This window comes from Halichoerus grypus, chromosome 6 (assembly GCF_964656455.1).
Source record: "Halichoerus grypus chromosome 6, mHalGry1.hap1.1, whole genome shotgun sequence".
Classification (NCBI taxonomy): domain Eukaryota; kingdom Metazoa; phylum Chordata; class Mammalia; order Carnivora; family Phocidae; genus Halichoerus; species Halichoerus grypus.
In genome coordinates, this window is record NC_135717.1 from 10,184,636 (window position 1) to 10,324,164 (window position 139,529).

General features: G+C 56.7%; 1 protein-coding gene and 1 long non-coding RNA gene across 9 annotated transcripts; one reads left to right on the plus strand and one right to left on the minus strand.

The window, feature by feature from the left end:
• Positions 1–448: 448 nt before the first annotated feature.
• LOC118548647 (uncharacterized) lies at positions 449–7,915 on the minus strand. 3 transcript variants are annotated; one of them, XR_013448732.1, is made up of 5 exons: positions 7,807–7,915; positions 5,873–6,015; positions 5,407–5,607; positions 2,640–2,830; positions 449–762 (listed from the first exon to the last, which is right to left on the minus strand). It is a non-coding gene; the product is annotated as an uncharacterized LOC118548647 (long non-coding RNA). The 3 variants fall into 3 exon arrangements; XR_004923691.2 differs by having other exon boundaries at positions 454–762; positions 5,518–5,607; XR_013448733.1 differs by lacking the exon at positions 5,407–5,607 and having other exon boundaries at positions 457–762.
• GTF2IRD1 (GTF2I repeat domain containing 1) lies at positions 7,620–111,968 on the plus strand. 6 transcript variants are annotated; one of them, XM_078074496.1, is made up of 27 exons: positions 7,620–7,778; positions 42,574–42,702; positions 45,263–45,404; positions 47,873–48,028; positions 49,756–49,939; positions 50,397–50,707; positions 51,700–51,789; positions 53,378–53,461; positions 58,063–58,246; positions 61,893–61,918; positions 62,795–62,903; positions 63,804–63,841; positions 64,369–64,449; positions 65,089–65,178; positions 71,916–71,963; positions 72,886–72,951; positions 73,969–74,152; positions 79,904–79,953; positions 80,178–80,234; positions 81,486–81,569; positions 84,816–84,999; positions 85,514–85,542; positions 104,110–104,187; positions 105,781–105,973; positions 108,179–108,216; positions 110,437–110,573; positions 111,743–111,968. In XM_078074496.1, exons 2-27 carry the CDS (start codon positions 42,580–42,582, stop codon positions 111,809–111,811), a joined length of 2,835 nt encoding a protein of 944 aa, XP_077930622.1. In that variant the 5' UTR covers positions 7,620–7,778; positions 42,574–42,579; the 3' UTR covers positions 111,812–111,968. The 6 variants fall into 6 exon arrangements, with proteins under 6 accessions (XP_077930622.1, XP_035968495.1, XP_035968497.1 ...); XM_036112602.2 differs by lacking the exon at positions 7,620–7,778 and adding an exon at positions 8,468–8,597; XM_036112604.2 differs by lacking the exons at positions 7,620–7,778; positions 71,916–71,963 and adding an exon at positions 8,468–8,597.
• The last annotated feature ends 27,561 nt before the right edge of the window (positions 111,969–139,529 follow it).

Below are 139,529 nucleotides of genomic sequence, written 5' to 3' on the forward strand. Positions count from 1 at the left end.
TTCGTTACTTAGAACGACATTAAGTAGCAAATTGTTAAGAAACCGGCATCTGTTGGAAGACGGTGGAAGAAAGAAAAAAGTTTATTTCAATACCTTTAAAGACACATTTTTTCCTGCTTTTTTGAACAATGTGCACCCTGTTTTCATTCTGCAATTACAGAGCTGGTCCGGGCCCTGGGTGTGAACTATTCAGCGGCCAGGCAGGAAGAGAAGTGCGTCTTGTGCGGTTCTCTTTATTCCTTTATTTTTTTTATAAAGATTTTATTTATTTATTTGAATGAGAGAGAGAGAGAGAGAACAAGCGGAGGGGGAGGGTCAGAGGGAGAGGGAGAAACAGATTCCCCGCTGAGCGGGGAGCCCCGTATGGGGTTCGATCCCAGGACCCTGGGGACAATGACCTGGGCCGAAGGCAGACGCTCAACCGACTGAGCCGCCCACCACGCCTCTGGAACTTGCACTCTTTTTTTAAGATTTTTTTTTTAAAGATTTTATTTATTTATTTGACAGAGACAGTGAGAGCAGGAACACAATCAGGGGGAGTGGGAGAGGGAGAAGCAGGCTTACCGCTGAGCAGAAAGCCCGATGTGGGACTCGATCCCAGGACTCTGGGATCATGACCTGAGCCGAAGGCAGCCGCTTAACGACTGAGCCACCCAGGCGCCCTGGAACTTGCACTCTTAACCACTAGGCTGAACAGCCTCTTTCTCTTGATTGCTTGGTTCTCTTTGGTTCTGGCTCAGATGGCCACCATTTAGGATGAAGCTGAGGGGAATTCATTAGGATGTTAGAGAACTCCTCTCATTTAAAAATGAAAAAGCAGAAGCCCAGAGAGGGGAAGAGACTTGCCTGTGGTCACGCAGCAACTCCTGACTCCCTGCGCTGGAGTGAAGAGTCTCCTAGGGGAGCAAACAGTCCCCACCCTGTCACCTGAAGGACACTTCCCTTCTGAGATCTCAAGGGGTCCCGGGCGGCAGCCTCGGGGGACCCTGCAGGCAAGGCCTCGGTGATGAATTGGCGGTTGGTCCCAAGGGGACAGATGGGGGCTGCAGTCTGGCCCGCACTCGGCTGGCCCACCTCGTGGGTCTCGGGCCTGCCATTCAGGGGCCCCGGTTGAGGGGACAGAAATAGGCCATCTATGAGTGTTCCCAGGGCTCCGCTGAGCCCGGCCCACCGCCTCCAAGTGCGCGGGCATTCTCTGCTGATTTATTTTCCAGAGCAGGAAAGTGGATTTGAAACGCTTCTCCTGAATGTTTACCCCTGGGGGAATGTCGGGCTTATGAATAATGCAGCAAGTCAGGGGCTGGGGGGCCCGTAGGCTCGGTCCTGTCCCAGAAGTCGCCACCCGTGGGCCCGGGGCAGATGTCGCCCTGCCACTTGCGACTCTGTGAGCTTGGGGGGGACTCTCTGCACCTCAGAGCCCCCAGCTACCGATGGGGGTGCTGAGCCTCTCCTCGCCACGGGCGGCCCATGGATGCTGTCCTGTCCTTGCCACCTCGGCCTTCCCCTTGGGCATTGCTGTTCTTGCTCACAGCCTTCAACTAGCTCTCAGCGCCACCAGCCCTTCCTGGACGTGCACTTGAGCACATTGACACGGACCAGAGCAGGGACTGAGGCTGGAGGGCGCAGGCCGAGGGAGGGCCTGGTTCCACGGAGATGCAGCCAGGCCACCTCTCACCCCTGTCCCTGGGTTATCTTGGTGGGCTCTCTCGAAGGGGCCATTTTTTACGTCTGAGGCAGGCTGTCATCCCTGTTCCTACCCCGGGCTCTAGACTCACTTCTCCTGAGCAGAAAGGAAGGCCTCTGGGTGCTAGAAATGTCCCCTGTCCCCCAGGAACTCTGTGCCCTGCCCCTTAGCCCCCCGCCAAGACCCCCAGGCCACCTCTGAGTTCCTGTGGGACTGAGTCACCAGTCACACCAGCTTGGGTGTGGAAGGATCATCCTCGGGCCACCTCACCTCCCAGGTGGAAGTCATGCCACAACCTTGGAGTGCCCTCTGTTGGTGGGGCGACAGATGGTATCCCCCACACCCCCCAGGCTTCTAAGTGCTTGCGGCTGAGCCTAAAGCAGGAGTGATTTCAGTTAGATTTCAGCAGGGAGGGTTGTTGGGTGAATGGGTGAGCGAGTTCTCTGGAGAGGGTGGGTGGGCTTGGCCGGGGCGGGGGAGGGACCACGCCACCCCTCCTGGCACTCCCATCCCCCGCCCCATCCCTCAAGCTCTGGGAGGCAGTGACCCCACGCTACTCTCTATCATAATATTTACCAACAGCGCTGCAATTGAGCCCGGCAGCTCAGCAATTATAATCACGTTATCATTATTGCTGATAATTCCGATCATAAGCATAAATTATAAACAGGAGCAGGCCACAGAGGGTAGGAGCAGGGGGCAGGGCCACCTCTGGGAGGCGTGTGTGTGTGAGGGGTGAGACCCGCTCCCCCCGCCCTCGCCTCCCCCCCCCCCCCCCCCCCCGGCTTCCACTCCCCTCCTGTTTCTGGCCAAGGCCAAGTCCCCTCCAGAGCCTGGCCCAGGGCTCCTGAGGGCCTCCGGGTGGCCTTTTCCTGCCAGGGTCCTGGGGTTGTCCTGACCACCATGCACCAAGCCCCACTCTGCCTCACAGAAACTATTAAGGCGCAATTATTACCGAGCTAGTCTTTCCAAATTGATCTTTCAGTTACTCCACGGCTGCAGCCATGGAGACGGCCCCGACTCAATTACATGCCTCTCTCTGTTCTTGACAGATTCCAGCGGAGGAGAGTCAGAGGAGGAGGCACCAGAGAGGAGGCTCGAGGCAGGGAGGCGCACAGAGCAAGGGGTCCTGCTCAAGAGAGCTCCCTGCAAAGGCGGCGACCGACAGACGGAGGGAAACAGAGAGAGAGAAAACGGAGATCAGCAACGCAGCTGGCAGCAGACAGAGGAGGCCCGTGTCCGTTCATTCATTCCTTCATTCCGCAAACGTTTGTTCTGTGCGCTAGCCTGGGTGCCAGGGACGTGGAGGAGGGTGAGGATAATGGGTGAGTCAAACGGGGATCAAATCATCACCCACCCAATGTAAAATCAACCGGCCAGTACTCACGAGTGCCTAAGGGCTCTGGGAGCCTTGCTCAGGCCAGTGAGGTGGGGAGGGCTGAGACCAAGAGGATGAGGGGCTGGCCTGGCGGGGGGCAGGCAGGGCACTGGGTTCAGGACACCGTGCAAAGGCCGGCTTTCCTTCCATGATGCAAAAGCAAAGCTCTGACTCCAAGACCTGGGCAGATCCCTCCTTGCGGGGGCGGGGGGGGGGGGTATGGCAGGCTGGTAGGGGTAAAGGGGGACTCTTCCGCTGCAGATGAGGGGCTGCAACAGGGCCCTGGGATCCCAGAAAATCCCAGGGCAGGAGAGAAATATTTTAGGAAGCGCTGAGGCCCTGGCCCAGTGGGCCTGTGGCATGGAGGCCAGAGGGGGCTGTCCAGTGGGTTCGCCATTCCCCATGGGGCCAGGGGCATGGCCTCAGCTCAGGTGGATACCCCTCTGGCTCACTCCTGATACGCCACCGCGGCTGGCCCAGAGCCCCAGGTTCCGGCGCTGGGTCTGCGTGATACCCAGGACAGACATGGTACTTTGGTGTGGACCCTGGGCCCTCCCATCTCAGGGACAGGGCAACCAGCATTGTGGCACAAGGGGCGAGGCAGTGGGCCAATCCTGCGTGGCTGGGTTTGGTCAAATCACAGATACCAGTGCTTGAACGGCACTCCCTCAACTTGAGTGTGTATCAGAAGAGCTAGGGACTGTGTTCTGTAGGGCCAAGTCCCAGGCCTCCCTCCCAGCCCTCCAGGGTCTAAGCCAACACATCTCCGGGAAGGGCCTGGGCCTGGGCCTTTAACAAGCACACAAGATGAGGAAACTGAGCCCCGGGCTCCCCAAAGTCAGCAGTGAGCTGACCTCTCACATGACCCTTAGCCACTAGCCATGTATGAAAGTCTGTCTCGGCCGAACTGAGAGGTGTTCTAAGGGTAATACAGACACTGGATAGCAAAGACTTCGTCTAAGGCAAAGACCTATAAAACATCTCCATTTTTCAAGATATTATTACCTGTTGAAATGCATACCATTTGGACTGCATACATCGACTACAAGGCTGCATTGAATAACATTTATTGTTGAAATTCATTTCACCTGTTTCTTCTTCACTTTTTAAAATTATTATTATTATTTTTTAAAGATTTTATTGGGGCGCCTGGGTGGCTCAGTCGTTAGGCGTCTGCCTTCGGCTCAGGTCATGATCCCGGGGTCCTGGGATCGAGCCCCGCATCGGGCTCCCTGCTCCGTGGGAAGCCTGCTTCTCCTTCTCCTGCTCCCCCTGCTTGTGTTCCCTCTCTCGCTGTGTCTCTCTCTGTCAGATAAATAAATAAAATCTTTTTTAAAGATTTTTTTTTTTAATTTATGGAGGCTGGAGGGGGCTGTCCAGTGGGTTTGCCATTCCCCATGGGGCCAGGGGCATGGCCTCAGCTCAGGTGGATACCCCGGGATCATGACCTGAGCCGAAGGCAGACGCCTAACAACTGAGCCACCCAGGCACCCCCACTTTTTTTTTTTTCAATGCAGCTACTAGGAAATTTAAAATTTCCTCTGTGGCACGCATTTGTGGCCCACATCCTATCTCTGTTGGCCAGACTACTCGACAGGGCCAAACCCTGGGGCCTGGGGGGCTGAGGCTGAAGGTCTGCCCATGCCCCGGTGGCAGACTTCCTAGCTTCCGGCCTTGGCTGGCCTGAAATCCCAAAGCGAGGGCTTTATTTTGTTGGGTCCAGAAGGCTGGGAGGACTCTAAGAGGTTCCTCTGCTGATCAGACACCCCAGTGAAAGAAATGAGTTTTGTCCTTAGCAGCCATGGACAGATTTGGGAATGAAAGGAGTTGCTGGTGGCCTGGGGGATGGCCCGTCTGTGGGTGGGGAGGGGGGAGGGGGGAGCTGGGTCACAGACTCAGGAGCCACCCCCACACCCCCACCCCCGAGCAAGCCCATCACCTACTCTCGGGTGCTTTGTGGCCCCCATATTGCCTGAGCGCCCCAGCTAGGCTCCTGAGTCTACACCCGTCTTGTCCGCCCTTGTTGTGTGGACCCTGCCCGCTGCCTTCAAAGCCCATTTCCATACACTGAATCTTATTTTCCCTTTGATTTCCATGATGGAGCAGGAGATATCCTCTGAAGAGAAAAGGGAGTAGCTGGTTCCAGAAGCTGTTCAAGTCTTATTTTTAAAGGATGAATACTAATTATCAGAGAAAATCATTTCCTGAAAAGCCAAGGAAACCCATGGAGATGGTACAAAGGAGTGGCAGGTTGGGGATCGGGAGTCCTGAGGTCCACCCCCCGACACCCACCGCGGGGCTGCTGTGAGCCGGTCCTTCCCTCTCTGTAATGCGGGCTGCTTACCTGTAAGATGAAAGTGCTTGGGTTCACTGTCCTCACCTTTGGCCCCCGTGGTCATGGCTAGGATAGCATAGTCCCAGGCTCCCCAGAGGCTTGCCCCATGCTAAGGGTTACCTTGTTGGGGGCAGCGGGGCTGTCCCTCTATCTGTTCCCTGATCCCCCGGAGTCTTAATCTCCAAGGAGCCAGGAGAAGTGGTCCAGAATCTTGGGAAAGGAAATGATGCACGCAGGAGGTCAGGGACCCAGGACTGGGGCACGGGGGCTGAGTCCCTGTGGGCAGCTCTCCCTGCTGTCCGTCTGCTGGTCGGAGACCCTGGAGCACATGAACTGGGTCAGGAGGGATAGACCAGCTCCTGACAGGGAGTCCCTGGATGGACGGGGATACAGGACACCCCGGGGACATGCTCACTTCCACAAATGCCCTGGCATCTTGCATCCCCATCTGGGAAATGGGGATTGACAGGCCCACCTGCTGGGAGGGTCCTCGGGAAGATGACAAGCATGGAAGAGGCTTTGTGATGGAGGGAGTCCTATGGCTTCGAGGTTGATAAGGGGAAGGCAGTGAGTGGAGCCTGTTTCCAGGTCTGTGCAGTACGGGGGATGCGGCCAGGCCTGAGGAAAGATGAGGTATGGCCAGTGCAAATGTGCACGCACCAGTCTCTACCCCAAGCATTCTTCCCTTGTCGTATGTCCTTCAGTCCTCATAGCCATCGTACAGAGAAAGGACTATCTTGTCTCCATATTATGGATGAGGAAGCTCAGGCCCAGAGAGGTCAATCGACTCGGCCCAGAAGACACAGTTAGCGAACGTGAAGCCTGGATGTCACACATAGTGGAGCGAGAGACCTAGACATGCAGGGCCTTAACCAAGGCCTTCTGCTGTACCACACTGCCCCCAGTCTGCCTGGGCAAGGTGGGGCTCACGCTGGCTGTTCTGGACTAGAAGAGCAGCCCGGAGCCTGGAAGAGAGTGCGGACCCCCAGCACTCCACTCGCATTATTGCTGCTCTGGATTCTGCCTGCAGAGGGCAGTACTGAGCACACACTGGTGCTCCCTCCCCAGCCAGGGCTCAGCTCCCCGGGGAAGGAGGGGGTGGTGGCCCTGGGCTGTAGAGGCTTCTGGTTCTCTGCTCCAGGACTTGGGGTCTGGAAAGCATTCTCCCTAGAAACCAACAGCCCAACCAGCCGGCCCTTCCGGGGACCGGCGTGCCCCAGCTGGGCCCACGGAGGCCACGCCTTACCTCCCACACCTCATGGGCTGCTGCAGGTGGGATGGAGGGACCGTAGGCTAGTGGGATGAACCAGGGCTACCGAGACAGAGCCAGTCACGCCATGCACATGCTGTATGTCCCTAAGCAAGTCACTTCCCTTCATCGTAAAAGGAGGCCAACACAAGACACCCCCAAGCCTTAGTGATGCTTAAAAAAGAGTGCCCATCATCACTGTCATCCACCATGGGGCCACACTTCAGTTTACTGAGAGGCTGCAAAAAAGGGGGGAATGGAGGTGCAGGGAGGTGAAGTGTCTTGCCCAAGGTCACCTGGTGCTAAGAGGAAGAGCCAGGATTTGTACCCACACAGTCTCTAGGTCTTAGCTCTTCCCCTCGGTGATGTTGCCACACCTGGGCCAGCAGAGGGCAGGTGGGGATGTGGGTCTAAGGGGGGGCCACACAACAGGGTGTCAAGGTGTCTCCAGGCCTCCTGGTGATGGCGGGGATAGGGAGATACCCCCAAGAAGGTAAAGGGCAGTGCGGGATGGAGGCATCGTGGCCTCATTCTCAGTCCCCACTCCTCTGGCCAACGCTGTGGGCAAGGCATTCAGTGGGCACCCGGGGCCCCTCTGGGCTTGGCTTTGGGCTGTGCACTGTGGACCTGCCCTGCCCAGGAGGAGTTCTGTCTGATGGACTTGTGGGCTAGAGCTGGTCGGCCAAGTTGATCCTTTGCCAAGTGCCCGCTCTGTGCCCAGCAGGGTCGCAGGAGGCTGGGCAAAGACCTCGTGGGCTTTGCTGGGATCTGGAAGATTCTCAATCTCTATTTGGCTCTCTCCATCTAGGCCAGGAGCTCCGTGGGGTTGGGGCCTGCCTGGCTTCTGTCCCTCCCAGGAGTGCCCAGCATAGCAAGGGCCTAGCACAGGACTCGGGGCAGCACTCCTTGTGCTGAATTAAGATGCGTGGCTCTGGACAGGATGGGAAGTGTGCTCCTTGGTTCCATGGGACGGCTGGTACGGTAGGGGAAGCGGGCGGCAAAAGCCCGAGTCCGGGGACCAGAAGGAGGGCTGCCCAGACAAAACGGGCCTTGGAGCCTCCGGTTGGATCTGCTGCGACCTTGGGCATACCACTGCCTTCCTTCACACCCCCGGGGACAAAGGCTGAAAGAGGTACCTGGACCAGCCACCGGAAGCTAACCTGGGCAAGGTGGGAGTGACCCGCCAGCCGACTTCAGTTCTCCAGCCGCCGCCGCGCCCGCGCCCAGGCGCTGGCCTCTGCTCCCGGGTGCCTCCCCGCGCCCGCCGAGTGACCTTGACCCCGCGCCCGGCACCCCCCTTCCCCCCCCTCCGCGCCCCGGCTTCCTAATCCGCCCCCGACAGGGCGCTGGGGAGGCGGAGGGGCGTCGCCGGGCAGCCAGGGGGCGCCGAGGCCGCGGGCGCCCCTCCCGCAGGCCCCCCTGGCGGCGGGCGCTGGGGCGGCGCGCGCTCGGGGCGCCGGGGGCGGGGCGGGGGGCGCGGCGCTCCCCCCGCGGTGCCCAGGCCGGGGCGCGGGGCGGGTCGGGCGGGCTAATCCCGTATGTAAATGGCAGCCAATGGAGGGTGGTGTTGCGCGGGGCTGGGATTAGGGCCGGGGCGAATGGCTGGCAATCTTACTGGGATTACAGAACAAAGAGCCTCCCTGCGCTCCCGCTCTCGGCTCCGCTCCCCGCGCCGCGCCCCGCCCTCCGCCGCAGCCCGCGCCGGGGGTGGGGGCCGCCGAGCGCCAGCCCCCCGGCCGGCCCGAGAGCCCCCGCCGCGGCCCCTCCCCGGCCGGCGCCCCGCGCCCCGCGCCCCCCGCCCCCCCGTCGCGCCGCGCCGCGCCGCGCCTCCCTCCGCCGCGCCTTCCCCCATTCTCCCGGATTAATTAAGGAGGCAGCGGCAGGAGGCTGAGTCCTGGCCGCGGGCCGGGGCCGGGGCGACGCTGGCAGGAGCGCTTGGGGATCCTCCAAGGTAGGAGAAACTTTTGCGGGGGGCGGGCGCCGAGGCCCTTCTCCCCTTCTCCTCCCACCCCCGTGGCCCCCGCCCCTCCCCCTCAAGGTGTTCCAGAATCCGGGTCCGGCTTTTGGGTGCCTGGGGAGGCACGTGACTGGGATTATAATTCGGGCCGGGGGGGGGCGGCGGAGGGGAGGGCCGGCCGCCCCCACCTGCCGGGAGGGGGGTGGGAGCCGGGAGCTGTCACCCCCGGCCCTCGCGGAGGTGGGGGGCGCCCCGGGGCGGGCGACGGGCGCCCGCAGGCTGCTGCAGTTGGCGAATGAGGTCAGTCGTGCTGCCCGCGGCGGCGGGCGCCAGTGTGGGAGCAGAGGGGGCTGGGAAGGCCGCGGGTCCCCGCCCCCCCACCTCTGCCTTCTTCGGGCTGGGCCATCTCCTGGCCCGTGCCCCCCACTCGCAGGCTGAGTCCAACACAGCCAGGACTGCCCCGGCACAGTGGTTCCTGTCGGGGTCCCCCGGGAGGGGGCCGGCCTGAGTGGTGGCAGCTGAACCTCTGGAGGAGGGCGGGGAAGAGTCTCAGAGGTTGGCAGTGGGGGCCACCAAGCTTCCGGGAGAGCAGGTTGGGGGTGCCGCGCATGTGGGTGGTCTCTGAGTTCCTGCACATGGGCAGGGAGGCCTGTGGAGCGCCACAGGGTGCTTGATGCCCACCCCCCCATTCTGAGTCCCTGGAAATGATGGGCTTGATGCCTCTCCTGGGCTCCAGCCCCGGCCTGTGGCCAGGGAGAGGGACGATGCCCTGGCCTGGGCCCAGGGCAGAGGGGGGAACCTTGCAGCTGAGAGTTCTGCCCTCCTGGCGGTGCTGGAGCCCTGGACGTCTGGCCATGTGACCCAGTCCCCCAGGACCAGAGCTGGGGTGGGAGGCTCCTGTGTCCCCGTCGCAGCCCAAGTGAGGGGCTCTCCATGCCAGGCCCGCGGGGGGAAGCGCCGGCCTTGGATGGAGTGTGGTACTGGTGATGTGGGGCGTGGGCCTGCCCTGGGCCCAGGAGCTGGAGTGAGGGGCAGGCGAGGACAGTTAGAGGAGTGGGCGTTTGCGCCCAGTGGGAGGAAGGGGTGGCCAGAAGCCGCTCTGACCTCCTCTGGCGGGATTTGGTTGCCCCATGCCTGGGACTGTTTGCTCCTCGGCACTGCCCGGGTCTTTGGGGCTTGGGAGGTGCCTTTCCAAGCAGCCATTTATTTCAGCAGCGTCATTCCCAAAGGGAAAGGGCACGGGCATTGATGGTTTATTCGGGGCAAGAGGTGGCAGTGACTGGGAGGCTGGTGGCTGTTGGTGGGGAAGGTCTGGGCGCAGGGGTGGCAGCGATGGGGGTGGTCCGGTGCCCATCACGAGCCACCCACAGTGGGAAGGAGCCCAGGAGGCTGCGAGATAGACTCTGACCTCTTCTGAACAGGGACCGCTGGACCAAGGGACAGACCTGGCTCCAAGGTGACAGGATGTCGGAATCCCCGACCTGCTTTGGGGATGCGAGAGGCTTAAGACCACACCCCATTCCGTAGCCTGCTCTGTGAGTGACCTAGAAAGTTGAGGCTCTGACTCAGAGGGTCCCAGTGCACCCCAGCAGAGGAACCAAGCAAAGGTGGGAACTCTGCGGCCACTCGCTGCCCACACATTTAAAATGTGGGAGACCTGGGGCCGAAGGTTGCAAAACCGGGTCTCGAAGACAGCGTTGTAGGGGCATGCTTGACCTACTTAAGGGCACTGTTCTCTAGGTGCTGGAGGAAGGGTCATTTACGTGCAGCGTGTTAATCACAAATACTTTTTATCTGTTCTTTGGAGGCAGTCTCCCAGAGCCAGGCTAGCCTTCCAGCGCAGCGGTCGGTGCTTGGAACTAGTTGGCAAGGCAGACATAATGATAGGGGTCTCGGAGGCAGTTGTTCCAGAAGCCTGTCTCCAGCAGCCAGGGCCTGCACAGTTGGGTGGCAGCCGGCTTGTCAGAAACCCCAGATGAGGATCTCAGGGTGATGTGGTGGGTGACGCCTCAGGGCGTTCGCATCCTCAGTGGGACCTTGGAGGCACAGGCCGCGTCTCCTGGGCCCTCCCCGTTCTGGGTTTGGGTTCGGGTTCATCCGCGCCGGCTGTCCTCTGTCCACCCACGGCCTCCTCAACTGGCTCTGGCTCGTTGAATGCCGCAGTTTTCCTGAATGGCCTTTGCACGGGCTGTTCCTTTTCCCTGGAAGGTTCTTCCCATCTTTCCCCCTAGGGAATGGGAGACTTCCTCCGATGGCCCGACCTGGCTAGCATGAGGGGTAAGGGTGGCAGGACTTGCCCCTCTCGTCTCCTTTCTTTGAAGACTCCACCGGCTGTCGTGTCCTCGGGCTGGAATCCCAGGGCCGGCCAAGGTGTACCCCCATGATGTCCTGTCCTTCCTCTGTCCCAGTGTTGATCTCACTCAAAAGTTCCACATCTGTCTCCCCAAGTGCACTAGGGACAGGGCAGGGACCGAGGCTTGCTTTGGATTCCCTAGTGCCCCGGGGCTAGTACCCGAATCCTCGTCGAATGGCTACTTTAGGGAATGAATGAAGTGGTCCACATTGCTAAGCAGCTCCTCCCCTTATTCCTGAATCCCCATCTCTGGGGAAGGGCCCCCACACAATGGGGAGAATCCCAGGGTCTTCCCCTGAGCTTCCTGCTCCCCATCCTCCCATTACCGCAGCTGTCTTCCCCTCACACCCGAGCCTGGGGCTCTGCTCCCTGGATGTCCTCTGTCCTGCTTCTCTCAGTCCTCCGACTCTTGGCCGTTTGGGGGTTTCTCTGTGATGGCTCACAGCCGGGTTCTGTGGGACAAGCAGGAAAGTGTGCCCAGCTCTGTGGGCCTGCGGAGGGACTGTAGGGTTAATTCACAAACACTGGGGAGCGGAGCGGGACTCGGGGCCAGGGGCTCGGAACCTTCTGGGAGGGTGTGGGGCCCAGGAGACGTGGACCCTTGGGGCGACTGCGAGGGAAATCCCAGCAGGAACTCCTCTAAGCGGGGGCGGAGTGGTGGAAGGATTGTTTTCTGTGGGAGAGCTGGAGGAGATGAAAATGGTTATAAGGCAATGAGATGCTCCCCATCCTGCTGCAGGGTGACAATGGAGACTTCTGTGTGTAGGTGGTGGGGTGTCCAGGCGGGGCCCGAGGGGAGCCAGCTCCCTTACTTGGCTCCCAGGTCCCTCGTTGGCAGGCGTGTCTGGCTGGGATTCTGTGATCCTCATGCTCACCAGGGTAGATGCTCTGTCATTTCAGGCTCAGGGCTATGGGGTTATGGCTGATGACAACCAAGGGGCACAGAGCCCCGGGGGAGGGGGTGCGAGGGGGCTGAGCCCTCGTTCACTTTGTGGGGAGTTACATTTGCTGAACGAGCTGAGTGAGGCTGTACTTTGTCCCTACCTGGGCTTGGGATGACTGGTGGGGGTGTCTCAGGCAGAACTCTTGCTCCTGAACCCCTTCCTCTTGGTCTGGAGCTGGGCCTGGCCAACCCAGAGCTATTTGTGCCCCCACCTGTCTCCCTCCTTCAGGACCACCTGCTTCTGGTTGCCAGATCTGGCTAATAAAAATAGGGATCCCCAGTTAAATTTGGATTTCAGATAAGCCACGGATAATGCAGGATTGAGGACGTAACTTATACTAAAGACTTACTTGTTTGTTTCTCTGAAGCTGAACTAGGGTCTTGTATTTTTTTTTTTTTTTAAAGATTTTATTTATTTATTTGACAGAGAGAGACAGCGAGAGAGGGAACATAAGCAGGGGGAGCGGGAGATGGAGAAGCAGGCTTCCCGCCGAGCAGGGAGCCTGATGCGGGGCTCGATCCCAGAACCCTGGGATCATGACCTGAGCCGAAGGCAGACGCTTAATGACTGAGCCACCCAGGCGCCCCTAGGGTCTTGTATTTTATCTGGCAACCCTACAGCTATGACCTCTGGGTGACGGGACTGTTGGGGACTGGGGAGAGGCTCAACCTAAAGCTCCAGGGATGATCTGGGTGAGTTCGAATCAGGTAGCGCTGAATCCAGTTTCCTTGGTCCGGCTTTCTCTAGTCCGGATCCCCTGTTAGGCTTGGGTGGTGTGGGGGACTCAGGGATCCGCAGTCTGGGAAGCCCTGGTTTTCAGAGATTTCTGTGCCACTGTGGCAGGAGGGGGAGGGGAACGGGAGTTGTGGGGTACACTGGAGCAGACGCCCAAGTTAGGATTTGCAGTCAAGGTGTGCAGAGCCAGGCCTGAGCACTGGGAGGCCGTCGGTCTGATGTCCTCCCCTGCAAGGCTTGGAGATCCCGCCTCGGGGGCTGGGGGGGGGCTGGTAGGGGAGGGTGTTCTCTGGGTTGGGTCACAGGCGTGAGGGGCAGTCCCCGTGGAGGGATGCCTGGTGCGTGTAGCTCCACTGCATACAGCCATCCGAGGTAGCCCCCAGCCCCTGTGCTGAGCTGAGACCCCAGGAATGTGGACTGGCTACAGCCGGGATAGCCCCCAAGTCCAGGCTGTGTGCTCACCTGTGGAATGCAGAGGATACCCCCCATCCTGCCTGAGCCTCAGGTGCTGTGATTGGGGCGGGGGGATGATTCTAGAGCGTGGATATGTGGGTCACCCCAGTGCAGGCCTAGAGTGGAGACAGTGTGGGAAGCCAGAGGTGAGTGGTCCTGGCTCAGGGGCTTGGGGTCCCGGGCAGCCTGCAGGTGCCCAGCAAGGCTGTGTAGTTGGGGATGGAGAGCCTGAGCCTGTAGCTGGAGGCGGGTAGCTGGAGGTATAGCCCTCAGGTGGCTTCTCTCCTGCAGGCTTGGACGGGGCCAGACCTGTTTGCCGATTGGGGTATGGGGGGGGGGGCAGGTTTCAAGGTACATTTTCTGGCTTCTGGCAGAACCACCATAGAGGGGAGTCTATATCTGTCCATCAGTCTGTCAGTCCACCAGCCAGTAAGAAACTTACAGATATCACCCCCTTCCCCCTGCCCTGGGTCTGCGGGGTCTCAGGCCCTGGCGTCCGGCCCCAGGCCTGCACGTAGGAGGGGCTCACCCCACACGTTGGTCTATGTTTTGTCAAGGGATGAGGGATATCCAGTGAAAAGCTCAAGTTTTAATAAGTGTGCTTTCCAAGGGGTTTGACCATTGTACACATTCACGCAGCCCAGCCCCTGTCAAGACATGGAACATTCCATCACCCCTGAAAGCTCCCTCAAGCTCATTTGCCGCCAGCCTCTTACCCTCCCCCAGCCCCTGGCAACCACTGTGTGTTTTCTGTTTTCTTTTTCTTTTCTTTCTCTCTCTTTCTCTCTTTTTTTTTTTTTTTTTTTGTTATTTATTTATTTGAGAGAGAGAGCATGAGCACAAGTGGCAGGAGAGAAGCAGAGGGAGAGGGAGAAGCAGGCTCCCCGCGGAGCAGGGAGCCTGATGCGGGGCTCCATCCCAGGACCCTGGGATCATGACCTGAGCCGAAGGCAGACGCTTAACGACTGAGCCACCCAGGCGCCCCTCTTTCTCTCTTTTTTTTAACCACTGTGTGTTTTCCGTGTCTGTAGTTTCGCATTTTCCAGAATGTCACATAAATGACATTTATGTGAGAATGCAGCCTGAGTGTGGCTTCTTCGACCTTGGGGTAGCTGAGGAGCGTTCCATCGTCTGGCATGCCACATAGCTCCACCCGCTCTGTGGTCAGGGACGCCGGGTTTGCAGAGCCCCGCTTGGGACCAGCCCAGAGGAAGGGGTACCTTTTGCTCATGTTCACAGAAGCACTGCCTGCGCCCCGTCCCCACCCCCACTGAGAGCTCACCGTGAGCCGAGAGAGGTGCACACCTCTGTCCGCAGAGCTAGAATTTCATCCTCTGGTTCTGGTGACTCACCCGGCCGGCGAGCCCCCGATGAAATTACACCTGCCTGCAGCCGCCCTCACACCCACACAGCCCTCCGCTGTGCAGGTGGGCTCCTGGCACAATGATGCTCTGAGGCCAGGACAGCTGGGGCGGGCGAGGGCAGCCGCATGTGCCCGGTGGTGCTCACCCATCTCTGGGCGCCCCGCTGCCCCGGAGTCTGCGGGTCCCTGGCCGTGTCCCCGGTCTCCCCTCCTGCAGCCTTTTAGCTTAGGGTAGAACTTCTCTGTTTTCCTTGTTCGGGGAGGGGAGGTGGGTAGGAAAGGACATTGAGGCCGGCGTAACAGTCGGGAGCGTGATTTAGGGTCCCATAGAAGGGGGCTGTGTGACCTCAGGCAAGTGACTTCTGATCTCTGTGCTCGGGTTTGGTCATCTGTAAATGGGAGAACAGGGCCAGTGAGGGACTCAGCTGTGGTCACACAAGCGGGTGGGCCTCCACGGAGCCCTATGGGGCAGGGGGGTGCTGCCGACGGGGAGGAGGGGGAGACATGCAGACCTCCGGTTCCCTGTGTCCCCCTTGGAGCCAGAGCAGGGCCGCTTTTATCCACGTTACCTGTTAGGGTCCTAAATAAAAACGTTTGCCATCTACCTCTGCTCGTGGTCCGCGCTGCACGGACAGTGGCTGTTCTGGACATTTCTGTGGGCATCACTGAGATTTCGGCTGGTCACGGAGGCTTCTAGTCAGACCGATTCCAGCTCGGCTGCGGGCCCGCTGCGTGAGTTGGACAGCTCCCAAGTCGGCTGAGCCTCAGTTTGCCCATCTGAGAAGGGAGACAGCACTACCTTGCAAGGTTGTGGGTGGGCGGCGTGAACGGTGGCGTCTGAGTGAAGGGAGGCCCAACAGGACCTTGGCGGCCCCCCAGGGCATGTGCGCCCCGTATGAGAGGGAGCTCCTGGGGTGCTAACGTGACCTGCATTGGGTGTCTTGAGAGATTGGTGGGGTTTTAACTTTGTTTTTGGTAAACAAGTCATTTATTCTTCTTGGTGAGCCCGGCAGCCCCCAGCACCCCTCCCCCTCCCCCGGCCCCCCTGACTCCCCTGGCCCGGTCTCAAAGCCTGCACCCCTCAGTCCGACCCTTGGGCTGTACCTGGTGGGAAGTCTGGGAGGACTGGAGCAGGCGAGGCCCATACTCGGGTGCTCCTGGGTGGCTCCCTGGAGCAGACAGGACCACTGCCTGCCCGCCCACCCAGCTCCAAGGTGGTCCTGGCGGGCTCCAGGGGGGTCTTATGACTGGGCCAGCCTGGTGTCTCTCTCGTGTTTATCCAGGAGCTGGTTTTTCAGGTGTGCCGGCTTTCAGCAGGGAGGCCCAGGTTGGGAGAGCTAGGGAAGGGGGGTGATTGCCCTGTTCCCCATGTGCACCCTGGCTTCCAGCTGGGGGTGCAGCCCTCTGGGCGGGTAAGCTGACCGCATCCTCCCTCCGGTCCTCGCCCATCGCCCTGCATATCCAAGGGAGAGATGCTCTTCCTCGCCCTGGGTCAGAGGCCAGTGCCCCTCCTTGGGGCTCCTTTACCTGCCTCAGGCCTTCCCTACTTGCCAGCAGGGGCACCGTGGAACCAGCAGGGCCTTTGAAGCCAGACAGACACGGGTTCAAGTCCCAGTGCTAACTGCCGACGTGCTGTGTGGTCTCAGGCAGGTGACTTTACCTCTCCGAGCCTCATCTGAACAAATGAGGGTGCTTCTCCCTACACTGCAGTGTTCTTGGGACGATCAGCACGTTCGGTTGGGGGAAGCTGGTTGCTCTTCCAGTTGAGTGTTTTCTCACCTTGTCACATGATGACCCCAGAGTCTCGCTTTCTGGGGGCCCCAGTCCTGCCCAGAGAAGAACTGGATGCCATCCTTCCCTGCTGCGCTCTTACCTCCTCTGCCCGTGGAGCCTGGAGCCTGCCGTGCCTCAGTTTCTGTTTCTGTGAGCTGGGAAAACCCCAGGGGTGGACCTGGTTAGTCCCCTGGGGCTGGGGCTACTTGGGGCAGTGGCCCTGTGGTGGGGTTTTGGAGAGCCCTCTTTTCCCATAGGGATATGCCTGAGGGCAGCTTGTAGGAGGTGACTTTTCATTGGCCCCTGGAGGATGGGTGGGGTTTGGACCAGGAGTAGTCTCGGGTGGGCATTGCAAGTGCGGGGGTGGGGGGAGGGAGCGGGGAGTTTGGGGGGGGCGGCGCGACAGTCTAAGGGTCCAGAGACAGTGATCAGTGACTGCGCGTGTGGCCAGGTGAGCATTTCCCCAGCAGGGCCCAGCTCGGGGCATTGTATTGGGTCCAGGTGAAGGCCTTCCTCTAGTTGCCTCACTCCCAGACTGGGCATGGCCAGGCCCTGCCTGTTTCTGTGCCAGCCCAGGGAGCTTCCCTGGGTTTCTAGAACATACTGTGCTTCTGTCTGGCTTCCCCGTGTGGTGTTGCTTCTCCCTGGAAAGTACTTAATGCGCCCTGTCCATTTCATCGGGCTGATTTCTACTCGCAGGTCGCAGCTTGGATGGCCCTTCTCTCTGGAAGCCTTCCCTGTGCCCCCTTCCAAGGCTGTGTTAGATGCCCCTCCTCTGTGTTCCTACAACCCCTGAACGTCCCCCAGCACAGCCCTCATCATGTCCTGTGTTCTGACCGCCCTTGGACTTGTCTGTCACCCTCTGTTGGGTCCGGGCCTTGGTGCCTTGTCCCTCCACCCCCCTGCCCCCAGCACCGTGCCTGGCAAAGAGTGAGCATCCAGTACAAACTTGCTAAGTGAATTAGAAGCCGGCTAGGTGTCAGGGCACTCGGGGTGGGGCCTTGGAAGGTCAGGGGCCTTCTCCACCCTTCGGTACTGATTCCCATTGGCTCACCCCCATCCTCCCCCGGTTGTTGGTCCGACTGTGGCTCTCAGGGGCGTCTGGCGGGTGGTGGGTGAAGGGGGTGGCCGGGGGGGGGACGACGACACTGTGTCTCCCAGGGCTGGGTGCAGCCCAGTTTGGGGGGGTTTCCCCTCCGTGAAGGGCAGCTGGTGTGTGTGGAGAGAGCACAAGTGTGGAGCGTCAGGACAGTTAATCCCCTGGGTTATTTAGACACACGCTTGTGTGCGTGCACGTGTGTGTGTGTGTGTGTGTGTGTGTGAGCGTGCGTGTGTGGCATTCCGGGGGCTACCGGTGGTCACTGGGATAACCTGACGTTCCGCTGAATCCCGACCACCAGCCTACTACAGGTGCCGCCCCATGTCCAGAGCCCCCTCGAGTCCTGGCAGGGGGCCCAGGGGGACCAGGCTGTTGGTCAGGACTGTTTGGCTCCAGGTAATCGAAAGCCTCAACTTGAACAGCTTGGACAAGGAGAAGTCCTTGGCGAGGCAGCCGGAGGCTGGGATGGGGGCTCAGCGATGCCGTCGGGGGCTCGGTTCTTTTCCTCCCTTAGCTTGTTAGATTGTTTTAAGTTCCTTTAAAAATTACTTTCTTGGAAGCATACGCTAAAGTGTGCTTTCATACATTCACGGAGTTGTGCGGTGTTCACCGCTCATTTCAGAGCATTTCATCACCCGGAAAAGAAATCCTGACCCAGGAAGTAGTCAGCCCTCTGCTCCCCCCAACCCTGGCAACCACTGACTCACGTTCTGTCCCTACAGATTTGCCTATTCTGGACGTTTCATGTCAGTGGAATACTATAATACGTGGCCTCGGCGTCCAGCTTCTTTTGCTCCACATCACGTTTTCGAGGTTCATCCATGTTGTGGCAGGTGTCAGAGGTCTGTTCCTTTTTATGGCTGAATAATATTCCCTTGTGTGGATGGACCACCTCTTGCTTATCCGTCCATTCATCGGTTGAGGGACATTTGGGTCATTTCCCTTTCTGGCTGTTGTGAATAGCACTGCTGTGAACGGTTGTATATGAACTTTTGTGTGAACTGTCCTGTCTGTTCTCTTGCCTAACACCTGTGAGTGGAGGTCATAGTGGGTCATAATGGCAGTTTCGCGGTTAACATACTGAGGAACTGCCTGACTGCTTTCCACAGTGGCTGTGCCATTTTACCCTCCTACCAGTAGTGTATGCAGGTTCCAGTTTCTCCACATCGTTGCCAACACTTGGTATTGTCTTTTTGAGTATAGCCATCCTAGAAAGGGTGAAGTGCTACCTCATGTGACGTTGATTTAGCTTGTTGGATTTTGTCTTCACGCTTATGCCTCATGGTCACAGAATAGCTGCAGCCCCTCCAGTCCTCACAGCCATGGTCCAGATGGAGAGAAGGAGTGAGGGCAGAATGCTTCTACTCTCAGAGCTTTGCCTTCATGCATGCTCTCCTTGGGCGCTTCTCCAGTTTCACACAGGTCAGACTTTGGTCCTATGGTGCCCCCTAACTACAAGGGAACTGGGAAGATAGAGGCATGCCTATTGGGGAAGAAGGGGATTGGGAATGCTAATGGGCAGGCTTTGCCCTTCTTTGCCCCTCGTGGCCCAGACCAGTGTGGACATCTTCATTTTTCCAGGAGCAAGAAGAGGGATATGGAACACCCCCCAACAGATAGGGTGGGGACTTAGATCATGGGTGCCTGGCTCTTATGCGGCGCAGAGTTACCACTGCCCATCTGGGGCCTTAGGGTATCCCACTTTGTGAAGGGCAGTGCCAGTCACCTGTCATGCCTCCCTTACCCCCCTCCCCATCCAGAGACCTCCTTTCTGCTCAGCCTCGGAGACCTGTAGCCCAGGGCTCACTCAATCCTGCCTCAGGGCCTTTGCTTCTCCCTTCCCGGCAACCAGCTATGGAACGTCTTGCCTTTAAAACTGGCCTGGGCTAGGGGCGCCTGGGTGGCTCAGTCGTTAAGCGTCTGCCTTCGGCTCAGGTCGTGGTCCCAGGGTCCTGGGATCGAGCCCCACATCGGGCTCCCTGCTCCCCGGGAAGTCTGCTTCTTCCTCCCCCGCTCCCCCTGCTTGTGTTTCTTCTCTCGCTGTGTCTCTCTCAAATACGTAACATCTTTAAAAAACAACAACAACAAAAAAACTGGCCTGGGCTAAACCTCAGACACGGCTGGTGGGAGCATAAAGTGGTATGGCCATTTTTGGAAAACAGTTTATTTATTATTTTCGTGGACATATCATCACATCATAAAATTCACCATTTTAAAGTATTCTGCTCGGTGGTTTTTAGTATAGTCACAAGGTAGTACAGCTGTCACCACTGTCTCATTCCAGAAGAATTTTTATCACCCCCAAAAGAAACTCCATACCCATTAGCAGTCCCTCCCCATTCCCCCCCACTCCCAGCCCCCTAGCAACCACTAATGGTGTCTCTGTGGATTTGGGGGCAGCTTTTTGCAAAGTTAAAACATATGCTCGCCGTATGACCCGGCAGTTCTGTTCCTCAGTATTTACCCAAGGGAAACGAAAACTTAGGTTTACATAAGAACCTGAAGAAGAGAAATATCTGGAGTGGCTTTCTTCATCGTTGCCCCACACCGGAAACAATCTGAGTGTCCGGCCGGTGGTGCACAGAGAAGCAAACCCCCGTATGTACATTCAGACCTTGGGGTATGAGTCCGTGTTAAAACCCAACAAGGTCTGGATCCACACGGCATGGGTGACTCCCCCGAGCGTTAGGCTGGCTGAAAGGTGGCAGACCCAGAAAGCCAGGCCCTGTTGCGTTCGCACGACATCTGGGAAAATGCAAAACTATAGGGACGGAGCAGATCCGGAGTTGCGTGGGGGCAGGTTGACGGGCATGGTGGAATTTGGGGTGCTGATGGGACTGCCTTGTGTCTTGATTGCGGCAGCAGTTACAGAAGGTTGCATTTGTAAAAACTCATAGGACTCCTGCCAAAGAGCGTGAATTTCACTGTGTGTATGTTACCCCTCAGTTTCAAAAAGCCAGTCTGAGCCTGAACTGGCCTTTCAGGATTAACTCCCACGCAGGGTTAGCCTTTCCATCTGCTTTACCTCCGTAGACCCATAACTGTTGGGTTTGGGGCTTTCAGACTGGCTCACGGGACTTAGGCCCAGGGCTGGGGCCGGGGATCTTCGCTGGTGCCCTCTCCCGCCACCTTCCTCTGCTGTTCCCGAGCTTCCTGGATGGCGTCTGCCATGCCCTGTGCTTTGGATCCATGAACCATTAGAACTGGAAGGGACCTCAGAATAGGTGGACGACCTTTCCTTTTCAGATGGGGAGGCTGAGACCAGGGCTGGGAAGGCACTTGGCTGGTTCCAGAGTTACAAGAATCAGGATCCAAAACTGCATCTCACGACTCCTGGGCTGGGACTCCTTGCCGTCCCGGGGGCACCTGGAGCCTCGTCTGCCTGTTCCAGGGGACTGGGCGGGCACATTGAGGACAAACAGCTGACGGGAGGCTTTGGGGCAGCGTATGGCCAAAGGCAGGGGTGGGGGGTGGGTCAGGGCCTCTAAAACACCCCAGACGAGGAAGAAGGGAGTGTAGCACAGGCTGGAGGTGGAACGTGGTTGGTTTCGGTGATGCATAGGAATGGCTGGTGGCCCCCGGGGACGGGCAAGAGAGAGGGGCGCTGGCTTCTGCCCTGGAAACCCACGGCATCGGGATAACCCCAAAGCCCCATTATGTGTCCGGGTAAATCCCAGCAGCCCTGGTCCTCGGGGTCGGCAGGGTGGGGCTGACAATCTGGAAGAACCGCCTTAAGGAGAGAGCCCAGGAGACCCAGGAGACAGGGGGCAGGTGGGATGTCTTGGGTGCTGACCCTCCTCGGACGGGCGGACCGGGTCTCGCAGATGCAGGCCCTGGGTTTATCCTGTCGTTGATGTTGAGTCACTGCCGTGTGGGCTGTGTCCCCGCCTCGAGGCGCAGCTGAGAGGTCTGGAGACGATTGGGAGGGTGGGCCTGGGGGAGGGGCCGGGCAGGTCAGCCTGCAGCAGGGAGCTGGAGCTGGCTCCTGGCCAGGTTTGTGTCACCCGCCTCAGCGAGCCAGCTCAGAGCTCTGTCAGCCCCCCGAGGAGGGTTCTCATGCTGCAGGCCTTGGAAAGCCAACGGGTGCCCTGGACGGGGGCATGAGGATGTCAGGAGTCAGGCCTGGGACCCCTCCCCACCAACCTGCACCTCTGCGGGGGCCACAGCTTTGGAAGAGGAGTGGCTTTCTCATCCCAGGCTTCAGATGGGGTTCCTTTTGGGGCAGGAAACCAGGGATTCCCTGCTCCCATGCATTGGGCTCTGTGCTCCTGCAGATGGGTGGTGGGGGCTGGGGGCAGGCTGGGTGACCCCGAGAGTCTGGAGTCTGTGTGGAGGGCAGTTCCTGGAATCCGTGCCTTCTCCGTAACAGCTCCCCCACCCGGGCGCGCCCCCCCCCCCCCCCGCCCTTGGCCTGGAAGGCCCATGATCTTGGCAGCACAGGACCCTTTCCTGGGCCCTCAGCCCTGTTTTTGTCTCAGAAAATGATGTCTCCATACTTTGGGGTCCCTTCTGGTTTTCAGAACTCACGGGGCCTCCAGGAAGCCCTCCTTGGGCCTCACTGTGACCCCAGACAGGAAGCCTGGCCCCTTTCCTGAAGCTTCTCACTCTCTGGGGAAGGCAGAAAAGGAGTTTGTGTTAGAGAGCCCTTCTGCGAATATCTGCACGCCAGTCACTGGACAGTGAGCTGGGCCTGGGGGTGGGGGCTGTCTGGGGGGGCTGCTTCGGGGACCTTGTCACGGGTTGGGTGCACATTCTCTCCTTCCGGCAGACTTTGCTTTGAAGCCAGCCCCTGACTCTTCTGGCTGTGTGACCTTGGGCAAGTTACTCAGCCTTTCTGAGCATCCCTGTCTTCATCTGTCAAATGGGGAGAGAACCACGGTGCTCTAGGGCTGCTGCAGGGGGTTGAAAGCATGCTCACAGCACGGCACGGGGCAGTCGTGTGGCTGCTGATGGTAATGGTGAACTTAATGTGACGTGGCGTCTCAGCTGGGCCCAAGGCCAAGGTAGGGTTTGGATAGAAAGGCTCTGTTGGGCCTTGTTTTCACCTCGCACCACTGCTCTGTGAGGGAGGAAGGGGCAGGGTGCCGTGGATGTCTGTCCTTATTGGAGGCAGAGACCGAGGCTCAGAGAGGGGAAGCAAGTTGCCCAGTATCACACAGCCCCTGGGCTGGCAGAGCCTTGACTAGACCCAGATCTCACAAGGACTGGCCTTTGGTGAGGGGCTGCTGTGTCATGCGTCATTGGGCTCTAGGGAGGGGACGGTGTGGCCTGGGCTGGGCTCCTCCAGGTTCTTCCCATCCCCGGGGAGGAGAACTCTGCGGAATCCTACCACCTGGCCAGGGCTTCGGGTGGGCTTGACTTGTCCCTGGTGGATCGAGGTGGTCAAGCTCTCCTCGCCCAAGTGAGGGAGTGGTGAGCACAGAGCAGGGCAGTAGTGGGTGTTCACACACGAGCCCTTAGAGGCTTTGGGATGGGAGGCCGGGGAAACAGAGCGTGAACGGAGTCCTGCTCCCCCGCTGGGGTTCTTGTGCAATCATAGGAAGGTCACCTACACACTGCGCCTCCGTCGTCCAGTGAGGGACGGGTGATGATCCCTGCCCTGTCCTGCCTCTCTCCTGGGGACCCTGGGGCGTCCGATGTGATGGAGTGGGAAAGCTGTGACGGGGTTGGGGGGGTGTTGGTGCACCTGCGTCTCCGTGTCTGAGACCCTCCAGCCACAAAATAAAGTGTGTCATCCCCCAGGGACCAGGTCATTAATGTGAACCAGCCCCTGACCCAGCAGGTGGCGGGGACTTCAGTACCATGCCCCCCCCCCCACCACCCGCAGACCGGGTGGGCCTGAGTGGATGCTGAAGTGTTTGTGGAAGGAAGGAAGGGGCGGGGTGGGGCGGGGCGCTGGCGGGCGGTGGCTGTGACGCATGCGCACAGCCAGCGAGCAGGCCTGGAGCGGCTCCAGGCGGCAGGTGTATCAGACAAATACCTGATGAACCGACCTCTGAACGGAGACGGACTCGTCTCTAGAGTGCCGTCACCACTTATAACTTTTAGCTTCTCTTTCCCCACCCGGGAGCTCCAGGGCAGGGATCGGGCCTGATTTACCCCCAGTTCCGGGCCTGGGGCATACAGGTGTCCTGAAAGCACCGTGTAATGAGTTGGTGCCCCCGCATCCAACAGATGGGTGTGCCGCCCACGCCAACAGGGGCGCATGGGCCCAGGACTGGGACCAGGGGAACTCCTGAATGGGGAGTGCGGGAGGAAAGGGTCCTGCGGGCTGTGGCGTTGGGATTTAAAGGAGCAGGAACCAAAGGTGTGGGGTTGGGGGCGTTGGGCTGTGATGACTTCCGTGGCATGGATCAGGGCAGGCGTGGCAGCCAGATGTCAGGGGAGGGGGCGTGGTGGTCCTTTCACCTGGGGTGGAGGGTAAGAAGGTCCTCGGAGAAATTTCCAAAGGGGCAGCTGAGCCCCATTTTGGGGTGGTGTCTGGAGTTAGAAGCCAGGTCTCCCCACCCCAACCTGCAGCAGGGCACGGCCTTCCCTGGGACCCCTGCCCCCTACCCCTGGCGGACTGGGCTGGGTGGGATAGCCAGCAGTAGGAGGAGGGAGGGAGCGCGCCGGCTCGGGAGGGCTGGCTGGGGTGGGAGCCTGTGAGCCAGAGCTCTGGGATTAGATCACCCACCGTGATTAGCTTTTTTTTCCGCCCAGCCTTTTCCCGACAAGAAAGGGCCTGATGCTCCTTATCCACGTTGCTCATCCTTCTGAGAAGGCCTGTTTACGTCTGGCAAGGGGGCTGTCGGGAGACGCGATCGCCCCAGGGGCTGGCACCACCCCAGTGCTGGCTTCTTCCCACCCCCTCCTGATACCCAGCCCCCAGGCACTCTGGATGCTTAAGAACCAACACATGCTTTTGCCCCTTGTGGCTGAGCTGCCGAGGGTCAGCCCGAACCCGGGGGGGACAGGTGCCCGGGTCCCCTGACGCCCAGCCCAGTGCCGGGCCTGCGTTTCCCACCCAGGGCCGCCTCACGCGGGGGAGCAGGAGCGTCTGTGTGCTGCCCATCAGAATTACCGCATGAGCTAACCCAGAGTTGATGGGACGCAGTGATGTCAGGGCAGGACACAGTGCTGCCGTGCCTTTAATGAGCGCCTGTGGCCTCCAGGCCCGGTGCCAGATGCTCTTCATACGGTAGCTTGCTGTCCTCGAAATGCTGAGGACAGCAGAGTGGGTGGCGCCAGTTTCCTCGGAAGGAAACTGAGGCATGGCGCGTCAGCCTCCCTTGACGTTACAGTCCGGTGGTTGCTGGGTGGGGACTCCAGCCCAGCCCAGGTTGACCCCCAAGCCTGGCCACTTCCCTGCACCTCACGCTGAGGGGTGAGCCTGGGGTAGACGGGGCGGCAGGGGGAGCCCACGTAGTGGGGCTGGAGGTGCCCAGGGAGGGCCGTGGAGGCCAAGGACGGTCTGGTTTGGCTAAGCTGCATTTGGCAGTCCCCGCTCTGATTTCCTTTGAGCTCCTCGTTCACCCACCAAGCAAGTATGTATGGAGTGCCTGTATGGTTCGGGGGCATAGCCATGAACAAAACAAAATTCCTGTCCCTGTGTGTACACGTCCTGTTGGGGGGGGGTTGGCTGGTGAGACCACCACCTCCCTGGGCTGGCTTATGGTTTCCCTCTCCTGTTCTGCGCACTCCTCCCCATCCAGTGGAATGAAGCCACAGTGGGGTGGGGACCCTCCATCGTCCTAGACCAGGAGAGGGCCTGGGTGGAGAGGCTCCTGGCTCAGGCTCTTAGTTAGATCCATCTGGAAGGACCCGGGAGGCCTGCGTGTGTGTCTCTGTCCAACCCCATTTGTTCTGGTTTTCTCCTCCTGGAGAATAAAGCCCTTCAGAGCCCTCTGCACCCACTCCCTGCCCCCCCACCCCCCCGATGTGTCGCCCTAGCCCTAGTGCTGCTCTAGGTCCCTTGACCGGCCTCCTGACCTCTAATTTCCCACCCTTCTTCCTCCCCTGATTCTCTGACTTTACCTCGTCCTCAGTTTCCCTCTGGCTTCTCCCACTACATTGTCCCCGGGGGGCCTTTGCTCCTCCTGTATCTGTCGGATCTTGAGCCTTTAGCCCAGAGCCCCCCACCTAGCCCTCAGCCCCGATCAGATTACAGGTGGCCTTCATGAGCCAAGGCTCTGCCTCTTGGTACCCCCCTTTTTATTCCCTGCTGAGCTGGGGGCACCATCACCCACTCCATCATCAGAATCACAAACCTGGGCATCCCTCCAGGTGGCCCCTCCTCGGGACTGCCCCTGTCCACGGTGTCACAAATCTCTGCCCTTTCCTTGGTCACAGCCACCCTCTCCTCCACCCTGCTGCTACCCTCGGCCGCAGACCTGGCCATCTCTGGCCTGGACCATTGCAGAAGCTTGGTTACTACCCGCTCCCCGGCTCTGGATCCACGTCTGCCGAATCCTGCCAGGGTCCCCAAAACTGACCACATCTTGCCCCTGCTCCATACTCTTCAGTGATTCCTGCCCCCTCAGTGATGACCTTCTAAGGCCCTTGACCTGGCCCCCATGGCCAAGCCTGTCTCTCTGCCCACCACTTCCTGCCCCGACCTGGCCCTTCCCAGCAGAGCAGGGCGGGCCCCACCCCACCCACCACCCTGCTCAGGCCCAGCTGAGACACGTGGGCGGCTGGGCTGGTGGTTGGATTTCCCGGGCAGCCAGCAATTTGGCACTCCTTCAAACGGGTCTTGCCGTATTTGCTCAGCATTTATTTCCAGGGAGGGGGGCGCTGTGGGGGGCAGGGTGGTCATCCCCTTTGCAGATGAGCAGAGCTTGGGCCCAGTTCCCCTGGCTCTGCTCCTGCCCTGCAGACTCCTGCTGCCCCTGTGGCATGACATTCCGCTCGACTCAGGTGTCACCTCTTCCAGGGAGCCTCCCGGACTTCCCCACCCACTAGCCTGTGCTTCTTGCAAGTCGTTTATTTTTACCTTTAACTGACTTATAACTAACTTACTGTAAAACGCATAAATCTCAGACATCTAACATGATGAGTTTTTACCTGTGTAGACACCCACGTAACCACCATTTAAATCAAGATGTATCACAGTGTTTTAATCTTTTTTTCTTAATAGCCTATTTTATTGTCGTTGTCCTGTCCGCCCCCTCCTCCCCCCCGCCTGGGACTCTCTCATGGGCAGGAGCACCTGCCGTGGGTTCCATGCTGTGTCCAACGAAGTGTGATGGTGGTGTGTGTGCGTGATGGCCACATCCCACATGTGTGACCACGACTGGGGGGTGTGGCCGGGGCCATGGCCCTGGGAATTTGTGACCCTGCAAGGTCAGATGCCCCGTCCTCGGCTGGGAGAGGGCTTGGTCCCCTCCCCGGCCAAGGGCCTCCGCAGGGAGCTGGGGCCCCGCCCGGAGAGGCCCCTGCGGACTGGCAGCCTGGAGATTAGTCTCCAAGGCCACAGCGCCAGTTGCCATAGGCACGCGGCCCCAGTCGGGATTGCGATTTCTCATCCTAGTCACGCAGGCAGCGGCTGCCCCTGCCCGCCCGCCAGGAGCCGGGAGCCAGGAGCCAGGAGCCAGGAGCCGGGAGCCGGGCTTTAAATAACGGGGCAGAAACCTGACCCCGGAGAGCCATCTGCCCACTGGAGCCCGGCCACCCCATCCCACCCGCAGCACCCCATCTCCTGCGGGGCGCAGAGACACAACAGAACTGAGCTGGAAGGCCTCCCTTCATTGTCTTGGTGCCAAGAACACAGGCCTGGCCTGAGCCTGGCCCTGGGGAGCCCCGTCTGGGGGGCATCTGCCCCGCTTCATGAACCCCTCTCTACCCGAGACGGATAAAGCCGTACCTTCTGGAACCCTTGGGCTAAGAGGAGGCAGGCTTCCCATGGCCGGGCCACAGACCTGCCCCTTCCCTCAGCTCCCTGCTCCTGCCCTTTGCCCGGCCCCCGGGCCTGCTTTCCTGTCCTGGGGGTGGGGCGGCTCTAAGGACTGAGTTTTCCGTTGTTTCTTTCCAAATTGCAGAAGTGATAACATCCTTAGCTCAGAGAATTTACAAAAGACCGAAAAGCAGAGGGAAGGTAGGTCACTCGGCGATCTGGCTCATCGAGGTGAAGGGTCTGTGCGGGGCCCGTTTCTGGCTTTTTCTATGTGTCCCGGGGCCGGTCGCCACTCTGATGACTTCCAGCCTCCAGGGGGCTCTTGGATGGTCTGCTGTTACCCTCTGGTGTGTGCGGGCCGTGTGTACTTACGGATGTGTGATATGCTTTGGCGAGATGCCTTTCACATAAATCTTCATGTTTTGGAGAATTTTCTCGGGATAAAGTGATAGGACTGAAAGTGCTGGTCTCAGGGTGGGAGCTCGGTTCACCCTCTGGAGGTCTGTCAGGACCGCCCTCCTGGTGTCTGCTGCCTAACTGGGGATTCCAGTATCTGATGTCTTTTTAAAACTTTTTTTTTTTTTTTAAGATTTTATTTATTTGTCAGAGAGAGAGAGAGAGGGAACACAAGCAGGGGGGAGTGGGAGAGGGAGAAGCAGGCTTCCCTCTGAGCAGGGAGCCTGATGCGGGGCTCGATCCCAGGACCCTGGGATCATGACCTGAGCCGAAGGCAGATGCTTAACTGACTGAGCCACCCAGGCATCCCCCTAAAACTTTTTTATTGAGGAAAAAAAAAGCTAATTGTTTTAAGTTAGCAGCTCGATAGGTTTTTAGAAACGGAATCACCCAGGTCACAACGCAGACGGAGAACAGAACATTCCCAGCCCCCAGAAGCCCCTTTCATGCCTCCTTCCAGCCAGATGACCAGCATCCTGACTTCGAACGTCGGAGTTCGGATGTGTTTGAGCTGCACATAAATGGAATCCTACGGTGTGACCTTTGGTTCCTGGTGCTTTCATCATATTTGAGAGACTCGGCCGTGTCGCTGCGTGTCGTTGTGGTTTGTTCGTGTCTGATGTCTTTCTCGACAGACCAGGCACCAGGGAGAATGCCCTGGAAGCAAGCACGCGTGGGCGCTACGATAAAACCAGGACGCCTACCGTTGCAGTTGTTGCCCAGGTACAAAGAAATCAAGTTTATTTCCCGAAGGACCCGCACCAGTGGATTGGGGAGAATTTGCAACAAGCATAGCAGTTACGCACGGGGGAGAGGGTGTCGCGTCATGGTGCAAATGTGCGCTGGGTGTGCAGAGATCTGGGGCGCGGGCCAGATCTCTGATGCACATGGAGGTGGTTGGGCGAGGGGCCCATCCAGCTCTGCATGCTCGACATCATGTACTTAGAAGTGCTAAGAGCTTATTATCCGAAGTGGTTGGAATTTGCTCTTGCTGTCCTTCCCTATGGCCTCACTTTCTACCCAAAGCAAATGTGAGCTGTCCTTGACCTCTGCCCTCGTGACCCCCACCCTCGGGACCCCCTGCTAGGTGACTTGTGGAAGTCTCTCTTTCAAGAAACATGCACAGACCTTCTTCAAAAGGTCTTGATAAATGGGCGATTTCCCCTTGCAGACTTCCAGGGACGGGGAGCTCAGTGCCTACACGGCCACCTGTTCTGCCCTTTCGGACAGTCCTCCCGGCTGGGAAGTGTTTCCTTGGGTCGAACTAAATAAAGCCTGTATCCCTGTGACATCTATACTTTGATGCCAGTGAGCCTGGGGCTAGTGTGGGACCTCAGAGTCAGTCATGGGCTTAAGGGTTGGGGAGGCCATGCGCATCCCCAGACCCTAGTCCCTTGATAACACTCAGGAAATGGCTGTTATTATTTAATTGGGGTAAAATACCCATCACACAGGATTGACCATCACAGCCATCTTTAGGTGTCCAGTTCAGTAGCGTTAGGTACATTGACGTTCTGATGCAGCCCCTCTCCAGAACTTTCTCACCTGCCCGTACTGAAACTCTGTCCCCAGTAAACAGGAAGTCCCCCTCGCCCACCCCCGAGCCCCTGGCACCCAGCATCCTCCTTCCTGTCTCTGTGAGTGCCACTGCTCTAGGGATCTCATATAAGTGGAATTGCATACATCTGCCGTGTTGCGACTGGCTTATTTTAGTCAGCATGGCGTCCTTAAGGTCCATTCATGTTGTCGCATATGCCAGAATTTCCTTCCTGTTTGAAAATCAGGATATTCTGGGGGCGCCTGGGTGGCTCAGTCGGTGGAGCGTCTAACTCTTGATTTCGGCTCGGGTCCTGATCTCAGCGTCGTGGGATCGAGCCCCGTTGTCGGGCTCTGTACTCAGCATGGTGTCTACTTGTCCCTCTCCTTCTGCTCTTCACACCCCCCCCCCCAAACAAATAAATAAAATCTTTGGAAAAAAAATATTCTGAAAAATATTCTGTTGTATGTATAGACCACATCTTCTTTATCCATTCGTCCATCTGGGGACCCTTGGGTTGCTCCCACCTTTTGGCTATTGCAAATAATGCTGCAGTGAACATGGGTGTATAAGTATCTCTTTTGAGACTATTATTTTATTACTACCGACATTGCTATAAGATCTCCAACTTGGAATGCATCTGATAAGTCACCTCTTCTAGTCCTTACCTAGTGCTTGAGTTCATTTATCCAGCATCCACCTGAGACTTCTTCCGGCCTTGGGTGCACACCAGGGATGGGATGGAGCCCCACTACCTTCTAACACCTCCGGCCGTCCGAGGGTCAGGAGAGCTCCACCGTGAGTGGGATCACGGCAGAGGGAAGGGCAGGCAGGCATCCTCTGTGTCCCCAGATGTCCCGCTAGAAGGAAGCAGGTGCAGACGCTGCGCAGGACAAACTCCCATTTTCGTGCTTGCACAAACTCCTCGGTGACAAGGATTGAGGGAAGGTGGCGTTTATCAGGAGAGTGGTAGAGACTCAGGTCTCTAAGAATAGAGTCCATTTCAACTAAAGTTATTTACCTCCCCCCACCAACAGTGCGGTGAGGTAGGTCTGCACTGTTGCCCCATTTTACAGATGAGGAGAGCAAGGTTCGGGGGGAGTTAAATAACTTGCTCATTAGACTAGACCGGAAGGCGGGTCTTTTCTCTCCTTGAATGGTGCACAGCACTAGGGCTTTTAAAAGGTGATCGGATTGATTTGTTTTCATTTATTTATTTATTTTTTTATTTTTTATTTATTTATTTAAAGATTTTATTTATTTATTTGACAGAGAGAGACAGTGAGAGAGGGAACACAAGCAGGGGGAGTGGGAGAGGGAGAAGCAGGCTCCCCGCTGAATAGAGAGCCCGATGCGGGGCTCGATCCCAGGACCCTGGGATCATGACCTGAGCCGAAGGCAGACGTTTAACGACTGAGCCACCCAGGCGCCCCTGTTTTCATTTATTTAGAGCCTGCCTTGTTTCAGAAGGAACTTGAAAGACTCGTAAAGAAACATAAACTCTAGTAAGATGGAATAAAAAAGGCAGTAAAATAAGAGTTACGGCTTCAGACGGAGCCAGAAGTGAATATAATTTGAAAACGCATACCGTGGAATCTGTTTCCATTAGGAATGTGTTCAGTTGCAAGTAACCTGATAAACGGGGACTTGAGAAGGGAGGAGTCTGTTTCTCCTGCAACATGACATCTGGAGGTGGGCAGCCCAGCCTTGGGCACCTGCTCAGGGTCTTCAGAGGGGCCAGCACCTCTGTTTTCTGGCGCTCCATCCTGAGTGGTGACTCTGGTCCCTTTGGCCTATAGGGGCAGTGGGGATTGGGCAGTGGGCACCTGCTACAGATTACCTGTCTACACAGCCACAGGGAAAAGAGACCTCCATTAAAGGTGGCTTAAGTGGGGCACCTGGCTGGCTCAGTCGGTGGAGCGTACGGCTCTTGATCCCGGGGGTTTTAAGTTCAAGCCCCACGTTGGGTGCAGAGATTACTTAAAAATAAAATCTTTAAAAAAGAAAAAAAAAGGTGGCTTAAGCAATGTGGACATTTATTATCCATCCCGAAACCCAGAGGTGGTAGATTCCAAGTCACGAAGGGCCAAGTTCTTCCACGGGTCTGTGCTGTTGTCCTCCACGTGATGGTTTCACCTCCTGGGCAGGCTCCTCTCGTGGTCCCCACGTGGCTGTCAATGGTTGGGGGACTCACATGCAGAAGAGGGAGGACATCCCTGGTTCCAGTCACATTCTAACAGCAAGGAGAGCTTTCCTAGGAGCCCCTCGAGTCGTAGTGGCCAGAATTGGGTTACATGCTTCTCCTAAAACCAATCCCAGGTAAGGGAACGGGATTGCCTGGATCTAAGCAATAGAGAATCCCCAAGATTCACTGCCGCCAAGCACCTGCTGTGAGATGCCAGGACACAAGGAAGGCTCTGTTAGCAGGGAGAAGGGACCACAGCCAGGGTTGGGACTCCATGTCTTGACCGAGTCCGGACTGCCTTCCAGTGCACTGTGGCTGGTGTAAGAGCGCTCCGGCCGCCCCTGCCTGGGTCCTTCCCAGGCAGAGAGAAGTGGAAGTCAGGGCTTTGGCCCCGTGTATTCTCTGCCAGATGCAGTGATGGTGGACAGTGGGAGGGGGCAGGAATTCAAGGCCCCGGGCGCATCCATCTCCACTGGGGAGCTCCCTGGAGAGGAGAGGAAGTATCCAGTTTGGGGGGGCGGGCGGGGCTGCTGGGAAGGAGAAAATTCTCCCACAGGGGGAGAATTTTGTTTGTTCTCTCAAGCTTCTTTTTCAAGAAACACAAGCATATGGTGGCGGATGGTGCGGGGGCCGTGTTTGGGTGGTGTGTGCTCTTGCCTTTGCCTTTTGCGTGGTTGAATGCATTTTTTTTTTTTTAACTGGCTCTTGTGCCCAGCTGGATCTTAGGGCGCTGAGACTTGAATCCGAGGCGTTCCCCTGGCATCCGGAGAAATCCAGCCCTTTCCAGTGGTGGTTCTGGGGTTTCCAACTTTCCGGCAAAGCCAGGCCTGAGCTCTGTTGAGGTCTGAGCTGAGGAATATGCGTCCAGGGGATTGAGGACGTAGACCACGTCTCAGGGGTGGGGTGTGAGGAGCAAAGGTGTACTGGATTCATTTCCTCTAACAAATTGCCGTAAACCTGGTGCCTTAAAGCAACCAAAACTTATTCGCTCCCAGTTCTGGAGGCCAGAACCCAGATCAGGACTGCTGGCTCAAAATCAAGGTGTCAGCAGAGCTGTGTGCCCTCCAGAGACTGTTGGGGAGAATCCGCCTCTTGCCTCTTCCAGCTTCTGGTGGCTGCTGGGACATACCAAATACCTATCCAGGCTCTAGCCACCCTTCCAAACAGCTGTCCATTGGAGGTGCAGCTGCGCTGCCTAATCTGCCTGTGGGGTGTATCGGTTACCTGTCACCGTGTAACAAGTAGCCCCAAACTCAGCACTGTCAAACAGTAGTCATTTCATACTTAATCATCTCTCAGTTCAGGGCTTGGCGGGACTCGGCCTGATGGTTCTTGCTCAGGATCTCCTGCACTTGCAGTCAGAAGATGGCTGGGGTTGGGGGTGTCTCAGAGGCTTCTTCGTTGCTGGCGGCTGGCCTGGGAAAGAGCTGGATCTCCCCAGGAATCACTAGATTCCACCCCCCCACCCCCCCAGTCTATCACGGTGGCTTCGGGATAGCTGGACCGCTGACGTGTCGGCTCGGAGCTCCCATGAGAGCCCGGGAGAAGCCTAGTGCCTTCTGGGGACTGGGCCTTGGAGGTCACGTGGTGGCAGTATCAGCTGGCTGTGGGGCTAGAAGTGAGTTATGAAGGCCCGTATTCAAGAAGGAGGGGAACTGGATATCTCCATTGTTGGGAGATGTGTCCAATAATTTGTTGTCATGCTGAGAGCCACAGGGGGAGGACACACCAGAGAAGCGGCCCCCGGGGGCCCAGAATGGGGATTTCTTTGCCCAGTGGACCCCAGGGGCCTGAGCACCCAGAAGATATTCCGGGGCAGATTCATGCCTCGGGTGGAGTGTGTCCTCTTAGGCCTGCACACTGCTGTCCCTTGGAGGGGGCCCGGAGCGGGGCCCTCTGAGGTGCAGGCCCAGGGTCTGGGGCTGAGGGTGGGACGGAGCACGGGTGTTTCCTGCCAGACGGTTTCAGAGTCTGATCTCGGTCTATGTTGGAAGGGCTCAGGGATCTGCCCCAGCTCCCCTCCCAGCCTCCAGGAGGGCCCCATACCACACCCTGCAGGCTCATGCCTCAGTGCCTTTGCTAGTGATGCATCCTGTCCAGAGTACCCCCCTCCTCCTCCACCTACTCTTTTCTTGCGTCTGATTCTTCCGAACCTGCGTAAATGGCCTCTCCCCACCGAACACCTTTCTTGGCCCCGTTCTGTGTACAGGCCGGTTCTCGGCAGGTCGGGGGCGGGGGCACATGGGAGCTGGTAGGTTCATGGGGGTCCAGATACCTCTGCGTCCTGGCATCCACTCTAATCTTAGGATTGACACTCCAGAGTGAACAGTGGGTGAGTGCAGCCAAACATTTCCCTTTGCTTACGGAGTGAAGGTTGTGTATCTGCAAGCCAAGCTTCTCCCCTGTGCCACAGAAATCACCTTTCCACGTGTGCTCCCAGAGAACTCCTATTCACCCTTCAAAACCCATCTCAGTATTCATCAACTCCGGGAAACGTTGTTTGGAGACCCCTACTCCCCCAAAGCTAAGTAAACAGAAGATGTGAGGAACCGCTTTCCCTGGTGTCAAGCTCTGTAACTTGGGCACACTTCCCTGCTTGTCCTCATTTCATGGTCTGATAATTCTCTGTGGACAGGCCGGCCCTGTGAGCACTAGGAGGGCAGGTGGGGCCATCTGAGTCATTTCCAAGTCTGCCTAACCCAGGGTAGGCTCCCAGGAGGATTGAATAAACAGGTTGGGGTGAAGGGAGGCCAGGGAAGCGTCCTGCCTGGGGCCTCCTGAGAGGTAGGCCGGCCTCAGCTTCTGCAGGCTGCCCCCACCCCCCTTGGCAGACCGCACTGCCTGGGGACCGGGACCCAGCTGACAGCCAGGTGGAGGTGTGCTCTCTGCTCTCTCCCAGGACAGCCCAGCTAGGTGGCCGATGAGCACCCGTTGTAGCCCTCGGGGATCAACAAGTGTGTGGAAGGGAAGGAGGAAGGGAGGGGCGCCTACGCCCCTGATATGGAAGGGGCTGGAGCAGACCAGCTCATGGGTGGCCCCTAGCTCACCACTCCCTAGCATGCTGGTTGTAGGAGAGCTTTCAGCATTGGTTTCTTGGTTCAATCCCAAACCCATGGGGACAAGGGACCTTCCCCAGCCTGGCGGGCCAGGCCACATGCTGTCACTATGGCCGGGGTGGGGTGGGGTGGGGGGGCTGCTCTTGTTCCGTGTGGGTTGTGCGCACACTGTCTCCTTTCTTACCCATCATGCATTCCACCGCTGTGCTTTCTCTCTCAGACACATGTACCGTCACATCTGCACGCCTCACGCAGACACGCGCACAGATGCCCACTCACACTCCCGATTCCTTAAGCATGTACTCGTCAGGCTCCAGCAGACTTGAGGGGAAACTCACATGAGCAGGCTCGATTCCCAGTTAGGCCGCTGGCCAGGGAAGGCGCCCGCCACTGGTGGCCCCGGGCTCGGGGGACAGGCCCACTTCCCCCAGGCCCTCCTGGGGTCTCCCTGCCTGGGCCCCATGGGCGAGGAAGCCGAGTGCTGAGTGGGCCCCCCTTTCCCTGCCAGCCAGGCCTCACCTGTTGGTCTATTGGCATCCCAGAGGGAAGTAGTCGAAGGCTGCATCAGAGGGACCCCGATTTCTTCAGGGGGATCTGGGCTGAGATCCCGCCTTTTCCACATGCTGGCTCTGGGGTTTATGGTCAGGGTGCTCGAGGCTCGAAGTCCTACTCTGGAAATTGAGGGTGGTTGGGAGAATTAGCCAGACATCAGGGTCTCACCGGGCCTGGGTGTTTGGGAAACAGCCATGTCGCTCTCTCCTTCACTCCCCTCTGCTGAGCCCCTGGCAGGGAGAGGGGCAGCCGGGTCCCTGGATGGCCGGCTGACCCCACCTCCTTGGCACTTGCTGTTTGAGGCCTGGGCCCCTTTGGGTGTCCTCTGTGTGTCACTCTGAGTCCTGGGCCCACGGTGTGGAGGACGGGCACCTGGACTCCTGTCATCGAACACACAAGCTCTTCCTCAGTCTCTCTCTGCTGGCCTCCTTGGGTCTCATCAGCCACCCTGATGGCCGGTCACCGCGCCTGGGGTTCCGCCATGAGCCCCATGCCTCAGAACGAGGACTCTTGCCCCAAGTAGGAGCAAAAAGGGACTGGTTGTATCAGATGTCCCACGTGTCATCCTGGCTTTGTCACTCCCTTTGAACAGGAAGGTCCCATAGGTCTTGGGTTCTTCACCCTTAAAATGGGGCAAGTCCCCTCCATCCTGCCTGCTCCCTGGACAGCGGTCACAGATGTCAGAGTGCTCATGAATGGGACAGCAGTGTCCGAGGGGGCCCTGGTGGACAGCCATGGTTGGTGGCCATGAGGCTGGATCTTCAGCCTGGGAGGGAAGGGAGGAGCTGGTAGTGGAAGCAGGGCAAGGAGGGGAGGGGGAGTTGGGGGGTTGAACCCTTGGTTGAGGGAGCATCCGGATGCTGGTGGGGAAGGGGAGTTTTAGATGAGCTGGGCCGAGAGGTTCCTCTGCAGCCCTGACTTTTTTGCTTTGCACACCCCTCTCCCACCTCCTACCCCATCAGCCCCGTTCGCTTCTCCTGCTGGGCCGCGCGTCACTGCGAGAGATCAGGTACCCGCCAGAGCGAGTACCTGTCTCCCAGGCAAGCAGGCCATGGGCAGCGGAAAGGACAGGCACAGGGACACCCCCCACCGAGCCTCCTAGCTGGCCTGGAGCGCCCAGTGCGAGGTGTTTGGGATTAGAGACCCCAGCCGAGGTGCCCGTGGGCTTTCTGGGCCTGGCCCCCACGGGTGCCTCCCGACTGGAGACAGGTCTGCCCTGGGTCGGGGCCGTAGTGACTCAGACGGGCACACAAGCGCTTGGCTACTCTTCGGCTCAGAGACCGGGCTGGCCTCCAGCTCTCGGCGGTCAGCAAAGCTGCCGCTGTGTGGGCAAGGAGTCCCCAGCTGGGGGAGGTGGGGGGAGGAGGGCATCAGGCAGGAAGAGCAGAGCTGCTCGGAAACTGGAATCGGGATGTTGGAGCTGGAACCGTGCCCAGAGATCATCCCGGCTGTACCTGCCTGCGTGTCAGGCTCCCCCGGGACCCAGGGTCTTCACTTACCCCCAGCTCTGCCTTTCAGTGCTTCATAAAACAAGACCCTGGCCCGCATCTGGTCTCCAGATAGGTCAAGAGAGTGGCTTTCCCCCAGCTCCTTGAGATCTCCCTGGAGAAGGAGGGCCTGTCCCCTCCCCCGGGAGCCGCCCAGCCCATCTCTCACCTGATTAGGTAATACTGATTTTTTTTAAAGATTTTATTTATTTATTTGACAGAGAGATCACAAGTAGGCAGAGAGGCAGGCAGAGGGAGAGGGAGAAGCAGACCCCCCGCTGAGCAGGGAACCAGACGCGGGGCTCGATCCCAGGACCCCGAGATCATGACCTGAGCTGAAGGCAGATGCTTAACCGACTGAGCCACCCAGGAGTCCCAAAATTGATATTTTGGACCTGAGGACAGGCCCTAGTGTCCATCACTTCGCCTTCCCGTCTGTCCGTCTTGTTCTCAGCATGTGGGAGGGGCATATGGGCCTCTTGGTCCCTGTGTCGTGGGGTGACCAGCGGTCTTAGTTTGCCTGGGATTGAGGGGTCTCCCAGGACAGGGGACTTCCTGTGCTAAACTCAGAGAGGTTCGGAGCAAACCAGGGCAAGCTGATCAGCCTAGCTGTGCATCAGCCATGGCTTCAATCAGCTGATCTTTCTGTCCTCCCCCCGCCCCCATCCTGGTGAGTGTGAGGATTACAGTTCTCCCGCCACTTCTTGAAGGACAGGAGCAGGCCTGAGAACAGACAGACAGACATACCGACCTTATCCTCAGTACCCACCGGCTGGGGGTCCTTGCCTCTGTGATGGAGGATCACGGAAGCAAAGAGGGTGACACACGCCGGTGCCCCACCCCAGACCAGTGTCCACGGGCGCCGGTGCTGGGGTCCTGGGCCGCGAGAGGAGCACCTGTCCAGGACGCCTGGCTGACCCAGCAGCCTCCGTCACTTTCAGTTCCTGGACCGTTCCTCTGCGATCCGAACGCATCCAGACTTGCCGTGTCGCACATTGCCTTTATTTTTTAATTTTTTCTATTTTTTGAGAGCCTTCCAAGCCCAAACTTGTCACTCTGCGTATAGCTTGTGACCGTCCCAGTTCCTGCCGCATGTCACACTGGCTAGTTCCGTGAATATTTGTTGCATGCCCATGAAAACCCAAGCAGGCGTTCGAGGCAGCGGGCATCCCGTGAACCTGGCAGGCGCGGCCCCGGCCCCCCAGGGCTCCCATTCCTGCTGGGGAAGTCGGGCGAGAAGCACATGAGCAAGTCCCTTCAGATGGCAGCAGATTCTGTGCGGAAAAGAAGAGACGGGGAGCTGGTGTGAGGGTTGGTCTGCTGTGCGGTCAGGGACGGGGTGCCGAGGAGCTGGAGGTCGGGGTTGATGGAGCGAGGGGCAGGCCTGGAAGAGCCCGCTGCACGGGGGGAACTGCAGGCATAAGGCCCGGAGAGGGGAGTGCAGGTGGCATGTGAGGGACAAGAGGAGGATGGAGCCAGAGCCCAGCGCGGAGCGGAGAGGGCCGATGGGCCAGAGAAGGCAGGTGGGCCTGGCTCACACAGCACCTACGCTCAGAGCTGTTACTTCGACTCTTCCAAGCAGGACAGTGGCATGAGACTGACGTGGCTGCTGTTGGCAGGAGGGACCGTGGCGACGAGAGAAGGGCAGGGAAGCCAGCGAGGAGGCCTGGCCACGGCGTGGGCAAGCAAGGATGGTGGCCTGGGTGGGGAGGGGGCCCTGGCGGTGATGAGAGGCGGACAGATCTGGGTGCTTTCCGGAGCCACATGGGCGGCATTCTCCCTGCATCGTTTTAGAAGCGAGGGACAAGGGAGCCGGGGACGAGGCCTCAGTGTGAGCCCGAGCACCCGAGTGGCTGGCTGGGGAGGAGCAGGTCTGAGCGGGAAACGTGGGGCCTGCTCCCGGCGAGTTGCCTCTTAGACATTGAAAAGGACGAGGCGGCAGAGGAGGTGGCGTTCAAGGAGAGGGGAGGGAGAGAAACCGATAGTCACCAGCCTCTAGGTGACATTAAGCCCAAAGATTGCCTGGCAGAGAGGGACAGAATTGGACGGGGAAGAGGAGGGGCCAGGACCAAGCTGCAGCCTGCCAGCGGTTGGGTTAGCAGTCAGGGTTAGCGGTCAGTGTCAGTGGTCAGGTTAGCGGTCAGTGCCCGGGGTCGGGTTAGCGGTCAGTGCCCGGGGTCGGGCTAGCGGTCAGTGTCGGCGGTCAGGTTAGCGGTCAGTGCCCGGGGTCGGGTTAGCGGTCAGTGCCCGGGGTCGGGCTAGCGGTCAGTGTCGGCGGTCAGGTTAGCGGTCAGTGCCCGGGGTCGGGTTAGCGGTCAGTGCCCGGGGTCGGGCTAGCGGTCAGTGTCGGCGGTCAGGTTAGCGGTCAGTGCCCGGGGTCGGGTTAGCGGTCAGTGCCCGGGGTCAGGGTTAGCGGTCGGTGCCGGAGGTCGGGTTAGCGGTCGGTGCCCGGGGTCGGGCTAGCGGTCGGTGCCCGGGGTCGGGTTAGCGGTCGGTGCCCGGGGTCAGGGTTAGCGGTCGGTGCCCGGGGTCGGGTTAGCGGTCGGTGCCCGGGGTCAGGGTTAGCGGTCGGTGCCGGAGGTCGGGTTAGCGGTCGGTGCCTGGGGTCGGGCTAGCGGTCGGTGCCTGGGGTCGGGCTAGCGGTCAGGGCCGGAGGTCGGGTTAGCGGTCGGTGCCCGGGGTCGGGTTAGCGGTCGGTGCCCGGGGTCGGGTTAGCGGTCGGTGCCCGGGGTCGGGCTAGCGGTCGGTGCCCGGGGTCGGGCTAGCGGTCGGTGCCCGGGGTCGGGCTAGCGGTCGGTGCCCGGGGTCGGGCTAGCGGTCGGTGCCCGGGGTCGGGCTAGCGGTCGGTGCCCGGGGTCGGGCTAGCGGTCGGTGCCCGGGGTCGGGCTAGCGGTCGGTGCCCGGGGTCGGGTTAGCGGTCGGTGTCGGAGGTCAGGGTTAGTGGTCGGTGTCGGCGGTCAGGGTTAGCGGTCGGTGCCCGGGGTCGGGCTAGCGGTCAGGGCCCGGGGTTGGGTTAGTGGTCAGTGTCGGCGGTCAGGGTTAGCGGTCGGTGCCCGGGGTCGGGCTAGCGGTCAGGGCCCGGGGTTGGGTTAGCGGTCGGTGTCGGCGGTCAGGGTTAGCAGTCGGTGCCCGGGGTCGGGCTAGCAGTCGGTGCCGGAGGTCGGGTTAGCGGTCGGTGCCGGAGGTCAGGGTTAGCGGTCGGTGCCCGGGGTCGGGCTAGCGGTTGGTGCCGGCGGTTGGGTTTTGGTCATAGCCAGCAGGGCAAGTGGCCAGGAGGTGGGAGGTAAACCAGGTGGGTGGCCCCCTGGCAGCCTCGGGAGAAGTGTCTGTCGGGGGAGAGAGGATGCTTGCTCACAGCATCCCTGCTCGCCTCCTGGCCCTTGCAGGCCTTGTCCACCGAGGAACCCAAGGGTCGCTGACAGTTGCTCCCCACCTATGCCCTGCTTCAGGAGCCAGCTGCCTGTTCCCCGACGTGACGCTTCTCGTGTCCTCCCCTGGGTGCCCCAGAGCAGCACTTGGGTGCCTCCAGCCTTGCCCAGCCCTAGCCTCTGTGCTGTGTGCGCGAGGGCTCCGCAGTGGCTCCCGTCCTCACCGCCCTCCCCCCGACCCCCTGACCCCTGGGACGCTCTCCTGTTTATGCTGGCCACTCAGTGCCTCCTGGTTTACTGCTCTCATCTTCCCGTTCTCTATTCTGCATAGTTTGTTGGTTTTATGGGGTGGTTTTCTTCCCGGCCCCAGGGCTCTTGCGCCTCTGGCCCATGCACAGCTGCTCCAGCCGCATGGAGCCCACGCCCTCCCAGAGGCCCCGGGCCTTTGCAGGAGGGTGTTCTGCCGCCTCCCGAAGTGCATCCACCTTCCCCCGGACAAGGAGCTGGGGGCTAGCCCAAGCTGAGCCCCCCTTTCCTCCGTCCCTCCGTCCCTCCCTCCCTCCCTCCGTCCTTCCCTCCCTGCGTCCCTGGTTCCTTCCTAAATGGATTAGGACTTTGCAGGAAGGAGCCACCAGCTGTCTGGGGCGGCCCGGAGGCCAGGGCTGTCTGGTGCCTCCTGCTTTGTCCTGATTCAATTTGGGCCGGGAGGCTGGCAGGCTGAGGTCTTTCTGGGAATGGCTCGAGGGGGTGGCCGAAGGGAGGGGAGAAGCCTTCAAGCGCCCCAGGCAGGCAAACCTCTCAGCTGGTCACACGGCGGACCCTCCAGTGGGCTTTGTGCCGCACAAGGCCCCAGGCTCTGGCCACCGGCTGCCTGTGGCCCCCATGAGGATGTCCCCTACATGGCCTGTCACACCCTCCACGTCCCTTAATGCTGTGGACTTCAAACATTTATAAAATTGCAACCTGGTTGAAGAAATACATCTTGTAAACATTTCGAAGTGAACCCAATTCACATGTTGGCCAACTGCTGACTGGCCAGTTGTTAAAATCAATATTTATTCACAGCCAAATAGCAGACTCGGGCCAGACCTGAGGCGGGAGCCAAGCTCGAGTGCTTTCCTAATTCCTTTGTATGTTTCCACAACTGCAGTTGGGACACTTTGCACCTTGTTATGTGTGATGCACTCTGACACTCGTTCGGTATCACCGGTTCCATGACTCACGAAAGGCCTCCAGTCTGTGGTGTGGACCGCGCCCCGCCTTGGCCCGTTGCGCACGGCGGGCCCTGAGCTGGGCCCTGGGGGTGCAGCAGTGACTGGCAAGCCGGTCCCTGCCCTCACAGAGCTTATGGTCCAGGGGGCAGCTGCGGTGGCAGAAGACACTCTGGGCTTGGCACCCTTTAAGACATCGGGCCTAGCTGTCAGCCTGCCCGGTGCCCCCACCACCCATCTGCAGGAAGCAGGGAGGCCAGGATCCATAGGCTCTGAGGCCTGCAGCCCTGCTCCCTGCTCGCACCCCTGACCTGGCTGCCAGCACCTGGCCTGGGGCCCGTGCACAGAGCATTAGGGGAGCTGAGCCCAGAGAGGGAAACCGAGGGTCCCTGCCTTCGAGGAAGGGCACTGGGGCAGCCTGTGGGTGGCCCCCCAGACCTGCCTCCTCAGGTTCTGGTAGGGGAGGGGCAGGACGGAACCGGATGCAGGGGAGGCTGACCTTTGTGTCTAGTGGGTGCCCAGGCTGGACCAGGTGGTGCAGGGGCAGCAGGCCTGTCCCCTGCCTCGGGGAGCCCTGGCATTGGGCCCTGGTCTGAGGGCGCCCCAGCAAGGGGAGGGTGCACCTCTGTCCTCCAGGAGCCTCATGACAATGGGGCAAAGTCCTGTCTTGGGGGAACCCTGTCCTGAGATGAAGTGGCCTCCACTATCTTTCTGAACCTCTGAGACTGGGGCTCGCGGGCCTCGGGACAGTGGCCCTGCCCGTTGCAGCTTGATAGAAAGCTGTGACAGAGGAGCCTGGGGACATGTGGGAGGCCAGCCAGGACACCTGGCCCAGCCAGGGCGGGAAGGGGCAGGAGGTGGGGCTGTTGAGGGCACCCTCTCAGCAGAGGTGACAATTAAAAGCTGAGTGGGCTGTCGGCAGATGACAGAGGAACCAAAAGGCCACTCGGGTCAGGGAGAGGGAAACCTGTGACAGTTGGGGCCCCATGAAGGACGTGGGTATGTTTGGGGGATGGTGATTCTTAGAGCACCCGGAGTGTGGGGTGTGGAGGGGGAGTTGGACGAGGGGCAGGAGTGCAGAGCTAACGTGGGCAGTAGGGAGCCATGGAGGGTGTGTGAGCAAGGGAGAGCGAGCAAGGGAGAGCCATGGCCAGAGCTACGTGCAGGGGAAAGTTGGCAGTTGAGGTGCCAGGTGGACTGGTCATGGTACTGGGCTCAGCCCTGGAGTTGCAGACTGGGGGACATGCCATGGAGCGAGCGCACTCCTCAGTTACCCTGCCGCGTGTGCCCGTGCCTGCCCGGAGCTGTGTGCGGCCTCCTCCCTAACTAGGCCCTGCGGGGGGGCTCTAATGCCTTCATGCGTCTAACCCCTTGGGGAAAGGGGAGGCCAGCCCTTGGTTCGTCCCACCCGGGAAGTAGAGGCGGCCCTGGGGGTCTGGGGGCCTGGCGGGGTTGGGGTGGGCATTCGCCGTGGGGGCCACGCCCTGGGGCACACGCCCACCTCCGTGGCCTCCCTCCATCCAGGTGACCATGGCCTTGTTGGGGAAGCGCTGTGACATTCCCGCCAACAGCTGCGGGCCTGACCGCTGGAGCTCCGCCTTCACCCGCAAAGACGAGATCATCACCAGCCTCGTGTCTGCGTTAGATTCCATGGTGAGTGCCCCGGTCTGCCCTGGAGGGGCGGAAGTCCCGGCCTTTGTCAGCAGACATCGAGCTCGAGTCCCACCTCTGCCACCTCGGGCGGGGGGAGGGAGGGAGGGAGGGGTCTTCGGCCCCCTGGGACTCACTATCCCCATCTGCCTACGTGGGGGGGTGGGGGCAGGGGGAGGCTTGAGTGAGGCCAAGGATGTGAAAATCCAGCCCTGGAATTCAGCGCTGGCCCCTGGGCCCCTCACCCCTCATCCTCATTTCATCACCTTTTGCCATTCAGGTCCCATCCCTGGGAAGGTCACAGGTCTCCGAGGAAAGGACCTGACTCATGAGAAACCTGTAATCCCCGATGTTAAAGCACGAGCTATAACTGCATCTCGGGGCCAGGAGAGAGAAACGAGGCCTCGTAAATCACTCCTTTGGCACGATTGCTTACGTACCTAAGCCTGCAGTGGTTTATCCCAAATGAGGAAATTATAATGTCATTTTCCTGTAGCCTTTTCCGGGGTGGGGGGAAGTTCTGGGACAGAGTAAGGGGGTGTTAGAAGCTGTCTGGCGTCCGTTAGCTGCACCCCTGCATGTTAGGATGGTGAAGTTGAAGTTCAGAGAGGGCAGCACCTTGCCTGGAGTCACACAGCATGGCTGGTTTTGTGTTTTGTGTTTTTTAAGATTATATTTATTTGAGAGAGAGAAAGTGAGAGAGAGAGAGAGAGCACAAGCAGGGTGGGAAGGGGCAGAAGGAGAGGGAGAAGCAGGCTCCCCGGTGAGCAGGGAGCCCGACACGGGGCCCAATCCCAGGACCCCAAGATCATGATCTGAGCTGAAGGCAGACTGAGCCACCCAGGCGCCCCGACAGAACTTTTCCATCCTCATAGAAGGTTCTGTTGGGCAGCACTGCTCTAGAGGGCGTTAACAGAGGCTCCTCGGAGGAGCAGGGCCCCCGTAGCTCGCCTGGTGGCGGGGACGAGACCTGCTCCCCTGTCCTTAGGTCCCTTCCTGGGTTTCCTGACAGACCCCAAGAGTGATGATGACCCTTGCTCGGCAGTGACTGGATGCTGGCATCCTCCGGGGCTGGGGCCTGGGTCCTCGGGTGGTCTCCAGGGGCTATGGGGCAGACCCTCTTCCAGGCCTTTCCTCCAAGCCCCGTTCTCTGTGTCTCTGGGGAAGCCGATTCCCTGGAGAGTGACCACACAGGGAAGTAAGTATCTCTCCAGCTCGGATGGCCACTCGTGTGTTGGGAACAACTGACTCTATTTGTCTCCTTTGCTTGTTAACGTTTTGCAGCATTGCCATGGGGAGAGCGAGCGGCAGGTTTTTATTTTAATCTTAGCAGGAAATCAACACACACCCTTCACCGTAGGAGATCTCCGGGGACAGGCCTTTCGGCTCCACAATGTCCCCGGCTTCCTCAGCAGAGTGACTCTGGGCTGAAGCTGAGAGGCATGATATGGCCCAGAGAGGTTGAGGAACCTGTCCTAGGTCACACAGCAGCAGAACTGGGATGAGAAGCCAGACTCCCTGACTGCCCAGCCGAGCGCTACCAAACTCTCATAAAAACCAGTGTTTAGGGGCGCCTGGGTGGCTCAGTTGTTAAGCATCTGCCTTCGGCTCAGGTCATGATCCCGGGGTCCTGGGATCGAGCCCCGCATCGGGCTCCTTGCTCTGCAGGAAGCCTGCTTCTCCCTCTCCCACTCCCCCTGCTTGTGTTCCTTCTCTCGCTGTGTCTCTCGCTGTCAAATAAATAAATAAAATCTTAAAAAAAAAAACAAAAAACAGTGTTTACAGGGCGCCGAATGCATGCTGAGAGCTTTGCAGGCAGAGATCTTCTGCTGATCTAGGTCGGAGGTCTGAGATGCTAGTGGTCTTGGTTGCAGGGCCCCTGTGTTAGGGCTTCCCGTGCAGGGGGCCTGCCAACCCCTCAAGTCTGGGGCTGCAAAAATGACCTCTGTTTGTGAACCCACAGGAGATACCCCTGTTTAGAGATTCCTTCCTGCCTGCCAGGCCTCGCTGAATCCCTACAGCCAAGCCCATTGAAAGCCTGGGAGCTGGGCTGCCTGTCCCCATTCTGCAGATCAGGCCCAGAGAGGGGAGTGACGTGCATCAGTCCCACAGCAGGAAGTGGCTGATGTGGGATTGAAACCTGGATCTGCTCAAGCCTTGATTCTCCTGGCCGCCCCCACCCCGCCTCACCTCCTCTCATTTAGGACTTCAAGAAAACCAGACAGGATTGTTCCTGGGGCTGGGGCCAAGCCTCAGGCAGGAACCCCTCTAGAGCCAGGAGGACCTGGGAGGAGGGAAGGGCAGGGGCCCTGTGTCTTTGTTCTTCTGGGGGCTCCATGACCTGTCTTCTCCCTTGACCTTGGCCAAGCTTTGGGTGGGGGGTGTCATTCACTCCTTCCTCCTGCAGACTCCGACTGAGAACCATGGAGGGGTGACCTCTCCCTGGAGCTGCTGGTGGGATCTTAGGCAGCTGGGAGCTTCATCCCACCCCCAGAGCTGTCACCAGAGGTGTCCCCGAGCTGGGGGACCTCCTCCCGGCTCACATACCCCGCTCCCCCTGCAGTGCTCGGCGCTCTCCAAGCTGAATGCAGAGGTGGCCTGTGTTGCTGTCCATGATGAGAGCGCCTTCGTGGTGGGCACCGAGAAGGGGAGAATGTTCCTGAACGCACGGAACGAGCTGCAGTCAGATTTCCTCAGGTTCTGCCGTGAGTACCCCAGGGCTCCAGTGGGTGGGGCCTGCGGTCCCTGAGGGTCCCCAGAGCAATTCCAGGGGGCCTTGTGTTGGGGGCTGTGCGGGCTTCCCAGTGTGGTGTCACCGGGGCGTGACTTCTCCAGCAGCCCCTCAGTCCATAGAGACCAGCTGACTCCACCCCGGGGCGGGCCAGACCCAGACACGTCCGCGTGCTCGTTGGCAGAAGGGGACACTGAGGCCCGGTGTTGCCTCTGACACACAGGGACCCAGTGCCCTTGTTCAGCTAATGCTTATTGAGCACGTGCGGTGTGTAGCACCCTTTCCGCCATGCTAACTCAGTTATCCCGACGTCAACCCTGTGAGGTAGGCACTGTCGTTGCTATAGTAACGATCTGGAGCCACCTCGTGGTGGCTCTTGGGGACGAAGTGACTGAGGACACCGGCAGCACGAAGGAAATGCTTGATATCTCGAGCGGTTCGTGGTGTTGCGATCAGTAGTGCTTTGAGCCAGGCCACGTGCTCTGTTCACTTTCCCCAGCAGGCTCAGGAAACCGCACCCAGTTTACAAGGGAGAAACTGAGGCACGGTGAGCATAAGCCACTTGCCCAGGGAGACACAGCCACCACATGACGGAGGCCAGGTTTCTGTTCTGAAACCCGTGCTCTTTGTGCTGCACCCCTTCAGAATGGGGGAGGTGTAGCAGGACGCTCCCCCACCCTCTCCCCGGGAGCCCTGCCAGGGGTTCCTGGTCACTTGCAAAGGAGAACAGCACTCAGAGCTGTGAGCCGGGAGCCCTGAAGCAGGGGGGTCATTCTGAAGCCCCCTACTCCTCAACACTACTCTTGGGGCCTTTAGACCCTCGTAACCCAGCCCCTGCCTCTGTGTCAGCCCTCCCGGCATCCCTCACTGCAGGCAGTACTGGGCTGAGTGCTAGCTCACCGGCTCTGTGTGCATGCTCCCCTCTGCCTTGGTCCCTGCTGTCCCCCCACCTGGGAGGCCCTCCCTCCTCTCCTCTGCCGGCAGACGCCTCCCCAGCCTCCGCGTCCACGTTCCTCCCGCCTGCCCGGGGCCCCTGTCTGTGCCCCCCACCCCTAGTCGCCAACCCTCCCCCGCCCCACCGCCCCAGCCTCTGTGGTTACTCCCCACACTGTGCCGGCTTCTTATGTCCTAAAGTTCCATCCGTGCTCCTGGTAAGCTCGTCATCTTCACCTTTTTGGTGGATTAGGCCCTACAAGGTTAGGGCCTGGCCGCAGCGCCGAAGGCCAGGCCCTGAGCAGCTGCTCAAGCCCATGAGTTGGGACTGTGAGCTCTTAGGGTTAAGAGCAGGCCCTGAAGGCAGGCGTCTGGGGCTCCGTCCCGGCTCTGCCACCTGCCGGCTGCTGGGCCTCAACCTTCTTGTCTATGAAAGGGGAGGACAGTGCTGCCCTCCTCGAGGGTCGATCTGAGGATTAAGTCGATCTCATACAGGCGAGAACAGTGCCTGAGACTGGGTTCACACACAGTAAATGCTAGCCATCGTCCTTGCCATTATTAACGTCTGCGTTACACCCGGGGTCTGGAGCCTCCATCAGCCGTTTCGGGGAAGGCTCGCCCCCAACACTGGGCATGTCATCACTGGGGTCCAGCTGCTTCCCCAGCCGCTCCCGCCCCCGCCCAGCTCTCCGAGCCTGTCCCCTCTCCGAGGTTGGGTGGGGGCTGGCCCAGGGTAGAATAGACAGTGGCCGGGTCCTGTGGCCCCAGGCTGGCGAGGCTGGGGCCTGCGGAAGGTGCACCTGGCTTCCCAAGCCCAGCAGAGTGACTATTTATAGCTGGTTTATTTCAAGCTCCGCAGATCCCCGGAGAGGAGCAGGCTCCCAGCTGCGAGGGGGCCTCCGGGCCCTCCCCTCGTCCCCTTTCCAGTGCAGTGTCTAGCATCTCCCTATCCAGGGGTCCACTGACACTCCCAGGGCCCCACCCTGGCCCAGCCTGGCATGAACTTGCCTCTTTGCAGCCCCTTGGCCTCTTGCTGGGGTCCCCATTGTCTCCTCATGGGGCAGAGCGGAAAACTGGGGCCTCGACTGTTTAAGACAGCATTAGGGTTGGAGCACAGAAAGGGGTGCGCGGAACAGACATTGGTTGAACCCCGGTTCTGAGCCACGCCAGCTGGTCTTCTGTGAGAGCTCGCAGACTGAGGCCCAGAAAGGGAAGGGACTTGCCCAAGGTCACACAACGAGTTAGAGGTGACCAGGATGAGACCCAAGCCCTGTGCGAGGCACTGGGAACTCAGAGATGACCAGCCTTGGCCCTGGGCAGGGGTTGGGGCAGGGCTTGCTCACTCGTCATTCATTCCTCCATTCCTTCATTCCTTCCTTCCTTCCTTCATTTTCTACTCCATGTTGAGTGCCCCGCTGCAGGGTTCAGCACGGGGCAGGGACATCTCAGCTCACTGGGCAGGGGTGAGACAGGTGCTCATCCTGGCCTGGCATGCTCTGTGTCCCACAGGAGGGGCCCCCTGGAAGGAGCCAGAGACAGAGCATCCCAAGAAGGTGTCGCGGGGCGAGGGTGGCGGCCGGAACATCCCTCGGTCTTCCCTGGAGCATGGCTCGGACGTGTACCTTCTACGGAAGATGGTAGAGGAGGTGTTTGATGTTCTTTATAGTAAGATCCTTCCTCATTCCATTTGGGGCCCCCAGGCGGGTGGGAGCCCCCGTCCCCGCCCTGCTGAGGCGGCCCCTCCCTCATCTTGCATCCCCAGGCATGGCTCTTCTGCCCCAGCCCCGTTTCCTGAACCGCCATCCACACCGCCCCGGGCCGGCCCTGGCCCCTGGTCGCTGCCACCTTTCGCCTGGAAATGGCCCTGGGCTGGCCCTGGTCTCCTTGCCTCCAGGCCGGCTCCCTGTTGTCCCCACCTGTCCTGTGACCAAGGCCATCTTCCTAAAGCACAAGTCTGACCAGAAAGCTCTTCTTTCCACGGCCTCGGGGGCTCCCCATCGCCCTCCCCACCGTGGCCGGTCCCTGCTCCCCTCCAGCCATGCCGCCTTGCCTCACGAAACCGCTTCCTGTTCTCCGGCCCACTCTGGCTCCATTTCACACCTCGCCTCTGCACCGCTGTGCCTTTCGCGACTGCCTTCCCCTCTGTCCGGCGGACACCGCATTATTCTCCAAGGCTCAGCTGTGGGAAGCCCCCGCTACTGGCTCAATGCCCCCTTGGGGCACCCACTGTGCTCTGACCTCTCAGTAGCCCAGTGCCCTCTGGGGCGGGGTCTGTACCTGCCCCTTCCACCATCCCTAGCGACAGCGGCCGACGTCGGCAGGGTGTTTGTTGAATGACTGAGTGAGAGCTAACTTCGCTAGTTAGCCAAGTCTTCCTCTGAGGGCTGGGGGAGGTGGGCAGGCCTGGCGTCCCTCACAAGTGGCCAGTTGCAGAATCTCTGGCCCAGTGGTAGCCGTCGCGGTCTCCAGGTGACCTTGGGCAGGTCCCTTTGGTCCCTAAGGGTCCCAGCTCTGACTTTCTTCCTTTCTGTACTGCAGCCTTTGGTTCTGTGGAGCAAAGGTCTGAGGAACCTCCTGCTGTCAGGAGGAGGGGGAGGCCTAGGTGGGATGGGAGGCCCAGAGGCCCGGGGTGGGCACACTGGTCACCTGGGATGGGGGGACTTGTCACATGTGGTTGGCTTTGCCAGCTACAGGGTTCGTGCCCTCAACCCCCCCCCCGCACCCCTGCCCACTCTGCCCTGCCCCCCACCCCCCCAGTTGCACACCTCGGGCGGCCTCTTTCTGGCTCCGGGAGGGGCTGCAGTGTGGGAGTGACAACAGGCGTTCCTGAGCCCAGGCCCCTCGGCCATCCCACCCCGTCAGTCCCCAGTCAGTCTCCCCTCCACTCACCCCTTCCTCATCCCCACCACCTTCTGTCTGTCTGCTTCCTCTCTTTCTGAATCTGCTCCTCCCGTTTCCTCTCACCTCCCTCTCCTCCTCCCTTCCGCCCTGTGGCTCTTTTCCCTGCGGTCTCTCTGCCGCCCTCCTTCCTCTCTCCCCCGTGGCTCCTCCTGAGCTCCTGCCCCCAGCCCCGCGCCCTGCTCTGCCCTCCACCCGGGTGCCCAGAGAGGGGAGAATGGCGAGAGAAGCTGGGAACCCCGGCCATGGGGGAGCCCCGGCCCTCAGGTGCACGCAGAGGGGCCCGCCTCCAGCGCTCACCTGCCCCGCTCAGCCTGCAGGGCCTTGTTCTGTGGGACGCTCGCAGGGAAGGGGCCCGTGGGGTCCAGTTTCCCGGGAACCCGGCACCACAGGGAGTGACTCAGCGTGGCCCCAGCTCTGGGGCACGGCCGGCCCCCGGCCCAGCCTGGCTGCCCTCTCATACTAGACCCTCTCCTCGGCCCCCTCCCCCACAGGCGAGGCCCTGGGAAGGGCCAGCGTGGTGCCCCTGCCCTACGAGAGGCTGCTCAGGGAGCCGGGGCTGTTGGCCGTGCAAGGGCTGCCCGAGGGCCTGGCCTTCCGGAGGCCGGCCGACTATGACCCCAAGGCCCTCATGGCCATCCTGGAGCAGAGCCACCGGATCCGCTTCAAGCTCAAGAGGTGAGTGAGGCAGGCAGCCTGGGAGTGGGCCCAGGGAGGGCGGCTGGACCATGAGGGTCGGGCCAGGACGGGCCAGGGAGGGCGATCTGCTCCCATGCTGGCTCAGCCTGGGGCCACTCACCCAGTCACGGGGAGGGGGCTTCAGACACCCGCGGGGGGCCCCGGTTGTAAAAGCTCCCAGTCCGGCAATGGAAGTGAGGCAGATGCCCAGGCATAGAGCATGATCTGAGCACGTGATGGGGGTGTGGGGGGCACGGGGGCCGAGGGGCAGGGCCCAGCTCCTCTAGTGGCCCTGGGCACATCACAACCCCGCCCCTGGCCTGCACCCCCAGCTGTAAAATGGGGACTGGCTCCTGGCCCGTGTACGTCACAGGCCGTCATGTTGTGCAGAACGCGGGCTGGGGCCTGGCTGGCCAGGTGTATAAAGCTGTCACGTGTCCTTCTCTCGTTCACCCAGGCCGCTTGAGGATGGCGGGCGGGACTCGAAGGCCCTAGTGGAGCTGAACGGTGTCTCCCTGATAGCCAAGGGGTCTCGGGACTGCGGCCTGCACGGCCAGGCCCCCAAGGGGCCGCCCCAGGACCTACCCCCCACCGGCACCTCGTCCGCTGTGGCCAGCTTCCTGTACGGCACCGCACTCCCTAACCACACCACGAGAGAGCTCAAGCAGGAGGCGCCCGCCTGCCCACTTGCCCCCAGCGACCTGGGCCTTGGCCGGCCCGGGCCTGAGCCCAAGGCCTCTGGGGCCCAAGACTTCCCCGAGTGCTGTGGTAAGGTGCTGCTGGGACCCCTGATTCCAGGGGTGGGACAGAGATCACTCCTGGGGGGCACCCTCCCTGGGCAGATGGGGGTGCTCAGGCCCACCCCAGGCTGAAGGAGGCATGTTGGGACAAGGGGCTGGGACAGGACCTCTGTGAATAGTATCATTGGCCTGGGACCGAGAGATATTTGAGGGCACCCCACAGAGGAGTCCGTGGAGGGAGTAAACAGGCTAATCAGTCACAAGCATTTAATGCGCACCGACGACATACCCAGCCTGGATTAGGGGTACCGAAAGCATAGGAGAAGGGACAACTGGGTGTGAGAAAGACTTACGTTCCTGTCCTGGCTCCTCCACCAGGCTGTGTGTCCCACAGCAAATCTCTACCTCCCTGAGCCTCAGTTTCCTCAGCTTTCAAGTCGAGATGCCAGTAGGACCTCTCACGAGGTTATTACCATGGTCAAATGGCAGGGCAAGTTAGAAATGCACATTCTCAGGCCCTGCTGCCATCCTGCTGAATCTGAAGCTTAGGGGGCGGCTGGGGGCCGAGCCATCTGTGTATTTAAATCGGCCAGGTGGCTCTGCTGGGTGTTCAGGCTTGAGAGCTGCTGTATTAAAGCAGAGTCCAGTGCTTGGTGCGTAGTAGGTGCTTATAAGTTGTACTTACCGTTAGGAGAAGGAGCAAAAGGGACTTCCCTCCCCCGCCTTTCCCATCAAATGTTGGGCTGAGCAGCGGAGTGGGACTTAAGACACCTAAATAGGGTTCGCCACCTGTCCTCGGACATCGTCATCCTGGCCTCCCTGATCTGCCGTTTGGAGAGCAGACTGCCAAAGAATGTCTCAGGCCTCTGGGCAGGGAACTTGTCTTGAGTTTACGACCCTAGGGCTGAGTTCGGGGGTCTCCTTGGTGGATGAGACTGTTACCCCAGAGCCAGCGTCTCTGCACCCAGGCCAGATCTGGGGGCCCACCTTGAACCTGTACCTTTCCTCTCCCTTGTCCAGGACAGAAGCCCCCCGGGCCCGGTGGTCCTCTCATCCAGAACGTCCACGCCTCAAAGCGCATCCTCTTCTCCATTGTCCACGACAAGTCAGGTAGGACGGTGCCCACAGCAGCACCCCAACCAGAGTGGGGGGTCCGGGGCTGGGGGTGGTGTGTCCTGAAATGGAAATGCGTCCACTGGGTCTTCGTGGGAGAAAGGAGGGACGGCTCCGCACAAGGGACGTGTGAGGAAAACCAGAGTGTAACAGTTGGGTATTGCTGTGTAGCAAGCTGCCCCAGGACTTAGCTCAAAACAGTGAGCGTTTACGCATTATAGTTTGTGTGGGTCCGGAATTCAGGAGCAGCTTAGCTGGGTGCTTCTGGCTCAGGATCTCTCTCTCATGAGGTTGGACTCAGGATGCTGGCAGCGGCTGCTGAAGGCCATCTGAAGACGAGCGGATCAAAAAATTATGTGGATGGGTTTTAAAAGTACCACACCGTATTTGGGATTCCTGTATACCAAAAGGGAGGAAGGGAGACTCTCCGGCAATTATGCCTGGTGGGGGTCTTGGCCTCGCCTTCCGTGAGAGGCTCTTTACGAAGACCTAGTCCCCTGGGATCAGAGTGGAGACCCCCCACTGTCCCAAACAGGGTCCATCCGTGGCAGGGAGGGAACCTGGAGATTCAGGTGCAATGGCATCTCGGGAGGCCATGGTGGGCAAGGGGTACCAGCTGCGGTAGAATCTCACTGGATGCTCGCTGGGTGATCACAGGAGAGATACTCAGCCTCTCTGAGCCTGGTTTTCCTACCTGAAAAATGGGGATACGGTCTATGCTTAAAGATACCATGAGGGATTAAATAGGATATTCTGTATAAAGTACTCAGGACAAATAAGCTCTTAATAATTAATTAAAGATGGGGGACCCCTGGGTGGCTCAATTGGTGAAACATCTGCCTTCGGCTCAGGTCATGATCCCAGGGTCCTGAGATCGAGCCCCACTTTGGGCTCCCTGCTCAGCGGGGAGCCTGCTTCTCTCTCTGCCTGCCCCTTCCCCTGCTGTGCTCGCTCTTGCTCTCTCTCTCTGACAAATAAAATCTTTTAAACAACAAAAATAATAAAGTAAATAAATTAAAGATGGCATTTATAATGGTATCATGATGAACCAGATGGTGACTCTAGTTATTAATAGTAAATTGAGGCAGAGGCTCTGGTTTTGTGGAAGAGGCCAGCAGGGCTGGGGGTTTGAGGGAGGCCACAGGGCCAAGGCCGGGTGTACAAGGCATGAGGGTTAGTGCCTTTGAGACCAGGACTCTGTGTCTCCCTACTCACACCCCCTGCCTATGGGGGCAGGAGACACCCAGGAGGGCCAGGCTGAGCTTGCGTAATCCGCACTGCTCCTGGGGGCCGACAGAGGCGAGAGAAGAGAGCAGGGTGCGGCGGTGGGGGGACCATCCGAGCACCCTGGATTTGGGCAGGGCTGCCTCCTGGAGGAGGCTGGGGTGTCAAGGGCCGAGGTGGGAGTGAGCGGAAGAGCTGAGCCCGTCTGTGGGACTCTGGAGGAGAGAGCCTGGTGGCCTCCAGTATGGCCGTCTCCGGGGCCCCTGGGCCCAGCTAGGAGGGTCCAGTGGAGGGGGAGGCGGCCGGGCCGTGGGTTCCCTGCTGCGACCCGCCCTCACTCGTACCTCTTGTGTTTTGATAGAGAAGTGGGACGCCTTCATAAAGGAAACCGAGGACATCAACACGCTCCGGGAGTGCGTGCAGATCCTGTTTAACAGCAGATATGGTGAGTGGGCGGTGCGGCCCGCTGCGTGGCCTCGGCAGCGTGTTGAGCATCTCATTACGTGGCAATCACTCGTGTTCCCTAACATGACGGCAGGAGCCATATGCTGGCACCCGTACACCGGCCGCGCTCATGTCATCTCCTGTCTGGGTCGGGGGTGGTTGTGTCAATATTGCCCTTCCAGACTTTTCCAGGGGGCGGAACTGATGGCAGAGCCCCAACTCGACTCACCTGTGGGAGGCGGGCGGGGTGGGCAGGGGGGACCCTGCAGGGAAGACCCGGGAGAGTGGCCGGCGGCCCCACGCGCTTGCATGGTCCCCACAGACGGCGCCCAGAGCCCTTGCCTTGGGCTGGGCCCTCTGCCTGATGTGCCCTTTGCGTGTTTGTGGAGTAGACTCCCACTTGTTCCTCGAGACTCAGGCTGGGCCAGGAGGGGTCCCCAGAGCCCTGACGGGCTCCTCTTCGCTACACATCCTGCATTTGATGCGCCTTGTCTGTGTCTGTTCCCCGGGGTGGGGGGGGCAGGACTGCGCCGGCCCCTCTGTGTGTCCCCGGCACCCAGGACCGCGCGGGGCCCAGAACGCATGTCAGCCCTCTCTGCACATGGGGGGTGGGGGGAGCGCTGGGGCAGGTGCGTCCTCCACGTGGTCCAGCTTCGTGCCGCGCCACGTGGAAAGTGAAGCCACCGTTGGCTAGAAGGCAGGGGTGGGACCAGGTGGCCTGTAAGACCGTCCTGCTCTGGATGCTCGGACACCGCTCGCCTGCACCCCCGCCGTGCGCTCCCGCACCTGTCCCTCTCATCTCCCTGGCAGGCCTTGCTCTCTCGGCCTTTATGGGGCTCCCCCGTAAGCTCCCAGCAGGCGATGGCCATGGTGTAGCCCTTGTCTGGGTGGGTGGCTCTCAGTACGGGGACATGACACACGTCCCCACGGATCCCCTGGTGTCACCCACCACCCCCCGAATGGTGCCACCCCGCTGTGGGGAAGTCCCTCTGCCCACGGGGCCAAGGGAGGGCAGGGACGGTCGCCACCCAGGCCTGCAGACAGAGAGGAGGGGCAGGGACCCTGGGAGCTCCCTAAACACACAAGGTCCAGGAGGAGCACTGCAGTGGGAGTCCACAGCCACTTGCCCCAGGCGACCAGGAGGAGTTGGCCGCCTCCCTCTCTAACCTTGGTCTTCTCACCTGAAGCAAAAGGGACAGGGTGGGGCTTTACCCTCTTCCTTCTCTCTCCTCCTGTCTTTCTCTCCTCTCTCTCCGTCTTCCTCCCTCCCCTCCTGCCTCGCTAAAGGAAAACCCTCTCTCTAATACTTCTGACACCCGAAGAGGGGGTTTTCCACAGCAGGCAGTGCGCCCTCTGGGTGTCCTACAGTTCAGTCCTGGCACTGACCACTGGCAGCGACGCAGAGCCCGCAGGTTAAGGGCTCAGTCCCACAAGACGGCCCCGCAATTAGGGGTGGGGTCCCCAGGGCACCCGCGCTTCTGTCCAACGTGGCTCCACATCCACGGTTCCCATGACCGCCCCTCAGGTTCCGACAGTCCGCTGTAAGGGCAGCTAGAACTCGGAAACACTTTATCTGTCTTTACCTGTTTATTATAAAGGGTACAGATGAGCAGCCAGGTGACGAGGTACATAGAGTGAGGTCCAGAAGGGTCTCGAGAGCAGCAGCTTCTGTCCTGGTGGAGTTTGGGGGTGCACCCTCCTGGCACATGGATCCACCAACCCGGAAACTCTCTGAAGCCCACATTTCGAGTTTTTACAGAGGTCCTATTAAGTAGGCAGGATTGATTAAAATATCGCCCGCTGGTGATTAGCTCAATCTCGGCCCCTCTCCCCTCTTGGGGGTGGGGGTGGGGGGAGGATCGAAAGTGCCAATCCTCTGATCACGTGGTTGGTTGCCCTGGCAACCGGTCCCCATCCTGAGGGTGCTGGGGGCCTGCCCCTCGTTATCATAAACTCGGGTGGGTTGAAAGGGGTTTATTGGGAAAAATAGGACTCTGTCGTCAGCGCTGTCACTCAAGGAAATTACCAGGGGTTTGGGAACTCTCGAGCCAGGAACCAGAGCTGAGGACCACATGACTTCTTGGGTCACCTGTCACACTTGCCCCCTCCCTTCTTTTCTCTTCTCATGCATTTACTGGTTCGCTCACTTATCAGTCACGCATTTTCAGCTCCCCCCACCCAACCTTGTGCCAGGCGCTGAGGCCCACGCTGGTCTCAAGGTGCTTCGGCAGGTGCCTGAAGATGTGTCTCCAGGTGTTTTCAGCAGCGTGCAGCGGGACGAGACAGTGTACAGTAATACCAGGGGTGGGGGCCCTCGGAAAGACAGGACAGCTCAGAAAAGGGTGAGGTCTCCACAGGCTTGAGGAATCAGGGGTGGCTTCATGGAGGAGGTGCGCTTTGATCCACACTGGGGCTTTGGCAGCCTGCGCCTTCTGGGGTGGGGTGGGGCTGAGCAGGGCTCTAGAGGCCTGGTGAGGAGTCTGGGATAGCCTGAGCACCTTTGATAACCTTTGCTGTGGTCTCTCTGGCCGACCCACTCCTCCCCTTCTCCTCCCCTCCAGGCAGGTGTGAGCTGGATGGGCAGTAGGGGGAGGGGATCTGGGGAGGGCTGGCTCCGACTGCCTTGGGAGCGTTCTGCCTCAGCGAGGTTGGCACGGCAGCCGCCAGGCTTCCTGCCTATTGTGTACTCTGGATGTTTCCAGAAAGCTGAGCCTTTTGCGGATGCCAGCACTTGGCCTCGCCGCGTCCAAACCCAAGGAGGAGCACTGGGCTTGGAGTGCCTGAGGCCTTGCCCCTTCTCAGGCCAGAGCTCCGTCTGAGCTTCCCCTGCAGCTGCCCTGGGGAGAAGGAAGTTCCCCAGGAGGACTGGGGACGTCCCTGGGGGTGAGGACCTTGTGTGGCAGCGTGAGGCATCCCGCAGACCCTGGACGAACGGATCCTGCTCCTGGGTCTGCCCTTCCAGCCACCAGCTCTGGGTGAAGTGGGCCAGCAATGGGGCTGGGGGTGCAGCGGGGGAAAAAATAAAACGGAGAAGAAATGGGGGGGATCCTGGGAGATGGTTGAGTCTCTATGAGGGACGGAGGCTCCTGCCTGGTGGCTGCAGTCTCCCCCTCTCAGGGGCCAGAGGCTGGAGGCCAGGTGGGGTCACCTCCTGTCCGCTGGGTGTCCTCACGGCTGAAGAGACAGCCCCAGCCAATGACATGAACCCAAGTGGAGACAAATGCACAGAGACTTGCCGAAGCCATCCTCACTGGCTGGGGCTTGGGGTGGGGGGTTGGGGAAAGAAATGGTTTGACAGCTGTTGAGATTTCGAGGGTTTAATTTGACAACGAGCTAAGTGTGGCTTCACAGTAGGATCTGGCTGCCAAAGCCGCCGACGCAGACCTGGCTACATCAACAGAAAAACAGTTCTTGACGGCGCGCCAGGGAGGGCCCCAGGCAGCCCTGCCGCGTCCCGGCCAGGGTGTGGCCGCAGGGGAGGCCAGCTCGGGGCTGGCACCTGTTGGGACACAGGCAAAGCCCCGGCAGAGGAACAGGGCCAGGATGGGGAGGGGCCTGAGGAAGGGCCCGGGGGCGCGGGGCCCTTGGGGAAGTTTGGAGGGACGAGGCAGGAGGGAAGTGGACCACCAGCCCTGCTCAGGTCTCCTGAGACCTCCCAGGCCCTGGGGAGACCCGGGGACCCAAGAAAGTACCATCCAGCACATAGTAGGTGCTCAAGAAGTACTTGGTACCTGAATGAGTGAGAACTTGGAGGTGCGATGGAAGTGAATAGTTAAGGTGGCCCAAGACCAAACCCAAGGGTCTGGAAGGAAGAAAGGAACAAGTCATCATTTCCTAAGCCCGGATTCTGTCTACATTGCTGTTGGCAAAGTTGTCTTGTGTCTCGTTTCTGTCCTTGATGAGTGAGAAGAATGCCAGCTGCCTCCCTGGAGGAAAGAGCACATCTGGGGAGCTGGAGGAGTCCTGCCGAGAAGCTTCCTTCAGCCATTCATTCGCTCATAGAGTGCAGGGAGCAGCTAGCCTATGTCCCATCCTGTCTAGATCCCAGCCGTGGAGCAGTGACCACCCCCTGCTCTCTTAGAGCTGACGTTCCAGACAGTGAACCAGTGTACAGACGAATATGTTTATAGTGTCAGGTCACAGTAAACGGGGGATGGAAAACAGCAGGGTGTGCCATGGGGAGATGGAGGGGGCTGTTGGCTGATGAGGTGACATTGGAGGGGACACTTGAATGGGGAAAGGGAGGAAGGGAAGTGAATGGTGATCTGGGAGAAGAGCCAGTAGCCAGAAGAGCATGTGCAAAGGCCCTGGGGCAGGTGTTGTGTCTGGCCTGTTAGGGAAGCAACAAGGAGGCTGGAAAGACAGCAGTGAAAGCAGGGACATCAGGTCAGAGGTGATGGGGTCCCAGTCACGTGGGGCCTCGTAAGCCCAGGTAGGACTTTGGCTGTCGCTGAGGGGGATGGGAACCCGTAGGCAGTTTTCAAGAGGAAGCGCCATGTGCAGGGGAGGGGGGCGGGGGAAGGTCACAGTGACGGCGGCCCTGGGGCCCCCGCATGTCCCGCCGCTTCCGTCCCATGCTCAGCCTTGCCGTTGCCCTTCCAGCGGAAGCCCTGGGCCTGGACCACATGGTCCCCGTCCCCTACAGGAAGATTGCCTGCGACCCAGAGGCTGTGGAGATTGTGGGCATCCCAGACAAGATCCCCTTCAAGCGCCCCTGCACCTACGGGGTCCCCAAGCTGAAGCGGATCCTGGAGGAGCGACACAGCATCCACTTCATCATTAAGAGGTACAGGGTGGGGTGCGGGGCCCGGGCTCGGGGTGCCGGGGTGTCCGGGCTGGGCAGGGGACCACAGCAGGCATGAAGGGGGGTGATGATGGTGCAGGGCTGGAATGAATGGGTTCAGACTCGGCCAAGAGAACAGGCGGGCCTGGGAGAGGGGTCGGGCTCCTTAACCACACAGCTGTGCAGGCCCCCCCTTCCTGGCCTCTTCTGAGGCCTGAATGGGAAATGGAGGCACCATGCCTGGCCCGTGCGGGCCCTCCGTCAGGTCTTAGTAAGAGGCGTTTTCCTGCCCCTAAAGAAGACCTGAGGCCTTTGAACTTACCTGCCATTAGAGGGGAGCTCAGGTGGGGCTGCCTGGCCTTTCCCCTTCACATCCCACATCTGGCTGCCCTACCTGCTGGTGGCTGGACCGTCCTCCCTGTTCTCCCAGGCAGCCAGCTTCCCTGGCCCAGGTGTGGGTGGGTGGGAGAAGGCAGAACACGATGCACTCCATATCAGCAGCCCCCCAGGGTTGGTGGGGGGGAGGAGGGGGGCTGCTACTGCCCATCCCCTAGCCTCGGCTCCCGACTCCAGTGGGGACTTTGCCCTCACAGCTGGTTGGACTCACCACCCAGTAAGCATCAGGGTCTGCAGGCAATGCTCAGACTTCCCGGGATGCTTCCTCCTAAATGGTTAGAGATGGAGGGGTGGCCAGAGGCCGTGGCGTCCAGCCCCCTGCCTCCAGGCAACACTGTGCTGGCCACTTCCCAGGCATCTGTCCGGGAGCTCTGTGAGGGTGCGCTCCCAGTGTGTGCGTCTGCTCACGTGCGAGCTTGTTAGACTAAAGGCAGGGACTGAGGGCAAGGACTGTGTTGGGCTCATCGCTGAACCCCCAGCGCCTAGAACGTAGTAGTAATAGACGCCCAGTGTGTATGTGTGGAATGAATGAATGAATAGATACTTGCCCAGGGGTGCAAGGAGGCTGGGCGTGGGCAGGGGCCCGGGATCCACTCTGAGAGCACAGAGCTGTTCTTGAGTGGTGGGAAGGACCTCTGCAGGGTTGCTGGCGGCCAGAGCAGGGCTGCGGAGGTTGGGAGGTGGGCAGCAAGCCCTGGAGGTGGGGAGACTCGGGAGGAGGCCTGACATGGGCCGTTCTGGCCTGCTGGGCGGAGGGAGAGAGGCGGCTGCATTGGGGTGGATTCTGAGCTTGGCCGGGTTTGCCGGTGGCTGGGATGTGGGGGTGTGGAGGGGAGCACGGAGGCCAGGATCACCCCATGTGTCTGAGTGTATGATTGGGGGAAGCAGGGGTGGGGTGGGGAGTTCACGTGGGGTATGCTAACTTGGGGGTGCTCAGGAGATGGAATTTTTGGAGACCACATTGAGAAGTCAGAAGCTCCAGAGAGAGGTCTGTGTCAGAGATTAAAAAAAAAACCTGAGAGTTGTCAGCACGGGCCAGGGAGGGCTCGCCAGGGAGGATACAGAGGTGAGAAAGGGGGTCCCCACTGAGAGGAGGAGGAGACTCACCTGCTCCCTTGTGGCAGTGGGACCGCATCTGCCCTCACAACCCTGACTGGGGGGGTCCCACTTGACAAATCATTCTGGAGGTGAATCGAAATCAATCGTCAGGCAGTGCCTACTGTTGTCTAGCTTAAATCTCTCTTGCTGCTGCCTAAGTCTGTTAGGCAGACGGGGGGCTAGGTAAGAAGAAAGCTGCAGGGACACCCCAGTGTCCCCGTGTGTGCCTGACCATGGGATTTGGCTCCTCACCGTGGCTGACCTTGATCTCCCTCAGTCTAAACCGTAGCTTATTTAAATCTTCCCTAGTATTTGCTGCGTGCCTCCCACAGGCCCAGCCCTTCACTGGGCTCTGCTGGGAACTTACAGACTGCAGGCAGGCGTCCCCACCTGTCCCCAGAGGCCACTACCAGTCATGGGGGGGGAGGGGCTCACTCCTGTGATGAGTCCAGGGTATCAGAGGACAACGGATTTCCAGATGTCGAGTCAGTGTCATCTGAGCGCCAAGCCTGCGGGACTTCCTGGAGGAGGTGGCTTTGGCATCAGGCAGATTGGGCCTAAGGTCACTCGCAGCATAACCTTGAATAGCGCCTCTCTTCTGAGCCTATTCCCTCATTTGTAAAAATAAGGACACTGATGCATTCACACACACACACACACACACACACACACCCGATTTTTCTCAGCATAAAATGAGGAGGCAGACATAACACACCTGACACGTAGTAGATGCTCAATAAACACCATCCTTTTCCTTGACCTCCCCTCTCCCTCGTGTATAAAGGAGTGGTGAAGTGCGTCGGTGCTGATAGCCTGAGTTTGAGCCCTGGCCCTGCCTTTCGCAGCTGTGTGTCCTTGGGCGAGTTACTTAACTGCTCTGTGCCTCACTTTCGCCCCTGTAAAATGGGGCTAGTGGTTGTCCATGCCTCACACCGCGGATGGGAGACGAGAGGACTGGATGTGAGCAGCACGCACAGAACAGCGGCTACTCCGTTCAGAGCCCTCCGGACATTTGCCACTGGTGTCCAGCCCAGCCTGGTCAGCGGAGCATTCGAGATTGTCCTGGCAGAAATGAGTCGGGAGAAAGGGCTTAGGAGCAGCCAGCGGGTGGAGTCTCTGCCGCGGCCCAAGTGTCTGCGGGGTGGGGGGAGGTTAAGGGGAGAAGCCACTTGGTGAGGCCTACGGGTCTTGTTATCGGTGGTAGGCGGGCTCCCCGGCCTCCAAAACCCCAGTTCCCACCAGGACACCAGCCCCCCAGCGAGAGGATCCAAGTTTCCACCTGCGGGGCAGACACGTAGGTTCCACCTGAGGCAGGACTTAGGGGGAAGAGTGTCTGGAGGGGATTCTAGAAGTCTGGGATGTGTTCAGAAGATGGACAGCAAGCCCGGTCATCGCCCGTCAAGCGGGCCTCCCAGGCCAGGCAGCCCGTGAGGGCATCTGTCACAGGCCCGGAGCCACATCCGACCTCCCTGTCATCTGCCTGCCAGTCCCACCCAGGAAACCGGGCAGGCCCCGTGCTGTCTCGAGCCCCTGCCCCTCGGGCTCGCTGATAAATAGGTAACATTGTCGGTGATAAAACCAGAGTCGAGGCTGGCAGCTTCCCCGTCCCCAGGTGGGGCTGAGGAAGCAGGTCTCAGAAAGTCGGTTTTCCCCAGTCGCTCCTGTGACTGCTTCTCAGCCTCGTGGGCCCCAGATAAACATGGGCCCCCAGGAGCAGCGGGGGAGCCAAACTCTGCCTCCCACACTTGAGCCTCTGTTTGAATTTTCCGCTGGGCCCGCCTTGGGCATCGTTTGGTTCTTGGGTCCAGGCTGGTCTGGGGGGGCCCGCAGAGCCTGTTTGCCAGCTACCGGCAGCTCCCCAACCCTCTGGGTACCACCAAGGTGGGGTGGGGGGGCTGGGGTGGAACAGAAAGAACACCAGGCCGCCCCCGGAGGTGGAGGGGTGGGTGAGCCCAGCTTCCTCGCCGACCTTCCCTCTGCCCTCCTGTTCCTGGCCCAGACTTCCAGGCTGAGCAGGGTGATGCCGGGGTCCCGAATGGCCACAGGCCCCCAGCCACTCCTCCTCCAGTCCATGGTCTGCGTGGAGGCCTGTCCGTGAGCCTGGGGGGCCCCCGGGCCTGCATTGCCCTCACGCCGGTCTCTCCTCTCTCCCCAGGATGTTTGATGAGCGAATTTTCACAGGTATGTGTGGGGACCAGCTAGTCCATCCTGAAGCTGCCGAGTAAGTGCTGCTATCACACGGGGTCCCGGGCCGGGGAGGGAGCCTGGGTACGGCGTCCACCTCCGGGGTAGACAGAGCCCCCAGCTCCCAGGTGCAGACAGCCCCCGGGAATAGTAAAGCTAACGTGCGCTGAACACCAGCGGGTGTCAGGTGCTCTTCTAAGCTGTTAGCATATTCAGTTTTACTTTAATTTCACGTTGAACATTCCCATGAAGTGGGTTCTGCTCTTTTCCCTGAAGCCCAGCTGGTCAGCAGTGAGGTCTGGCCGCAAACCTAGGGCACAGGGGCGCCAACCAGTGGGCAGCACGCCTCCTAGGAGGGAGAGTCGGACTCTGCCTGGTGCAGCAAAGGGAGCACAGATCTTGGGGTGCGACAGAGCTGGGTCCTGGTTCCGGCCCTCCTTCCCACCAGCTTTGTGACCTTGGCCAGGATCCTATGAGCCTCAGTTTCCACATCTGTGAAATGGGGGCGGGTAATAAGAAGGATCTTCCTCTGAGTTCTTGAGATAATTATATGAGAGAATGGTTTTGTGGTCCGGCCTGGGGGGCCACTTGGCCTCTTTCCCAAGGGCGCCCTCAGCGTTAATAGTGAACGTGAGGCCAGGACAGTTATTTCTGGCTGCTCCTTCCTCCTGCAATCCTCCCAGATCCCTGGAGTCCTCTGGCACCGGGGCCTACGTTCCTTCTCTACCCAAGACCCATTCTGGGTTGGCAGAGCCCAGACCATATGCAAGGGGTGCCGCCAAGAACCTCGCACAGGTCACTGCCCAAGTGCCCCACAGGCAGGCAGGAGGCTAGAGGGCCTTGGCCCTGACCTGCCCCCACCTCTCCGCCCAGGGAACAAGTTTACCAAAGACCCCACGAAGCTGGAGCCAGCCAGCCCGCCAGAGGATACCTCTACAGAGATCTCCCGTGCGTCTGTCCTCGACCTGCCCGGGACTGCTCGGTAAGGCCCCACGCCAGCTCCTGGCCCACCGCCTCCCCGACTCTGGTCTGGCGGTGTTACCTGCGGGTGGGGAAGGGGAGCAAGGCCTGGGGCTGGCCAGAGGATGCCATGCCCAGTGGCTCCTGACACACACACACACACACACACACCCTTGTGTCCTCACCCCGCTGTGGGCCAGGGAGAATCTGAACGGACAGAGAACAGAGACTCTGCCGATTTTTTTCCACCTGGAGAGCTCTTATGCCCGCTCAGGATCCAGCCAGAGGTTGCCTGGTCTCTCAGAAGCCTTCCCTGGCACCCAGACTAGGTCAGGCATCTGCCTTGCGTGTCTACAAGGCCCTGCCCTCAGCTCATGGCCTGGTCACCACCGTCCACCAGTGCCCCCCGCCTAGGCTCTGGGCCCCTGGCGGCCAGGGATGGCTCGTTCATTCCAGAACCACCATGTCCAGCCCAGGCCTCTCCCACAGTGCTCTGTGAATTCACTGAATCATCCATCCAGGGGCCCTGCCCACCTTTGCTTCCCAGACCTCTATACCCTCTCCAGGCTGGTGGTCCCTCAGCTCTCAATCCCCCCAGCAAGCCCTGATGGAACCTCACTGTGCTAAGTTGTGGGGCTCCCATACTGGCCCGAGCCAGGCCTCGGGAGCTCCCAACTGGTGGGGAAGGTGGACGCCCAGACCGTTCACCTCAGGGTAGGGAGCAGCATCTTGGCTAGGGTGGCAGGTGATTGCTGTCCTGGGGGACCCTGCACTGGGCCTCTCTCCCGTAGGGAGGACTGCCCTGTGGGGATGGGAGTGAATGTGCTCGGGGGTGTGGAGTCGGCAGGCACCATGGGCTTCTGCCTGAGGGCAGAGCTAGGGCTGATGCCGTGTCGTTTCTTGGCCTCCTTCCTTCCCACAGGTCAGACAAGAATGGTGTCTCTGAAGACTGTGGGCCAGGTGAGGAGGAGCAGGACCCCGCTGTGTGTGTCCTGGGGTGAGAGGGTGTCCACCAGCACCCCCCTGTCTCCCCTCCCAGCAGCCTTGGGGAGGAGGGAGGCAAGCTCAGCCCGTGAGCCTGGAATACTGATGAGCTACCCTGCCCATCCCTGCCCCCCACCCCCCAGGCCTCAGAGCATGCTGGGAGCTCACTGGGAGGCTGGAGGGGCTGGTGGGATGTGGGTGGCATTATGGGGAGTCGGGAGACCTGGCTTCTGGCATCACCACTGTTTCCCAGTGTGTCCGTGGCAAGTGACTTCCCTCTGTGGGCCTCTGTAACCAGGCCTATAAATTGGAGATACCAGGACGGGACTCAGGGCCTGCATGGTGACCCTCCACTCTTGGGCTGGGCAGGAGCTTGAGGCCGGCATGACTGTTCCCAGGGCATTACTAACTAGGCACAGACGTAAGAATGTTCTAGAATGGTTTGCTTTGTCCAGCAAAGCTCAGGCCCACACCTAACTAGATCCCTCATTCCCTCCTCGCAGGAACTTCTGGGGAGCTGAGTGGGCTGAGGCCCATTAAAATTGAGCCAGAGGATCTAGATATTATTCAGGTCACCGTCCCAGGTAAGGGACAGGTGTCTGAAGGGCTGCCCTGCTGCCCCACATGAACCTCCAGGAATCAAGCAGCTCACGCTCCTGGACTGGCCAGAAGCACCGTGTCCCCTCCTGGGCTATCCCCTCTGCCTCCTGAGGGCCAAGAAGGGGTCTCCAGGCCATTGTTTCTCTAGTTTTGGTTCCATATACCCCTCCAATGGGGTATATGGCATGCACTTTCTGCAGCCGGGTCTCCCCTCTACGCTGGCAAGCCCGTCTCTCGGCTCCGGTCTTCCTAAAGATGCCCCCCCACCCAGGCCTTCCCACTCAGGCCTGGCTCCCCTGGGATTTATAAGGCAGGAGGGAGGAGAAGAAAAGGTATGGGGATAGGAGGGTCTGAGTTTGACTCCAGACTTAGAAGCCCCTGAGCCTCTGTCTCTACATCTGTGAAAAAGAGGGTGTACGTGGTCTCTGGAGGCTCAATGTGGGGTTCCCCCCCTCAGGCCCCCGCCTGGCCTCTAGCACAATTGGTCACTAAAGCTGTCCTCCCAGAGTTCCAGGGCATGGCTTCCTTAGGGTCCTGCTCTGCGGGCATGTGGGGCTGGGGGTCCCGGAGGGACCGTGACAGTGCGGGACAAGCAGAAAATGCTCTTGTCCTTTTGTCTCCAGACCCTTCGCCCACCTCTGAGGAGATGACAGACTCAATGCCTGGGCATCTGCCCTCAGAAGATTCTGGTTATGGGATGGAGATGCTGACTGGTAAGAAATGGGCTGGGAACCCACCTCCCTGGGGCGTAACGGGGAGAAGGGTGGGCCAGGAAGCCCCCCAGAGGAAACCCAGTGTGTGCCTGACTCCCTGTGCGGGGTAGGTTCCTCTCTGGAAACCTGAAGTCGGCCTTGGTTTATATTAAGTCTGGCTTCTACATCTTTCCCACGAGCCCCCGTGTGAATTAACTTGTTCATTTGTTCAACAACTATTTACTGAGCACCTACTATGTACCAGGAGGTCCTGTGCGAGGTGCTGGGGACAGAGCAGTGTACCAAACACACCAAGGTGCCTGTGTTCCCAGTGCAGCGAGACAGAGAGTAAGCAAATCACTAGGTAAAATAGAAAGGTAGAGGGTGGTAAGTGCACTGGGGGGCACAAAGCCAGAAGGGGGGGGAGGTGTGAGGGGCAGGGGTGCGGTGGTTATTACAGGACTTGGGTGGTCAGGGAGGACCTCCCTGAGAAAGTGACTTTGGAGCAAAGACCTTAAGGAGGGGGGAGCCACTGGGTGTCAGGAAAGAGCTTTCCAGGTGGCGGGAATAGCATGTGCCAAGGCCCTGAGGTGGGTCATGCCTAGCATGTCCAAGGAGAAGCAAGGCGGCCTGGGTGTCTGGCGCAGAGTGAGGTGGGGAGGTAGGTGATGGTGTGGGTCGTGCAGGGCACATATGTCAAAGGAAAGAGTGGAAGCTTTGATTCTGAGGAGACAGAAACCTCCTCATGGGGGGTGGTTGGAGCTAACGAGGGACATTCTAACAGTGTTTACTCTGACCATGGGGTTGAGGATAAACTGCAGGGGAATGAGGACAAAGACAGAAACAGACTATTGTAATATCCTAGCCAAGAGGACTGGTCCAGCAGGTAGATAGCAGCAAGGGGGTGGGGGGTGAGGGGGTGGGGCTCCATAGGTTTTGTGTTTTTACCTTCATTTTGGAAATGTTCAAAAACACGCGAAATTGAAAACAGTAGTTTAATGAATCTCGTGCACCCACCTCCCATCTCCAGCCATCATCAACAGATGTTCTGTATTTATTATAGATAATGAAAGCAAGAATTACTATAGGTAAAGTTTTTTATTTTTTTTTTAAGATTATTTATTTGAGGGGTGCCTGGGTGGCTCAGTCATGAAGCGTCTGCCTTTGGCTCAGGTCATGATCTGAGGATCCTAGGATCGAGCCCCACATTGGGAAGCCTGCTTCTCCCTCTCCCACTTCCCCCTGCTTGTGTTCCCTCTCTCTTTCTCTGTCAAATAAATAAATAAAATCTTTAAAAAAAAAGATTATTTGAGAGAGAGAGTGCGAACAAGAGTGCGGGGAGGAGCAGAGGGAGACGGAGGGAGAGGATCCCAAGCAGACTCCATGCTGAGCGAAGAGCCCAGCACGGGGCTCGATCCCAGGACCCTGAGATCCTGATCTAAACCAAAAATCAAGAGTTGGACACTCAACTGACTGAGCCACCCAGGTGCCCCTAGGTGAAGTTTTTTAGAAGTTGGCTATCACAAAGACAAATAGCATGTTAAGTATAGGACACAAGGTTCACAGGCTAGAAAATGATGTTAGTACTCAAATAATTAAACTTTGGAAAGCTCTGTAATACAAGATGCAGGGCCAGGCCACGAAACGCGAAGAAGGGGACTGGACTGTCTTGTGTGTGTTTCCCGTGTGTGCGATATCTGGTGTGGGCTTGATTGGGAGTGGGAGGCAGGGGTGCCGGAAGGATACCATACAAAAGCGTATAGCAGGTGGCACTTAAATGACCAGCGCAGGGGCACCCGGCTGGCTCACTTAGTGGAGCGTGCGACTCTTGATCTCGGGGTCATGAGTTCGAGCCCCACGTGGGGCATAGAGATTACTTGAAAACAGTAAAATTAAATAAACAGGGCAAAGAGGTCTCAGAAAGCGAACGTTCAGCGTGAAAAGCAACTGCAGAAAGCTATGGATGACACAGCATTTTATGTAAGTTTGGAAACATTGTTTCAAAATTCCAAAAAAACAGTGTTGTTTAATGTTTTATTAAAAAATCAGGTGCAAAAATGACAAAATGCTAACATACTCATTCCGGCTGGTGGGTACACGGGTGTTTATTATAATATTCTTCTGCGTGCTTTGCTGCACTTGAGAAATTCCCCCCCACCCCCGACCAAAAATAGACACATGACTGGAAAAACAAGGTTTCCTGCAGGCCCAGGCGGGTGGTGCCGTGTTCATTGGCGACAGAATTAAAGCAGAACATCTCTGCTCCTCGTCTGCTTCTGTCTTCTCTGTCAGGGAGAATGGGTCTGGAAACAGGAGAGCGGGAAGAGGACCCGGGCAATACGCAGGGTCTGCAGAGCTGCTGTGGGGGCCTGTCAGGCTCCAGCTTCTGAGGAGTCAGATCCCAGGCAGATAATCCCAAAGATCCCCGGTCCACAGCACTGGAGCGGGGTCATGGGGGACAGAAGATGACCGGCCATGGAAAACAGACTTCCAGATGGTTTGTCCAAACCACAGACAGGTCGAGCACGTGCCCGTCCCGGGCTCGGTTCTGGAGCCCATTTCCACACGGATGACTGAACCATGAGAAGGGACCCAGTGTGGGCTCATCGATGAGTCGGCTCATGGGACACCAGGATCTGGGGCCAACGGCGGGCCAGCTGGGGAAGCGGGGCGGCACGGGGACCCCAGCCTCCTCCTGGGGGAGCTTTCCCACGGTGTCCTGGGGGGCTTGGTCCTTCCTCTCGTATTTATCAGTCAGGCAAAGGTAGTTCAGGCGGTAAGATTACGCAGTTGGCAGGTGCCTCGGGACAGGACGGGCAGTGTCCCCGGGAATGACGTTCCCCGTGGCCTTCAGAGACCAGAACGCTGGGCTGGAACCCACAGGAAAAACTCACAGCCCAAGGACACATGTCACACGGGTGGTGTTCCCCAGGGAACAGACCCCAAGCTGGTGTTTAATGGGCGGGGGGTTATTAGGGGCTGCCCTTGGGCTCAGCAGTTAAGTCAGAAAGGGGGTGGGAGCGTGGGGGGCCGGGAGGGAGGTGGAGGCATGATGCGGCCCCACCGACAGCCTCTGCCGGCCCCATGGGAAGCTCTGCGGCCAGAATGGCCCCTTGGCGTTGTTCCAAGTTGGCCTGGGCTATCCTCAATCAGTCGTGGGATGGGAGTCGCCCCTGGAAGGGGACCCGAGTGGTGCATCCCAGTGTCCACCGCAGCTCAGATGGATGATCGCACGCAAAAAAAGAGACAGCAAACAACACAAACACGCACAGCCTCAGGGAAACGAAAAGGGGACATCTCTTCTTCACCCCTTAATCGGGCGGAACCTTTGTTGAGCATGTTGGGAAATTGGTGCCCCTCTGGTGCCGGTAAGGATGCAGCTTGCCAAGTTGCTTTCTCAGGAAATTGGTCAGCTTGACGAGCTGTCAAAACGAGCACCTCCTGGGGGTTCCCGGGGTCCGGTCCTAGGAAATGATCTGAAACACGGACAGCGTCTTCCACACAGGGCTGTTCGTGGCCATGTTACTGGTAAAGAAAGAACTGGAAAGAGCCGGCCCACCTGGCGGGGACCTGTTGGTGGCATCTTCCTGATGGACTGTCAGCAGCCACCAAAAATAAGCAGCGAGGGGGGAGCACGGAAGGGACAAGGCTGCTCTGTTTGCAACTGTTGAAAACATAATCACTGGTTAAACAAACAAGGAAGAAACTGCTGGAACAGTAGCTATGCGAGGTTAAGTGGTGTTATCTTTTTCGTTTCCTCAGCCAGTTGGGATGGGCTTTTAATACCTTGGTCGCGAAGAAAGACTATTCTGGATGGGCTGGGCAGGACCAGACTTGACAACAGTCTCTGGAGAAACTGGGGGGTGGGGGGGGGCATTCAGGTGACCTGCGGCTCGGGATGAGCTGACAGAGGGGCCTGGCCCCCAAGGTCGCAGGGTACCAGGCTGTGGTCACAGTGCTGTTAGAGAAGATCGTGGGTATCCATCTCCGTCTGGACCCCAGGGGGCTGGGCGGCCATGGGCCAATGGGCCTATTGGAATGGCTTCTCCTCTTTGGCGTGACAGAGGGTGGGAACCTGAGGTCCAGCCGGGCCAGTCCACCTGCCCAGGGGCACCCAGCCTTGGGCTGGAGCTCAGATTTGCTGACTGCCTGTCTGAGGTGCCTTTCCAAGCACCCCACTCAAAACCAACGAAGTTGGAAGATTCTGAGGCCCTCAGGACCACTGTGGTTTCGAACGGGGTGTGTGTGTGTCCGTGCGTCCCTGTGCGTGTGCTTTTACTGCTGACACGTGTGCATGATAAAATAAATGATGCAGAGTTCTGTGCCCCGGACAGAGTTCTGTGCCCCCTCCTCGGGTCCTTCGTATGTCCTTTTTCTGCATGTGTGCATATGTGTGTGGCTATGATTTTGCACAGGTTGTCCCTCCCTCACTTACCTGGTGCCTTGGACATCTCTAGAGTGCTGGGATAGTTGGCGTGTCCTTGATCATATCTGGAGGGTGTCGCCAGTTATTCTCAGTTGAAAGGGGGGCACAGTGAGCCAGTTGCAGGGGGCTCATTCAGGGTAAATAGCCCAGCCCCCAACACCTGGTTGGAGTATCTGGTGAGTTCCCCACGTTTGGAATTGGGGACTCCAAAGCAGACGGGTCACAGCCCCCCAGGAGTGGCCCCAGCCCAACAGAAGCCCCTCCTTGGTGGGGCCGAGGATACCTGGATTCATTGCACGGCGGGGGCAGGTCCTCTCCTGCCCGGGCTCCGGATGGATCTTGGCTCCTTGTTGCTACTCCCAGGACGATGGCACATGGCCAGCTCATGGCAGGGACAGACTCCCTGGCCAGGTCTCCCCCCTCGTGTCCCTCCAGGCCACCTTGTAACCTTAACTAGTGCTCCAGGTGTGACACTTGGGTGGTTCCCTTCCCCTGGGACTGACCATTACCTGACCCCTTGTCACAGGTCCCTGCCCAGGAAAAGTCTCTGGTGGCCCTGCAGGTCCCATCAGACTCCTCTCCCTGACTGACCCCTCCCCCCCTTCATCTGGAAATGGCAAAAATGCAGTGGATTAGCAGGACCTTCCAGAAGGTGGCTGTGGATGGGGCTCTGCTTGCTTGCCTGGGAGGAGATCGAGGCACACCAACATGGGGTGGGAGGTGGGACAGGGACAGTGCAGGAGTGTCACCAGATCCGATACCGCTGCAGACAGCTGAGCCAGGGGACATGAGAGCCACGTAAACCACATGCCCCAGGTCGTAAACCACATGCCCCAGGTCGGCAGCCAAGTAGGGAGGGAGCTGAGATAATGATCTTCCAAATGGCCCTACGTCGTTGGCTGAGAGATGTTTCCAGGCAGCTCTGCTTCTCCCAGCTTGCTGGGGCTGCTACTGCAACCAGAGGAAGGCCTTCAAGCCAAGTCAGGAGGGCCCAGCATCCACTGCCCACAGTGAGCCCATTTCCCTGAGGAAGGTTGAGGCCTGAAGCCCAGGGCTGGCCCTCAACCTTTTCAAGTCGGCTGAGCATAGGTGCAACCCTCCAGAATCTTCCAGCGCCTTCCACGCTGAGCCCCAAGCCTCAGGCTTGTCTGGTGATCCCAGGTGCAGGCTCACCTTTCCCTCCATCCTGAGCGAATTTGGACTCCTGGCAGCTCTCCCGGGACCAGCCCCTTTCCTTCCAGCTCACCATTCCCGCCTGGGGACAGGGGACCGTGCCCTGGTCTCCCTTGTCCCCACGTGCTCCCTCCAGGAGCCGGCAGGAGAGCAGACGGACGCTGGCCTGGAGCCTGGCAGACCTGGGCTCCACCAGTTCCGCCGCTCTCCAGCTTGGCTGCACGTCGTGGGCCAACACAGGCCCTTGGAGGCTTAGTCCTGCGTGTGAAAGCACCTGGCGCCACAGCGCCCACGAGCTTCCCAAATTACAGCCTCCTTCCGCTTGTTACAAGTACTGACCAGCCCTTGATGCCTTCCTGGTTCCAGCCCTGGTAATGAAGGGGTGCTGCTGAGGGAGGCCCTGCAGCATGGCTGTCCCCAACCCTGCACCCCAGTCCCGGTGTCCGTGCGCACCTACTTCCTTCCTCCTCCAGTCAGAACCTCAGTTTGCCACCGCCCCCCACGCTGCTCCTCCCTCCCTGCCTGTGTCCTTCTCCCCTATTGCTTTTCCTAGACTCTCATCTCCAGCCCAGGTGCTCCCCTCCTCTCCACGCCCCGCCAGGCCAGCAGGGTCCCCCACCCCCATAAGGCTTCTGCACTCCCCTTCGCAGTTGACGCGCCACATCCTGGCTGTCTGGGGACAAGGCTGGGTCTGTTGCTGTGAGCTTAGGCGAGGATCAGTGTCATCTCATCAGAGAGCCCCATGGACCACCTGACCTGGGGTAGCTCCACGCCCCCCCACCTGCCCTCCCCTTACCTGACCATCTTTCTTCACGGCATCCCTGCTGACTGGCCTTCTGTGTTCGAGCTGGTGTCACAGCGGAGGACAGGGCTTTGTCTTGTCCCCACATGTCCTAGTGCCTCGAGCAGAGCCTAGCACCCGGAAAGAAGGACCGACCAACGTGGGTCTGGTCTCCAGACGGTGCGAAGCGAATGTGCTCCGACACCTGGCTCTGAACTTGGCCTTCTTGTGTGAGGACAAGGGTGGGGTGCCTGTACAGGATCGAGGTCCCTGGTCCCATCCGGGGGGTCGCTATGCTCTGCTGACCCCCCTTGTCTGGCCTGACGTGCCTGGGGAGATGGTGCTTGTGGCTTCCTGGCACCCTCTCTTCTCTTTCAGAGAAAGGCCCCAGCGAGGACCCGCGGCCCGAGGAGAGGCCCGTAGAGGGTGAGGCGCTGTCCACCTCCCACCTTTCAGCCCATCACCCCATCTCTCCTACCCTCCCCCGTCTCTCCTCTCCCTATTGGTTCTCTCCACCCCATCTCTCCCCAACACCCCGTTTGGAGGTGGGAGTCCTGGGAGGAGGTTTACAGACCTGTCTTCTAGAACTAGGAGGTACCTGATCAGAGGCACAAGCAGCTCTTTCTGGTAAGGGAAATGCAGAGCATTCTCTATCTTTGTTTTTATACATACCCTGCTTCTTTCACAAAGGTTTTAAGTCTGGAGTCTGAGCAAGTAGTATTGAGGCCAGGAAGCACAAAATTGGCTTTGTGTCCAGCAGACCTGCTCATTCTCGGGAACACCCCTCATTCTCTTCCTGCTGAGTGAGAGTTGTGCAGGACGAGAGATCAAAGTGGGGATGGGTCTGTTTCCTCTTGGGAGTATCTGCCCCTGGAATGGAATGTGAGTGGGTGTGTGAGGAGAGAAGGGTCTTTGCCCTAAACCCAGCCTGACCTGGGGTGGGGGTAGAAAAGTCCACTGCCACCTGGTGGCAGCGTACTCAGTTTGCCGGCTTAACACTCACCCACTAGCTAAGTCACTTCCTGAACTGGTCTAGAATGACACACGCTTCAAAAGATCTGTGGTCGTTCTTAGGCTGCAAAATCTTCCAAATCGTCCTTCAGGCCCAGCGATACCTTAGACCTGATTTTAGAAGCAGACATTTTGAGTTCAGGAATTGCGGACCCGTCTGGGGGTGCCATTTCTGAGGAAATAGGTTAGCTGCTACCACCACCACCCCAGCCTCCCCCCATTTCAAGGTCCCAATGCAGATGGGCCAAGAATGATGCCGGCAGAGCTGGGACATGAGCTGAGAAGCGGGGTGCTGCTGCCCCTGGGGAGGCCCAACAGGCTGCCTTTTGCCTTCCAGACAGCCACGGTGACGTGATCCGGCCCCTGCGGAAGCAGGTGGAGCTTCTCTTCAACACGCGATACGGTGAGCCAGGAGCCGGCCGGGGCCCCGGGCAGCTTGCCCTCCCTCTAGCTGCCCTGCTTGCGAGGGACGTGGGGCCCCTGCTGCTCCCTGCTCAGACATGAGGCAGAGAGGGGACGGAGGGGCCAGGGCCCACTGGGAAGGGGATGGGGACACCCAGGGAACCCCCCCCACAACGTGGCCCCCGTTGCTTTCTCCATCACCTGCCCGCTCCCGGTCGGCCTTGGCCTCAGTTTGGAGAGCCCGCTCTGTCCACTGCCAGAACCGCTCCTCCGTCCTCATGGACACACCCTCATTCGGGGTCCTTGGGAGGACACACACACAGCAAGACCTTTCCTACTCAAGAGTCCAGGAAAGAGGATGGGGCGGGGCCAGGAGGCAGGGGAGGCTGTTCTTTTATTAGGCCCCAGTGGTTTGCCAGGCACTGGCCAGGGGCTTCACGCAAGTTCTCCCATCTCACAAAACCCCTGTGTCCTTGTACCCATTTGACAGATGAGGAGACATGAGGCTTGGGGAAGTGATATGGCTTGTCCGAGTGTGAGGGATAGTGCCCGGCCTGGGCCTCCGACCTGTCCCATTCCTAAGGCATGGGGTTGGGCCACCCAGAGTTTGGGGGTTATGTATGGATAACAGGGGGTGCTCTCTGGAAGTCCTTTCTGGCAGCCCAGGGATAAGCGGGCTTGGGCGGAGCCAAAACCAGGTCTCACCAGCCATTGGTGGTTTCTTGTGCACTGCCTGGATACAAGGGTTTGGGGGTCCCACTGACTCAGGTTCGCATCCCCCAGCTCTGGGGCTCCGCTACCTGAGTCCCGTCCCCCTCTGAGCTCCCGGTCTCTTACCTGCAGACTGGGGTCACGGTACCCACCTCTCAGGAGGGTTGGGGGGTCAACTAAGCACTGACTCTCAAGAGAGCCCTGGCACCTGCACCCCCGCCCCGGCCCTGCACAGACGCGGGAGGCTAGAGCCGGGGCTCGTGGCCCCATAGCCCTGGATGGCCCTACAGCAGCCGTGTTTCTGCAGCCAAGGCCATTGGCATCTCGGAGCCCGTCAAGGTGCCCTACTCCAAGTTCCTGATGTACCCAGAGGAGCTGTTTGTGGTGGGGCTGCCTGAAGGCATCTCCCTCCGCAGGCCCAACTGCTTCGGGATCGCCAAGCTCCGGAAGATCCTGGAGGCCAGCAACAGCATCCAGTTTGTCATCAAGAGGTAAGGCTTGGCTGCATCCACAGGGGGCCCCTCCAGGCTGGCCCGGCGCCTGGGAGTGGTGCCAGAGTGCCATCTTCGTCTTCAGATCAGGGCAGGCTTTTTTGTTGTTTGGACACAGTGGGGCGTTAGATAAAGTTTGGCCACGGTTGGGCAGGCGGGAGGTTGCTCAGACCCTGCCCGGGCCTGCAAGACCCGAAGCAACCCGCCTGTTTGTCACCATGTGCAGTGGGAATCTGCCCGCCGGCTTCCTTTCCTGGACCGTTCTGCACATTCTCTGGGTGTGTGTTGGTATCTTGGGCCGGGGGCATCAGGGCACTGCTGAGAGCAGTGGCCCATTATCCCAGGGTTGGAAAATACGGTCGTGGCGGGTCCTTTCTGTTTCCCTGGGCATCTCGTTTTTGTCTTCGAGGGCCCAGTGGAGCTCCGCATATCCAGCCTGTGAGCCCAGCTCAGACATACAGTCCCTGTGGAAAAGATGGAGGCAGCTATTGATTTAAGGTGGGGGGGGCGGGTCTGGGGTGACCTGTTTGTTGCTACTGTGTGATACTATTATGTCAATTTAGGCTTGGTTTGCTTGAAAGTGACAAGAAAGAGGAGAGTCCTAAGGGTTTGCTCCCCCTAGGGGAGTAGATGGCCCCCAAACTGGAAAATTCATGACATCCTTCATGGCGGGTGATGGGGCATGGGGCAGGGCGCTCTCCCACGGGGGCCTGGTTTGCACCAGGAGGAACAAGGAAGGGGGTACCCCAAAAGACACAGATAATGCACATGTGGTTCCTTCCTTCGGCACATACATCTGAGTGCCAACGGCGGGCCAGCCTGTGAGAAGCAGCACATGCCGAGGTCTGCCCTCGAGTTGGCCAGTCTCGTTGACTAAAACTACCATCTAATGTCAGGTAGAGATAAATGCTAGAACCTAGGGTCTGGGGGCAGAGAGGGGCGGGAGGAACCTATCTGAGGAAGCGAGGCATGCCGATATCTGGTGGCATTCAGGCAGAGGGAAGAGCAGGTGCAAAGGCCCTGGGGCAGGGGCATGCTCGCGTGTTTGAAGACCAGTGACACGCCGGTGTGGCTGCACACAGTGAGCGAGGGAAGGGTGGTAAAGCCTAGGAGGGAGCAGGGGCCGGATCATGCATGGTCCTGGCCTGGCTTAAAGAGTTCTGATTTTATTTTACAATGAATGAGAACTCACTGGAACATCCCGAGGAGACTATGACATGATCTGGTCTTTATTTTTTTTCCTCCAGCTGTGAGGTACAAGGGGACCTCGGGGCTGTGGGCAGGGGCAGAAGCAGGGACCAGCAAGAAGGCTTTGCTCTGGCCCCGGGGACAGGGTGGTGGCAGGTGGAAAACGGGACTCACCCCCTGCTCAGGAGAGAGGGTGGGGTGGGGACAGGACGTTGGGAGCTGAATGTCCTGAATGTCCTGATTCAGGAGGGACATGCCACGGGGGGGCCGCCTGCCACATCCATCCTCCAGACGGAGAACCAGAAGCACTTGGGCGGCTCAGCAGGGGGAGCCAAGTTTCACGGCACATCCTCACGCGCTGACCTTTCTCATTGTTCAGTGCAGACACAGCTTCTCGATCTCCTGTGCTCACGAGCATTTCCTCACGCTGCTTTATACTTAGAAAGGGAGGCAGGTTAGCCCGGTGGCTCTCTGTCAGACTTGAAGACCAGCTCCTGGGTCTGAGTCCGGACCTCCCGCTCCTCCCCATGACCTTGGGCAGCTTGCTCCAGGTTGTTAAACAGGAAGCACTGTACCACTTCCCAGAGTGGCAGTGGAAGTCGAGGCTCAGCGAAGGGCTGGTGCACTCAGTACTCGATCGAGATGGGTTTTTTTTTTTTTTCTAATGTCAGGTTTATTGGAGTTTAATGACATTCAGCAAAATTCACCGTTTTTAGTTGTATACCCCTTTGAACTTTGGCAAGCTCATATGTCATATAACTACCACCACCATCAAGATACGGGACAGTCCTATCACCCCGCAACCTTCCCTTGTGTCCCTTTGTGGGCCACCCTAGCCCTTGGCGACCGCCGACGTATCTTCTGTCATCGTTTTGCCTTTTCCAGAACGTCCTACAAGTACAGTGATTCGGTGGCTGCCTTTTGAGTTGGCTCCTTTCACTTAGCTTTTGAGATTCATTCATGTGGTTGCCTGGATTTGGATTTCGTGTCTTTAAAAACATATCCATTTTAAAAAGTAAGTTTAACTGATTCCAGTTTCCTGAAAGCCAAGCAAAGACTAGGACTCACGTAGGAGAGTGCGATGAGCTTTGCCGGGCGCAGCATTTGGGGGTGGCCTTGCTGGGTGATTCTGAGAGATTGAGCCCTTAGTATATTTATCTTGTTATTTCTCATTTTAAAAATCAGCAGAAAAAAAATAAATAAAATAAAAATCAGAAAATACTATTGGGTATATTAAGTATAAAAGAGCCACTTGTCATTGATCTTACTTTAGAGAAGGGTGCCTTTGGGGGGGGGTGATGTAAATGTTCTGGAATCAGGTAGAAGTACAGTTGTATCAACGATTTCGTGAACATACTAAAAACCACAGATTGGCATACTTTGAAAGTGAATTTTATGGCATGTAAGTTCCATCCCAATAGAGCATCCATATTTATCTTCTGTATATTTGTGCGTACGTGCATATTGGTCTGCTGGAGTTTCCATAACATAACATCACATGGGGGCGCGGCTGACACAGCAGAAATTTATTTCTCACCGTTCTGGAGGCTCGAAGTCCAAGGTCAAGGTGCTGGCAGGTTTGGTTTCTCCCGAGGCCTGTCCTCTTCACTGTGCCTCCAAGTCACCTTTTCTCCGTGTACACACATCCCTGGTGTCTCTTTCCATGTGACCTAATCTCTTCTTATAAGGGCACCAGGCAGAGGATGAGGGCCCCCCCCGATGTCCTCATTGAAATTTAACCACCTCTTTAAAGACTCCTTCAAATACAGTCACATTCCAAGGTACTGGGGGGTCAGGGCTTTAACATATGAAACTTGAAGGGGACACAGTTCAGCCCATAAAAACAGAGAGTTGACCCTTGAACAATATGGGGGTTAGGAGTGCCGACCCTCCCCTGAGCCCCTGTGCAGTTGAAAATTCATGTATAACTTTTTTTTTTTTTTTTTTAAGATTTTATTTATTTGCGAGAGAGAGAATGAGAGACAGAGAGCATGAGAGGGAGGAGGGTCAGAGGGAGAAGCAGACTCTCCACTGAGCAGGGAGCCTGATGCGGGACTCGATCCTGGGACTCCAGGATCATGACCTGAGCCGAAGGCAGTCGCTTAACCAACTGAGCCACCCAGGCGCCCCATGTATAACTTTTGACTCCCCAAAAACCGAGCTACTTAGATCTGAAACGAATGTAACACCGTGTGTCCACTATAAGCAGATAAGGGGTGCCTGGGTGGCTCAGTTGGTTAAGCATCTGCCTTTGGTTCAGGTCGTGATCTCGGGGTCCTGGGATCGAGCCCCACATCAGGCTACATGCTTGATGGGGCATCTACTTGAGATTCTCCCTCTCCCTCTGCCCCTCCCCCCTAAAATAAATAAATCTTTAAGAAAGAAAAAAAAACCCATAGCTACTAATAGCCTACTGTTGACCAAAAGTCCTACCAATAGCATAAATAGGTGATTACCGTGTATTTTATATGTTATATGTTTAATATACTGCATTATTACAATAAAGTAAGCTACAAAAATGAAAACATAAAGAGAAAATATAAAGAGGAGAAAACGAATTTACAGTACTGTATTGAAGAAAACGTGCATATAAGTGGACCCGTGCAGTTCGAACCCGTGTTGTTCAAGGGTTAGCTGCGTGTTTATATATATGAGAAACCACCTGCAGGAGACATCACTCACTGATTGTCACTCTTTCTGCTTGCACCTGACCTCCACGTCCTTCTAAACATATTCTTCTATACCTTCTTCTGGGCAGGGGGTCCCTTGCTTTCATCCAATTCTCCAAAGTTAAGAAACCCTTTGGAAATTGAAAATCATGGGTGGATTCACACAGACAGGAGACCGCTACCCAGGGAAGTCGAGGTGGAAGGTTCTGGTTCATGTAGTGCTACAGGGCGTTCCGATACTGACCACCTGGCATTAGCAGACCCCAGCTGCAAGTTCAGGGGTCCCTAGGCCACCTACACTTCTGAGCAAATGGCTCAAAATCCAGGGCTCCCCATGGCGCCCCGGGGCTCAGTAATTAGCTAGAAAACCTCACAGAACTCAGGAAAGTGCTATGTTACAATTACAGTTTTATATCAAGGATACTAACTAATCAAGACCAGCCAAATAGAGAGACACGAAAGCCAAGGTCCCCACGATCTCAGGACATGTCACCCTCCAGCACCGAGCTTCAGTGCCCACGATTTTTATTGGGATTCGTGCTTGACTGGGTCATGGGCTGTGTGATTGAGCTCCATCTGCAGCCCCCTCCCCTCCCTAGAAATCAGGAGGGTGGGCGGGTATCAGGTGGCTCGAAGCCCCAGTCCTCTGATCACAGGGTCCGTCTTCCAGAATCCCGAGTCATCTCGTTAGCATAAACTCAGGTGTGATCCCAGCGTCCCACCAGGAATAAGCACTCATATTCCTGTCCCTCGAGAAATACCAAAGATGAGAGGTCACCTTCCAGGACCCAGGACAAGGACCAAACTCTTTATTATACAGCGCTGACTATAAATGCCCTGTTTTCACTACAGATCTGTCCAGCTGGAGCAGCCTGTCTGCTTAGGAGAGGGAGGCATGGTCTGGAGTGTGTGGCAGGCTGGGGGCCTTGGGGAGGTCAGGCTGGCCAGCGGAAGGCTAACAGGGGATGATGGAGTGGGACAGGTAGCGGAATCACTCCTTCAAATCTCCTGAAGGGTATCATGGGGCAGGGGTGCTGGACCAGGGTGGGTGAGGCTGCCGGGAGAGGTAATGAGCTCCCCGTCATGGGGGTGGCCAAGCAGTGGCACGGAGGAGACCCGGCCTAGAAGGGAGGCCAAAGGCCAGACTCTCAGGGCACCCCCCCCACCCCCCCGCCCAAGTCAGGTGGCCAGTGGATGAGGACTTGGTGCCTCTCTGGCAGCAGGACCTGGGTATCCGGAGAGGCGGCGGGGTGAGGGGGCGCGGGCCTTGATGGAGCCCTGCCCCTTCCTGCTGTGTGGCCTCGGGCACCTTACTCGCCTTGTCAGGGCCTGTCTCCTCATCCTGTAAATGGGGCGGTGGAAACAGTACCCGCCTCCAGCATGCGGAGAGGGCTCCACGACATCCGGGAAGGGCTTTGTGGGGTCTCGAGATACAGACGTGAGTGCAAAGCGGGGGTCGGTCCCTGAGGCCCTGACTCCGAGTGCCACGGCAGCTCTCAGGTGTCCCCCAGAAACCCCGGACTTTCCCTGCCCCTCCGAGATCTTGCCACGTGGTCAGCCCCGGCTGCTTCTCTGTGCTTCAAACTGACCCCGTGGGAAGCGTCCCGGAACTGAGTGACAGTGTCCCCTCCATTTGGTCTGGGTCGGGCCGCCCTCCCTCTGGGCTGGATCCTCAGAGCCCAGCACAGCCCCCCTGATCTCAGGCATGGGTCCTCAGGACAGGTGCAGGGGCTTGGGGGGGCGGGGGGGAAGGGACGGGGACCCCGGACCTGGGCTGTCCAGAGCCGGGAGGGCCTTTTGCTCAGCTGTGTAGACGGAGGCTCCGGTGCAGAATGGGGCTGTACAAGGAGGGCCAGAGGGGCCTCAGTAACTGCCCTGCTGTGGTGTTTTCCAGGCCCGAGCTGCTCACCGAGGGAGTCAAAGAGCCCATCACGGACAGCCAAGGTACCCCACGCAGGGTCACGGGCTGAGGCGCTAGCCGGGTGCGGGAGGGATCCCAGCTCTGTGCCCCCATCCCTCATCCTTCCTCTACCCTGGTCGTACCTCCCCTAGCATCCCCCACCGCCCTCCCTGTCAGGTTCCCCGCCCCCCGAAGATACCACCTCTGTCCCGGGGTCCCAGGAGCTGGCTGCTCACCCTGGCTTCTCTCCCCCCTCCCTCGCCCCCAGAGAGGGATTCCGGGGACCCTCTTGTGGACGAGAGCCTGAAGAGACAGGGTTTCCAAGGTAAGGTTGCAGCTCAGGATGGGGTCAGCTGTCCCAGTGCCATGACCTTGACCTGGCTTGGGTTTGGAGGGCCAGGCTGTGGGTGGGAGGGGCTGGCCCCCGACATCAGGGCCTGGGGGTCTGCGTGAGGCTGGCTGGCAGGTGGAGCAGGAAGAAGAGGCTCCATAAGGGTGTGGGGGGCAGCAGGGTGCAGGGGCCAGCCCTCTCCGTATCAGGCAGTCAGCTGTCTTCTCAATGCCTGAAGCCAAAGGAGGGCGAGGGCCCCAAGGGCCAGGGGTTTCTGTGGAGGAGGAGAACCGTGGCTGGGCCAGGAAGGGCCGAGAGGCAGTGAGCAGGGAGAAAGCTGGATGGAAGGTAGGAGACGCTTGAACCAATGCAAACGGCTTGGCAGGCAGAAGAGACAGAAGCAGGAAGTCCCACATGCGTGTGGGGACAGCTCCAGGGTGTGGCCTGTGAGTCCCCGAGGCCGGGTTGTTCCCTAGGTGGCCCTTGGCTGGTCCCTGTGGCTCTGAGCGGAGAGAGAGAGAGAGGTCAGCGAGACCAGCGACAGGATGGGCCAGCCCAGGGAGTGGGGCGCCCAGAGATAGGACCCAGATCCCGGAGGGGGCTGCTCCCTGCCCCATCTCTCTCTCTCTCTCCCCCGGGCAGCCGGAACTGGCTACAATGAGGTGTCCTCACAGCGCTCAGCCCACCCATGGCTCCTCTTGCGCAGCCTCACAGCAGACGGGGGTCCTCACCACGCCCCCCACCCCCAGCTGCCTAGAGGTCCACTCCCTCCCTCCTTCCCTCCCCTTTCTCTCTCCCCAGGCAGTGCCAGGCTGCAGTCTCTCGGGGTCAGGGGCCCATCTGGGGTCCCCACGGCATGGGTTGGCACGTGGATTCTTTCACCGACGCCCCCCGGCTGAGGGACTGACCAGGGGTGGCCCTCCCCACCGGCCCCACCAAAGCCCCAGAACCTGCTCCCCCTCGTGGGGCCTCTCACCGCCCGGGCTGATTGACTGCTTGGGTGGTTTTCAAATGTCAACAATTAATTTCCCACTCATGGCTGTTGTCACAACCGCGTGGGTCCTTCCGGAAAAACACCCATCCCCACCTGGATGTTCCTTCTGAAGGACTCTGAGGGTCCCACTCTGAGGATCTGATAATTGCCAGAGAAGGAGCTCCCCATCATTAGAAAATCATATTCCTCAAAAGTCCCCAAGTGCCTTTTAATTTAACAGCCCTAATCCATAATTGTTTTTCACTTTGCAGAAAATTATGACGCTAGACTCTCGCGCATTGACATCGCCAACACGCTGAGAGAGCAAGTCCAGGATCTGTTCAATAAGAAATACGGTGAGCCCCGGGGCGCCCAGGCGGGAGGGCAGCCCGGCTGCCACGGGAAGGGAGGCGGGAGCTTCCTACTCGTAGCCGTGGTCATTTCCGGGAAAACCACTCCCTCACGTTCGGACATTTCTTGAGCACCTACTATGTGCCAGACACTGGGGATAAAGAATTGAAGGAAAAAGGGACCCTGCCCTGTTGGGCCCTGTAGACCAGCGAGCTGAGACAGACATTCAGTAACTACACCCAATCTAGTAACGACGAGGGCCCGTTCCACGATTTCGCAGGAAAAGAGCAAGCTGCTCAAGAGAGAATAACTTGGATTGGGAGCCAGGGAGGCCTCTTTAAAGAAAGAAGTTCATCTCACAGAGAAGGAAGGGCAGGCCGGCCGAGGCAAGAGCACGTGTAAAGGCCCTGAGGCTTGTCCTAGGAACAGACAGGAAGCTGAAGTGGGGAAGTGGGGCTGGAGGGGAGGGGCCCTGGAGAGGTGGCCGGGACACAGACCCCGTCACCTAGGGCCTTCAAAGGAACCATGGTCTCGCTTTTGTATTTTGTTGGGAGGACTCAAGGGACAGAAGGCACTCTGTAGTTTTAAAGTATCTTCCTGGCTGCCCACGAGGAAGGTGAACGGGTGCAAGAGGGCAGGGCTGGGCGACCAGCTCGGAACCGGAGTGATGACAGGCTGGCCGGGCCCTGGCAGGGATGCCGGAGGAAGGTGGATGGAATGGAGCTGAGCTGCAGAGGTAGAGTCGGGAGGTGCCGAGTTGGTGGGGAGCAGGGAGGCGAGGGGAGAGGGGAGGCGTCCCGTTGAGTCTGGCTTGAGGAAAACAAGCTCGTGCAGTTAAGGTGCTTCATGGCCTCAAGTAACAAAAACAAACAGGCTCCTGACTCAGTTCCTATGACCACAGACCAGATCAGCCCGCACCGAGCCGCCTAAAGTAACAATGGCCTTTATTCTTGTGGTGTCCGTGAGTCAGGAGTCTGGGAGCGGCTCAGGGGGTGGCTCGCCTTCGGAGTCTGTCCTGGGGTTGTAGTCAGAAGGTGGCTGAAGCTGGAGTCACCTCCTGTGTGTGACCCCTGGGCCGGGGACCCAGCTGGCGCTGGAATGGCTCTGTCCCCGTTTCTGTGCCTTCTCCCCACGTGGACTCTCCGGTGTAGTGACCCCACGGTGGCTGGATTTGCCAGCGAGGTGGAAGCCGTCGCCTTTTGTGTCCCAGCCTCAGAGCCTCTGCCATACTCTGTTGGTCGAGGTAATTACGAAGTCCTGCCCAGGTTCAAGGGGAGGGGACACAGGCCCCCAGTTCTCTGTGAGGGAGTGTCGACGTGACGCTAAGAGGAGTGTGTGGGATGGGAGGAATGTTGGTGCAGCTGTCTCTGGACAGTATCATGGGCCACAGCTCACAGCCTGGGAAATCCAGGAGGAGAGCAGCCTTCAGGATCAACTGGATCCAGCAGTTCAGAGCTAATCCTTGGTGTCTTTCCACCATGTTGGCATCAGTCTCAGGCTGGCTTCCCGCCACAGCAGTTTGAGACATCCCACCTACACCTTGAGGAGGGAAGGAGAGGGCTGGCTCTTTCGAGGCCTTTCTCCAGAGAGCCAGGGGTTTCTTTTCTAGAATTCCCTGAGCCCTCCCCTTGTTTCTCATTGGTCCCCACTGAGTCACATGTCCATTCCTCACTCAATCCCTGCGGCAGGGAAACACCACATGCTCACTGGGTGATGGGGACCTATCACCGTGACAAGGGAGAGAGGGGGAATGGAGCACATGGGCCCGCAGACAGGCAGACACCCACCCCAAACTGTCAGCTAGAGAGAAGGGGCAGCGCCCTCACCAAGGAGGGGTAGCTTGAGGGGGAGAGGATGGGTGCCATCTTGGATGTGTTGAGTTTGAGGGCTGAGTAGAGATGACCCATAGGCAAGTGGGGATCCAGTTTGCTGTTCAGGAGAAGTGTCTGGATTGGATGTAAAACTTAGGCCAGGAGGGTAGAGGAGCAAAAAAGAGGACCCAGACCAAAGGCCAAGGAGCCCTGGTGTTTAGAGGTCAGGTCCAGGCGGCGGCATGGGGTCACGGACATCAAGGGGAGGGCTTCAGGGAGGGGAGCATGGTCATCTGTGCCAAACTCTGTCGAGAGAAGCGCAGGTGTCTACTGGATTTGGCTACATGGAGGCCATCGGTCATTGTAGCAAGGGCCGTTTGGGAGGTGAGGATCTCTTAGCCATTGCATATAACCTAGTCAGCAGCACAGTCAGGATAAAGAATTAAAAACAGGCAAATCCGTCAAGACAGAGTCGATGAGGGGCCACCAGGGCTCGGGGAGGCGGGACGGGGAGAGACTGCAGATGGCCACAGGGTTTCTTCCCAGAGTGATGAACGTGTCCTGGAACTAGCTCGTGAGAATTTCGCAACCTCGTGTGTACACTAAAAACGCTTGGACTGTACACTTTAAAATGGTTGGCTTTATGGTATGGAAATTTTATCTCAATGAAAAAAAAAACCAACACAAAAACAGGCAGGAACAATGGTCAGGTGTCATAGGAAGCCACAGAGATTCTGTACGTGGGGGATGCAGATGACAAATCAGGCTCTGAGTTCCCTGGGAGCCAAAGCAAAAAGGGAAATGAGTCCAGTTATACCAGTCCCAGTATCCTTGAGATAAAAGTTAGTTTCTTGCACAGAGAGGGTTCCAACTGTTCTTCCTCGAGCTGAGACGTGCAGAGATTTCTGCATCGTGTCTTCATAAAGGGACGCCCTGCAACGCAGGGGATGACACTCTCAGTGGGCCCCTTGGAGGGATCGCAGTGAGCTCCTTCCCTCTGTCCAGGAGGGACCCCAAATGCAGTCTGCCCTCCGGCCGGGCGGGTCCCAAACCAGGGTGAGGCAGAGCCCCGGGGGGCTGATGGAGGGTCAGGCGCTGTAGGGAAGGGCCAGCCATGGCCACAGGTCCCATCCTCCATGTGGGCCTGCAGAATCTCAGGCCGAGAGGCCGAGGAACCTGAGCCGCTACCCTCTCCCCTGCGGCTGAAGCCCCGTGTGCCCTGCCCGTTCCTCCGCCCCGCCCGGACACACTCGGTACCCCTGAATGATCCACTCCCTAACTCCTAGCCCCCCACCGATTGTGCCTTCCCACGGGGCTACATGCCAGCCCCCATATCCCCCCCCCCCAACGCACACGCCTTCCCATCACGCTCGCGCCCCGCGTCCACACACCGGCCCTGCTCTGGCTCCTCACGACCCGTCCTCCGTCCCTCCTCCATAGGAGAAGCCCTGGGCATCAAGTACCCCGTCCAGGTCCCCTACAAGCGGATCAAGAGTAACCCCGGCTCAGTGATCATTGAGGGGCTCCCCCCAGGAATCCCGTTTCGAAAGCCCTGCACCTTTGGCTCCCAGAACCTGGAGAGGATCCTCGCAGTGGCTGACAAGATCAAGTTCACGGTCACCAGGTACTCAGGGGACGGGTGAGGAGGCCAGACTAGCATGGGCGGGGCCCTTGGCCTTGCCTTTGATCTGGTCCCGCCTTGTTCGGCTCTCCAGTGCCATCCTCGGTCCCGGGGCGGGGGGCGGGGGGCAGTGTGCAGAAGGGTGACTGCAGGCCGGCCAGGGTGCAGGGAACCCCACGTCAGCCACCGCAGCAGAGGGGTGGCCTTCCCGTCACCTCACTGCCCTCCCATCCCAGCCCTTTGGGAGAGGCAGTCAGCCCACTTCAGAGGGGAGGACACGGAGACAGGTGATTTGCCCGGGGTCACAGAGCCAGCCAGGGCAGGGCCAGCAGGAGGCCCTGGTCACCCCCCCCCCCCCCCCCCCCGCACAGCACACTGCCACATCGTCACCGTGTCCGGCCCGAGCAGTGACTCCCCGGGCAGCTTGTTCAGGCAGCCGGTGTGGGGTGGTCCCCAGACATTGCCGAAGAGCTCCCAGGTCCCCCCTCTGACACTCCTATCTCTCTTTCTCTTTCAGGCCTTTTCAAGGACTCATCCCAAAGCCTGGTAAGAGGCACTGGCTGTGGGGGGGGGCCGCTTGGCGTGGGAGGCCGGCCGCCGTGCTGGGGGCCAGAGGCCGGAGCCCAGCTTACTGTGGGACGCCAGGCCCTGCCCTTCTGTTCTCCCATCTCCTCTGGGCACCGGCCCCAGGTGGGAGGAGGAAGACCACACTGGAACCTCGGGCCGAGAAAAGGGGGGTGGGGGGGGCACGGGTTGACTCGTGTGCTGTACCTGGCTAGGGTTCAGGAGGGCGGGGGCCCGGCCCTCCCCTCCTAATGAAGGGGCCTGGTTGACCTGAGTGTGTGGGTGAGCTTGGTGGCAGGCGGTTCTTAATCGCAGAGGGAGGGGTTTCTACATCAGGCCCACCAAACTTGGGCGGTAAGATGGTGGTAAGTGCTTGCTCAGCCTTAGATGGCAGGCTGCCTCTCCTGACCTCCGTCTCCTCCGTGGGCTGTGTCCGGGCCCTCCCAAACCCTGAAGGAGAGGGGCGCCTGGCCGGCCCGGGCCCCATCCCAGGAGATGCTGAGGGAGAGCAGAAACACAGTGAGGCGGTCTGTGTGCTCCCAGCCCCTCCTTCCAGAAGGAAGGGTCCCCGTGGGGGCCTGAGCATGCAGCTGCTCGGGGGGCAGGCACAGTCATTAATGAGCTTGGGAAGCAGGAAAGGAAGTCAGTTCTGATACGTGACGTGCGCTACCAGGTCAGCGCTTTGCACTGTGACCTTTTCCTGTCTCCTTTTTACGGAGGAGGAAACTGAGGCCGAGGGAACATCAGTGACTCCCCCGGATGCCCTACCCCTAGTGAAGGGACTGTTGGCTCCAAAGCCTGGCTTCCCTGCAGGGAGGCCCAGTGATCCGGGTGGTACGTAACGCAGAGCGGTTACGTACCTTTGCGGAGGAACGCTGCGGGGCAGAGGGTCGGCCAGCAGCCTTCCCACAGACCCCAGGGCTTCCCGGCCCTTCTAACGACAAGGGCTTGCCCTCCGGCCCGGGAGCTCGGCGGCCCATTGGCGGTTAGAGCAGCTTCCTGACGTCTCCAGGCCAGTCTGCCTGTCCACCCACCCCTCGGCCCGTGCTTTGGCTCTTATGTGTGCAGAGAGAGCCCTGGGAAATGCTTTCTCTGCCCACGTGGTGTGGAAGACGGTGGCAGGCTGCCTGGAAGAGGAGATGGGAAAGTAGCCCTTGGCCCAGCCCTCGGGGGGGGCCTGCGAACGCCTTTCCAGGCATTGGCTTCCCAGGCTGGGTGGCCCCCGGGAGGGGCCGGGACAGATGGGCCGGCCGGCCAGCTCCGTGCTTACTCAAGGCACTCGTCACACCGCGCTGGGAAGGTGTCCAGGCTCTCAGGGGCCTCCGAGAGTTCACAAGAGGTCACAGCCTGTCCCCAAGCCCTCCAGCAGACAATCACCAAAGCCTGATGCAGGCCAGCTCCTGGGGTCCCCAGGTGAATTGAAGCCGGAGCTCAGGTGTCTGGGGGAGGTGGGACGTTAGCAGGTGCCGTAGTCTGGAGGAAGGTGGGCTGAACCAGACGCAGGTGCCCTGGGCATATGGATGGCAGGGGTGGCAGATAATCTGATTTGGGTTGGGGGTCGGTGGCAGCACGTCGGCTGTGGGAAAGCACAGGCTGCTGCTCAGAGAGACCTGGGTTTAAATCCCTGCATCCCCCGCCCTGCCCCTTGCTACCCATGTGACTCTGGGCTCATTATTTCACATCCCCAAGCCTCTACTTGCTCATCTGTGTGATGGAGAAACGCATACCTGCCTCCCTCGGTGATCGGAACTGGAAAAACGGTGGGCAGTGACGGGCGGGCTGTGGAGGCCTGTTTCTCCCCTGCTGTCCTGGGGGGGGCTTCATCCTGACACTTGGGTGAGACGTTTGTGAATCCTTCAGCCCTGGACCGGCTGTGATGGGAAGTGCTCAGCCAGTGGGGGCGGCGGTGGTTATTCCTGGGGCTTGGGAAGGCTTCCCGGAGGAAGTGGCATTGAGCCGGGTCTCGGAGATGAGCACAACAGTGTGTGGTACTGACGCAGGGCCCAGCCTAAGTGAAGGCACAGATGGAGGGGCCATCAGAGCACGTGGCTGGGGCAGGGGTAAGGGGTGAAACCAGCTTGGCCGTGTCATGGCAAAGACACAGGCCTTATCCTGGGCACAGCGGGGCCTTCAGGACACTTCCCTAGTTCTTCCGTCCTCTTCCAGAAATACGGAATGGAAACTCAGAAGCACAAGACATGTAAAATTGAACCAGATTTCTACCGAAAGCCCACATTGCATAGTGGGAGAATCTGAGTCCCATTTCTCTCCCCTTTCCCTGGGCTCGTGTCCAGGTTCCAGAAGGCTTCATAGTGCCAAGGAGTTAGGGTCAGGGGGCCCACCAAGTCTTGAATATCATGTGTCCACGTTGGTACCCACAAGATGTCCATGCAGATGGTTGGAGAGATGCCCCTTGCTCCTCCCCGTTGAGGCTTCCCCAGGGCCTGGAACCTTCTAAGAAGCCCATCCATGTAGCCACTTCCGTACTGCGGAAGGTTTGAGCATGAGCAGACCAGTGACTGGGGAAGGCCTGGTCAGTGGGTGGTACAAGGTGGGAGGGCAGATGGGGGTGCGGTGGGGAGGTGCAGGGGCGTGAGGCTTGGGGAAGAAGGGGGCTTCCCTGGAAGGGGAGGCCTGTTAAGGATGGCTCTGAGATTTTCTAGGTGATTTATCGAAGGCTCCCATAGAAGCCTTTGCTAAGAGAACCATCTGAGAAAGTGAATGCTAAAGAAAATTATGCTCTGAAGATAAATCGGTCGTTAAACCTGGGGCTTTCACGATGCTTCCTAGAATCGCAGGCCAGGCCAGAGTGGGGAGACGGTATGGCCATTCCTGAGCCAGCTTTGTTCTGGGTCAAAAGAGATGATCCCGAGGCCTTTAGCGTTGTCCCAACTGGGTACATCACGTCCGCCCTCAGGGCATGTTTCCCCCCAGGCGCCTGGCTAATGATGGACTTGGGCCGAGTCTCAGAGGACAGTGGGTGGGATTTGGGGCCTCTGGTCAGGGGACCTGTGGGCCAGCGGCTTGATAGATCCCTAGGGGGTCGGAATGCTGGCTGGAGGGGTCCTGGTGGGGGGACCTGGGGCTGCAGAGGGATGGTGGGGCCAGGCCCTCCAGTCGTACCAGCGTGAACTCCAATCCTGCCTTCAGTGGGCCCAGGTGACCCAGATGTGACCTCAGGAGCCCTAGCGAGTGAGGCCCAGGAGAGGTCCACGCCGTTGGAGCTGCCGTGTTAAAGCAGAGAGGCCGGGCCGGGGGGGCAGGGAGGCAGGTGCCTGGGGACAGCACTAAGAGTCCCTCAGAGTCCCTCAAAGCCCCAGACATCCTGCTCTCGGGCACAGATGTGCACCAGGGGCCACAGGCCACAGTTCTGCAAACGAGCACAGTGGTCGTGTTTGCTATGGAGGGGGGTCTGGGTGAGCCTAGCACCAACTCAAGATACTCCCCAAACCCAGAGGGGCCCACAGCCATGAACACCTAGCACAGCAATGCAGGCTGTTCGGGGTAATGCTGGTTGTGGTGACACAGGAAGGAGAGGCCCTCCGCCCGGGGGGCTGGGGTACTAACAACCACAGAACATTCTAGTAAGTCATAAAAACCTGAAGGGAAATGCAGATATGTGCCCATGCTGGAAATTTGGAAAACACAGAAATCTAAGTGCCCAGATGGCTGTTCGTTTTTAGGATGATACATTTCTTCCAGATTTTCCCCCAAGCTTATTAACTTTACATCTCGCTGTTGTTCTTTCTATAAATTTACATGCATACACGCTGAAAACATAAGCATTTTCTGATGTTTTTAAAATGCCTTATGACATTCCCTCATCAGGCTGTTATCATAGCTGTGCAACTGTCCTGTCCCCCAACCGTGGACATTGGACAACTGCCCACACCGTGGACACCTAACCTCTACATCGTGCTTATGATCTGCCGGTCACAAAGCCTTCCCATAGCAGCGCACGGGATCTCCCCCAATAACCAATCTTACAGGAAGAAACTGAGTTTCAGAGAGGTTAAGAAACTCACTGAAGGTCACACAGCTTGTGCCCGTGCCTCCCCAAGCTTTCATCCACACTGGGTCGCTCTTTGCTGCCCCCTTCTGGCTGCCGGCATCTCTAACATGGGCCCTGCCTCTCACCCTTTAGGCTCACAATTAATCCTTTGGGTTTATGTATATGCACAACAAAAATATATTGTCAGAAAAGTGTGCGGCTCTTGATCTCGGGGTTGTGAATTCGAGCCCCACGTTGGGTGTAGAGATTACTTTAAAAAAATTATATATAAGGGCGTCTGCGTGGCTCACGCGGTTAAGTGTCTGCCTTCGTCTCAGGTTGTGATCTCAGGGTCCTGGGATCGAGCCCCGCATCACGCTCCCTGCTCAGCAGGGAGTCTGCTTCTCCCTCTCCTGCTCCTTCCCCCATTTGTGTGCTCTCTCCCTCTCTCAAATAAATTAAAAAAAATATATATATATATATATTGCCTGCTTTATGGCAAGCAGAATCTAGGAATACAAAATAGACAAAAAATCTCTACCCTCGTGGAGCTTATTTTCTAATGAGGGAGATAAATAAGGACAAAGAGCAATGTATTTGATAGTGACAAGTGCCATGGAGACATACAACACAGATAGGACTGTCAAAAGGACAATTTCAGATAGGTCAGCAGGAGTTAAGGCCTGAAAGAAGTGAGGGTATGAGCCATGTAGAAATCCCAGTCGAAGCATCTAGGGAGGGAGTCAGTGCAAAGGCCCAGGGGAAGTAGGGCTAACAGGATTGCTGATGCAGTGAGTGTGGGGTGTGAGCGAAAGAGTTTGTCCTGAGCAGCTAGTGAATTTTGGAAGTAGGGCTAACAGGATTGCTGATGCAGTGAGTGTGGGGTGTGAGCGAAAGAGTTTGTCCTGAGCAGCTAGTGAGCGAGAGGGGTCAGGATCTGAATGTCACCAAATTAGACACCCAAGTGGCCGGGTTGGACAGGCAGATCTATAAATCAGAGAGAGCATCTTGCCGGAGACATGCATGTGGGGGCCATTCCGCACGTAGCGTGTTTTAGTCAGGAAGCTGGATCACCGTGGGGATGAGTGTGGACAATTCGGAGGGGTCCAAGGATGAGCCCTGGGCCCTCCTGCATTCGGGTGTTGGAGAGATGAGGAGAGACAGATGGCCAGAAGCCAAGGGAGAAACTCGGAGAGTGGCCACCTGAGTCAGATGCTGCGTGCAAGGTCAAGTACAGGAGGAGACCTGAGACTGGCCTGGCCCACGGGGTTGAGCCACCCCCAGAGGTCATGGGCAGTGGGGTTAGGAGCCATTCCGGGGAGGGGACCTGAGTGGAGTAGGAGGGAATGAGAGCAGAGAAATGGGTCGCACCAGGGCCAGGAGAGAGGTGGGGTGGGTCTGCCGGCTGAAATGGGATCAGGAGCGGGTTTTAGAGGTAAGAATAGCCACAGCGTGATTTTAGAGAAATGAGTGATGGGGGTGGGGAGGGGCAAGAGGAGGGACACCGCCGCCCCCTCCCCCCAAGAAGCAGGATGGGTGCAAGAGGGGAGCTGAGAGCTGGTGCAGGAGCCCCTGCCGACTCCTCCTAGGGGGACAGGGAGGTGATGGGGCGGGGGCTGTGGGTTCCCGTGGGGATGAGAGACTGGTGGAGTCAGGTCCTAGAGGCAAGGGCTAGAAAGATGGAAGGGACAGTCCCATCTATCCTGATGTGGGCTACCATGGAGGGGCCCCCACTGTGGATGACCAAGAGGTTTAGATGTGGCTGGTGGAGGACAGCAGGTTGAGGCATGGAGGGCCAGGGGCTTGGAAGGCATGTCTGCCTGTGGGTTGATCCCCAGGAAATGTGACGGGAGCAGAGTGGGTGTCCCAAGCCCCAGGCACCATGAGCTCAGTGCCACCTACAGGCAAAGACCAGCCTTTCTCCCCCTGGAGACCTAGCTCCCTGCCAGGAGACCACCTGAATCTGGGGCCAGGGAAAGCTCCCCAGCAAGCTGACCTTCCCCAGGTGGAAAAGGGAGCAGGAATTCCAGACTGAGGGGGTGGCACTCACAAAGGCAGAGCTGTGTCCATCTCTTGCTGAGCGCCCACACATGCCAGGCCCTGTGTCTCTCACACAGCCTCATGGAGCCCTTCACAAGCCTGTCAGGTAGACGCCGTGGTCATGCCCATTTCACGGCTGAGCACACTGAGGCTGCAGGAGACAGCCTGGGTTAGCAGGGGCCCAAGTCATACCCAGGTCTGTGCTCTTGAGGAGCCTCAGCGGGGAGTGTTGGGTGGTGGGGGAGGAGGATAGCGAAACAATGAGGCCAGAATTAGAAAAGGCCTAGACCAAAACTTTGCTGGTGACTCAAGCTTTAGCTTGTAGCATTGGAGGTTTTCTTTTTCAGTCAACAAAATGATAGGATCAGATTTGCGTTGTCTTACAATTACCATGGTAACCAGGCTTCCACCCACCAGGGGTGGATTGGAAAAGCAGAACTGGGCCAGTGAGGCCAGGGGAGGGTTGAGGAGGCTGACCCCGGGTGGCCGGCGGCAGGACCCAGCGGAGGTGGGTGGTGCTAGGATCTAGAGGTGGCATTGGTGTGGGAGGGAGGCCAGGCGGAAAGTTCCAGAAGGGTGATGGTGGTACTCAGGCCCCAGGCTGGGTCTCCGGGCCCATGAAACATCCAGGGGCCAATAGCATTAGTGGGACCGGATCGGTGCTTTAGCGCAGGGTGGCGATGGGCTGGGCAGGGCCCATGGGAAGGTGGCAACTGCTGCCACCCCTCAGACCAGTGTGTCGCCAGCAGAGACGGCCCAGGGGGCACACTGACCTCCAAGGGACCTTGCAGGAAAAGAGCCTGTGAAGGAACAGAGGGAGGCGGAGCCCGAGGAAAAGAGGTGGAGGAATTTGCTGGTAAGAAGAGCTGAGAGTGGGAGCCCTTCTGGGAGACATCAGAGGGATCAAGGAAATAACATTCTAGAACTATTCTCAAATAGCAGTGGCCAAAAAAAGTGCCTTGTTGGGTAGTGAACTCCCCGTCACTGGGGGCATTTGAGTGGAGATCGAGCAGCCACTTCCCAGCAGGAGCCGCCTTTGGCTTAACTGTCACCTGCTTGGAGAAAGGGAACCCTAGCCTTTGAGAACCAGGAAGGGCTCAGAGGGAGGGTCCTCACCCACCTCATCACTTCCCAGTGCCTCCCAGCTCCCTCCTGGGCAAACGCAGTTCCCCCGGGATCCAGGCCCCCCCAACCCCCACCCCAGCGGTGCGGCCCTCCCTGCCAGCTCCAGGGGACTCTCCGATGGGCAGCCAGAAGCCAAGAAGCAGGCCCCCCTCCTCCCCACTCCCCACCCCAGACAGAGCAGGGGCTCCGGGTCCCAGAGACAGAGCAGAGCTGCCGACTTCCTGTGTGACTCCAGCAAGTCAGGTTTGCCTGCCTGGGCCTCGGTTTCCCTCCTTGTAAAGCGGGAAGGTCCCACGCCGGGGCTGTCCTGGGGCGCACAGCCAGGGCAGGGAGGGGAGGACCGGGTGGCCCGTCGCGCGCGCGGGAGGTGGCGAGGTGGCGAGGTGGAGAGGTGGAGAGGCCGGCCAGGCGGAGCGTGGAGGGCCTGGAAGGCCTGGCTTTGCAGCGTGGACTAGACCCTGCAGACCCGGCCTTGGCAAGCTCTTCCGCTGACGTCCCCCGCGGCCGGAGCCCCAGCACCCCTGCAGTTTCCAGGGGGGGCCGAAGTTTCCAGGGGGCGCCCCCCATGCTCTATCTCGGAAGTCCCCACACGGTCTGCTCCCAAAACTCTGCACTTAAGATTAATTTTGACCGAAGGAACCGTGTTCAGTTACGTTCTGCTGAGGAAAAGAAATCATCTCACTTGACCCGCGTCATGCCCCCAGCATCACACCCCCAGCTCGGCCCGACGCCCCGCGTGAGAAGCTCAGCTGTGGGGTGGGCGAAGGGCCTCTCAAGCAGAGCGCTGAGATCCTGTTTGCAGGGGGGAAGGTGGGGGGCACTGCCAGGTCTTTCTGTGGGGGCTCCCGTCACTCAGCAGGTGCTATGCCGAGTGGGCTTCCTGGAGAAGGGGGCCAGCATGGGGCTGCTCTCAGCACAGAATGAGAGGGGAGGGGGCAGCAGTGGTGACTCCCCTTCGGCCCCTTCAGGAACTGATGCCACCACTTCTGAGCTGTGTGATCGGGGATAAGTGAACCTCCAGTCTCTAGACCCCTCCAGGTCACACGGAGCAGGGACACCTCCGCGGTCCCCCTGCCCTCCTCCCTTCAGCCGCCCCGAGGGTCATTTCCTCCTCCCTGTGTGGTCACACACACCCACCTGCTCCTCTGGCCCTGGCCCCCCCCATCTGTGGGCCCTCCCCACCCCCTCTCCACCCTTCCAACGCTGTCCCGCTCTTGAGAGCTCAAAATAAAGCCGTCCTTTCTCGAGTTTCTAAAGATATCCCTGTTCCAGCGCCAGCCACATGTTTCTTCACTTAATTATCTCTGCTTTTCTTTGTTAATTAGGCTCCAGTAACAGTGTCCCTGCTGCCTTCCCAGGAAATGCTGTGGCATTTGCAGGGCGGGGCCCGGAGGCCTTTGTGGGCAGATGCCCAGCCGGGCTGCCAGGCCCCGCGCCGTTGGCCCGCTGCCTCCTTTTTTCCAGGGAGAGGCTGAACAATGTCATGTTGGGAGGCCCCTACCTTTTCCTGGCCCGTGGGGACCCAGCTGGGTCCCCACAGCCCCATCCCGCCCCTGGGTTAGGTTAGTGGTTCCTAGCCCTGTCCTCCCTGAGCCCTGCTGGTTGGGGAGGGGGACCCCGTGGTTCCTAGAGCTGGGGGGCTCCCCAGAAGGGAGCAGCGGGGGCTTCAGACTCTTTTGCAACATTCCAGAAAACCACACCGAAACTGGTTCCCCAGCTGGGACCACCCAAGCTCACAGGAACAACCAGCACCTTTATTTGGGCTGGATTGAGATGGGCTCGAAGGGTCACCAGGCCCGGCGTGCGGAACAGAAGTTCTCTCTGGCCGATAAATGCATCTCGGAGCCGGGGGCGTGGGGGCTAAGTGTGGTTCAGCACGTGGGGTTGACTGGGTGGACTCCATCTTTCCAACCTGCTAGGGAGGGGTCTGGGGACAAAAGAGGCCTCGTGGTGGGAGTGGGGAGTAGGGGACAGGCAGCCCTGTCCTGAAGCCCACAGCAGGCATGGGGAGTGGGACATTCCCCTTCGGGAACCCAGGCGCTGCGTACTTCTGGGGTGTCTGTGGAGCCAGGCACTGGGCTGGATGCTGGACTTTTGCTCAACACCAGTTAAAAAAAAAAAAAAACAATCCTGTCTCATGGCACTGACCTTCTGGTGTGGATGCAGAGAATCATGCACAAAGTGTAAAAGTGTGTCAGATGTGTGCTCTGGAGAAGTGGGGAAGCGGATGGGGGAGGTTGGGGTTATTTTTAGGGGGTTGCAACATGAGCTAGGCGGTGGCCAGGGAGGGCCTTTGGGGTGGTAGAGAGCCAGGGGGCTAGGGAACAGCAGTGCAGGCAGAGAGAACGACTGCAAAGGCCCTGGGGTCACCTGCCAGGGGTGTCGGAGGAAGCAGGTGGGGGAAGTGGTAGGAGATGAGGTGGAAATGGGGAGAGAAGGCAGATTGTGTGAGGCTGGATGAGAACGTTGACTTTTGGGGCACCTGGGTGGCACAGTCAGTTAAGCGTCTGACTCTTGATTTTGGCTCAGGTCATGATCTCGGCTTCCTGGGATTGAGCAGTGGTGCTCCTCAGCAGGACCCAGGCGCCCCCTGCACGCTCCGTGAAGTGGGGGAGCCCCGAGCTCCCAGTATGTGCTCTGTGCAACTGAGGGGGTGCCCGGTGCGGTCTCTGGGGGTGGGATTACAGGAAAAGTGGCCCTAGCAGAGGGTCTCGGTTGCCAGGGGAAGGAGGAGCGGTTTGCCCCACGGACAACACAAGAGTCCTCGGCAGGTTTTAAGCAAAGGAATGATGGGGTCCCCTAGATTCTTTAGAACGATCGACACGACTTGCGGAGCAGAGGATGGTCTTGGGGAGGCCAAGCGGGAAGTTCTTGCCGCAGTGAGAGGAGTCGTTCTGAGGCATAACTGGCCATGGGCTGGGCCTGCCAGAAGTTTCTCTGGGAAAGTGGCCCATCGTGGTGACCACCCGCATTTGTGGATGAGGGGGACACATGGGGTTGGCCCGGGTTTCCTGTGGCTGCCTGACCAGATTACCCCAACATAGTGGCTTAAAGCCACACGGATTTTTTTTTCCCTTTAGAGCTGTAGAGGTAAGAGATCCGAGATGAGTCTTACCGGGCTGAAGTCAGGGTGTCAACGGGGCAGGTTCCCTCTGGAGGCTCTTGTCTTTCCCAGCTTCTAGAAACCCCCTGCATTCCTCAGCGTGTGGCCTCTCCTCCAACTTCAAAGCTTTTCACGCTGACTCTGCTTCTGTCGGCCCAACTCCTGCCCTTTGACCTTCTTGCCTCCTTCTTAGAAGGACTCCAGTGATTACATTTAGGGCCCACTTGGCTAACCCAGGATAACCTCCCCATCTCAAGATCTTTACCCTAGTCACACCAGCCAGTGTCTTCTGTCGTGTCAAGAAACGTAGTCACAGGCTCCGGGGACTAGGACGGGGACAGCTTGGGGGTCACGACTCAGCCTGCTCCGGGATTGGAAGCAGCCGAGGTTTCTCTCCTGGGCGTCCAGGAGGGGGACCCCAGAGAAGGAAAGCCCAGAGAGGAGGGCCAGGTTTGAGGGAGCCCTGGAGAGGCTGCTTAGGGACGTGCAAAATCAAAGGTGCTCCGAGAGGCAGTTGGAAATGTGGGTTTGGGGGTTGGGGGCGCAGAGACGGGGAGAGAAACCTGGCGGTGTGGACAGGGTAGGAGGACCTGCTCTTTCTTCCCTCCCCCGAGCGTGGAAACAAGGTCCTGAAACAGTCAGCATGATCATAAGCCTGGGTTTTGGACACCGTGTCCTCGTGCCAGCTAGTTAGACGTCTGGATCTGGGGCCAGTCCCGGCCCCCGCTTACTCGCCGTGTATCCCGGGCCAGGTGGCTGTCTCTCCGTGCCTCGGTTTCCTTGTCTGTAAAACGGAGGTAGTCACAGGCCCAGCCACCGAGGGTTGTTGGAAAGATTAAGGGAATGAATCCCTGCGGAGCTGTGAGAACAGCGCCCAGCGCGCAAGAGCTTGGTCTCTCTAACCCTTACTTACGGAGCGTCCGTGCTGTCGGCATCATGGCAGGCGCCGGGGCTTTAACCGTGCGCACATGGATGAAAGCAGACAGGTCTCGGCCGGCAGGGAGCGACCATTCTCGTGTGTTCGGCTGCCCCACGAGCTGCTGTTGTAGAACCACTGGATCGTGTCCTCAAAATCGGCCGCCCACCCGCGGTGATGCAGCAGAAATGCAGCCAAGTGCCCAGGTCTGTCCGTCCTTCCCAGGAGGGGCGCTCTTGTCCTGCTCATCAGGCTCAGTGCGCGGCATTCTGTGCCTGGCTGGTCATGGCCACGGTTCAGCCTAGGGCCTGGCCGGCCCTGGGTCAGTGACGTCAGTGATGTCTGCCGCGTAGCTGGGACCTCGGAGGAAGGAACAGGAGAGGAGAGAGAAGGAGGCGATTTCCCTTGGGAAGGGCCATGTGCGTGGCTGGCGCCAGGATCCCGGATGAACCCCCACAAGAAGACCTGGTGTTTAATCTGCCAAGCCTGGCTGACAGGTTCAAGTTTGTAAGAAGGCCCCTGAGAAGGTGCTGGGCTGTTCCCAAATGGGAAAGCAGTACCCAGGGGTCAGAGAGACCTGTTAGTGCCACTGATCACAGACCTCGTGGCCTTGGTGACGTTGGGCAGGCACCTTGACTCCTGTGAGCCTCAGTATCCTTATCTGTAAAATGGGGACCATAACACCTAGAAGTCAGGCTTGTCGCGAGGAGTGAAGGGCAAATTTCCAGGCACAGTCTCCGGTGGGCTGGTCCTCAGCAGATGTGGGGTCTGTACCCCAGTGTCTGGCTGCTGAGAGGGCAGAAGAAGGGCCTGGTAGCCCCAGCGGGGGAGGCTCCAGCCAGCGAGCCCCGTCAGCCATTATTCCAGACCTTTGTGTGCAGCCCGTCAGCTAGAGGTCACAAAGCTGGGCCCCAGGGAGGGGAAGGGAGATGGATGGATGTGGGCACAGAGCTGTCCAAGGAGACTCCGGGGGAGAAGGCTTGCTTTCCTCCCTCCCTTCTCCCGGTCCCGTTAGACCTCACGCACTGACCAGATCAGTCCTGATCCCTGGTTCGGGACCCACTGTGCCATTGACCATCCCCTGCATGTGACCATCGTTCCATTGATTGATATAATTTTTTAATTTTGCAATAATTTTTAATTGCCAAAGAATCGCAAAGATCGCATAGAATCCCCAAATATACCCTTTGACCCATGCAGGGTTGGCAGAACCACGTACCTTTGTCAACACTAAGAATTCAACCTTGATCAGTACAATACGCAGAACGAAACTGCAGGCTTTATATTTAGATTTTGTGAGATTTCCTGCACTAATGTTTTTTACGTTCCAGAATCCACTCTAGGATACCCCAGTGCACATAGCACGCATTCATTTCTTATTCTTTTGTTCGTATTCCTGCCCATGGGTCTACTTGTTAATCAATACTGCACTGAACCCCGTGAGCCCACCACCATCCAAGAATTAGAACAGCGCCCATAACGTGCCCTCCGCCCCCATGTTCTCCCTCATCCTGCCCTCCTCTCTCCAGAACAAATACAGCCGGTTTCCCTTATCCGTGGATTCATTTTCCACGTTTCGGCCACCCGCGGTCAACTGCAGTCCAGAAGCAGATGACTGTCCTTCCGATAGAGCTCCAGAAGGTCAATAGTAGCCTAATGCCACATCCTGATGTCTGCATCACTCACCTCACTTCTTTTCCCCATGTAGGCGTTTTATCTTCTTACATCATCACAAGAAGGGGAAGTACAATACAATCAGATATTTTCAGAGAGAACTAGACCACGTTCACGTGACTTTTATTATATAATACAGTACGTTGTCATAGTTCTGTTTTATCGTTAGAGTTGTTCATCTCTTACTGTGCCTAATTTCTAAATTAAACTTTATCGTTGGTATGTACGTATAGGGAAAATCATCTGGTATATCTGAGGTTGACTCACTCTTCACAGGCCGACTTCTTAAGTGGCTTTATTACGTGTAATATTTGCCGAAACCAAAATTGTTTCCTTTTGCATGCTTTTTCCTTTTTTTTTTTTAAGATATATATATTTATTTCAGAGAGGGGTCGGGGGGGGCAGAGGGAGAAGGTGAGGGAGAATCTCAAGCAGACTCCCTGCTGAGTGCAGAGCCTGACTTGGGGCTCCATCTCACGACCCTGAGATCACGACCTGAGCCGAAACCAGGTGTCGGCCACTTAACCGACTGTGCCACCGAGGAGCCCCACTTTTTACTTTTATAAGTGAGGCATGTCCTCGTGTGTCAAGTCTGGACTTGCTTTTCCTACTCGGCCTTATGTAAGGTGATTCTGACATGTGACGCCGAGCCAGCTCGCATCCACTGCTCCGTGCGGTTCTGACAGGTGACCGCACCACTCTGCTGTCCTCGGCCACTCGGGTGGCTTCATGGATTTCCTGTTAATAAGAGTGCTGTTAAGGCTCTTGGCCATATTTCCTTTGGCACGTGTAAGAAGTTTCTCTGGGGTGTGTTCTCCGAGAGCGGGCACGGGGGCGAGGCCGTCCACCTGCTGCCATGCATGCGTGGCCTCTCTGAGCCTCAGTTTCTCCACCTCTAAAACCAATGACAGAATTCCCGCTGCACCTGCGTGCCAGGCTGAGAGGGAGTGAAAAGGTGAAGCTGAGCATGCCTTCTCACTTTGATGAAGGTCCGGAGCCCGGAAAGGGAGGTGTGCAAGCTGCAGAGCCCGAGCAGGGGACAAGTGGGGGCAGCTGTCCCATCAACGTGGGGATCCCTGTGGACACCCACCCTCTGTTCACTTGAGGGTCTGCATGATGCCTGGATCACCCAGCCAGGCCTGGCAGAGAGGAGGAGTCCCGCGGAAGCGCTGGGAGAGGGGGAATTGTCCCCCTCCGAGCAGCCCGTCCCTGGCTGCGGGCTCCTCCTGGCCCCTTACCATCCTGAATGTCAGCGTACAGACACCGATCTCGAGCTGTGGACCTCAAGCTGGTGGAGAGAGGCCCCCGGCTGTTCGCGGTTCTCGTACTTTGCCCCTGGGGAGAGGGCTGTGGGGCCATCGCAGATAGCAAGCACCCTGAGCCCGCTGGTTTCTTTTTTTTTTTTTTTTTAAGATTTTATTTATTTGAGAGAGTGCGAGAGAGCGAGTGAGAGAGTGAGTGAGGTGAGGAGCAGAGGGAGAAGCAAGCTCTCTACTGAGTAGGGAGCCTGACGTGGGTCTCGATCCCGGGACTCCAGGATCATGACCTGAGCTGAAGGCAGCCACTTAATTGACTGAGCCACCCAGGTGCCCCATGAGCCCGCTGGTTTCTAATTGTGTACCCAGCTTGGCTGTGATTTAGTAAGCTTGGTTGCTTTCTTCCCCCAGGCAAAATTCAGTTAATCCTCAAGCTAACAGACGGCAGATTAGAAACAACCAGATGAGAGCTGCTGGGGCAGACGGAGTGACAGAGACCAATAAGCTGGAATGAGCAGGAAGGGGGGCAGAAATGCCAACAGGGTGGGCCTGTCCTTGAAGCGTGTTGCTGCCCCGGGGTGGGGGGGGTTCAGGTCAACCTCTCCTCCTCCCCTCCCCACTCTGCCCCACCGTGTGCTACCTAAGAAAGGGGTACTTGATGCATTTTAGTAAATGGCCTGCCCACAATGGGTACGACAAACCCAGGAAATTGGAGAAGTTAAGCATCCGTTATCTGGAAAAGTCTCATACGTGAAGCTTAATTCCCCGAGACTCCAGGATAACGGAAGCATTGATCTAATAGCGTCAGCGACAACCTGACTGTGATGGCGGGGGGCCTTCACCGTTTTTATCTGTGACACCATGGGATCCTCCTGGCAGGCCAGGAGTCCCATCTGAGGGATGTGGAAACAGGCCCAGAGAGGTGGAGTGACTTTCCAAACATCACATAGCATTAGGGGTAGAATCAAGATTGCCTTGCAGTCTGCTGAGCCAGGGACCCCCGTGTCACAGGCCCTGGGGACCCTCTTCCTCCCCGCTGCGGGCAGGCATTCAGGGAGGTACACTGGGGGGACCCACACTCCACATGGAGCCCTAACAGTGACATCTCCAAATGGAGAACATTCTGAAATGTTTGCCAACACCGGTCGGTGTTCTTATAGCCAGCCTGGGTTCAGGGGAGCTCAGACCGGTCCCCCCAGAATAGGTTTGGTGACTCAGGCTTCAGAACAGTAAAACCGGCCCCAGGGCCATGCCAGGCACTGGGTTCTCAACGGCAGCCCCACCTGGTCTCCCCTGTCGTGGTAGTGACTTTCCAAACGAGAAAATCCAGTGGTTCTGAGAATTGTTCAAGGTCACGAGCTAATAACAGAGGATTTGAACCCCAGCCGTCAGATAGCCAAGTAAACACTCTTAACTCCCGGCTGCCCTTCAGACTGGGTTTATGGCCAAGGCCCCACACGGCCCCACACGGCCCACAGTGACTGTGCTCTCTGCCCCACCCCGTGTTCTCAGAGGGAGTTTCCTGGTCTTTGTTTTGCCCACAAGCAGACCAGACTCAGAGGGGAAAGCTCCCCGGGGCCTGTCCTGCCCCAGCCCAGGCTAGCAGGACAGCTGCTCCCACCGAAGCCCCAGGCCAGCAGGGAGCCTGGCTCTCCCCCTCAGGGCTGGAGCAGGGACACGGGACGGGGGGCTGGGGGGGTCTCCACCTGTGGTTCGACTTTGCCCATGCACCTCGAGGAGCTGCCTCCCATTTCCTGTGAGCCCCCAGACGGGGCAGGGGCTCTCTCCCCTCCAGCCCACACCAGAATCTACCCTCGCCTGTTTCACTCAAAAATGTACCATTAATGGGGCACCTGGGGGGCTCAATCGTTAAGTGTCTGCCTTCGGCTCGGGTCATGATCCCAGGGTCCTGGGATCGAGCCCCGCATCGGGCTCCCTGCTCCGCGGGAAGCCTGCTTCTCCCTCTCCCACTCCCCCTGCTTGTGTTCCCTCTCTCGCTGTGTCTCTCTCTCTCTGACAAATAAATAAAATCTTAAAAAAAAAAAAAAAAAAGTACTTTTAAGAAAAAATGGAACTCCCTTCCTCCAAATTAAATAAAAACAAAAAAATTAAGACTTTTTAAAAATTAAAAAATTAATCAGTAAAAACAAAGAGGGGAGAGGAGCCAAGAGGGGAGAGGAGCCAAGAGGCACCCTTTCTGAGGCCTGGCGCTGTGCACATAGGAGGTGCTTAATGCCCAGCAGCAGCACCTCCTCTGGGAAGCCCTCCCTGATTCCCAGCTGGGTTAGGTTCCCCCCACGTGCCCTGCACTGATAGTTATCAAGGCCGGTGGGTCACCAAGCGTCCCTCACCATTCCTTGCCTTGGACCAGGGCTGTGTTTCTGTCCTCTGCTAAATGCCCAGGGGCAGCACCACATCCAGATGGGATGGTCTTCGTGAAATCTTGGGCCCAGACAAATGTCGTGTCAAGACAGTGAGCAGGAGCACCGAGAGGGGACATCCCACGACGCCCGCACGGCAGGGCTAGCAGGAGCCCGGGTGTGTGGCTTCAGGTTCTCCGCCCTTCTGGGGCCTGGTGTGGCCTCTGCCGGGGCGAGGGCCGTGTGAGGCCCAGGCCTACGCGGTGTGCACCTCTCACCCACACAGTCACCGGAGCCTCCAGGGGAGACGCGACACGGCCGTGTCCCCAGCCACAGCGGCCGCCACTTACAGGGCCCGTCCTTGAGGGGCCGTGCACTGCCTTTCAACCCAGCCGGCTTTGTGGGGTCCGGCTGTGTCGGCCCCGCCCCGAGCCCCAAGGAGACAGAGATTCCGGACTGTGAGCTGATAGGACAGGAGATTTAGAGGAAACAACCTGAGGATCAACCCTTCTTTCTACAGATGGGGAAACAGAGATCTCGGGGAACCCGGGGCTCTTGGTCAGACAGATGGGCTGTTCCTGGCACTTGGCAGCTGTGTGGTCTTGGGGAAGTTACTTGACCTCTCTGAGCCTCTGGTGTCCTCGGCTGTGGTGAGGGGTGGCCGTGCTCGTGCCCAGGAGAGCTGCCAGCATCACCGATGGGAATCCAGGCCATACTTCCCTGTCCTGTGGGTGCCGCCATGTCTGTGCGGAATCCTGGCACCAGAGGAATGCCTGGTGGCCAAGGGGGAGATGGACGGCGTCTGCCACCTCCCCGCAGGCTCTAGGTGGCCCTTGGGCCCAGGGCTCTGTCAGGTTGCCCACTCAGGACCTGGAGAAGGGTCAGGCTGACTCTTGGCCACGGTGGGGTCCTGAAGACCATCCGGAAGGGCTGTGTTTGGGGGGGATGTGGGAAGAAGCAGGCCTCTAAGGGGGGCTCAGTTCAGTGTCTTGGCCCGACTGATGGGGCCATTACTTCCCCCGAGAGGGAGGACCCTGGGATGCAGGGTGTCAGGAGCACCCAGGTGGCTGGATGGTCATGGTTGAAGAGACATATGCAGAAACTCTGAGATGTGGCAGATCTCGTTCCAGAGTCGGGAGCGTGGGCATGACCGGGACCACACAAGGCACGGCGGGCCATCGGGAGTCCCGGGCAGCAGGGGCAGCAGGCGGACTGGGGAGGGAGGCTCCTCCCTGGCGGGGATGCAGAGTTCCTGCATTGGCCTCCGAACTTGAACTGAGTTCTGTGAGATTTTCCAGATTAAAACAGGAGTTGTTTTTCTCCACAAACCCATTCTGTCTGTTCTGCCCCACATCTCCCAGGCCCTGGCACCCCGCCTGCTTCCACTCCACTCCCACCCCTGTCTGCCGGAGGCCCGGCCAGCTCAGGGCACCCTTCCTGGAACTCCAGCTCCTTTCCCAGCCCAGGGCACGAGCCCATCAGGCCCCTCTGCCCCCAGGACCCTTGCATCCCATCCACACCCTCCACGTCCCCGGCCTGGCCCAGGCCCTGTCTCAGGGCTCACCTGGCCCACTGCCACTTTAGACCGAAGACGGGCGAGGGGAGCCCAGGGTCCAACAGCAGGTGTCCACGGAGGTCTGCCCTGGGCCCTGGGTGGGCAGAGTGTGCAGCCCCCATGCTCCCGCAGCGTGCCTGTCTCCCCGGTCATGAGCCTCGGGCTCAGGATCGTCCAGGCAGCCGGGGTGAGTTTCTGGCAGCCCGGCTCAGTCCCCCCAGTGCCCTTGGCACCACCCCGTGCTTCCGCCACATCCAACAGACCGACCTGGGCCAGTTCTTCCTACCCCACCCCATCCATCAGAAGCCCCTGCCTGCCTTCTGAGAGCACACTCGAACAGCTGATATGGGGGCCCGTGCTGGGGAAGCCGGGTTCAGGGAAGGGGGGACGGATGGATTGATAAACAGACAACCACGGCCAGAAACAAAGCTGCCTGATATTAACGCGGTGGGCAGGGGATGCCACATGGGAGTCCGTCCAGGGGCCGGCCCGTGCCCACCTTCACGGCCGCCTTGTCTTCCTCTTGTAGATGAAGATGACGCCAACAGACTAGGGGAGAAGGTGATCCTCCGCGAGCAGGTGAAGGAGCTCTTCAATGAGAAATACGGTCAGTGCATGAGGAGTAGGGTCTGTGGGGCAGGGTCTGTGGGGCCAGCCTTCCTGGGCAGCCCCTCCCTCTACAGCCAGCCTTGGCCGCCTCCGGTTCCACCCCCAGCTGCCCTGCCGGTGACTGGTGGGAGCTGACCCCTCACTTCCCCGTCCGAACACTGGGAAAGAACCCATCTGGGGCGCCCAGGGCAGAGATTGCAGGTCAGCATTTCCGCTGCTCTAGGGCCGGGCCTTGCGGCAGAGGCCATGCATGGCCCACGGCCAAGTGCTTGTTTGTGCATCTGCCCAACACACACTTAGCCGTGAGGACTCTGGGGGAGGGCGTCCGATCCCTGCCATCCTGGGGCTCGGAATCTGTGCAGGGAGGTGGTCAGGGAATAGGTAAGGGCCATGCGATGCTAGGGGAAGGCACCCAGGGTGCCAGGGCAGAGCCCAGTTGGGACAATTAATAATATGGTTACTGGGCGCCTGGCTGGCTCAGTGGGTGGAGCGTGCAACTCTTGATCTCAGGGTCGCAGGTTCGAGCCCCACCTTGAGTGTAGAGATTACTTAAAAATAAATTCTTAAAAATAAAATAAAATCTTAATAATAATAATAATATGGTTACAGTCGAGCTTTCTAGATCATTGAGTGCCAAGCTATGCTAGATGCTCTGTATACATTACATTTTATTTGATGAATTTAGTAGTATTTCCATTTTGCATTGTAGCAGGGAGACGGACGTAATAAAAAATATTTTTAAATAGAATTTCAGAGAGTGATAACGGAGAAGACAAAACAGTAGCAGGATAAGGGGTTGCCTGGGGGGTGGGGCAGGAATGCCCCTGGGAGGATGGGACGTGCGTTAGCCAAGACTAGAGACTCGAATGTCAGGAGGGGACACACATTCCAGGAAAAGCTTGCCGGGCAGCAGGGACAGCTGGGTGACTGGGGACCAGCAAGGAGGCCAGAGGGCCTGGGGTAAGCAGCCGGGGGAGACCGCAGTGCACAGGGAGGGGCGGGCAGGCCTAACAAGGAGTTGGGGTTTCGTTCTGAGAGTGAGAAGCGACTCTGCTGGTGTTTGGTGGGGTCGTCTCTTTCACTTGTCATTGTGAAATCAAGATTCAGACACGGACGAAAATGGGTATTGGTGACCTGCCACGTCAACCAAAGCCAGCCCCTGTGATCACCAACATTTTGCCAACCTGACTTCTTCGGTGTCCATGTACACACTTCGGAATTTTTGAAAACACACCCAAGACACCCTATCCTATCATCCATAAATAACTTAAGTAAGGACTTTGTAGTTTTTCTACCATAATAGTAGATCTTAAGCAGATATTACATCTCTTGTTTATCAGTTCCGGGTACGCACACTTAACATTGCACCAGGCACGCGCCAAAGTGCTTGTTTTATTGCCAGCACTGGGTATTAGGTTTATAGTTTTGCTAAGTGGATTTAAAAAAAAAAAGAAGGTGTGTGTATTGATTTTTAAAATCTGTAGTATGGTGGCGCCAAGCTGGACCATGCCAGGATCCAGCCCTTTCCCCGGGGGGCGTGGCCTCTCACAGGGGACCTCCTCCCCTCGCGCTGACCCACCGTGTCTTGTAGGCGAGGCCCTGGGCCTGAACAGGCCTGTGCTGGTCCCGTACAAACTGATCCGGGACAGCCCAGACGCCGTCGAGGTCACGGGCCTGCCCGACGACATCCCTTTCCGGAATCCCAACACGTACGACATCCACCGGCTGGAGAAGATCCTGAAGGCCCGAGAGCACGTGCGCATGGTCATCATCAACCAGCTCCAGTGAGTGCCCCCAGCACCCAGCGCGGGGTGGGCACAATGGGCCGGGGCCGTGGGAGAGGGGACTGCTTGCATCCGGTGGGGAAACTCCCAAAGCAGGCCCAGCCAGGAGACAAGAGAGACGGAGACAGATGGACAGACAGACAGACTGGTGCCTCTTGCTTGCCCAGATTCCAAGAGACAGATAGCTTAACACTCTCATCTTCATGGTGGGTCAGCTGGGACACAAACCCAGCTCTCTCACTCCATCTGGGCCACTGTAACACAATACTACAGACCAGGAGGCTTATAAACAACACACATGGACTTCTCACAGTTCCGGAAACTGGGAAGTCCAAGATCAAGGTGGTGGCAGATTCAGGGTCTGGTGAGGACCCACTTCCTAGGTGACCATCTTCTTGGGGCGCCTGGGTCACTCAGTCTGTTAAGCGTCTGCCTTCAGCTCAGGTCATGATCCAGGGTCCTGGGATCGAGCCCCGCATTGGGCTCCTAGCTCAGCGGGAAGCCTGCTTCTTTCTTTCACTCTCCCTTTGTGTTCTCTCTCTCTCTCTCTCTCTCTCTCTCAAATAAATAAATAAATAAAAATCTTTAAAAAAAAGAAAAGATTGTATGTATGGTGACAGATGTTAACTAGACTTAACATGGTCATCATTTTACAATATATACAAATATGGAATCGTTATGTTGAACACCTGAAACTAACACGGTATTATTATGTCAATTATGTGTCAGTTACATGTCCTTTATGTCATATGTCAATTATACCTCCATAAAGGGGCGCCTGGGTGACTCAGTCGTTAAGCGTCTGCCTTCGGCTCAGGTCATGATCCCAGGGTCCTGGGATCGAGCCCCGCATCGGGCTCCCTGCTCCGTGGGGTGTCTGCTTCTCCCTCTCCCTCTGCACCCCCCCTCTGCTTGTGCTGTCTCCCTCTCTCCCTCTCAAATAAATAAATGAATAAAATCTTTAAAAGAAATTATACCTCGATAAAAAGAAAATACACACAGCAAACTTGGGAAACACGAAAAGGTAGAAAAAAAGAAGGTCACCATATAACTGTCCTCTTCAGGCCTAATACCGTGATGCACTAACTTTTTCCCCTATGCACATTTTCTTTTCAATTTTACGCTCGATGTTTTAGATTTTTTTAAGATTTTATTTATTTATTTGAGAGAAAGAGAGAGCGGGGTGGGGGGCAGAGCAAGAGGGAGAAAGATCTCAAGAAGACTGTCCTGGGCATGGAGCCCGATGCGGTAACCCTAAACCAAGAATTGGCCGCTTTAGAATTAAAATATTTGTATATATCCAAAAAAAAAAATGAAATGATTAAGACGGGTTTCAAATAAAAAGCATTTTCCCTCCCACCTACTGTCCACCCCCTGAAGCAACTACTAGACAGTGCAAGAAACCACAGCAAAAAAATGCTCACCCCCCCATAGGCGTACCTCCCAGAAAGGACCGCCATTCTAGAACTTTCCTTCCCCATTTCCACGTTTCTTTTAATGCCTGTTAGATTTTTATTTGTGGCAAATGAAACTGAGATCATACAGTATTTATCTGTAGACAGTAAATAAAACTTGCTGTTTCTTGTCTGGCTGTCTTGTTACACGCTCGAACATTATCCACGTCCCTGAGGATTCCCTTTAGTGACTGACCAGTCATCTGAATAGATAGACCATAATGTCCTTTTCTGATGGACATCTAGGCTGCATCTCATTTGGGAGGGGGGTTCATACAAAGAATGCTAAAAGTAAAACAATAAAATAAAAATTAACGCATACATAAAAAAATAATAGTGTGATGAATATCCACTTCTATAAATCTAGGCACACACTTTTTTTAAGTTTATTTACTTAAGTAATCTCTACACCGAATGTGGGGCTCGAACTCACGGCCCCGAGATCAAGAGCCACATGCTCTACCAACTGAGCCAGCTGGGGATCCCTAGGCACACATTTCTGACCACTTGGTCAGGCGACACCCTCGACTTCTAGACCAGGAAAGCGGGCCCCAAGGGGCGATTGGCCTGGCAGGGCACTGCCTGGTCTGGGGGGGATGCCCACCGTTTCCATCCGGGTCTTACCTCACGCTCCAGCGGCGGTGGGAGCATCTCCTCTCGTGAGAGGTGTCGCCCATTTTCAGGGGGCAGGTGGGAAGGAAGAGGGGAAACCCCATTTTTCTAACTGCCACCTCCTTTCTTTTTCTTTTAGACCTTTTGCAGAAATCTGCAATGACGCCAAGGTGCCAGGTAAGGCGGAGGCTGGAAAAGCCGCCTCTCTGCCTCTCAGGGACCAGGGTCTGTGGGTAGATCTGGTCCGGGTGGCTTGCGGTCGGTAGCTGACCACCCAGAGGGGGTATAGTGCTCCCTGCCCAGTGTGTCCACACGGAGCCTGCAGGTGCCCGCCAGAGGGGGCCCGGTCACAGCACGGCTGAGTGTGTCACATCAACGGGAAATGAGGAGGGTCAGGCTGGAGCCAGGAGGAGGGGGCGGCCGGTGGGATCATGGAGGCCACCTGGGGGGGAGAAGGACGCTGTGTGACCAGCAGGGGGAGGCAGGCCGCATGGCCGAGACTGGCTGGGGCCGGTGCGGGGGGTACCCCACCATTCTGCCTGCATTTGCAGGGCACACACCTGCACTAGACACTGTCTCTTAGAACCCTTGAGTGCACAGGAAGCTGGGAGACCATCTGGTGCCATGGTTCTGCCTGAGAAGATGCACCGTAGAAACGGGGGAACGTTCCTCAGAGTGACAGGGAGGCGCGCCGCTGATTAAAATACACAGATCTAGTCCCAACCACATTGTGCAGCTGGGAAGCTGAGGCCCAGAGAGGGAAAGGGGCTTGGCAGGGCCACGTGGGGGGTTGGTGGCCACCTCAAGCCATCCATCCGAACTGCAGGCCCAGCAAGTGCTTAGTGGGGACCGTGATGGGCCCCATCCTGGCCTGAGACCTGAGGCCCCAACTCCAGCTGGGTCCAGGTCCCCCTGGAACGGCACGGCCTAGGGTGGCACAGCCCAGCCAGGAGCCACCTCCCTCTGTCCTGTGCTGATCACGGGGGCCAGGTGAGGCACCAGATTCGCGGGTAGGGAGGTGACAGGTTTGGGAGCTGTTCCCAGGTCAAAGGCAGAGATGCAGAAGGCCCTGCCGAGGCGTCGGGAGGAGAGTTTAGGACAGATGCTCAGAGGGCAGATGCCATGACTTGCATCCACCACTCCCTCCCACCATGGCCATCTTTAGGGTCTTCCAGTGACCCCGGGTTGGCTGTGACCTTGGGCCAGCACCTCTGCCTTCCTGTTCATGTGGGGCCCCCTACAAAAATCCCTTTTCTCTGGCTGAGCTCCTTCTGCCCCCGGAATCTTCTGTTTCCCAGGATGTCTGTTTATGCCATAGTCACAGACCCCCAGCCTCTGATTTTTCTTCATCAGCTGGACAAACAGCCACCTTATGGGCTCAGCCAGCCCTCATGCCATGTGATTATCACCCATGTGATTGTCACCCAGTCTGGTTTCTACTCAGTGACCTGGCCCGTTCATGCCATGTGATTATCACCCAGTCTGGTTTCTACTCAGTGACCTGGCCCGCTCAGTCAAGCACCAAACCCTACTTGTGTGGCGCACGGTTGCAGATCTTTTTTCTAAGTCTCATATATTCCTATCAATTTAATTCTGCAGCAACAGAACCCCAGCTGAGTCCTGCCCTGTGCTGGGCTGGGTGCTGGGCTCTTTCATACACAGTAACCTCCTTTGAGTCTCACATCACACGGTTTTCCCCATTTGGCTCAGAGAGGTTAACCGATTTGCCCGGGGTCACACAGCAAGGGTTGGCAGTAATGGGAATTGGAATCTGGGACTTCTGACTATAAACCTGAGTCTCTTTCCCCGGGGACACTGCGTGCTGTGAACTGTCATCTGTCAGCATTCTCAGGTTGGGGTCATCACACATCCACAGTTAACAGTAGCGACAATATGGATACCAGCTCTCAGTTGCTGAGTATTTCTAGGGGCCCAGGCATGTTACCCACGGGAGCCTGGGTCTCCCTCAACATTTCACTCGCAAGGAAATGAAGGCACAAGTCTGAGTGACTTGAAGTGACTTTCTCCAGGGCCCGAGGCCGAGCCCTTCACTGCAGAATGCCGGGCCCTGGGAGTTCTGGGGAGGCCGGCCCCCACAGGCTGGATGGTCTGGGGATGGCATAAGGAGGACATGGGCCTGAACTGAGCCCGCTCGGGGGGCACACCTGGGGGGTGAGGCTCATGTTAGCAAAGGCAGGGAGGGGAGCCACGGGGCTGTGGGGCCTGGTTAAGGACAGAGGTTGGAGGGCTGGGCCTCGGCCGCCGGCGGGGGAGAGGGGGGTGGTCTGGGGGGGTCTGGAGCCTTGAATGCCGAGAAGGGGGCTTGAAACCTGAAAGCAAAAGCCTTCTCCCGAGGGGTTCAAAGCCGAGATCCAGCAGCAACCTTTTCTCCCCCAGCCAAAGACAGCGGCATTCCCAAGCGCAAGAGAAAGCGGGTCTCCGAAGGGAACTCCTTCTCCTCCTCCTCCTCGTCTTCCTCCTCCTCATCCTCTAACCCGGAGTCCGTGGCGTCCACCAACCAGATCTCACTCGTGGTAAAGTTGCACAGATCCGGACCTGACCGCTCGGCTCTTTGGCCTTCACCCCGCACACGGGCAGGGCTGTCTGCTCTGGGGCGCGGGTTTGGGGTGCAGGGAGGCACTGGGCCCTGAGTGGGGCTCCGCAGCCTCAGGGCTGCAGACACGTCTGCCCGATCTCCTCAAGAGATAGTCCAGCCCTGTCATCGGCTGCTCACGAGCCCCCGGGCCAGGAAGTCACACCTCCGCTGGGCAGGTGGGCAAGCGGGAGCCCGGGAGAGGGCAGGGGGCTCCCCTGGGCGGTGCCAGAGCAGGACCCCGAGCAGACAGACTCTCGGTTCCCGGGCTGTCAGAGGCTAGGTTAATCTCTGCACTCACCTCACGAGCTCCGGGCCCCACCACAGCCCTGTGAGGTGTAGGTGTTACCCACAGGGTGTGGAGGAGGGAAATAGGGGTCAGCGGCTAGTTGGTGGTGGCCTCACTGCGGTCAGCCGTGGATGGAGGACCCACCTGCAGCCTCCTGTCCCGCCGTGTGGTTGGCCTGGGTTCTCTCCCATCCAAGAGGAAAACCCCATGAGGGGCACACACGCATGACAGTTCTTTCTGACTTCAAAATACTAGCTTTGAAATCCTGAGTCCTGTGGGGAGAATATTGGAGCACCTTTGAAAATGATTTGGGGATTTATCGTTTGACCGTGCCCCCCCCTTTAACCGCTTCCTGGAAAAAAAACCCAAAGTTCGGCCGTACCTTTCTCCCCACCTAGGAGTGCGTACACGGGGTCCCTAGCTCTTCCCGCATCCAAGAGCCTTGCGGAAGAGTGGAAGGCCTTGTGGGCCAGGCAGAGGCGGCCTGGAGGGAGGGGGACAGACTCTCTGGGGCATAAGGACGGAGGGGGCTGAGTGTGTGGGGATGACCACCTGTTCTGAGCCACTCCTCAATTTTGTCTGGTCCACATGAATAGCCCCTGGGACACAGGTGGGAACAGGTCAGAAGGCCTGAGCCCAGGCTCCATGGCCATCAGTGAACTGCGTGACCTTGGACAGGTCATGTTCCCCTCTCTGGACCTTCAGTGCCTCAAAATGAATCGCATCTGAGAAGGCCCTTCAGAAAGCATTGCTAAGTGGTCTGGCGGTCTTTCCATGTCACCCGGAGTCCTAACCCAGACCGTTTGTCCCCCTCTCTCTAGCAATGGCCAATGTACATGGTGGACTATGCCGGCCTGAACGTGCAGCTCCCGGGACCTCTGAATTACTAGACCTCAGTGCTGAATCAGGACCTCACTCAGAAAGACTAAAGGAAATGTAATTTATGTACAAAGTGTATATTCGGATATGTATCGATGCCTTTTAGTTTTTCCAATGATTTTTACACTATATTCCTGCCACCAAGGCCTTTTTAAATAAGTAAAAAAAAAAAAAAAAAAAGCCTGGCCCTTGCTCATAACTTCTGCGTATTCTCGTTTGGAATTACAACTACAACTGTCACTGGGATGAGGTCAGGAAACCCGGCTCAGACGGCCTGCCAAGGTCCCCCTTTCTTGCCAGAGCAGAGGCCATGTCCCTGACCGCTGGGCCCTGCTGTCTGGGGACAGACTTCTCTCATTTCTCTGCCGCTGGGGCCGCGTGGCCTCCCGATGAGGTGGCACGGAAGGCCAGGTGGCAGACTGACCACCTGGCCTCAGGGAGCGCACAGGGTGGAAGGGGGCTGTCTTGGTGAATTAGCAGGGGACGTCTCAAGCGTTAAGTATGATCATCAAGCCTGGACTCTCCGTGGCTGGAGAGAAGGCACCCTGGCCGAGGGGCTCTGGATTGGGCCCGGAGGGGTGGGGCGGATTTTTGATAGAGCTCAAGGGCATCTGAGCAGAGTGATGGGTCACAGCTGTGTTTCAGCAAGGCCACTTTGGTGGCAGGTGAGAAGATGAAGGAAGGGGTAAGACTGAAGGCAGAAGGACAGGTCAAGAGGGCCCGACAGTGGGCAGCGACCCCGTTCACCGAGGCGGGGGAGGCAGGGTGCCCTGGGAGCACAAAGCAGCACCGAATCTAGAACCATCTCTGAAGCGGAGACTTGAAGAGCACAGTTGGGGTTGACAGGGCAAAGCGGGACGGGGAGGACAGGACCATGATCTAGGAGAGTCACTTGTGCCAAGGCTGGGAGGCTGCCCGAGACTTTGGGCGTTCCAGGAACAGGGAGTGGCTGGAGGTGAGATTAGCGCTCGGTGAGGATGCTCAGCGGGCTGGGCAGAGCCCAGCTGAAGGGGTGAGTGGGGCAGAAATGCAGCTTGGGTTCTTTGGGCTGAGGGCTGAGCCGTGCACCCTGGGGCCGGCCCGCATCCCTTTTTTCACCGGCCTTGTGGAAGTGTGTAAGGCCCGGGGGGGGGGGGTAGGGGGGCACCACCGGATCTGCATTATAGAAGGGCCCGCCTCCTGAAGGAGAAGCTGCAAGACCACAGGGAGGCTCCTGTAATTGTTCCAGAAGAGCTGGCCCGGGGCCCAGCCAGGTGGAGAATAACAAGGAGGTCAGCCAACAAGACTTGGAAGTCAAATGGACAGGAGCGCTGGGGCAAGGAGGGGTCACGGTGACCACAGGGTCTAGCCAAGGGCCAGAAGCAGGCCCAGGACTCGGAGGAGCTCTGAGTCCTGACTCAGCTAATTACACGATCAAAACAGGCCGGGAGCTTCTGCCAACCGGTGGGATCAGCCCGGTGCCCAGAGCCGGGAGGGAAGGCCCCAGGCCAGCCTTCCGGACTCCGCTTCCTCCTGGAACGATGCCAGAAGCCACAAGGCTGGCACACAGCGCCCCAACTGCTCCTTTCTGCTGCCACCACCTCCCTCCCCCATCCCAGGGGCCCCGGGACCCACCAGGACCCTCCACCCCACCTGCAGACCCCTGCCCCTTTCCAGGATCGGAGCTGGGGCGCCCCCGCCATTCATCACCGCCCTTAAGGCAGAAACTCTGAAATCGAAGACGATCTGGCAGCTACCACCTGGCCTTCAGCCCCCGCTCCTGGAGGCCAAACTCCCCTGATCTAATCCCGGGTCTCCCCCGGATTAGACGCCTCGGGTGCTTTTCCTGCCCCCCAGCACTGAGTGCAAACGTCTCCGGCCCGGCGCTCCGGGCTCTTCCCCTCCGTCCCCTCCCCTGCCTCTCACCCCACCGTCCGTCCCCTTCCTTCTCCACCGCGTCCCCGGGCCCGGCCCCCCGCAGCCCCCCGCAGCCCGCTCCGGGGCCGGCTGGCGCCTCTCGATTGCCCAGAGACGAGCCGCCGCCCCCGCCCAGACCCGCGGCCGCGGCCGGAAGTGGCTCCTGCCCCGCGGGCGTCTGCGCGGGAGGCGGGGCGCCCGGGGAGGGCCCGGGAAGCCGGGCGCTGGGGCCCGCGAGCCTCCGCCGTCTGTCTGTCTGTCTGCCTGCGCTCGCGCTGTGCCGACGCGTGCAATGAGGCCGGTGGTGCAGCAAAGCCTCGCGCCTTGGGGCCCCACCCCATTGCACGAAAGCAGAAGGGGGACACTCCCCCCCACCACCCCAAGGCAAAGCCCTTGAACCCAGAGGTGTCCTGTGTCCGTTCCACCCCGTCTCGGGAGCTCTGCGCTCTGGACGGTGTGTCCGGGCCGAGGGCAGAGGGCGCGTTTGGGGGCCGCTGGGCCGCCCGCCCCCCTTCGCTTTGCCCGCGGTGCCCGCCCAGCCCGGATCCGCTGGGGATGCCTTCCTCTTTCCCGCAGGCAGGCCTTCTTCCGGCAGAAGAGCCCAGATGCTGTTTATGCAACCTCTCCAGAATTTCAGTGTACTGTACTTTTTAAAGTGATTTGATTCAAAGCACTCATTCTTTAATTAAAGTTCATTTAGCTGCCATCTGTCTGGGTTCAAAATGGCTTCGTGTTTTGCAACTCTAAATGAGGATTGTTACTGGATTTGTAAACACATCCACCAAAAAAAAAAAAAACCAACAACAAAAAAAACAACCACAAAACATTTTCAAAAGTAATAAATGAGGAATGTGCTGAAGGAGTGTTAGGAGCTGCATCTTAAACATTCTAATTGCTGGGGAATGTGTTCTGGTGAGTACATAATCATTTTATATACAAATCTTTGTACAAAAAGCTGGTATCAGTGAAAAGATCAAGATTGTAGAAAATGCCGGAATTATATCTGACTGAAAACAGTAATAAAGCAATAATCAGCGCAGGGACAAAGCTAGGGTGAGGCGGGAGGGGAGGCAAGGGAGGGGCAGCTCTCAGGCACCAGCTCCCCTGCAGCCATGCTCCCTCACCACCCAGGTGCGTCCCTTCTGCTATAAAGAAGAGGGTATTCCTGAGCTCCGGTGGCAGGGTCCTCCTTTAAGGGGTCAAAACTTTATGGAGCACCTGGCTGCCTCAGTCCCTAGAGCATGTGACGCTTGACCTCAGGGTTGTGAGTTCAAGCCCCATGTTGGGCATAGAGATTACATAAAAATTTTTTTTTAAAGATTTACTTATTTAGGGGCGCCTGGGTGGCTCAGTCGTTAAGCGTCTGCCTTGGGCTCAGGTCATAATCCCAGGGTCCCGGGATCGAGCTCCACATCGGGCTCCCTGCTCCACGGGAAGCCTGCTTCTCCCTCTCCCACTCCCCCTGCTTGTGTTCCCTCTCTCGCTGTGTCTCTCTCCATCAAATAAATAAAAATCTTAAAAGAGACAGAGAGCGCACGCCCGGGAGGGGCAGCAGGAGAGGGAGAGAGAATCTCAAGCAGACTCTGCGCTGAGCATGGAGACTGCTGTGGGGCTTGACCTCACCAGCCTGAGATCACGACCGGAGCCGAAACCAAAGGTCAGGCCCTTAACCCACTGCACCACCCAGGCACCCCCAAAATAAAAATAAATTTTAAAAAATTATTAAGGGTTGTTTACTGAGCCCCATGATGCAGAGTCTCCTCCCGTCCACCTAGCCCAGTCAGAGAAGAGGAGAAAAGATGGAGAGGAAAAGTAGCCTTTTTTTTTTTTCTTAATGCTTCATGTAGTGGCCCAATGAAAGGGGGATGGTCTTTGGAAAAATATTAATGATTTTTCAGTGGGGAAACTGAGGCACAAGGTCAGTGGAAGAGCAGGGCTGGAGGCTGGAGAGTCTCAGGGCAGGCGGCTCTCAGGATGCACCACTCTTGTCAGCAATGTCCTGGGTGATGTCTGAGGATACCAAGTGGGGATGTGGGAAGAAGCTGGGGTGTGGATTAAAACAGGACCCAAAGACCCTAAGACTCTCTGCATGATCTGGCCTCTTCCCCGTGCCCCTCAGAGGTCAACCTCAGGGCTGTCTGCATATGGGGTTGGGGGTCCTTCTTCCATTTCCTCAAAACGACCTCCCTTCCTTCCCAACTCAGTGGTACCTCTTTCCTATTTTACCTTTCACTGAAATGTCCCCTCCTCAGAGAGGCCTTTCCAGAACACCCAGTCTAAAGCAGATGCTCCCCACCCCATAATTTTTTTTTTTTTTAAGATTTTATTTATTTGCGAGAGAGAGAATGAGAGACAGAGAGCATGAGAGGGAGGAGGGTCAGAGGGAGAAGCAGACTCCCTGCCGAGCAGGGAGCCCGATGTGGGACTCGATCCCGGGACTCCAGGATCATGACCTGAGCCGAAGGCAGTCGCTTAACCAACTGAGCCACCCAGGCGCCCGTCCACCCCATAATTTTTACATTTCATCTCCTTTTTGTAGAATCACGTTACTACTGCCATGTGTCCTAATTTATTCTCTGGGCAGTCATTTTCCGGCTGTCTTCCCTGCTCTAAGCTTTATGATGGCAGAGATGGTGTGGAGCGGGCTCACCGTGGTGCCCGAGTACTTACCCCAGAGCCGGGACGGGCGTTCTGCTCACTGGGAGCCGCCTGGATGCATGAATCAATCACACTCACTCACCCCTCCTGGGAGCAGAACCTGCATGATCCCTTAGCTCTCAATCCTCCTTCCACGTGATTCCAGTCATCTTGCCCCCCGGCCTTGCCTCCACCCCCAGAATCCCTTATGGGGGAACCATGACAGGTGCCTCGGCCGGCTCCTTCACCATTAAAGCTTGCTTTGTTTATTTCTGGTCAAGTGTTTGGACTCCAGAAGCCCTAGATTTCACACCCATGTCCCTGAAACAGCCCACCTGATGCAGGGGATAGGATTCAGGAGAAATGTTAGGGGCCAGAGAGGCAGAGGAGGCGGCTCCGAGGGGCCCCAAAAGCACTCTGCGTTGCTCACACTTCTGCAGATTATGGTCCAAACGCTACTATATACCAAATGTTTACAATGTCACAGCCATTAGGCAAGACTCTCTGTATGCTGTTAATCCTCACAGCCCTGCCAAGTAAACAGCGTTCCTTCCTTCCACGGATGAAGAAGCTGAGGTTCAGAAAGATCAAGGGCTAGATCCGGGGTTACACAACCGGGAAAAACTAAGCACCAAGCCAGGATTCAAAGCAAAGATTCAAGGGGCGCCTGGCTGGCTCAGTCAGAGGAACCTGCAACTCTTGACCTCCAGGTCATGAGTTCGAGCCCCATGGTGGGTGTAGCGATTACTTAAATAAAGAAGTAAATAAACTTGGGGGGTGGGGGGAAAGTGCTTAAAAAAAAAAAAAAGGCAAAGATTCGAGCCACCAGGTCCACCCCAGGGTGGATCTTGTACCCAATTTCCCTTCCTGGAGGGAATGGGAAAGCAGCGGGCACCTTCAGGCTGGGGGAAGCTTCTCTTCCGGTTTTCCCCTTGTTTAAAGAACACAGGTTCATTTGAAAAGGAAGAAATGAGTACCAACTAGTTCAGGCTTGCTCAGAACACACACTGCAGGAAAGGGACATCAACAGGAGGCCAGGACTGGAGGGACACACTCACACACACATATACACAGCCACACACTCACACATACACAGTCACACACACACACACACACACGGTCTCATGATACACACACGCACACTCACAACAATCACACCCACCCGCACATATGTAGTCACACTCACGCATATGCTCACAAACATACACTCATGCACGCGCATGCACACACACAACACACAATCACACACAGTCACACTCATGCATATACAGTCACACACATACACACACATTCACACTCGTGCACGTGCACGTACACACAACACATGGTCACACTCACACTGGCCCAAACACGCACGTACTCACATATGCACACTCACAGATAGACTCGCACACATACGTGCATGCAGACGCACACTCAAGCACACTTAAAAACTTCTTAATTAGAGGAGGTGTCACAATCCCCAATTGCAGTGTAGTGCTTGGCTTGCAGATATTCAGAAATTGGCTTCTGGAAAAAGAAAATGCAGCATCGAGGAGCAAGCTCAGCCACAGATCTGAGCATGCGCCGTCCGTGCTCATGCTCGCCTCTTCCGGCCTCTGCTGCCCCAGGAGGAAAGCCACAGGCCTCCCCCCGGCATCCAAGGCCCAGCCCCCAACACCTTCTTATCTCCCAGTGTGCCTTGGGCTCCAAACAAACCATGTCCTCACTGTCCTCAGAACATTCTAGAGCTTCTCATACCCCACACCTCTGCCCAGGCCTTCTGCCTCATGGACCCTTCCCCTTTCCTTTGCCTGACAAGGGTCTGTCCTGCCTTATGATCCAGTGGAAAGGTCCTCTGGAGGCCATCCCAACCCAGTAGGTGTTCTCAGACCCCAGGTGCTCTCAACACCCTGCGCCATCGTCCCTTGAAAAAGATACTGAACACACGGCCTAAAACACGAGCTCCTAATATCTCCTAAATATCCCCCAGCAAGAAGAATATTCTTTTGTTCTCTGTAGCCTTGCACACGTAATGCTATGAAGTCTGTTCGGATCCTCTGCCCATTTTTTTTTTTTTAAAAGATTTTATTTATTCATTCGAGATACAGAGAGAGCGAGAGCATGAGCAGGGGGAGAGGCAGAGGGAGAGGGAGAAGCAGGCTCCCCGCCGAGCCAGGAGCCAGACGTGGAGCTTGATCCCAGGACCCTGGGATCATGACCCGAGCCGAAGGCAGACGCTTAACAACTGAGCCACCCAGGCGCCCCTCATTTTTTTTTTTAAGATTTTATTTATTTATTTGACAGAGACAAAGCGAGAGAGGGAACACAAGCAGGGGGAGTGGGAGAGGGAGAAGCAGGCTTCCCGCTGAGCAGGGAGCCCGATGCGGGGCTCGATCCCAGGACCCCAGGATCATGACCTGAGCCAAAGGCAGACGCTTTAACGACTGAGCCACCTAGGCGCCCCACTCTGCCCATTTTTTTTAATTGGATTTTTTGCTATTGAGCTGTATGAGTTCTTTAGATATTTTGGATACTAATCCCTTATCAGATATATGATTTGCAAATATTTTCTCCCACTCAGGAGGTTGTTGAAGTCTTTTTTTTTTTTTTTTTTGGTCTCTGATGTCCTTCCCAATGCGCTTTCCCTGCTCTGCCCTCCTGTGCAGTCCTGTAGTTGGCCCGCCCTGCGGCCGCAGTCTGCTTCTAGCTCCTTTGCTTCTGGTTCTTTCCTTCTCTCTCTCTCTTTTGCTACTGCCCCACCTCTTATCAAAAGAGATGCTCCTAGGGGCCCCTGGCTGGCTCAGCCGGGAGATCATGTGACTCTTGATCATAGGGTCATGAGTTCGAGCCCCAAGTGGGCATAGAGTTTACTTAGTAAAAGATTTTTTTTTTTTTTTAAAGAGAGAGAGATGCTCCTAGTGCTCTGGGTGAGCTCACACACTCACAACACCCATTAGGTGAGGGGCTTCCTCTGCTCCGGGACCTTGGGCATCCTCAGGGCTTCCTCAGGGCAGCCTCAGGGCCTCAGCACTGTGGTTCCCTGGGTCCAAAGGAAGAGAAGAGTTTGAAGAAAATCTGGAAACAGGGAAGGGACTGCAGAGCTTAGGGGAGTTAGCTGCTGTGTCTTCAGTAGATCTGGGAGACATGGCCTCTTGTGTTGGCTGTCAAGGGCAGGAGATCGAAGTGACGACCGTGTCTTCCCAAAAGGCCATGAGCCCTTTGGAGAGACAGTTCATTGGCTCATCTGGTCATTAAACAAGCATTCATAGGGGTGCCTGGGTGGCTCAGTCGTTAGGCATCTGCCTTCGACTCGGGTCATGATCCCAGGGTCCCGGAATCGAGTGTTGCGTCAGGATTCCTGCTCAGCAGGGAGCCTGCTTCTCCCTCTGCCTGCCGCTCCCCCTGCTTGTGTTCCCTCTCTCTCTGACAAATAAATAAACAAAATCTTTAAACCAATCCATCAATCAATCACTCTGGTTGCTGTGAGAATATAAAGCATTCCTACAACTCTCCAGAACACAACAGAAAACACACAACCCAGTTAAAAATAATGGGCAAAGGGCTGAAGTGGACATTTCTCCAAAGAAGATATGCAAATGGCCAATAAGCACAAGAGGTATTCAACATCATTAGTCATTAGGGGAATAGAAACCAAAACCACTCAAGTTACCACTTCACACCCACTAGTGTGAGCAGAAAGAGTTAGGGGTCCCCGGAAAAAAGAAAGATGAGGCATGGCTTTTTTTTTTTTTTTTAAGATTTTATTTATTTATTTGAGAGTAGAGAGAGAGAGCAAGCACGAGCAGGGGTGAGAGGCAGAAGGAGAGGGAGAGGGAGAAGCAGATTCCCTGCTGAGCAGGGAGCCCTATGCGGGGCTCGACCCCAGGACCCTGAGATCATGACCTAAGCTGAAGGCAGGTGCTTAACCAACTGAACCACCCAGGCACCCATAGGCATGGCTTTCTTGACATAAGATACGTCATTTTAGGGCCCACAACCCCTAACCCCCGCCACTTTACGATCTATGCCTGACCAGCACTATTTGCCCAAAGCATATTGCTTGCAGAACTTCCGGGAATATCTTGCAAATTGCAGAATAGGCCCCGGTAGATAATGATTTCTTAAGGGAACAAAAGAATGTAAGAACAAACTGCCACTGTCAGACCAGGAGATAGCCTAATCATATCAGGGACAATAAATCAGTGGTAAAGCTCCCAGTGCTGATTCAAAAGTAAAGATTGACCTGACACACATTCTTGACTTATCTCTACCAGATTAAAACTCAAATGGAGGCGCAGAATTGGCGATGCCGACCCTTGCTGGCCCTCATGCCTTGACCTGGACGGACAGATCACCTTAAGATGACTTTTGCCCCAATTCCTTGCTGAATTCCCCGTTGCGCAAGCCCCTTTGTGAATCTGTATGCATGCCCAGCTTAAAACTTCCAGTTCTGTGGCTCCAGGAGACGCCACTTTGGGAAATGGGTCCAGTGTCCTTCACTTGTTGCAGGCAAAACACTTGCTTTTCCTATTCTTTGGCTCGGTTGTCTTTCGACACCCACCAAGAGGCGAGCCCAGTTACGGGTAACACTAGGATGGCTGTTATAAAAAAAATAAAACAGAATAAAATAAAATAAAATAAAACAGGACAACAAGTGTTGGCGAGCATGTGGGGAAACTGGAACCTTCATGCATTGCTGGTGGGAATGTAAAATGATGGTGCAACTCCTGCGGGAAACAACCTCTCAAAAAGCTAAACACAGAATTGTCATATGACCCGATGTGATACTGTCATCTAATAAAAAATATGTATTTCGGTTTTCACCTGCATTCCTGATACCAGCACCTAAAATCCTTGGAACTTTCTGATAAGAGCAACAAAGGTGTGTTTTGTTATTCGTAACAACCTTCAACCACACCCAAATTTATGATAATGAAGTGGCTTTTGGAAAGCCCCTAAAGATGGCCCTGTCCTGACTCCCGCGGAAGAGATGGGGCTAGAGATTGAATTAATCACCAACGTCAATGGTTTAATCACTCATGCCTATGCCTAGTTTTGGAAAAACCCCACATTATCTGGTGACCCGGAAGCATAGACCAGAAGTATAATTTTAGTGGAGAATAGCAGAGTGGTCCCTTGTCACCCAGCAATTCTGCTCTAGGTATATACCCTAAAGAATTGGAAGCAGGGACTCAAACAACAGATATCGGTACACCCACGTTCATTTGTGGTATCATTCACAGTAGCCAGAAGGCAGAAACAACCCAAGTGTCCACCCACGGATGAATCGATAAGCCCAATACAGTCTAGCCACACAATGGAATATGATTCGGCCGTAAGCGGGAATGACACCTGCTACAACACGGGAGCTCTTTGAAAACATGCTATGTGAAAGCTGTCAGACAGAAAAGGACAGATAGGGTATGGTTCCACTTGGATGAGGTATTGAGAACAGGCAAATTCACAGAGACAGTAAACAGATTAGAGGTTACCAGGGGCTGGGAGGGGAGGAGGAAGAGGGGAGAATTACTGTTTAATGGGGACAGAGTTTCTGCTTGGGATGATGAAAAAGTTCTAGAAATAGTGGTGATGGTTACACAACATCAGGAATGTACTTAATGCCACTGAGTTGTGCACCGAAATGGTAAATGTTATGCTATATCTTTTTAAAGATTTTATTTATTTATTTATTTATTTAAGACAGACAGACAGACAGAGAGCATAGGCAGAAGCAGACTCCCCAATGAGCAGGGAGCCCGATGTAGGGCTCGATCCCAGGACCCTGGGATCATGACCTGAGCTGAGGGCAGACGCTTAACCAACTGAGCCACCCAGGCACCTCCACGTTATTATATTTTTACCACAATAAAAAAATTCTTTTTTTTTTAAGATGTATTTATTTATTTATTTGAGAGAGAGAGAGCCGGGGGAGTGGCAGAGGGAGAGGGAGAACCCACAGACAGACTCCCCGGCTGAGCGTGGAGCCCAATGCGGGGCTGGATCCCAGGACCCGTGGAGAACACGACCTGAGCCAAAACCAAGAGTTGGTCACTTAACTGACTGAGCCACCCAGGTGCCCCCCCAAAATTATATATATATATATATATATTTTTAAAACATAGCCTAAATGCTCCATGTTTATTCTGTTTTTATTTTTATTTTTATTTTTTTTAAAGATTTTATTTATTTGACAGAGAGAGACAGCGAGAGAGGGAACACAATCAGGGGGAATGGGAGAGGGAGAAGCAGGCTCCCCGCTGAGCAGGGAGCCCAATGTGGGGCTCGATCCCAGGACCCTGGGATCATGACCTGAGCAGAAGGCAGACGCTTAACGACTGAGCCACCCAGGCGCCCCCCAAAATTATATTTTAAAGCACCGTGGCTGCTGTGTGGAGGAGAATGGTGCCTTCTAGATTAGCCCCCGGTCATCAAAATAAAATTCCCTCCTTCCCTTTTTCCCACCACGCACACATGCTGGTAAAAAGCGGTAGTATGAAGCCTACCATCCTAGGTTGGCCATTCGAAGACTCCCTCCTTGTCTCATCCTGAGCCCACCAGGTGATCTGAAGCCCCTCGGCACGCAGGTGGGCATCTGAGAGACCCAAGCTTGCCTTGATCCAACCCAACCCGCTGGTCCCGGGGAAGGAAGTCCCCCAGAACATTTCACGGCTCGTGAAGCTCACCCCCAGCATTCTGGGGGCTGCCAGAGACAGCGTGGCTTTGTGGAGGGCTTCCCGTTGAGGATGGCAGGACCCCTGCTGGGTCTATGAGAAGTGCCACGACAGCCGAGGCCACCACTGCAGCCCCCACAGATCCCCCAGCGGCCACTGGTGCCAGGAAGAGGAAGAAGGCATGTGCAGCGCCGAGTGGGGACTGAGTAGCTCTCCCTTTGAAGGAGGGAAGTGGAAATTCTCTCTTCCTAGATCATGGGGCTCCATTTTCACATATATATCCTCCACATGCCACCTTCCAGCCAGCTGCTCAAGGGCCCAGGAGTCCGGCTCCCCTCCCAGACCCGGGTCTGGCCCACGGAGGGTGTGCTTGGGCCAACTGTGATGAATGTATGGGGGCTAGAGGCCACAGACACCAGCCTGGGAGCCCAGAGAGGCCCAGCCACGGCCCAGGGTGACCCGCAGGAAGTCGGTGGCTGAGCCAGGATTGGCATGGGGTACACCCTCAGCCCTGCCTTCTCAGCTGGTGAGTCACACACAGGCCCTTTCCATGGGGAGTTTCTTCTTTTCTCCACTCTCCTCTCCTCCCTCGCTTCCCTTTCTGGAAAATCGGATTAGAACTTTGAAAGCTGAGCCGTCTTAGGATCGGGTTGCCAGATTTAGCAAATAAAAATACAGGATGTTCGGTTAAATGGAAATGTTCGATAAGCGACCAAGAATTCTTGAGCGTAAATATGTTCTGTGTGATATGTGGGTCATAACCCAGTTCCGGAAAATGGCAGCCTCCCTCCTGGGGCTCCTCCAGAACCGGCCGGGCCCGGCCCAGCTGAGCTGCCGGCCCTTCCATGGCACACCTTTGTTTGATCCCAGAGGCTCTCTGCTTGTCCCTGGCTGCCGGAGGTTCGGCAAGCAGGAGCCGTCCAGACACCTGCCGCACGGTGTTGCAAGGGGAAATGAGGAAGCCGCCCAGACAGCCAGAGAGAACAGGAAACCCCTGGCTGCCACAAGAGAGGAAATCCTGCGGGGAGGCGGTTGGGGGGGTGGGGGAGAGGGGAGGCGGGTCCAAGACCATAGCCCTGTCGCCCCCAGCCCCTGGGCTGCACAGGGGCCCAGCACAGAGTGGGGGCCATGAAGGCTCCAGGAAGCAAAGAGCCACCGACTAAGAAGACATATGTCATGCCCACAGTCAGCAGCACAACACTGTGACTTGGTCTAGACCCTGCTCAGAGCCTATAAGGTGGGATCCAGCCACAAGCCCAGCAGGGAAAGGAGTGGAGGCCTGCCCCTGAAAGCAAGGACCCATGTCCGGGGAGCCCGGGATGAGCGCCGTGGGCCACAGCCATGCCCGGTCACAGGGCAGGGCGCCCCCCACCCCCGCCTTGCACCCCCAGGCCCCGGATCCCAGAGTCCAGCTTCCTCTGGCAACTTCCCTTCCTGACCAGGCTGCACCTGCCCCTCTGGGCCTCCCGTGCCCCGATGGGGTCCCAGTGGTCTCCCGAATGGCTGGGCCTCCACACCAAGGCCCGTGGGACAAATCTGGAGCTGGTCGTGTTGGCTCGAACAGCAGAGCCCTACTGATCCGCTCCATTTCCTCAGCCTGTCCACTCCCGGCTCCCTGCACTCGGCACGGTACCTGCCCCGGTCACTGAGGACCAGCTGGCCCTGAGCTGGAGCCGGCCGAGCGATAACCAGTGATTCCAGAATGTTCTGCCATTGTACCCTTTTCCTTTCTTCCTCTCCTATATATATATATTAGTGTGTTTGATTCTTCCTCTCTTTTTATAAGGTTTGTGGACATCATTATTATAGTGTGTCACAAAATTAACAAATGTTGGCTACAACGACGTAAACGGAGTAAAAAATAAAAGCTTCGTAACCTCTTCTTTGCCTCCAGTCTTACCCCTTGGGGTTCGCTGCCAATGTTAACAGTCAGATACACATCCTTCAACGTCATTAGGCTCACACAAGTACCCACACACATACACAACCCCTGACTTTTCTCTCTTTCTTCTTTTAAATGAGAACGGATTGGGGCGCCCAGGTGGCTCAGTCGGTTAAGCGTCTGCCTTCGGCTCAAGTCATGATCTCAGGGTCCTGGGATCGAGTCCTGCATCGGGCTCCCTGCTCAGCGGGGCGTCTGCTTCTCCCTCCCCCTCTACCCCTCCCTGTGCTCGTTCTCACTCCCTCTCTCAAATAAATAAATAAAATCTTTAAATAAATACACACACACACACACACACACACATATATATATATCCTTTTTCTTGGGGGACAACAAGCATGGGGTCACACGGTGAAGGGTGTTGCAGCCGCAAAGGCACATGGCCATGTCTCCATGCTTCCCCATCCTGACAGTGTGGCTTTGGTCCCCACAGTCACCAGATGGCTCTGCCCTCTACACACCGAGCCTGTGCTCCACCAGGAAGGAGAGAGAAGGCAACAGGGTACAGACACATAACAGCTGACTCTGATTAAAAGTGCATACATGTGGGGCACTTGGGTGGCTCAGTCGGCTAAGTGTCCCACTCTTGGTTTTGGCTCAGGTCATGATCTCAAGGTGGTGAGATCAAACCCCGCATCATGTTCCATGCTCAGCGGGGCGTCTGCTTGGGATCCTCTCCCTCTACCCCTCCCCCCCCACTTGCTCTCTCTCTCTCTCTCTCTCTCAAATAAAATTTTAAAAACTGTTTTTAAAAAAATGTATACATGTTACTAGAAAACCAGAAAATCATTTTCTTTCCTGGGGATTCTGCTTCTATCTCATTAGCCAGAAGTACGTCCTGTGGTTGTGCCCAGCTGCAAGGGAAGCGAAGAAATCGAGATTTAGTTTCGAAGCTGGGAACACGGCCTGTGAATAAGGAGGAAGGGGAGGAGAGATGTTGGGGAGCCACATCCAGCAGCTCCTCCCACAGATACCGTCCGTGGGACTCTGCAACCGTTTTGCTCCCCACTCGATGGGTCATGAATCTTTCCGGATTCATGTCCAGGTTGACCTCACGGACCTACCCAAAATGGTACAACAGTCCCACAGAATGGTATCGCCCTCCTTTCTAGTTATACCCAATATTTTCCTAAAGCAAAGGCAGGGGCGATAAACACCCTTGTAGATACATCCTTTGGTGCTGGTGCTTCTGTTTCTGAAGTTCAGATTTCCCCCAAAGTGGCTTACTGAGCGAAAGAGTGGTATGTCCGTTGCTCTCGATCACCATGGAACCATGACCCCAAAAGTTAATAGCTTAAAATAATAAATTCACTGGGGCTGGGGCACCTGGCTGCCTCAGTCGGTAGAGCATACAGCTCTTGATCTCAGGGTCGTGAGTTTGAGCCCTATGTTGGGCATAGAGGTTATTTTTTTAAAAATAAACTAAACTAAAATAAATAAATAAACTTACTGTCTAATATTGGTTCTGAGGGTCAAGAATCCAGGAGCAGCTGGAGGGATGGCTCTGGATCAGAGTGTCCCAGGAGATGGTACTCAAGCCGTGGTTGGACAGCCGTCATCTGCTGGATGGGGACAGGAGACTCTGCTTCCAAGCTCACTCGCGTGGCTGTTGGCCAGAGGCTTCACCCTCCCAGCACCTGCACCTCGCCAAGGGGCTACTTACAACGCGGCAGCATGCTTCCCCCCATAAGAGAGTGATTTAAGAAAGAAAATGAGGGGCACCTGGGTGGCTCAATCAGTTAAGCGTCTGACTCTCAATTTCAGCCCAGGTCATGATCTCAGGGTCATGCGATGGAGCCCCGAGTCAGGCTCCCCTGCTTCTCTCCCTCTCCCTCTGCCCTTCCCCCGTGTTCTCTCTCTCTCTCTCTGTCTCAAATAAATAAATAAAGCTTTAAAAGAGAGAGAGAGAGAAAGTGAGCAAGGTAAGCAAGGTCTTGGGTAAGACAGAAGCCAGTCTGTTTTAGAACCTAATGTCATTGCTTCTGCCTTATGCTACTGATCACACAGAACAACCCTAGTACATACGCAGAAGGACCACACAAGTGTGTGAATACAAGGAGGCAGGGAACGTTGGGGGCTATGTTCCCCCAGTGGCTGGCTATAGATATGTGAACACATATTCTTTTATGTTGCCTTTTTTCTTTGGGGAGAGAGAGAGAACGCGCACGTGTGCCCACAAGCGGGTTGGGGGAGGCAGAGGGAGAGGAAGCAGCAGGTTCCCTGCTCAGCGCGGGGCTCGATCCCGGGACCTTGGGATCATGACCTCAGCCGAAGGCAGACGCTTAGCCGACTGAGCCACCCAGGTGCCCTGCCTTTTTCTTTTTAAAAATATAATGTACTGGGCGCCTGGGTGGCTCAGTCGGTTAAGCGTCTGCCTTCGGCTCAGGTCATGATCCCAGGGTGCTGGGATCGAGCCCTGCATCGGACTCCCTGCTCAGAGGGGGGTCTGCTTCTTCCTCTCCCTCTGCCGTTCCCCCTGCTTGGGCTCTCTCGCTCTCTGTCAAATAAATAAATAAAATCTTTAAAAAAATAAAAAATAAAAATATAATGTACTTATCTGATTGAAAGTGTAATACAAAAAAGAGAAAGTGTAATACATGCTGATTTTATTTTTTTATTTTTAAAGATTTTATTTATTTATTTGAGAGAGAGAGACACAGCGAGAGAGGGAACACAAGCAGGGGGAGCAGGAGAGGGAGAAGCAAGCTCTCCGCTGAGTGGGGAGCCCGATGCGGGGCTCAATCCCAGGGCCCTGGGATCATGACCTGAGCGGAAGGGAGATGCTTAACGACTGAGCCACCCAGGGGCCCCTGTAATACATGCTGATTTTAGAAAAACTTGAAAACACAGAAAAATATACAAAAGATATCTCAAACCCTCATAACCCCACCACTGAAAGATAATGGCAGGCTACATTTTTATACATTTCCTTCCACTCTTTCTTCTATGCATATTGTGTTAGTTAGGATGCTTTCCTCAGATAACAAAAACCACCCTGACTCAAACAAGCTAAAATAGAAGGAAAGCTATTCAGGACCCCAGGGAACAGGAAACCTAGAGATGGCCAGATATTAGGGTTGGTGGAGAACAATGACTTTCTTTTTTTTTAAAGATTTCATTTATTTATTTGACAGAGAGAGACACAGCGAGAGAGGGAACACGAGCAGGGGGAGTGGGAGAGGGAGAAGCAGGCTCCCAGCTGATCAGGGAGCCCGATGTGGGGTCCCAGGGTCCTGGGATCATGACCTGAGCCGAGGCAGACGCTTAACCGACTGAGCCACCCGGGTACCCAGAGAACAATGACTTTTTAAAGGACCCAGGTGACTTCTCCAGGCCATCCAAACACTGACTTCATCCCAAGCGTCCTGCTATAGCAAGGGCAGCATCTCATTTACCCCTTAGGGCAGGGAGATGATTGGAGGAGCCGAAAGTCTTCCTTGCAGTCTGATTGGGCCAACTTGCTTCACGTCCCCACTCCCGAACCAGATGCCATCGTTGGGAATGCTATAGGCTAACTGACCAGTGTAGACCTAGTTAAGAGGTGGCTATTGACTTAGAGAAATCACCTTCAGAGCTGCGGCAGCTTCCCCTGAGTCGCATGGTCATTTAGGTTGGAAGAAGAGGAAAAGGAGGATGGATGGCTATCAACCACGTCTCCTATACAAATATACTTAGATAGTTGATAGGATACAATTTGGTATCCTTATTATTTCAACAGAATGTCATATTATGAACATATTCTTTTTTTTTTAAAGGTTCTATTTTTTTTAAGATTCTATTTTTAAGTAATCTCTACACCCAACACGGGGCTTGAACTTACAACCCCAAGATCAAGAGTTGCATCTCAGGGTGCCTGGGTGGCTCAGTAGGTTAAGTGTCTGCCTTTGGCTTAGGTCATGATCTCAGGGTCCTGGGATCGAGCCACATGTCAGGTCCCTGCTCAGTGGGGAGTCTGCTTCTCCCTCTCCCTTTGTCCCTCCCTTCCCCCCCCACTCATGCTCTCTCTCAAATAAATAAATAAATAAAATCTTTTAGAAAATGTATTTATCAGTTAATGGGCATTTGGGTTGTTTCCATTTTTTAGCTACTATAAATATTGTCTTAGTTCATTCAGGCTGCTATAAGAAAAAAGCAAAAATACCGTTGACTAGGTAGCACATAAACAACAGAAATTTATTTTTCACAGTTCTGGAGGCTGGGAAGTCCAAAATCAAGGCAGTGGCAGGTTCAGTGTCTGGTGAGAGACTGCTTCCTCATTAAGGCCAGTTTCTTGTTGTTAGTCTCATGTAATGGAAGCCAGGAGGGAGCTCTCTGGGATCTCTTATAAAAGGGCGTTTGCTGAAAAGATCATTTGTTTCCCACTGAATGGTCTTAGCACCCTTGTTGAAAAATCAACTGATCATAAAAGTGAGAGTTTATATCTGGCTTCTCAGTTCTTTTTAAAAAAAATTAATTAATTTTAAATAGGCACCTCACCCAATGTGGGGCTTGAACTCACAACCCTGAGATCAAGAGTCACATCCTCTACTGACTGAGCCTGCCAGGCTCTCCTGGGCTCTCAGTTCTATTCCACTGATCTCTATGTCTATCCTCACACCAGTACTGCACTCCATTGATTACTATAACTTCGCAGTAATTTTGCAATCAGGAGGTAGTGAGTCCTCCAACTTTGTGCTCCTTTTTCAAGATTGTTTTAGCTATCCTGGATCCCTTATATTTCCATATGAATCCTAGGATCAGCTTTTCAATTTCTGGTGATAAAAAAACCACAACTAATTAGGATTTTGATAGGGATCATTTTGAATCTAGGAATCAATTTGGGAGGATTGCCATCTTAACAATATTAAATCTTCCAATCCATGAACATGGGATGCCTTTATTGAAGTCTTCCTTAATTTCTTTAATGATGTTTTATAGTTTTTAGTGTACCAATCTTACACTTTAAAAAAATTTATTCTTAAAAATTTTATTCTTTTTGTTGCTATTATAAGTAGAATTGCTTCCTTAATTTCATTTTTGGATTGAAATATATATACATATATTTAAAGATTATTGATTTATTTGAGAGAAAGAGCACAAGCGAGGGGAAGAGCAGAGGTAGAGGGAGAAGCAGACTCTCTGCTGAGCAGGGAGCCCGAAGCGGGGCTCAATCCCAGGTCTCTTGAGATCACGACTTGAACTGAAGGCAGATGCCCAACCTACTGAGCCACCCAGGCACCCTGCTGAGATCTTTGTTTATTTTTTTAAGATTTTATTTTTAAGCAATCTCTACACTCAACATGGGGCTTGAACCTACAACCCCGAGATTAAGACTTGCGTGCTCTACCGAATGGGTCAGCAAGGCGCCCTTCTGAGACCTTTATTGTGACACTATTAGTGTGTCTCATTCATGTTTGCTTGCATTCACCAACCCACAACTGAGCAATGCTTGACCCCCCTTTTTTTTTAAGATTTTATTTATTTATTTGACACAGAGAGAGAGGGAGAGAGCAAGCACAAGCAGGGGGAGTGGCAGGCAGAGAGAAGCAGGCTCCCCGCTGAGCAGGGAGCCCGATGTGGAGCTCAATCCCAGGACCCTGGGATCATGACCTGAGCCAAAGGCAGACGCTTAACTGACTTAGCCACCCAGGCGCCCCGCTTGACACCCCTTGTAAGCACAGGGGATTTCAGGGATGAATTGGGCCGTCCTTCTCTGCTGAAGCCAGTCTGGTGAGAGAGACAGAACTGTGTGAGGGCAATTACATGAAGACCGGAGCAGTGGGAGGTCACACTTCAATAGCTCTAAGCACCTGATGAAGATGAACTCATTTAAAGCTCATTAACATCTCTTAGAGGTGGTACTTCTTTTTCCCTATTGCAGCAGAGAAAACTCACCCAAGGTGACACTGCCAGTAAGGAGCAGAGGTAGAATTTAAACCTGGAGCCAGAGTTCTTAGCTCTCGTGCTCTTCACTCCCTCTACAAAACCGTCCCAAAAGAACAAATAAAGTGCCACAGCAGTAAATACGGTAACAAGAAATACGGTAATGATAAATACGACCCTGGCAGTGGACAGAGTTCTGCAGACACAAAGAGGGAAACAGTCCACTCTACCTGGACGCGTTGAAGGATGTTTCCGCGGAGGAACCGTTCTTTAGCTGAGCCTTGAAAAAAGAATTCACCAGAACCCAACAGTGGGAAGGTTGTTTCAAGCCTGTGTGAGAGCAGACAGCCGTGAAGGGGCTAGGGGTGTCCAGTTAACACTGGTCTGTTTGTTACAGAAGTGCTCTCCTTAAAATAACAGGGTGGGGGGCACCTGGGTGGCTCAGTCATTAAGCATCTGCTTCGGCTCAGGTCATGATCTTGGGGTCCTGGGATCAAGCCCCGCGTTAGGCTCCCTGCTCAGCAGGAAGCCTGCTTCTCCCTCTCCCACTCCCCCTTCTTGTGTTCCCTCTCTCGCTGTGCCTCTCTCTGTCATATAAATAAATAAAATCTTTAAAAAAAAAAAATGACAGGGAGGAAGAGCTACAGAGAACAATTTTTTTAAATCACTATGTCCTCTCTTTCTGCTCATGTCAATTACAACCGAAATAATATTTCTTTATTGAAAACAGAAATATTAAAAATGTTTAAAATTTAAATGTAAAAAACTTCACACTGAAAATAAATCTTTAAAAATTTATTTGAATAATCTCTACACCCAACTTGGGGTTCGAACTCCCAACCCCCCCAGATCAAGAGTCGCTCGCTCCTCTGACTGAGCCATGCCAGGTGCCCCTAAAATATTTTTAAGAGAAATATTATTTACTGATTTCTAATCACATTGTGTCTATGATATTCTAACCACTTTGAAATGGACCCAGAATGGTATAAAAACTGCAGTTTGCAGGCCAAAGACTTCCAGGGGCTTTTTGGTGTGAGAGCACTTCACACAGCAGCCGTAAGCAGAAGACCCCGAAGACAGCAAACATGGATTCCTGCCTCAACTGGTAGTTTGTAAAAATTTTCCATGAGGTGGCAGTAGTTCTTCAAGGAGTCGTGGGAAAGGATCTCGGCTGAAAATTCAAGTTTTTTGGTGTTGGTAGGTTTTTGGTTTTTTTTTTTTTTTTGTCATTAAAGTGAGATCTCTTTCATGCACTTGAACTTTGCCTACCTTAGAATAAAATCCACGATATAAAAATTCCTTGATTTACAGAGCGAAACTGGTTTCAAGTGTCGATATTTTCTGGAATTTTCTCTATGGTATTCTCTATCAGCTCACGTTATCAGCTCACGCGGGCGGACCGAGATTTCCTTCTACCTCTCAAGGTCATTTCCGAGCGGTCAACTGAACGAAGCAAAATGAGATTCCCACCACAGCAACTAGAAAGCCGTGTTTAATGTCAGCCCTGCCAAGCAACGTGAAGCAAGCGGTAAGTGATTTTGGCATCTGGAAATGTTCCATGCTTCACCCCAAGTGAGTGTGTCCCTTACTCTCCGCTCTCCGGCTGGCTGCCCTGTTAATTTCTATTTTCTCAGACATCTGCACCGATCTCAATTTACGCTTGTGAGTAAGGGACAAGAATAAGAGAGGAGCCCAGCTAGCTGAAGTGCAGCGGAGAACAAAAAGTGGAAAGGATGGGCCCTCACAGAAGAGAATTGTTTCAGTCCCAGAACAAAGGGGCAGATGGATTAGGCCAGTCTGAGCCCTGGCTCCGCCTCTTAGCAGCTGGGCCCTCACCTGATCTCTGAGCTAGTGTTTTTCAACCATAGACAGAAGGACAACAATACCTATTCACAGGATCAGAGAGTGCAAAGGGGAGAATGTCCAAGTTAGTGGAAGCTACACCAAATATTTTACCAGGCCATCCAAATGTTTCCCCGCTGGCTTTTTTTTTTTTTTTTTTCCCCTTTGCCTGTTTCCCACACCAGAAAGACGATGGAAATAAAAATGAAAGTCCTAACCCTCTTGTCAATCCATTTTTGGCTGGCTGTCCTCCCTGGCTGCACATCAGAATCACCAGGGAGCCCTCGTCCCAGCCCAGAGCAATAGCCACAGTCCCTGTGGGTGGGGTATGAACTTGAGGCAGCCACTTGACAAACCCTCTGAATGCCCTTGAAGGGATTCTGCCTTACCCAGAGCGGTCCCGTGGTTTCCTCGCTAAGGACACTGCCAGCCAAGAAACCAACGATTTTGCTTAAATGAATCTGTTAAGCAGCTGCTTCAAATTCACCCTTGTGGATCCCGTGGGGTATAAAGCCGGCCTGACCTCACTGAGTTAAATGGACATACTTTCGTCCTGGGCTTAGAGAAGCATCTTCGCGAGCATCTTTATAGACTTCTTCAACGCTGAAAATGGAGATCCGTGACCTATAATTTGCAAGATCTTTAATTTACTATAATTATAAGGACACTTCTGAAATTAATGTCCAAATAACCAAAGGCACTAGATGACAATTCCAATACATCACTTCAATGCCTTCCTCCCTTTCCTCTTCTCTGTCCCTTCCCAAAACGATGCTTCAATTCAGGTGAGTTTGTTTCTTTGGTTTTTTTTTTTTTTTTAACTAATTTAAATACTTTATTTGTTGTGACCTAGTTATAAAGCCCCTCTGATGAAAATATTAGCAGTTTTTGGTTAAATCAGTTTTTTTGTTTTTTATATTTTGCAGATCTCTTTAATTTTTCTTCTTCAAAAAAAATTTTTTTTTAATTTTTTTTTGGGGGGGGCACTTGGATGGCACAGTTGGTTAAGCACCCGACTCTCGCTTTCAGCTCAGGTCCTGGCTCAGGATCATGAGATCAAGCCTCAGAGTCTGCTTCAGATTCTCTCTCTCCCTCTCCGCCTCCCACTTGTGCCCCCCCAAAATAAATAAATAAACCTTAAAAAGGATTTTTTTTTTTAAGGAGGCTCCATGCCCAGAGTGGAGCCCAACGCAGGGCTTGAAAGCACATCCTTGAGACCAAGACCTGAGCTGAGATCAAGAGCCTGACACTTAACCGACTGAGCTGCCCAGGTGCCCCTCAAATTTTTATTTAAATTCTAGTTAGTTAACATAGAGTGCGATATAGGTTTCAGGAGTAGAACTTAGTGATTCATCACTTTCATACAACACCCAGTGCTCATCATAAAAAGTGCCCTCCTTAGGGATGCCTGGGTGGCTCAGTCGGTTAAGCATCTGCCTTCAGCTCAGGTCAGGATCCCAGGGTCCTGGGATCGAGTTCTGCATCGGGCTCCCTGCTCAGCGGGGGCCTGCTTCTCCCTCTGCCTGCCGCTCCCCCTGCTCATGCTCTTCCTCTCTCTCTCTCTGACAAATAAATAAATAAAATCTTTAAAAAAGTGCCCTCCTTAATACCCAACTCCCATCCAGCCCACCCCCATCTACTTCTCTCCATCAACCCTCAGTTTGTTCTCTATTGATAAGAGTCTCTTATGGTTTGCTTCTCTCTCTCTCTCTCTCTTTTTTTTCCTCCTCCTTGGTTAAATCAGTCTTAAGTCAAAGGCATTCATTAAATAGGAATCTTCGAATGTGACTATTCCAGAAATTTTCTCTGTGCTGTCTGATCAAGACTAATTTACTGTAATATTACCTTTTTCTGGAAGGTATCTGCATATATTTGAACTGAACTCATAATTTTCCTAAATATGCCCTAAACTAAAAAAATATATATATTCTGTATTAAAACCAAAACAATTTTCATACCACTTTCCTTTCCAGGCTTTCTTGTAAAGTGTGGTAAAAAAATAAATGTGCGCCAAACTTCCCCTCTTCAAAACAGAGATACTCTCTTCCTAGAGCCTTGGAAACCAGAGTGCAGCAGTCCACCGTCACAACTTCTGGCCAAAAGCAAAACTCAGGCTGCTGGGGCCGGGGTATTCCTCTAGTAGGGGCCACACGTCCCCTGGGATGGGGCCATACTGCATACCTGAAGGACCCCTGTTCCACCGTCTTAACCACATCGACAGCCCATTCTATTTTTTTTTTTTAAGATTTTATTTATTTGTCAGAAAGAGAGAGAGAGAGAACACAAGCAGGGGGAGAAGTGAGCAGGCAGAAGGAGAAGCAGGCTCCCCACTCAGCTGGACTCCGCAATGCAGGACTCGATCCCAGGATGCTGGGATCATGACCTGAGCCGAAGGCAGACCCTTAACTGACTGAGCCACCCAGGCGTCTCTTGATAGCTCATTCTAACTGCTGACTGCATTTGACAACCATCCCTACACACAAAGCCATCCAGTGTCGGGTCTTACAAAGCCACGAAATTTTCACCATCCTCTGCAGACCGGGCAGATTGTTTCTGAATTGTGGTAAAGTGTGCATAACATAAAACGTACCATCTTAACCATTTCTCAGTATACAGTTCATTAGCGGTGAGTACATCACGTTGTTGTGCAGTTGATCCCCAGAACTCAGTTCATCTTGCAAAACTGAAGCTCCGTACCTATTTTTTTTTTTAAAGATTTTGTTTATTTATTTGACAGAGAGAGAGAGAGAGGGCACAAGCAGGGGGAGCTGCAGAGGGTAGAGAGAGAGAAGCAGACTCCCCCCTAAGCAGGAAGCCTGGCGTGGGGCTCGATCCCAGGACCCTGGGATCATGAACTGAGCCGAAGGCAGACGCTTAACTGACGGAGCCACCCAGGCGCCCGTGAAGCCCCATATTTATTAAACAACTCCCCATTTCACCTCCCTCAGCTCCTGCCAACTGCCATTCTATTTTCTGTCTCCAGAAACGTGACTGCTCTAAGTATTGCATATAAGTGGAATCATACAGCATTTGTCTTTTTGTGGAAGCAAAAAAAATTTATTTTTTTAATTTTAATTTTTTAAAGATTTTATTTATTTATTTGAGAGAGAGAGAATGAGAGAGAGAGCACATGAGAGGGGGGAGGGTCAGAGGGAGAAGCAGACTCCCTGCCGAGCAGGGAGCCCGATGTGGGACTCGATCCAGGTCTGGGATCCTGGATCCTGAGCCGAAGGCAGTCGCTTAACCAACTGAGCCACCCAGGCGCCCAAGAAAAAAATTTTTAAAGTTTATTTCTTTCAGTAATTTTTTACACGCAACGTGAGACTCGAACTCCCGACCCGCGAGATCAGGAGGCGTGTGCATCTCCAACAACGGAGCCAGCCAGGAGCCCCTGGAAGCAGAATATTTTTTTTTTTTTTTTTAAGATTTATTTATTTATTTATTTGACAGAGGGAGACACAGCGAGAGAGGGAACACAAGCGGGGGGGTGGGAGAGGGAGAAGCAGGCTTCCTGCCGAGCAGGGAACCGGAGCAGAATGTTTTCAACCACACCTTCATCCCATCAGAGGTACGGCCAGGGAGCAGAAGATCTGAAAGTTTGAACTTCACGATGAAGTGTGTAAAACACACTCATACACACTCACACGTACACACGGACTGGCAGATACACGCACCATCCAGAGCTGAGCTGCATGGGACGAAGTGCCTCCGTGGGTGCCACCGGAGGCCTGTTTAGCGAAACTGCCCCCCCCACCCCCACCGTGTTTCACCTGTAGGAGCAGAAAGGAAAAGTGTGCTTTTGGCAACCGGCAAGGGTCAAGGTCTTTCAAGTTATACAAGAACGGGCCTGCAGGGAGGCTTCTCAGGACGCAGCCTGGAACTGAAACCTGACATGAAACCAGCTGCAAAGGGGCCCCCTCGGAGATCAAACCCAGGCCAGGTGTGTACAGAGGGGCCTTGGGGGATCGGGGTTCTGGCCTGGGAATTTCACAAAAGACTCGTCTGGTTCTGCAGGTTTGGCTTGGAGGATTCGTTCTTGGGCCTCCCCGTTGTTATCTGCACCTCCCCTGCCAACCTGGCCCAGGGTCACGGTAGGCTGGGTCCAGGAGGAGCTGGGAAGCAGGTGCCCTGAGGACTTTGACAGGAAGCCCGTCAGCAACAACTTCTTACTGTCTCCACGCAGAAAACCACAGTTTCTCACTTGACAAAATGTTCTGGAAACTGCTCTGCGGTGGAAGGTGTTGCTGGCCGCCCCGCCGGGGGCAGGGCCAGAGTGGGGCCCAGCACAGGCCGGCAGCTGGGGTGACCTGCGCTGCCAGCGGACATGGGCGGCCGGATCTGTGGCTTCACCCATGTTCCTGAGATGGGGCGTCAGGAATGCAGGTGGGGAGGGCCCTCACTGAGGCCTCGGGATTGTTCTTCTTCCCCCCTCCCTTTGTTGCTGCGCCATTTGTCTGGATAGTTCTACCCTTCCTTGTTTTAAAGATGTATTTTATGTATTTATTTTAAGGGGGGAGGAGCAGAGGAAGAGGGAGAGAGAATCTCAAGCAGACGCACACTGAGCGCAGAGCCTGACACGGGGCTCGATCTAACGACTCTGAGACCATGACCTGAGCCGAAACCAAGCATCGGATGCCTCACTGACTGAGCCACCCAGGCGCCCCTCTACCCTTCCTTTTTAAACCATAAAGGCTTACAAGGGACTGGCGTCCAGTGCCCAGGTGTGACAATGGGCCACTTCTGGGGCCTGGCAGGTGGGCTCATGGGGCAGGGGGTGGGGCATGGCGGATGTGGGGCTTGTGGGGTCACCAGATCTCCTATCAGGCACTGCTTGTCCACACAGCCCCTCGCCCATGTCCTGCCCTGCCTACCTTCCCTGAGGCCTCGTTCCCAGCAGTCCTAGGCTGCCTCCCCTCACCCCCCGGCCAACCTGCGGGGGCCTCAGCCTTCTGGGGACTCGCTGCACCCACCCTGGCATTTTCTTGGGTGCTCCTCTGGTCCGATGTAATATTCCAAGTGTCAGGGGAAGAAGGGACTTCCTCAGGATGCCAGGGTGGCCATGGTAGTTTGGGCTGGCACAGAAATATGGGTGTGGGGCTGAGTGACACCTCCCATGCCCCCCTCCCCCCATAATCCCCCACCAGCCAAGGGAAGCTGGCTGACTGTCCTTTAAGGGCCTCTCTCTCCCCTCCTTTCCCTCTCTCTTTCCTCCTCTTCTCTCACAGTTTGGCGGTTTCCTAAAAGTTAAACATGCATCCACCCTAAGAATCAACAGTTCCACTTCGAGCCATTTACCCAAGAGAAGTGAAAACATGTCCACACAGACTCGTATCCCATCCATAGCCACTTAATCCATAATAACCCCACCGGGGAGACAATCCTAATGCTCATCACGGATGGAGAAATCGTGGCACATCCATTCAAAGGAATACCACTCAGCAGTAAAAAGGAATGCCTTACTAATCCATACAATTGCATGAATCCCACCCCCAAAGCATTAGGCTACGTGAGGGAAGTAAGCCTGACATAGAAAGTACGAGCTGGATGTGTCCCTTTACAGGAAATTCTGGAAGAGGCAAACTAGTGACAGCAAACAGATCAAAGATCGCCGGGGCCTGGGGAGTGCGTGGGGGGGAGAGGATTAACCCAAGCAAGGGGGCGCAAGGGCACTTTGTCAGTGATGGAAACGTTCTGTATCTTGATTGTGGTGGGGATTCCATGGGTAAACACATTAGTCAAAAACGCATTGAACGAAACACAGAAAAAGGAATCGTTTTCTTCTGTGTACATAAAATACTTGAATAAAGGTTTTTTTGTTTTTGTCTTTTTTTTTTTTTTTAAAGGCAGCTTAGCCCAGCTTGCCCGAGTGGGTGGTTCCATGTCGCCTGGAAAAGGAAGGCGGAAGCTGGAATGACAGGCATCCTGACCGACATGTCCAGCACAGACTAGGTGGCACAGAAGGCCCATTGTGATCAGAGCAGAGTCTCTCTCCAGCTTGTTCTGCACCTGGCCCTGAGCCCCGGCCATTCCCTCTGTGAGCCGTGCACCTTGACACTTCCCTGTCTTTGACCTGCTCCTCTCCTTGCTTTCAATACCCCCACCTTTTTTTTATATAAGGGTATTTATTTATTTTTTTTAAAGACATTTTATTTTTATTTATTTGACAGAGAGAGAGACAGCCAGAGAGGGAACACAAGCAGGGGGAGCGGGAGAGGGAGAAGCAGGCTTCCCGCTGAGCAGGGAGCCCGATGTGGGGCTCGATCCCAGGACCCTGGGATCATGACCTGAGCCAAAGGCAGACGCTTAACGACTGAGCCACCCAGGCGCCCGTCAGTACCCCCCACCTTTTTGCGGGGAGGTTCCATGCATCCTTGAGAGCTTGATTCCGGTGTCTCCCCCCCTCCCCGGAGTCTCTGGGCTCTCCCTACGGCTGGACTAGCCACACTGTGTTATAACCTGTTACTCTTCTGTCCTGCCAGTCTGTAACCTCCTTGAGGTCAGGGATGGTGCCCTATTTCCCTCTGCACTCCCCCAAAGCACCTAGCACCTTCCCGGAATGCTGGTTATGCAATACGGTAGGCCTAAATAAGTCTGCTAAATACATTCTCACAACCTTCCTAAAAACATAGATGTTATTCTCCCCCCAACTTGCAGATGAGGAAATGTGGATCCGAGCGCTCAGGCGATGATGCCGAAGATCTCAAAGGCAGGAGGCAGCATCATTGGGCGTCAGGCGCAGAGGGTAGGAGGGTGAGTGGAGTTCAGTCCCTGCCTTCCATGAGCTCAGAGAGGAGAGAAGCTCACAGAGAGTGGGAAGCATACACCGAATGGAAACATGAGTGAATGAATGAAGGAATTTGGGTGGCCTTTCCTCCCCTTTGCAGTCTGCAATAGCAT

Bases quoted from the DNA above. Each gene is read 5' to 3' on its own strand.
- GTF2IRD1 (XM_078074496.1), top strand. From the start codon at position 42,580: ATGGCCTTGTTGGGGAAGCGCTGTGACATTCCCGCCAACAGCTGCGGG. The intron at 61,919-62,794 runs GTATGTGTGGGG...CTCTCCGCCCAG, and splicing joins TGATGAGCGAATTTTCACAG to GGAACAAGTTTACCAAAGAC. The intron at 110,574-111,742 runs GTAAAGTTGCAC...CCCTCTCTCTAG, and splicing joins CCAACCAGATCTCACTCGTG to CAATGGCCAATGTACATGGT.